Here is a 144,179-nt window from a genome sequence, read left to right on the forward strand (position 1 = left end):
CTGGAATTTGCTTTTACTTTCCTGACTTTGGCCTTTGCTCTGATGTTTCAGTATCTAGACTAATGCGAATTTCATTCTTCAGTTTAAATCAGCACGTCAGTCAGGGATTCATCCAAACCTTAATGGCTTAGCATTTTCCTAAACTGTTTTATTAGGGGCAAAATCGCCACGAAAGTCATTTTTAAGGGTCAATTCAATTTTATGATAATTTATATATTATGCCAGAAGCTTAAAATATGCCTATTACTACCCTAAATTCCATTCTTACAGTACTAGGCTGCATTTTAGACATTTGCTGCAAATGACTTTATCTTGAAGTCTACGTGATCACACAAGTTATTATAAATACTCATCACAGATTTACTGAGGTGTAGGCAAGGAAATTAAAAAATAAATTTCATTAATTACTGTATTTTATGTTTAAATTATACTGTCTCCACTTCCGTAACATTGCTCCGCAGTATCCCACCTAGAGGGACCTGCTTTCACGCACATCTCCCTATTTTAAACAATATCCTTTCATCCCAAATCTGTAACTAGGACAGTTGAGAGTCAGTACCAAAATCTTTGATGATATTTGAAATTCTTTTGCATAAAAAAGTAAAGGCACAAGCACTTTTTCTTCTACTTTTCCACTCCCCACGTCTTCTCCAAGCCTAAAGACTCTTAGGCACTGAGAAGGAGTCTGCACTGCGGGATGCCCACTGGAATTACCTACTGTGGGCTGAATCCGCCCCACACTCTCGAGGGTGCTACAACCCTTGCTCTCACCCGCGGCCCCCAGGCCTCTCCTCCAGGCATTCTTGAGCCCAGGGAAAAGCGAGGACGGGACCACGGCCCCGCTCGGCCTAGATCCGCCTTCTTCCCAGGTGAGCGTCGCTGTCCTCCGGGATCGCTCCTCGCCCCAGCCCAGGAGCAGGGTGTCGGGACTTGTAATTGCCCCGCAGCCCCGAGGGCGGGCAGGAAAGAAAGGCTTTTTCATACTCCGCTGGGAGAGAGCTGGGTGTTTGAGTTCAGACAGGTTCCGAGCGCTTTCTGGCTGTTCGGGGTTTGGCGTGCCACCACTTGGGACTTGTTGTAACCCGTCTCCACTCCCGCCCCCTCCAGCGCTGCACCTTGTCTCGGGGAGGCGCGGTTCGAGCCGGAATCAGCCTCCCTCCGCGGACCTGACGCTGGGCAGGTAATTCCCCTCCCCTCCCTGCCCGCGCCCAGGCGCTTGCTGCTTCCTGGGAGGCAAACCTTCGGCGGCGGGCGCTGTGCAGCGGGCGCGGTTGCGCGCGGCTTGGGGCAAGTAAGTGGGGTTTGGGCTCCCCTGCCCCGGACCTCGGCGGACGGGACCCCAGCGGGTGCAGGGTTGAGGTGCTCGGGGTGCTGGGGGGGGCCCGGGGCTTCACCCGCCCCTGGCCGGCGCGGCGGACCGGAGGGATAGGGGACTCTCCCTTGGGAGCGCGCGCGGGATTGGAAATTCCCCAGGGTGTAAAGCTCAGTTGCTTCAGTCTTTTCTACGTTTCTTTCATTGTCGTGGGGGTGCGAGTGAGTTGAGAAGTTTGAAAAGTTGTCTCGGGCGGAGTCGGTTTGGGTCCCCAGAGGACTGGCGCCGCCCCTCGTGGAGGCTGCGTTTGTTTCCTCTTTTCCAGTGTAGGAGTGCGCCGAGGACCCCGGGAGGGGAAGCGGGAGGAGAGACCGCTGGGAAAGTCTCGTGGGAGGAAGTCCAGGGTGGAAGCAGGGAGCGTGGGGGTGGGGGGTTCCGGGAAAAGGTGGGAGAGCTTAGGTCGCTGAGGGGCGTGGGTGTTCTTTAGATCCTGAGTGGGGAGCAGAACTTGAAAAGACAGTTTTTTCACACAACCTCTTAATTGTACAGGATCCCGTTTCTGAGTGCAGACTGGTAGCGACCTGTGTTTTTCAAACTTGGGTCGGCCTGAGTCTGGGTCTGTGTGCTCTAGCAGCTCTCCAGGAGAGCTTGTACCTACCAAAGTTTGAGAACCACTGCTCTAGATCCTGGTGAGTGATCTAGAAGAGGAGAGTAGGCCTAGAGCAGATTGCTCCTGGAACGGGACTTGGAGACTTTTGGTCTATTCTGTGTGATATGTGGGAAGACTTACCTGTGTAAGGTGAGTGAAGAGGCAGAGAATGTGCCTGTGTTCATTGCAGGAGTCATAGGTATGTAAAGAGACAACAGCGCTTTCTTTATAGGAGGAGGCTGGGAGGTTATGGAAACACAGGTTAGCATGCTGTCTATGCTCGGAGCGGTGAAGTTATAGGGTCTCTCTGACCTAGAAGTGGAAGTGAGAGCTCAGGCGGCCAGAACACTTAAGAAGAAGGTGTGCGGGTGGCAAGCAATTGAGGCTAGAATTTAATGCTCAACAGCTTATGTCCAAATTCCCATTTACAAACATCTTGCTAGATTACTGGCAGGCACCTCCCTTCTTTCCCTTTCTCAACCTAACAAGTGCAAGAGCCCCGAGGAAATCCATGACTGAGGCTGAATCATTGCTGACAAGCAACAGGAAGGGAGACAGTGATGAAAGAGACTTAGAAGAGAAAACTGGGGTTTTTTGTTTTTATTGGGGGGGGGTGAGGGTGGCGGTGGGAGGCTCAAAATGATTGGAGAATGAGAATAATGTGAAACAGAATGACGGAAGGTTGGGAGTGCAGGTCTTTGTTGCGTTTGTTTCTCTCTGTCTTCCTATAGTTCCCAGAAAAGTAGAAGTCCCCACACCTTCCAATTGCAAATTCCACCCCCTTGCCTTTGGGGCTCAGGCACACGTGGGGTATACACCTATTTAGGGTGCTGGCTACACCCTCTAGAGCCTGCCTAAGGGGCTGGGTGGATCCTGCCTTTAAAGCTGGCAGGCTTTAGACCGCAGATGCTGAGAATTTATTGTGGGAAGCATTACCAATTGAACAGTTGCTGAAAGAGATTGTATAGATGGAGACAAACCACACCTCTGGTGCTGACTCAGTGATGTCTTTTACGTTTATGCCCTTGAGTTTATGACGCTAACTGGCTAAACTTTTTTTGGGATGAAGTAATTAGTTTTATTAATCTTTCTATTTTATTTCCTCTACCGTCCACCGTTCTTTATAGGTTAAGGTGGAGGTTCATTCACTGAGTATTTTCTTGACCATGACTCACCTTGCAGCAACTAACCTACTTGTTTCCCATTTAATTACATTATACAATACTGAGTTGCCAAAATGTAATGCTATTATACTTTTAAGTGTCCAGAATCTTGGGGTGAAACTGTGATCCCATCAAAGCGGGACTCTTCTAATACATAAATCTGGTTGGAGGAGACCTTTTGAAAAGAGGCCCCTTAGCTTAATTTAATGAATTATTGGTAAAATTTCAAGTTGTCCTTGTTTATCTAGTTAGGTAAGTTTGCACGTCTGTCCCTTTATAAGTTGCAAAATGTGAATGTCCCATGGATGTTTCACAATTCACCTTTTTAAACACAATGTTTTGTTCATTTTGAAATGTGCTTTTGTTCCTTTAATTTCTGATCTGGAGATGGAATGTATTTTAGAATTTTGTTGTTGAATTTATCATTTGAACATCAGAATACATCCGCTCCCCCATGGAAACAGAGTTCTAAATGATGGTTATTCACAGCCCAGCTTTAAGGATGCTGTAGATAAAAAGTTGTACTAATAGCACTTAAACTCCATCAAGAATCAAAGCCAACAACATTTCTCTGAGAAAATGTGTTAGAGCCTTCAGTGGGAGCTTCCTTCCCACTGAGGTGTGCCAATGGGCATGGGCACTGTCTAGAAGTATCCTGGCCCCTAAGGGTAGAGCAGGCTTCCCAAGGGGATTGGGAGGCTGAGTGCTGTGGGCTCCTGAGACAAGAGCTGGGGGAAATGGTAGGCTCCAGTGGAAAGGATATACATGGAGGTGAGGTGGAGTGGGGGGCAAGTGGGCTTTTGCTGGGGAGGAGGGTGCACTAAGGAGGCAGGGGGCTAACATGTACAGAAGGTAGGGGTGGGTGATGGAGGGGGCAAAGGATGTTTTCAGGGGCCGTGATGCTGTAAGGAAGGTGAGCCTTGGTGGAGAGATGATCCAAATATGAGAGATACTCATTGGGCATGCTGTCAATGTTGGGAAGTCCTGGAATCACATGATCATGAACGGTAGGAAACTTTTCCTCTGGGGACATCTAGTTACTACCCAGTTTGTCTTTTGTTTTATTTTTACATTGTCCTTAAGAGTGGGGTGAGATGTCCCCTAAGGGCACATGACATTTATCTTTTCAGCTGTGTCTTAAATAATTTGTAGATTACTGGTCCGTGGGAAACTTAAAGTAGTCATGGTCAGCCTCTCTTGCATACTGACATAGAGTCAGGTGTAGTCTCCAGGTTACTGGCAGGGGCCTATGTTGAAGAGTTTATAGAGAAGTTATGCAGTGATGGTGATTATCTAATGGCTCTAACTTTGTGCTCTTTTACACTATCCCTTTGATTAAACATATTTATTGACCATTATTTGCCAAGCAATATGTTCCTCTCCAGGGGTAGGAAAGTAAAAATATATTCCTGGATCTTAGGAAGCTTCCAGTTTAGGAACCTAATGATAATTATAAGTACACAAATAAATAAATGGATCAAGTCCACTGATTTTTGTAATTCCTTCCTATTCTCTGAAGGTCACAGCAGACGTTGTTTGTGTTCATTAATCATTTGTGAAATTGAACATTAGCAGCCCTGGGATAGTCATGTTTTTTGACAAAGTATTAACATTCTTTAGGCTTGCAGGTTTTTCACTGGTATTGTGAAAGGTTTAGACTATGTGGTCACTCCTGTGTCCCACCCACACTGCTCTGAAATTCTCTGTGATCACTTCTTATTGAGAGTATCATAAAATAATGTTAACTAAGGTTTCCCCACAGTATCACTGTGAAGCTTATTATTTCCACTTCTTTGGCCAAATTTTCATTTCAAAAGGTTTTCGTTCTTTATTTAAAATCAGATTCCTTTGATTACATAAACATTACTACTTGGAGAAGAAAAGGCAGTTTTCAAAGCACTAAAGAGTGGCATCTTCCATCTCAATGGTGGTAATAGAATAACTCAACATAAGATGTTTGGGCTGTCATTTATATATACACACTAGCAATGATGGCTTTAATTCTTAACAGCATGTTACTCCAAATACCTAGTCTCATAAGACTCATTCAACAGATGTTTTAAAAGTACTATATTTTAACGGCTGGACATAGTGGCTCACACGTGTAATCCCAGCACTTTGGGAGGCTGAGGCGGGTGGATCACAAGGTCAGGAGTTTAAGACCAGCCTGGCTAAGACGGTGAAACCCCGTCTCTACTAAAAATACAAAAATTAGCCAGGCGTGGTGGCGGTTGCCTGTAATCCCAGCTACTTGGGAGGCTGAGGCAGATAATTTTTTGAACCTGGGAGGCAGAGCTTGCAGTGAGCCCAGGTCGCGCCACTGCACTCCAGCCTGGGTGACAGAGTGAGACTCATCTCAAAAAAAAAAAAGTGCTGTATTTTTCTCAAATATAACTTCTGAGTTATTTGTTAAAGATGAGTGCAATATAGCTAAGTTGTTTTTAGAGTAAGTAACTGTTTACAGTGTTCCCCTATGATTCTTTTTTTTAGTTTCAACCCTTCCTTTCCATTTTCATCTTTATTGGCCTTTTCATCTTTTTTTGTCACATCTCATCCTTTCTATCCTCCTTTTGTCCCTTCTCTTCCTTCTTTTTTCTTTTATGCTTCTCTTCTCTTCCCTCCCATTATGTTTTTCTCTTCACTTCCCTTCTCTTTTTATTATCCCTTCTGAGTCCTTCTGATTTACTTTTTTACCCATTCATCTTTCTTCTTTCTTATCTCCCATTTCATACTTCTATTTATTTGTCCGTTTCACCATCTGTTGAACTACCTATTTATTTACATTTTGTTTTGTTTTTTTTTTTGGTTTGGTTTGTTTTTTTGAGACAGAGTCTCACTCTGTTGCCCAGGCTGGAGTGCTGTGGCGTGATCTTGGCCCACCACAACCTCTGCCTCCCGGGTTCAAGTGATTCTCCTGCCTCAGCCTCCTGAGTAGCTGGGACTACAGGCAGGCGCTACCATGCCCGGCTAATTTTTGTGTTTTTAGTAGGGACGGAGTTTCACTATGTTGGCCTGGCTGGTCTCAAACTCCTGACCTTGTGATCCGCCCACCTCGGCCTCCCAAAGTGCTGGGATTACAGGCGTGAGCCACTGCGCCTGGCCTATTTACAGTTCTTTATTTCTGTCTGTCATCTTTATCAGCACAGTTCTCTACTTTGGTATTCTAAAAATCTGTACAAATAAAATTAGAAGCATATCTCGTTTTATTGTGCTTTGCTTTATTGTACTTTGCAGCAATTGTGTTTTTACTAATTGATGGTTTCTGGCAACACTGCCTTAAGCAAGTCTGTCAGTGCCATTTTTCCAACAGCACATGCTCACTTTGTGTCTCTGTGTCACATTTCGGTAATTCTCACAATATTTCAAACTTCATTATTATAATATCTTCTTTTGGTGATCATTGACCTCTGATGCTACTCTTGTAATTTTTTGGGGGTGCTACAAATCATGTGCACATATGACTGTGAACTTAATCTATAAATGTTGTGTGTGTTCTGACTGCTCCACCAACTGGCCATTCCCCTGTGTCTTTCCCGCTCCTTGGGTGCAGTATTGAAATTAGGCCACTTAATAACTCTACCAGGGCCTTTAAATGTTCAAGGGAATGGAAGAGTTGCATGTCCTCATTTTAAATCAAAAGCTAGAAATGATTAAGCTCAGTGAGGAAGTCATATTGAAAGCTGAGATAGGCTAAAAGCTAAATCTCTTGTACTAGACAATTATCCAAATTGTGAAAGCAAAGGAAAAGTTGTTGAAGGAAATTAAAAGTGCTACTCCAGTAAACACACACATCATGACAGAGTAAAATGGCATTATTGCTGATAGGGAGAAAATCTTATTGGTCTAGAATTCAAGGCTGTTCAATCTGTGGCCTGCAGGCCATATATAGCCCAGGACGGTTTTGAATGCTGCCTAATACAAATTTGTAAACTTTCCTAAAAGATTATTCGATTTTTGTTGCAATTTTTTTTTTTTTTTTTTTTTAGCTCATTGGCTATTGTTGTTAGTGTATTTTATGCGTAGCCCAAGACAATCCTTTTTGGCCCAGGGAAGCCAAAAGATTAGACACCACTGGATAGATCAAGCCAGCCACAACATTCTCTGCCAAAGCCTAATCCAGAGCAAGACCTTAACTCTCTTCAATTCTGTGAAGGCTGAGAGAGATGAGAAAGCTGGAGGAGAAAGGTATGAAACTAGCAGAGGTTGGTTCCTGAGGTTTAAGGAAAGAAGCTGTCTCCAAAATGTAAATGTGCAAAGTGAAGCAGCAAGTGCTCATGAAGAAGCTGAAGCAAGTTATCCAGAAAATCTAGCTAAGATAATCGATGAGCAAAGTGACACTAAGCAACACATTTTTAATGTAGGCGAAACAGCCTTCTAGTGGAAGAAGATGCCATCTAGTATTTCAGAGCTAGAGAGGGGAAGTCAATGCCTGGTTTCAAAGCTTCAAAGGATAGGCTGACTGACTTTTTAGGGGTTAATACAGCTGGTGACTTTTAAGTTGAAGGCACTGCTCATTTACCATCCCAGAATGCCTAAGGTCTTTAAAAATTATTCTAAATCTAGTCTGCCTGTGCTCTGTAAATGGAACAACAAAGCTCAGATGAGAGCACATCTGTTTACAGCAAGGTCTACTGACTTTTTAAGCCTACTGTTGAGACCTACTTCTCAGAAAAAAAAGATTCCTTTCAAAATGTTACTGCTTATAGACTGTGCACCTGGTCACCTAAGAGATCTGATGGAGATTAATGTTGTTTTCATGCCTTCTAACACAACATTTGTTCCATAGCACATGGATCAAGAAGTGACTTTGACTTTTAAGTTTTATTATTTAAAAAGACATTTCATAAAGCTGTAGCTGCCACAGATAAGTGAGTCCTCTAATGAATCTGAGCAAAATAAGTATAAAATATGGAAAGAATTCACCATTCTACATGCCATTAAGAACATTTGTGATCCATGGGAGGAGGTCAAAATATCAACATTAACAGCAGTTTGAAAGAAGTTGATTCTAACTCTTGTAGATGTCTTAGAAAGGTTCAAGACTTTTGTGGAGGATGTAATTGCAGATATGGTGGAAATAGCAAGGGACCTATTAATAGAATTAGAAGAGGAGGCTGAAGGTGTGGCTTAGTTTTTTCAGTGTCATGATAACACTTTAATGGATGTGGTGTTGTTTCTCATAGATGAACAAGGAAAGTGGATTCTTGAGATGAAATCTACTCTCTTGGTGAAGGTGCTATGAACATTGTTAAAGTGACAACAAAGAATTTAGAATATTATAAAAACTTGGTAAAACAGCAGCAGGATTTAAGAAGATTGACTCTAATTTTGAAAGAAGTTTTACCATATGTAAACTGCTGTTAAACAACATTGCATGCTACAGAGAAATCGTTTGTGAAAGGAAGAGTCAATCTTTCTGGCAAAATTCGTTATTGTCTTATTTTAAGAAATTGCTATAGACACCCCACCCTTCAGCAACCACCACCCTGATCAGTCAGCGGCCATCAACATCAAGACAGGCCCCTCCAATGGCAAAAAGATTACAACTTGCTGAAGGCTCAGATGATAGTTAGCATTTTTTTAGGGATAGCTTATCTTTTGACTAAGGTTGTTCATTGATGTTTTAGACATAATGCTACTGCACACTTAATAAGCCACAGTATAATGTAAACATAACTTATATATGCACTGGGAAACCAAAAAAATTTGTGTAACTCATTTTATTGCAATACTCACTTTATTGTGGTGTCTGGAACCCAACCTGTATTATCTTCAACGTATGCCTAGGTATGAAAGTCAAATTTTATTTTCTAATACAAGTCAAATTTTATTTTCTGGTAGCTAAAATATAAATACAATTGACGATTGATTACTCTCTAAACATTGTAAACACAATATTCAACAATATGTTTCTAGTATTTTATACTTTTAAAAAGTTGTTCCTTTTCTTCACAATGGAACATGTGTGCAATGGTCATCTGATCAAGACCAAAGAGTCGCTTCTCTTGACATGTACGGTGAAGTTCATCTTTGCTTTAATTGTATCCAAATTATAAACATCCTGTCACTAACTTCAGAATTTTCATTTTTCCAGTTTTCAAAATTGATTATAAGTTCAAATTGCAGTAAAGTATTCAAATAAGTGTGCAAATACGCGGTAAAAAATACAGTGATATTATTGAAACTGCATATTGACATGCTGGCAGCCCCATGTACAGTAAAATGAAATACTTAGTAATTGATGGATTAAAGACTAGAATTATTAAAGTTGTTTTGAGTGTCAATCTGTCATGCAGAAAAGTTCAGGATTTTCAAATGTCAAAAGAGCTAAGTAGGAGATCACTTATACATATAATTGAAAATTACAGCATATGGCTACAATTTCTATGTCTGTTAATGTCAGACAAAAACATCAGTCCATATACATTGAAAAAAATATAGAAAGTGGTTTATTGCAGAAGCACTTATTTGTGTGATACTAGGCCAATTCATGTCCATTGATATCTCAATATATTATCTGAGAAATCTGTCACCTTTGGTTCATACTCAAAGCCGTACTCATAGCTCTGTTATTAACATAAGGTCTTCAAACTATTTGAAATTCTATATTTTGTTTATGGAGTGGCTTTACTTCCATTTAGCATGTTAAATCTTGTATGTGGAAGAATTAGAATAAGACATTTACAGGAAAAGAAGAGTGTTAAATCTCTCCAAGGTCATTAGATCCAAAATGTGATTCCACAGAAATTTGGAGTGGATCCAAAATACGATTCACCAAAAAGTGGGGGCAGGAGCCCTTGAAATCCTAAGTATGTGTGTGGATGTATCACACACAGAGTAAATAATTTGATAAAACCGTTAATTACTTGAGTTAAAGAAATGAATCATCTTTGATTTTAATGTAACAATGTAGAAATTCCATTGTCTCCCAAATAATTCAGTTTATTTTGTATACATATGAGAAATATTTTTGATTTGTACAGAGGATGGTTAAAACTGAAAGAGAAGAAAAGTATAGATAACATAATCAATGATGATTCCATGGAAAGGGTGCCAAGGTCTTTTCACTTCAGGTATGTAGTGTTGTAGCAATTGCTAAATAATGGCCACAACTCTTTGGGGAAAGCTTAATTGAGAGACTAAGTGAGGAGCCCTGTCTTTGAAATCAGTTAGAACTTTGAGCTGCGAAGGAGTGGAAAAAGCAAGATTTACTCATGGACTCACATATACACACCCATATGTAAATTGTGCAGAGCGATAAGTCAACCAGTGATAGCTACAATACCATGTGGCCAAGTCGTCTCCTTCTCCCCCACTGTTATGCTGACATAGGCCTTAAGGACAAATGAAAGTGAAATAAGCTGCCAGGTGCATTTTCTAGTTCAGGTGTGGTTTAAGCAACTGTGACTAGCAGAGTTCTATAAACATCAGCTTTGTCTCAGAATTGCAGTCTTGCAAGTTAGCCCTGCTGTCAGAAGAATTGAGCACAATTGTAGAGAGAGAAAGCTGAGAAACCAAGTTACTGTTCATATGTAACCCACAAGTCCTAGAAATCTGTCTATATAAATCCAGCAGCATTTTACACATTTAAAATATATATTTCTTTATTTATCTCTTATTTATTAACTTCCCTGTGTGCAAGTGCTCTATAAACAAGTAAAGAAGCCAACAAAAAAGGTTATTTTGAAAAGAACAAAAAGTCGAACTAGAGTGGGCTAGTTTTCTGATCAGATTTGTTGGCAGTTTCTGGGGTAACATAAAGAGAAAAGCACTTTTTTCAGTTGTGATACAGCTGTCTAGGCAGGCTTGATTACAAGTGAATCCTAAGGGAAATGACTAATAAAGAATTGGTAGGTATTGGGATTATTTTAGATATTCTGATTATTTATATGGCTCTTTAACCAAATGAAAACTAAAATCTTTCCAGGCTAGATATATTATTAATATTTAATATTATTTGGCATTCGAACTAAATAAATTTGTGTCCACTTACACAATTGGCACAAAATTATTTCTGTTTTTAACCCTCTACTTTATAAGCATCTGAGACTGCTTTTCTGCCACTAAATGTATGTAACAATTTTACTTTTTATGAAAACCTGTTCCTAACATAACGAAACAAAATACATTTTCTTAAGATATTTTATTTATAGACTTTCGCACTATTTTATAGTTGAGGCACACTACCCTTGTTAAATGTATTTGGGAAACTGTTTTAAAAGTTGATATTGGAACACACATTTATCATTTTTCCTACAGCATTTACTCTGCAAATGTCAGCATGCACCAAGAGTGACTTTATTGCCTTAAATAGACTCAGAGGTGGGACAGGAGGGCACATGACACATTCAGCATTTCACTCCATGGGGCTCTTGTTGCCTGTGGTGTTTTCGTCTAAATATGTCTTTGTTATAAATTATACTACATTTCTGAAACTGAGGTTGAACGAGACTGAACCCTGCTTCCCGTGGTGTTCAGGGAATTATGTGTGAGTGTTGTGAAGTGAGGAGGAGGAGAGTCAAGGTGAATAAGTAAAGGGTAGGTCGACAGATCTCTAGTTATTTCTCCTTTATAATTATACCGTGAGGGCAGAACTGAATTTACTTGTAATGTAAGAGAATAGGTCTTATCCAAGACAGTGATGATACCTAAAATATGGAATAACCAACATGATGGGGCCAGTGGTAAATTAGAATATACAGACTCAGTGGCCTTTAAGCAGCTGTTATTTTACTGAAGGGGGTACAGGAAATAGCACATAAATAAATATTTTACTTACTTCACATAATAAGTGTTATAAGTTAAAGCAGGGTACAACGATTAAGTATGGCAGAGAGAGTGGGTACTCTCTACAATGGGTAGTCTGGAAGACCTCTCAGAGAAGGTGGCATATGGATAAGATAGAAATGAAAAAGAAGGAGCATTCCAGGTGGATGGAACAGCTAGTGCAAAGATCCTAAGTTGGAAATTAACTCAGGATGTTAGGTGTAAAAAAAGAAAACCTGTTGGATATCCAGGGAAGAGGTCCACAAACCACCTGGATATGTGAGTCTAGAGGAGAAGGGAGCAGTGAAGTCTGGATGTTTGCAAGTCATTCATGGATGTAAGACTGGACGGGATTATTCTGGGAGAGTAATGAGAGAAGAGCGAAGAGAGATGGCAACTCCCAAGTCCAAACCCTGATAACAGGAAAATCAATAGCTTTGATGACACTTGAGGAAAATTCTTAGTCTTCTGCATATCTCAGCAATGATTTTCAGATACCATTGGCACTAACAATGGTCACTATTTAAAAGTCATTTCCCCCACCTATCCGACATTTTCGAGAAAAGGAGATCCTCATCTTGTTGTAAGTTTTGCCTACCTTTAGAGTAGAGTGAGGGATGCATTCTTCTTGAAAAAAGAATCTAGATTCATATTTGGATGACTTATTGGATGAACTTAAGCCTTACACTGTTCTGTTATATCAAGTTGTAAAATATAGACTTCAGCTTCCCAGGGACTGCTCTGAAATATATAGTTACTTCAATTTCACCTTATTGATATATGAAATATACATAACCATAATTTATTTAAACAGCCAGTTAATCTTTTCTTGCTATTGAAATAAGTTTATATAATAACAAAACTGATACCAGAAACACAAGAAAAAATGAGTCATGCTTTATAGCTAATTTGTATCACTACTTGTGTTTAAAACACAAGACTTAGTAATTTATTTTTTTATGATTAATGAAAATGCCAAGAATCTGTTTCCAGAATGACTTTAACATAATAAAATAATGAAGAATGCAAATTTTATGGAGAATCCCCAGAGACACTTGATACCACCTTTCTTCTTCTGACAAAGTTCTCATTTGAAATTAATATTTATGTTTTTGATATAGATCTATCCATTTACCTAATCACTTTTACAGTACTCAGCGCATTTCTGGTTATTCTTTCTGAAGCCCTTTATAAATGGGTAATATTTTATATTACCAAAAACCTAACCTCGATTTAACATAAGCAAATATATGTTCAGATATTAACAATTTCTGTATGGGCATTATAATTCCTCCCCCCACACCGTGCCCACCCCCCAGCCCCCACCACTGAGACAGAGTCTCACTCTGTCACCCAGGCTGGAGTGCAATAGCGTGATCTCAGCTCACTGCAACCTCCGCCTCCCGGGTTCAAGCGATTCTCCCTGCTGCAGCCTCCTGAGTAGCTGGGATTACAGGTACCCACCACCATGCCCAGCTAACTTTTGTATTTTTAGTAGAGACTGGGTTTCGCCATGTTGGCCAGGCTGGAGTCCAATTCCTGACCTCGTGATCTGCCCACCTCGGCCTTCCAAAGTGCTGGGATTACCAGCATGAGCCACTGCATCCGGCCACGGGTATTACGATTTTTTTTAATTTATTTTTTAGCAGTCTCTAGTTTATACTTTAGTCAACTCTCACTCTGTTACCTTCAGTTATTAAGGCAGTATATCATTAGCTTATTTAACAATTATGTACTTACTGAGCATTTAGAATTGTACTAAACAGACATAATCTCTGCCATCATAGAGCTCACAGTCTAGTGGAGAGGGTAGAGTATGATGCATTTGAGTAATGCATGAGAAGGGATAGCATGTGTTGGGGATTACTGTGGGAGCTCCTTTCAGTGACTGTTGTACTAGCCCCCGAGTGTTAGGCATAACACTGTGTGTCAGTGAGCTACTTACTAAGCCCTAATTGAGTACATCTAGTTATTTTAATTTTTTTCCTTTATGGGTCTGTACCCATATGGCTTTAGTTTGGATATTCTGTACTTGTTCATGTGTTGCTCTGTAAGAATTATCAAACTTTGATATGCAGGGTTTTGAATCACCAATTACAGCCAACAGTCTGTGAATGAGAAAAGAAGTGGTTATTGTAAACTCAAAAATAACTGTTGAGGTACTTCTTTTAAAAAATCTTTCCCCATTGCAAAATAATACATATTCATTGATAAACATTTGTTAAATACAGAAAAGTGAAAAGAAGCTTCAAAAAACCACCTGTAGAACCACTACTCAAAGAAAACCACCCTCATTGTGTGTGTGTGTGTGTGTTTTCCTTTTGTTTTTGGGTGAATTTTCTCCAATTATAATTTTGCTCTTATATAGTTTTGTAGCCTGCTTGTTAGCTACATAGCATAATAACAAGCTTTTCTGCATGTTATTAAAACCACTAGAGGCAGCTTTTAACAATCTTGTTTTGTTTTTGCATTTGAATAGTGGTGTTGATAATGTTGCTTAGTTAACTTAGAAAAAAAATGAAGCTGGAGAGTCTGGGTTGGTAAACACATTGACTTGCTGAGACAGGGATGTGCTTAGAGAGAGCATGAAAGCTCCTCACTTCCTCTATACTCCTATACCTTGCCCTATGCATTTGGCTTTCCTGAGTTGTATCCTTTATTGTATGCCATTAAAAAAATTGACAAGCTGTTTCTAAAATGCAAAGGGACTAGAATATCCTAAAAAGTCTTGTAAGAGAAGTACAAAGTGGAGAACTTACATTAAGTAACTCTAAGACTATTAAGCTATAGTAACCAGGATTGTGTGATACTGACATATGTATCAATAAAGAGGTCTATGGAACAGAAGAAAGAACCCAGAAATAGACCCTCCTTATATAGTTGTGTCACATTCAACCAAGGCATGAATCAATTCAATGGGAAATAGAATTGTCTTTTCAGTAAATAGCCCTGTAACAACTGTACTATGTGTAAGTGTGTGTATAAATATATGTACATAATCGTATCACATCCCATATACGAAAATTAATTTGAGATGAATCAAAGACCTAACACTTAAAATCTAAAACTATAAAGCTGCGTAAGGAAAGTGTTTCATCAAAATGTAAAACTCTCTTGTGTACATGTTCACAGCATGTTAACCACAGACCTCCCTGAGTGCTGACTCATTGCTCTGCTTATCCCTGACCCTCTCCAGGACTTGAGGATATTGTGGTTGTTCATGTTATGGTCTTGAACTCATGACCTCAGGTGATCTGCTTGCCTTGGCCTACCAAAGTGCTGGGATTTATAGGTGTGAGCCACCATGCCCGGCCATAGGTTTATGTTTTCTTAAAATTTATTTTTTAATAGTCTCTAGTTTATACTTTAGTCAACTCTCACTCTGTTACCTTCAGTTATTAAGGCAGTATTTCATTATTAATTTGAGATGAATTTGAGCAAATCTTTCCTAAGATGAGAGTTGAATATTTCATTCTTTAAACTGCATCAAAATGTCCCAGTAGAGAAGTGGCCTAGGCCGGGCACAGTTGCACATATCTGTAATCCCAGCACTTTGGGAAGCCAAGATGAATGGATTACTTGAGCCCAGGAGTTTGAGACCAGCCTGGCCAACATGGCAAAACCCTGGCTCTACCAAAAATACAAAAAAATTAGCCAGGGATGGTGGGGTGTGTCTGTGGTCCCAGCTACTCAGGAAGTTGAGGTGGGAGGATCACTTGAGCCCAGGAGGTGGAGGTTGCACTGAGCCAAGATTGTGACACTGCTGACAGAGGAAGACCCCACCTCCAAAACAAACAAACAAAAAAGAAGTGGTCTCATGAAATGAGAGGAATGGTCCATGATGTGGTCTCTTGGGTTCTTTCTGGCCCTAAATGTCATTTCAGTTTATAAAATGATGGAAGAAGCAATGAATCCCAGGTAAAATGGCCCCAAATCTAGTTGGAGTGTTTCCAGACAGAAAGGTCCAGCTGCTTGTTCTCACTCTCCAATAATGAGATGCAGACAGACGGGGAAAGAAGGGAGTTTATTTCTGCAACCGGTTACAGGGAAAAGGCCTGAGTAACTCACCAGACCAACTCCAAGTTACAAGTTTTTTTGTAGTGCTTATGTACGTTTTAAGCCCCATGCCTACCTGTGGGAGTGCACCTACAAGCCGGAGTGTTTCATTCAATCTATATCTAATCTTTAACTAGAGTCTGGAGTCTGGAAGGTTTTCTCTAGAGTCTTGGAAAGTTTCTTAAGTGGGCCCTGGTACAAGGTATACGTGTAAGAATGCCTTTATTATTCAATCAGACGTTAGGGTCTAAGAAAACCCAGGTGGGGTCATAACGGTTTTGTTTTCGTATTCCAGCCCTTGTACTCGGGCACCAGTTTCCCCAGTTCTTTAATGTTTAACTTATACATACATCAGAGTTATAATAGAAGATTAGTAGAAACTGACTCTTCTAGTGGCTAATGGGAACCTGGCCTGCCACAGAAGGCCATGGGTTTTGAGAGGCTATAGGTCTATTCAGATTATATGACCAGTCTGGGCTGAGCACAGTGGGTCACAGGAGGAGGGGAACAAAAGGAGAAGGTGTAGTCCAGCCTTTGAGCAGCATCAGGGTATAGTTGGAGTGATCCAAGGCACACCCTAAAAACAGTGAGGGAAGTAACCCTTGCTGAGGAAGCTAGGACTGTGGGAAGGACACTAGATGGCAGTTAACAGACTTGAGTTCTTACCCAGGATGTGACTTTCAGTGTGTGGCCCGTGGTGGACATTCGCTTCTTCCTCCGTAAAATGAGAGGCTAGATGGATCAGCAAGTGTTTCTTCTTCTTTTTTAAAAACCTGTCATTGGCCGGGCACGGTGCCTCATGCCTGTAATCCTAGGACTTTGGGAGGCTGAGGTGGGCAGGTTGCCTGAGCTCAAAAGTTCAAGACTAGCCTGGGCAACATGGTGAAACCCCATCTCTACTAAAATACAAGAAAAGAAAAATTAGGCGGGCATGGCAGTGTGCGCCTGTAGTCCCAGCTACTTGGGAGGCTGAGGTAGGAGAATCACTTGAACCTAGGAGCTGGAGGTTGCAGTGAGCCGAGATTGCGCCATTGCACCTGGATCCAGGCTGGGTGACAGAGTAAGACTCCCTCTCAAAAAAAACAAAAAACAAGCAAACAAACAAAAAAAAACCCCCAAAAAACCATGAAAAAACAAAAAAAAATCCACCTGTCATCTTGTTTTCATTAATTAAATACTTTTTGTTGGTGCAAAAAAATAAATAAATGAAGCTGAACTTTGAAGGGTGATTCTGGAGAAACTGGGAAGAAGAGTAGGAGGCGAGTTCTTGTCACTCTGGTGTGGGAAACCACAACACACCTCACTGCTGAGCAAGCTTATGAACCTCACAGATCTTTTGAGCAGGCAAAACAAATACTATTTTGGAATTCTGACATGAAGAAAGTCTCAGAAATCCAACTTGTTATCCTATAGGACTCTCTCCAAAAATGTGTCCTCTGCTTAATTATGCGCATAAAGAGGGGTTTCAGTTAAAAACAACACAACAACAACAACAAAAACCCAAAATAGAGGTACCAATTCTGTTTTTATGCAGCTTTATTATTAAATAAAACTCCATCTTAGATTATTACCTAACAGTTTTTAGCAGTTTTTATGGCACATGTACACTTGAGGGCCTTTGTCTCATTTAGTCCACATAGAAACCCTTCGGGTCAGTACAGTTATTTTACCCTTTTTCCTGGTGAGCATCATGAGGCTTAAGGCCCTTAAATAACATGACTGAAGTTTTACAACCAATAAGTTTCAGAGTAGAGGTCAAAACCTGTGCCATCTTACCAACTATGCCGCTGAGCCAACCTGTGACTTTTGTCATTTGGTCCTTAATTCTACTTCTCCACTTCATATAATTGAAGACTACCCTTTAGTGCATCTCCTAGTGTTCTCTTTGGACTAAAAGTTCCAATTTTTCAACTATTCTTCATGACATAATGGGCTCCAAACCCTGCCTAACCCTGTGTGAATGTAGTTAATTTTTGATATAAATTAAAACCTCCAAATTTATTGCACTTGAACTTAATAATGTTCATGTTGATTTATTATTTTGCCACTTTGTCACTATTTTACATATCTGTTTTGGCATCTAGCATTATGTTTTTTGTTGATTTCTGCAGATTATATTAATGTGTCTCTATTTATTCATCCAAATGATTACTGATCAGGGCCAGAACAAGAATACAGCACTTTGGTATGGCACAAGACACAACTTTATCAGGATAGCCTTGTAGTTTAGATGTTGGTAAAATAATAATTTAATTTTATTTGCATTTTTAAGCCATGTATAATCCTTTGGAATTTGAGCATTCAGTATAAGCTCTCTCTGTAAATGGTTTATTTTTCTTAATGAATTTGTTTACAGGAATTATTCAATAAATGCTTCCAAATGACATTGAATAATTGTGTTTTAATGTCATTAACATGTATTGGGTATTTTTTTCCCCCGATTTCTAAAATTCCTATAGTTTATATCTAAGAAGGCAAATAGCGGCCAGTACAAACAAACCCTGGAATCATATTGGTATGAAAGTGATATTGCTATCCCCTCCCTCCAGTTAAAGTAAATTGAGGAAATTAAAGAATGAGTAGGTATTGAGCAAATGGGATTCCCATTTGAGATTTAGAAAATGAATTGGAAGTATGTTTATTGTTTTTATGAGTTTGATAAGATGGGTGATTCTACTGGTAATCCATCTGTGGAGATGTTTGCACCCAACACCCTGTGACTGAGTGCGTCATGTATTTATACGTTCTGTGACCTGCTGAATATCATGCCGTGCAGATGACTGTAATCTGTGCTATTGGGCCATGTTGTTATAAGTATTATTATGAAGCCAGCTTAGAATCTTTTAATGAGTTTGGATGTCAACATGAGATATCAAATTGCACTTGACAGCTTGAATATTATAGTCAATTTTTAATTTAATAGAAACTTCTTTCATGTTTTAATTGTTATCTTAAATTTCTGGTAATCAAATGAGAAGACAAACAATCTTGACAGCTGAAGAAAGAAAAGATATATGATTTTCAACTGTTGTGGACCATGGATAATGATTTTATATGAAAGAGATGTTCTGAAACAATCCTTTATGAAACATTTTCTTACATTATGTAGACAGACATTTTGATACATATCATAAAGTCAATTACCAAAAGAAATAACAAATTCAAGAATTTTTTCCTTCAGTATATGAGAGTTTGCAAAGTATTTCTTAATAAAATTGCTTAACATTGAAGTTATATCAGATAACTAGTTTAACAATATCATTTAAGCTACAAAAACCAATCATTTCTAAATGGTAAATTTACTTCTTAATTTAAGTTTATTTAAAAATTTTGAAGGATTCAAAATAAAAGCATTTTTGTACGCATTTGTATCAGCTGCCTAGTGAAGCTGTAACAAAGTACCAAAAATATTGGCTTAAAACAGCTGAATATATTCTGTTATGCTTCTGAAGTCTAGATGTTTGGAATCAGAGTGTCAGCAGGGCCATGCTCTCTTTGAAGTGCTCTAGGGGAGAATCTGTTCCATGCATTTCTCTTATCTCTGTTCTTGTAGGCAATTCTTGGCATTCCAGTCTCTGCCTCTGTAGTCACGTGCAGTTCTGCCTTTGTGTCTGTCTCTGTGTCCCCTCTCTCCTTAAAGACACAAATCATATAGTCATATTGGATTAGGATCAGCCATGGTCTAATATGACCTCATCTTAATTTGATTACATCTGCAAAGACCCTATTTCCATGTAAGGTCACATTCACCGGTACTGCAGGTTAGGACTTCAACATATCCTGTTGGAGGATGTAGTGCAACTCATAAAGCATTCAATAGTTGGAGAGAAACAGCTTAAGAGAGAGACTGGAAAATGGACTGCAGCAATGTTAGCACCTGTGATATTTTTTATATTTGTTTCAGTCAAAATTCTGACTTTGGTTTATTGGCTTGCACATTAGGTAATTATAGCCTCGGACTTTTGATTTAAAAAAGTTGTAATTTCTCTTTAGAACATTTTCCCACTGACCTATTACATCAGAAGCCTATTCAATGAATTCTCTCAGGTCAGAAACCAGGAACAAACTGATACTAGGTTTGGTTGTTTTATACTGCAGATGATTAAATAGTCACAAATTGTATGATATTGCTAATGGTATGAAAAAACATCTCTTTTCAAATCTTAAAATCTCTTATCAAATTTATTACATATTTATAGTAATTATACTGTAGCAGATTGTGAACATGTAAAATAGTCATCATCATCATCATAATAATAAGGTTGAAATGCATTACCTTATTTATTCCTTAAAATAACCCAAGAAGATAAAGACTGTTGTTATTCTCCTCTCTACATCTGCCCAAACTGAGGCTTGTGGACATGTGTAACTTGTCCAAGAGCTTCATAGTAATTGATGAAGCAGAGTTTTAGCCTGGCAATTTGACCCTACAGATGAACTCTTATCTTGTGTGCTATAGGTTTTTTTTTTTTCTATCTAAGTCTCATGACATTGCTCATCAGTAAGATTTTTTTCATTAAACTTTTTATTTTGAGATAATTGTGGTTTCACATATAGTTAAGGGCAAAAATCCAGAGAGATTCCTTGTATCCTTCACCCAGTTTTCCCCAGTGCTGCTGTCTTGCAAAACTATAATACTGTATCGTAACCAATATGCTGATATTGATACTGTCAAGATATAGAATATTTCTATAACTACAAAAATTCCTCTGATTGCCTTTTTATAGCCACATCTACCTCTCCCACTGTCATTTTAAGAGTGCAGCATCTAACCAAATGGAATTATTCAGCATGTAAACTTTGGAGATTGGTGTTTTTTCATTCAGCATAATTCTCTGGAGAGTCATCCAGGTTGTTGCATGTATTAGTAGGCCATTTATTTTACTGCCAAGTAGTATTCTACAGTATGGGTGTACCATAGTTTAATATTCACCCGTTTAAAGACGTTTGGGTTGTTTCCATTGTCAGGCTATTATGAATAGAGCTGCTGTAAATATTTGTGTACAGGATAAGTTTCAACTTTTCTTGGATAAATCACCAAAATGCAGTTGCTGTGTTGTATGTTAGTTGCATGTGTCATTTTATAAATGAAACTGCCAAACTGTTTTTCCAGAGCAGCCCATGAATTGAAATCAATTTTTATGACTTATTTTATATCCTTTGTATTTATAGAATTTCAGTGGAATTTCTACTTGCTACAAATGACCCTAAAGCTCAATATCAAATGCAATTTTTAATTTTTTTTGAGGCATGGATTTGTAAGGCCACTTTTTTTCTGGAATGAGTCATTTAACTGTTAGATAAGCCTAATGGTCTCCTCAGCTTACATGGCATAGTGATATCTTTTTTTTTTCTCTACTCATTAACTCTACTGTGTATGATAAAAGAATATGCTTCCTGGGAGTTTTTAATAGTTATTAATAAAATAATTCCTTATTTTATATATATATATTTAAAGGCACACCTAATTAATTGTTTCCTCAAATAAAGCCCTCCAAATGTTCAGGGATTGAACTGCTGAGAGTGCTTTATTAAGTCTATAACTAAATACAGGTGATATTTAATTGCAATACTCACTATGCAAGTGCCATTACCCTGTAGTTCTCTGATAAAATTCATTTATAGATGGTTCCTTCACCAGTATTCCATGCAAATAGCTCTTATGATAAATATCTCTAAACCGTGGCTGGAACATAGCCTCTCCACCAGAACAGTATAAAGTATATTTAGTAGTAATCTTAAGTCTTGTACATAATATTGTAACCTCATTGTTCATTCTGTTGTATGTTTTGTATAATATATTTTTCTGTGTGGTATCTGGCTATCGATTAGTCCTATAATGGTAATTAATTATAAATAAGTTTCACTTCTTATTTCCAATTTTTTTCTTCAGATTAATTTGTCTATGTTTTCATGGTTTGGTTTTCATGGTCCTTTCGAGGTCTGTGATTTCAGAGTTTACATAGTTCCAGAATGAATTTTTTACAGTTCCAAAATATTTATTTGCATAGGTGTAGCTCAGAAATAAGTAGTATTTTAAAAGTACTTTATGCATTTTAACTTCCAAATAGGTAACAGGTGTTTAACATCACATATATAGGAATTCAAAAGTTACATTTTAAAAATTAAATGAATAGGTTTGCAGGAAACTTGGATTATGAACAACTAGTAGTTACCTATGACTTAACAATTACAAATTACAGATGTAATTTATCCTGTAATCACCAGATGCTTGTTCCTTCATTGGCTGGAATTTTCAAGTGAAAACTGTACCTCAATAAACCTTAGGAAACTGTAAGCATAAGGATTGAGTCTTTTAAGTGAATGCAAATCTTATTTTTTAATTTTTTTGCTAACAATGAGCATTATGTGCAAAAGATAACTTCAATGAGTGTTGAAAGTTATTAATTAGTGGCATGATATCATGAATATGAAGTGAGCAACTTTATGAAGATTTGTCAACCTTGGCACTGTTGACATTTTGGGTGGGATTATTTCTAAATATGGATGGCTGTCTCATGCATTGTAGTATGTTTAGCAGCATCCTGGGTCTCTAATCATTAGATGCTAGTAGCCCTCCTCCGCACAAGTGATTCTATTTAAAAATGTCTCCAGATATTGTCAGATGAGGGACAAATCTTCCCTTTTGAGAACCACTGAACTTGAATGAAATGTTATTGGGAAAAAGATGACATATCCTGGAATGATTGAGAAATTTATGAAAGTTTTAGGATGTATCCAAATACATGTCAATAGATTAATTTTAATTAAGTAACAAAAGAAATTTTATTTCCCCATGCGATAGCTTTTATACTAGCAGACAAGATGGGTGTTCTTCCTTTTTCTCTTGGAGAAGAGAATATTTTTGCAAAACTTCACCATTATACTATTTAGGGCAGGAAGACTGCCATCACCAGAATTCAGATGCTGCCATCCCCGAAGTTCAGATGCTGCATTGTGGAGCCTAGGATCCAGGTATAGTTCTAGTTGTCTGGGCTTGGATCAAATTATGACTCAAGCTGAGGGCTTTCCAAAAGACAGAAAAGAACATGTGCTATTTTTATTCCTGTATCATATTTAATCTTTGGGCTTTCTGTACTGTTAGACTTTCTTTGTAAAACTTCTGAGCCCAGAGATGGGAACAGGATTGTCTCCACTAAGATGGTAAATGGAGGCACCCTTTGTTTCCATGCTCCTCAGTTCTATGTTAGTTGCTGGATCTTTTCTGATCCTTGTTCCGCAGCAAAATTTATTGCTCTGATGTCCATTCTTCAAGACTTCTTTGTATGATTAGCTTGTGACTCCTGTTCCATATTTTGAGCTAAGGTGTTATTCAATGGTGATGGTTCTCTGGGCTATGCTCCAAATAAGATTTGAATTTTGGTAGGCCTGAGACTGAAAAGGCTGAGTCAAGCAGAAAATATAAAATTTAAAATTAAGGCAGGGTTACTGACAAATATATATCTCATCAAGTCATCTTTTTAATGCTTGTAGCACATCATAAATCTGTACCTTGAATCCACACAATGGAGATCATGACTTCAAAAGACTGGAAAGTCCATCATCTGATTGAGAGAGCCCATTCCAGTATCTCACACAGTGTGGAGTAGTGACTGAATGATTGAATGAAGAGCATTCTGTGGGCGTTGTGAGAGATGGAATGTGAGCCTGCATAGGCAGATTTTGACTCCTAAGAGAAACTCCTGAATTATCTTTCATGTCTTAAATTTCATCTCGTATACTCTGTCAAGTCACTGAATCTCAAGGCTCCTTCCTTAAACCATCTCTGGAATACTCTGTCCACTTCCTCACTGCATTTTTGAACACTGAAACACTCTCCTAGCTACCTGTCTCTTCTTCAGTCCCCTGCTACTGCCAGAATTGTTTAAAACAGAAGTTTTGTTGAATCACAAAACTTTGTGTCCTTCCATTCTTGGCTTTATCTTGTCTATTCAATTTTATCTCTTACTCTTGGTAAAAGGAACCTGTTTTCCAGCATGCCAGGTTTTTTTTTCTTTAATTTTTTTTCTTCCTTCATAATTAGTGAATGTACCAAACTCTCATATCTCTTCCGTGATTTTGCTCATGTTTTTATCCTTGTATGGGATGGAAATATTTCTTCTTGCCACCTGATCAGATTCTTACTCATTGCTCTGGGTCCAGCCGAAGCCCACCTCTTGCTCAGGGCTGTTCATAACTCATTTGCTCCATATTGATCTCTCCTTGCTTTTATTCTTAAAGCACTGAATATAGGCATTGCTCATTTTGGCCTTTAGCAATGTATGGCTTTCTTCAAAGTGGTAACTAACGTTTTGTGTGTACAATTTGCCTCCTCAACTAATTAATACATTCCTGAAAGATCAGTGTTTTATGCTCTTAACATTACATCTAGCATATTCTGTATGTCTGACAGGTACTCAGTAGAGACATTAATGGCTGGGTAGGCATTGATTGTTTTCTAATTCTCTTTTAATTTAAATTGAGATACCTTGGAAAAGGAAAATCCAACAGCAATCTGTAAGGGAAATCTGTGTAGCTTATTTGTGATAGATGTGTGAATTGTGGTGCTATTAATGTCATTTTGGATATGAAATATGTGTCATTTTGAGCTTCTGGTAATGGAAATGTGTAAATGAAAAAATAATCGTTGCTATGTATCATAAAACATTCTGTTGCGGAATTTTAACTTGATCTTGATTTTCTTCTTTTCAAATACCAGATATTTCTCACCACTGCATGAATGGACATTTGAAAGTGCCATAGCCAAACACTTGCAAGCATGGAGACCTCATCAATGCTTTCCTCATTGAATGATGAGTGTAAATCTGACAACTACATTGAGCCTCACTACAAGGAATGGTATCGAGTAGCCATTGATATTCTGATTGAACACGGGTTAGAAGCATACCAAGAATTTCTTGTCCAGGAACGAGTTTCAGACTTTCTTGCTGAGGAAGAAATTAATTATATTTTGAAAAATGTCCAGAAAGTTGCACAAAGCACAGCACATGGTACTGATGATTCTTGTGATGATACCTCATCTTCAGGGACCTACTGGCCTGTTGAGTCTGATGTGGAAGCTCCAAATCTTGACTTAGGCTGGCCATATGTGATGCCCGGACTCTTAGGGGGCACCCATATAGATCTCCTTTTTCATCCACCAAGAGCACATCTACTTACGATAAAAGAAACTATTCGGAAGATGATAAAAGAAGCAAGAAAGGTAATAACATTTCTATTTTGAAATGAAAAATTTGAAACATGTAGAAAAGTAGAGAGAGTAATAACACAAATATGTATGTTAATAAAAGAATCTCTATATGTATAGGCCATGCCTATTATTTTTAGGAAAGTACCTATGGATACACAGGAAGGTTGTATTTCCTATATCACAAGATATATCCAAGAGAGTGGCATTAGGTCTCTGCTAAAGAAAAGAGATTTCCTTTTCTTAATAATGTACTCAAGAGATCTCTTCTCCCAGAAGACTGAGGTATGTTGACTAGGAATATGATGACTCAACACTCATAATTTTAAAGCACCTAAATTTTTCTTCTTCTCTGAAAGGAAGTAGTTGGTGGATATGGTGAAGTTTTCTTTGTTCTTAACAAGACTGAATACCAATTCTTGCTCTGAATGTGCTTTATGCTATTAAATAAACCATACGTTTACTTATCTATTTTCCTGAGTTGTGTGGAAACAGTATAAAATCAACATAATAATGTAAAATTCTAAAGCAAGATTCTGAGATATTTAGCATTTTAAGGCTTTGGTGTTCTTTATCAAATATTTATATTGACTTATACATCTCACAGATCTTATTTTAGAGCTTGAGTAAAACTGTAGGACTCTTTAATCAAGCAACAAAAGTTATTAAGAGTTTTGTATCTACTCAGCACCATGGTGGGCACTTTGGAGACTACAAAAAAATTTGCCAAGCTCAATCTAGAGTTTTAAAGTGTATGGGCAAGGCTGGGCATGGTGGCTCACACCTGTAATCCCAGCACTTTGGGAGGCTGAAGCAGGCGAATCACTTGAGGTCAGGAGTTTGAGACTATCCTGGCCAACATATTGAACATATTGAAACCTCGTCTCTACAGTAATAATAATAATAATAATAATAATAATAAGCCAGATGTGGTGGCGGGTGCTTATAGTCCCAGCTAGTCAGGAGGCTAACACACGAGAATCGCTTGAACCTGGGAGGTGGAGGTTGCAGTGAACTGAGATTGCGCCACTGCCCTCTAGCCTGGGTGACAGAGCGAGACCCTGTCTCACCAAAAAAAAAAAAAAAAAAAAAAAAAGTATAGGCAAAAAGTTACAATTTTTAATTATAAAGTGTGCATTTTTTAGTTATGACTATGTGATACAAAAATTTAGATCTAAAAGGGACCTTAGGAAGCACACACACATGACATTGCTTTCTTCTATGCCAATAAGACACAGAAATGCTTGCAAGAGCATGCTTTTTTGAAGTACATCAATATAAGACCCTTGAATTCCTCAGTGACATTGCAGTTTGCAAGACAGGCAACTAAAAGGCTAACAATCATGTAGAGAGACACAGTGTTCTGAAGCTAATGTCAAATGCAAGCTTTGTAAAAATGAGGTAATTTTTTTCCCTAAACCTTTTGAGTTTAAATAACCTGTCTTTTCAGCTGTATTAATTCCTTTAACAGTATTATATTAAATAAAGTACTAATCCATTCCAGTTGTTAAAAATTAGCTATAGAATCAGGCTCACTGTAAGTGACCAAACTTTTATTGAATGAATTGAACTGTCATTCAACTTTCTGAATTGAACCATGAATATTTTTTTAAACAGCGCTATCTTAGGCTCTGTTAACAAATTATACAACTGCATTTTGTAAGGCAACAGTACAAAATTTGAGGCTATATATGAGTCTTTGTAATGGCAAAATAATAAATATCAAGTATTAATGTTTGCTGATTTTGTTTGGTGACATGATATGCTTTTGAAGCACAATGTTAACAGGAAATTAAAATCCATTTTTGAAAATACATCAGTGAAGATGAAGATTCTTATTGTAGTAACTTAGTAGTAATGCATTTATCACCCTGCATGATAGCTAGTTTCCTTTGGGACATTGCATTATTGTGATACAAAATGTTAATTCAGGAGATGTCATAAGTTTTTGGGCTAGCACTCACTGGGAACTGAACATTAGTCATGATCTTTTGATGTATTTTTCTTTCTAATGTGGCAGCTTTGTATTTAATGAGCCTCTAAAAGTAATATCTTCTACCCCGGTCACTGTCCGTTGAGAACTCCCACTTGAATTAGCGAGCTGAAGAAATTGAAGTCCATACTGTAAAACAGTAATGTGATGTGTGCTTCTCTTTCATAAAATCAATGTGGCATACAAATAAGAAAGATAATTGCATCTTTTTTTCTACTTGTATAGCTATAGCTAAGTTGAATTTGAAAGAAGAGAATTATTTGATCTTGTAAACTGAGTATACTGCCAAATATAAATTATAACAGATGACTTCGATTTGGTGCACATGGTTTTTTTTTAAATTTTATTTATTTTATTTTTTTATTTTTTGTTTTTAACACAGAGACAAGGTTTCCCTATGTTATCCAGGCTGGTCTCAAACTCCTGGATTCAAGTGATCCTCCTGCCTCAGGCTCCCAAAGTGCTGGGATTATAGGCATGAGTCACCACACCCAGCTGTTATTTTTTAAGGTGTTAGGGACTGTGCTAGTTTCTACCCAGATGCAATAAATATTGAAGTCAAATTGGTTATCTTTGCATGGAATATGTATTTCTCAATTATTTTGGAAGATTCTTTATATGTCGCCGTATCTACTTAAAGATTTTTGAAGAATTAAGTACTCTGGGAAAAAAAGTTATTGACCCCATTTTTAAAAAATTAAGATTATTTAGCTTATAACTGGACATGGTCCTGTGAAGAATTTTTAAAAGAACAAATATGAAATAAAAGCTTACCAGAACACATTGCTTTTTAAAGATTAAATGTGGTTTTCATGACTATCGTTTACTCAACAGATGTCATGCTGTTATTATCTTTCAGAATCAATGGGAGCCTAATAGTCATCAGGATTAGCTTTCTGTTGTTGAATTTTTTTCAGAGGGTAATTTATCTTTATTGGTAACTCAGTGAATTGTCATGGCATTGTAAAGGGATGATCTTTTTTTTCATAAAGTATTTGGATAATGTATATTTTAATGGATAAAGTTTTTTTTTTTTTTTTTTTTTGCTTCCAAATATCTCAGGGAGAATCTTTTGGTAATAAACACTGTAAAACTCTACAGAGATATGAAGCCAAACCAGTAGGACTAGACACCATCAAAACAGAACCCAGGAAAAGATCTCAGATAAGAATTTAAATCCATTTTCACTTTTCTGTTTGCAGTTGAGATAAGGTACTTGTGAAAATAATGCCATTTTATGGAAAAATCTTAAACTAATGAAAAGAATATAAAAGTTATCTGCTTAAAGGCCCAAACATTTGAAGTCTGATTATAAGCACCAAGTTAATCTTCCAGCCTCTTACGAAAGGAATTAAAAATGATTCTCAATCTCAACTGTCTTTACTGGAAAGAGGTGAAACATTTTGTGTTTGTTTTTGAATTTCAGTAATTTATATGCTTTCATTTCTAGCTTAAGTTATATAGTTAAATGAGCTCTTGATCATTTTGCTTTTATAAGCAGAATGTGATCTTTATAGTATTTCAAAAATCTATACTTTTTTACTTATTAATTTTATTTTTGCTAATTATCACTTAGAAATTGATTAGATGTTTTTTGTTTATTTGTTTTGTTTTCTTTCTTTCTTTTGTATGTTTGCTTATTTTGTTTGAGAACTTTCCTTTGGGAAAATTCAATTGTAGATAATATCTTACTTGTGCCTTAAAGGGACATATTTTAATTTACTGATTCTTTTTTTGAAACCCTTTCTATTTTTCACTTTGTGATTGACATAATTACATTTAGGTCAGACTTTACTTTGCAAAGTCTGATAGTGTCTAGCCAGACTTTTCCCAGGTAATTATTTGTCTGTCAAGAAGTGTTCCCAAGATGATATATGCACATATTCCTAATTACTGTGAACTCCTCTTATGAAAACATCCCCTCTAATTACTTAAAAAAGTCTTCTTTCATTAAAGTTTTTTTTTTCCTAGCCACTCAGTGGTACGTATTTACAAAGTTATAACTTCTGAGAGTCTTGAATATCTGAATGTTTAACCACAATGTTATTTGCATCTCTGTTTCCTAATTCTAGGCTAGCTTTTTTTGTGAGATGTGAATCTTACTCTTGTGAAATATGGGATCAAGACACATAAGCAAAAGTCTAGTGAGAATTAGGACAGAGTAATTCCTGATGCGCTCTGTACCACATTACCTGAGTTCAGGGCTTGGTTCCTTACTGAGTCACTATTCCTGGGTGTGTCTGTTATGGCCTTGGGAGGTATTAGTAATATAGAGAAATATTAACCATCAGTTGGCCCCACAGATGCAAAGAGGAAGATGAACAGGTGATGGGGAATCTTCTTGGGAGTGAGCTGATATTATAAAAGTAGAACTAGAATAGAGACTTTGTCACCAGGACTCTAACTAGTGTGGCATTAAACAAGTCATTGTACCTCCTCAAGTTTCTTCATTTATTTAGGAAAAGATATGAAGCAAAAATGTTTTCACATTTTTAAAATCTGGTGTTCCTATCCAAATCTCTAATACTGCTTACCAACTTAAGATTATTTTGATATGTTATATTCCTTGCTGAATTAGTTCATGATAGAAATGATTTTTATTGTGTCGTGATATGTTACTTTCATCTGCATCCCTTTGCAACCATGTCCTGCCCAGCTAAGTGATATTTATATGTTTATCTGTGCCTTCATTAGACTAGAATGGTCTCTGTCCTCATGTTCCTAACTTTTATTAAGAATTTCCTCTCTCTACCCTATCCCTGTCCCAACTCTCACTGTGAATTTTGTCATTCTTTGAATTTGAGTCAAAATTGATTTCTTCTTGGAAATAATATTTTGCTTAGTCAAATTTAATGACATTACTATCCTGGGACATTAGGTTGAACATTTCTTCTGTGAATAAAATGCATTACATGTTAATATATATTTATGTTTGAATGTGTATGTTTGAGAGACAGGGCATGAGAGGAGAAGGACGGAAAGAGAGAGGGAAGAAGAGATGGAGGGAAAGAGAAGGAAGAGGGAAGGTGGAAGAAAGGGAGAGAAAAGAAAGTGGGAAAGAGACAGGAGAGGAGGGAAGGAGAGAGAAAGAAAAAGAGATCTGGTTAAAATTGCACTGACTTCATCCTGCCAACAATTGCTGTGTCTGTATGGCAGTACTCTGTCTTTAACAAACTCGTGGTGCTATACAGAGAGACAACACATTCCATATCTATTCTATGGTTGTTGAAGCAAAAAATTAAAAAAGTATGAAAAAATGAAAATGAAATTGTTATATGAGACTTCCAACTTGGTTGCACACCAAAGTCATCAGTAACTTAGAAATTTCAGATGTTTTACTCTGCAGTGTATTATCAGGTAAAGTCTAAGTATCCTCAGTGACTTGTATTTTTAAGAGACTTTATTTAAAAATTGACAAGTGAGAAAAGAATTTAGCTTTAAAAAGAAAAAATACAGTTACTTATGGGTGTCAGTAAGTTTATCAGAGTCTTTGCGTTGCTAATACTAACCAATACCTCTATTAATAGTTGGAAAGAAATAATTTAAAATGCAAGTTATTTAGGAGTGCATATATATATATATATATATATATATATATATATATTTTTTTTTTTTTGAGACAGAGTTTTATTCTTTTGCCCAGGCTGGAGTGAAATGTCACAATCTTGGCTCACTGCAACCTCTGTCCCCCCATGTTCAAGCGATTCTCCTGCCTCAGCCTCCCTAGTATCTGGGATTATAGGCACCCGTCACCACGCCCGGCTCATTTTTGTATTTTCAGTAGAGACAGGGTTTCATCATGTTGGCCAGGCTGGTCTCCTGACCTCAGGTGATCCACCCGCCTCAGCCTCCCAAATTGCTCGAATTACAGACATGAGCCACCGCACCCTGCTGGAGTGCATATAATTTATTTGATTGGGAGAAATGTTTTTGAGACTATTTCCTTTACTCAGCTATTACTCTTTAGTATTTTTAAATTCTCTCTCTCTCTCTTTATATATATATATAAAATAAGCAGTGAGAAACAATTTTTGTAGGTACTGCACATGGTGTGTATAGTCCTCTGAGCTTTGAGGTAGTGTTACTGACTATGGTACAAAATGTAGTTCTATATATTTGGGGATCTCTGAAGTAGAATGTTTATTTTTTGTGATTGTTTATGTTTACTCATTCTTTCCTGTCTCTGGTTTAAAATAACAACCAGTTACTTATTGAAATGTGTGATATTTTCTGATGATACACCTTTAGTAGTTTGTTGGAATGGCAAAGCTAATTGTCATCATAAAACCTTGTCATAAAATACTGAGAATTCCTAATGCCTAAACACCTAAATTCCAGAGGGGTAGAAATTAGCAGTTTTACACACTCAAATGCCTTCAGGGCTAAGCCACAAAAATAACTGCAAAAACTCTGCAAAGGAGAAAGGGCAGATGGTAGTCCAATAGGGAATGAAAGGAACATGGAAGAAGAGATAACTTGACCAGACTTAAGGCATTATTTAGGCATTTGTTATAGAGGTGATAAGCTTAGGACCTTAGGTACACGTTGAGGCATCTTATCAAAAGTTAACTTTCATGAAAATAAGGGGATATTACTTTACTTGTCTGTCCTCTCAATGAGATGTAAAAAGTCATGAAGGTTTGCCATGGGAGCCTTTTTGAGATGATGAGTGCTGACATTTTGACACACTGACATTTTGCATTTTAAGGATTCTGCCTGCTGTCTTATAGTTGCTACAGATCCATCATGTGGCATATATTTTTATATCAATTATTGATTTATTTAACTAGTCACTCTTCAAATTATCTTGAAAAAAGTTGGGCGACTTTTATCCTAAGGACTGGAACTCACATCTGATTTTGAGTAATGAATTTATATTATACAATTTAGTAACAATATCAGGTAACATGTATTGAGCACTTACATGTTAGGCACTGTGCTAAGCACTTTACATGCATTATCTTAAGTTGACCTTCATAGCAACCTTGTGAAGTGTGTCCTTTTATCCACATTTTACTGATGAAAAATACTGCGTTCACGTGGTAGGTTGGTCAGTGGTAATGAAGCAGAATGAAACCAAAATGATCATAACTAGAAAGTGGTAAAGATTACATATTCCTAATCGGAGGTGTTTGAAGACCTGGTTGAGAGGGTCTAAGATTGAGATCGACGGGTGTAGATGTGGAAGCACTGATTTCTAAATGAGTCAGGTAAAAAGTATCATGTGGTTGTTATTAGAAGTCAGAAGTCACTCACCTGGAACTGACAAAAGTTAATGATAAGTAGATGAGGTGCTAGTACCCAGAATGTAGACCAGGCCAGGAGGCACTGAAAGGAAATGCGTTTCTGAGTTCAAAGGTAAGGTAAATTTGAAGCAGGAAGAAAAGGAGAATCAGGTAATGAAGTTGTCCTTTGGCCTCTGCTGGGTTCAGCTATGAGGGAAATCAGTAAGTCTTTGGCCAACCTTATAGGTTAAAGGTATTGCAGGCCATTTATTCATTTAGCAGTTATTTTTATAGTGCCAATGATGTATCAGATACTATTCTAAGTTCTGAGAATACATAGGTGATTAAAGTACCAAAGAAACCCTGCCTACCCTTGAATGAAGTTTACCTACAAATGGGGTTAATCAACTAATAAATAAGGAGTGCTAGTAGGAAGAAGCAAAACACAAATATGGTTGAGTAAAGGGAGCTGAGAGTGGTGGTGGAAGGTAGTTTGCAATTTTAAATAGGGTGCTCGGAGTAGGCCTTAACAAAGTGACATTTCAGCCAAGATTTGAGAAAAGAAGGAATAAGCCATGCATGTATTTGTGGGCAGAACACAGGAGACATAGGGGAAGCTTTCTTGTTTTTTAGAAGAGCAGAGACCAGTTGTTGGACCCGACAGCAAAGAGGAGATGAGTAGAAGGTGCATCAGAGAGGAAACATGGAGGCCAGATCTTGGGGATCCCCACTGGCCATTTTAAGGAACTTGGCTATGATTCCTGTAAATTAGGAATCTACAGGAGAATTTTGAGCAAAAGAGAGACATCAATTTTAAACCTGCTATATTTTAACAGTATACTTCTGGCTGTAATATTGAAAATTGACTGTAGGGGACTAAGAATGAGCATATCAGATATTACTAAAATAATTCAGGTGTGGGGTGATGGTATCTTAGATGGTCAGATGGTGGCAGCAATGGCTAGTTTTTAGGTATATTTTGAAGGTAGTGAAACATGGAATGTGAAATAGGTTGAACAATATAAGATGACTTCAACATGTTTTGCCTGAGCGGTTGGAGTGATGGTATTGTCATTTGAGGTTGGTGTCAGAGGCCCCAAAGTTGGGATCAGGAAGCAGGCATAGAGACTGAGTTAAGGGGACTTTTAAGTTACGACTTCACCATAGCCTTTGGATGGTTGATCCGTAACCCCAGTCACTGACATCTGGCAACACACATGTCTAAGTATCTCTAGATGACGGTTCACATTGGAACCCAAATAGACTGACTTGGAGAATAGTCCTGACCCCGAGGACCTAGTTGTAAGTAACTTGGATAAGATTCAGATGCAAAGGAGTGGGTAAATAGAGAATATGAGATAAGAACATGACTGATTAGATGCTGTCCCAGGACCTAATAAAACAGGAGATTATCTACCCTGCTGAGAAGCAGAACCTCCCAACACTTAGTCTTTTCAAACAAACTTTTACAGGCAATTATTTCGCAATTCCTTTATGCTGGGTCAGGTGAGTGGAAGAAGGAGAAACTGAGAAGGGGTCACGTAGGAGGTCCCTTTTTTTAACAGGCCATTTGGATGGATAGTTTTGATAAGTAGGAGATGTATGGTGGAGAGCTGGGCATTTTCAGACAGCGGGGGAGCGTGAGAGAAGTAGAGTAGGGTGGAAAAAAAGGAAAGCAGAGTTGTTGAGAGAGGTTGATTACGGCCAAATTGTGAAGGTCCTTTGATCAAACCTCGTGGAAGAGAATAGTGGGAAGTCATGAGATGTTTTTTAGTGACAGTGATGTTGTGAAATCTGATTTTGGACATATTAATATTGTGTTTTGGTTAGTTAACACATAGAGAAGAATGTAAGACAGGTTGTAACAGGCATTGGGATAATGGTCAGCAACAAGCTGACAATAGGCTGAAGCTGACGTCCAATAGCAAACAAAATGTCTTTTCAAGGGGAAAATATATCTTCAATTTCCTACTAGAATAGAATGTAAATGTAACTACTTAATTCTGTATCTTAAGGAAAGTGCTTTTTTGTTTTAAAGCTATTTTTAAGATGTCTTAATCATCTGATTTTAAGCTAATGAAATTTATTTCTGTACAAAAAAAGTTTTAACAATCTACATATAGATTAAGTCTACATATGCTTATTGAGTCCCAGCTATGTGCAAGGCACTCTGCTAATTCATACGGATGGGGGGAAAAGCCCACTTCAAGTGATTTAAAGTCTAATATTTGAGGGATATGGTAAAAGATTCATAGGAAATATATAGGTAAAATCATGTGTGCTTATGGGCATCACCCAAATGATCTATGTGTTATATGGGATCTGGATTTTTTTCCACCTGTTTACTCTTAAAGTATCAGGATTATAGAGACAATTATTGAAATTTTAAAGTAGCAAAAATATGATACAGATAAAATACCTCCAAAATATTTATTAGCAAATATGTTTTACTAATGCGACAAATGTATATATAGAAGGTTTCTTTTTTGTTGTTGTTGTTGAGACGGAGTCTTGCTTTGTTGCCCAGCCTGGAGTGCAGTAGCATGATCTCAGCTCACTGCCACCTCTGCCTCTCAGGTTCAAGTGATTCTCCTGCCTCAGCCTCCTGAGTAGCTGGGATTACAGGTGTGCGCCACCATGCCTTGCTAATTTTTGTATTTTTAATAGAGACAGGGCTTCACCATGTTGGTCAGGCTGGTCTCAAACTCCTGACCTCATGATCTGTCCGCCTCGGCCTCCCCAAGTGCTGGGATTAAAGGTGTAAGCCACTGTGCCCAGTCAAAGGTTTATTTTTTATTATTAGGGTACATACATTCCTCATAGTCAATATGGAAAAATTCAAGAAAGGGTTAAGAAAAGGCAATCATAATCTCCCAGTAGAGATAATCACTGCTATTAAGGTTAGAAATTTTCTTACCTATTAAATAGAGACATACATGTATACACAAGTGAATGTGTATGTGTTTTGATATCTTATATAAATCCCTGAAATAGAAGATTCAGATGTGTTATATTTGAGATCATATGTTGTATAATATTTTTAAAGTTGCCTCCTGTCTTTTTTCACTTAGGATTTTTCTTACAATAAAATAATTGATTTCTTGTACTGAAATGCAATGGCATAACAAAATAGGGGACAGTGGGAGCTGCTGGGTCTCCCACGGAATTTAAAAACACTAAGATTGACTAGATGGCGGTCTGCTTTTGAGAGCATGTGCTGACAATTGTAAATAATATTAGTGATAGTACACTCCTTCATTACTGCCACCTCCACCCATTTCCTACTCATCCCTCTACCTCTTAGCATACCAGTGCTGATAGGGTGAGAGTCTCATGGTAATATTCCTTCAGAAATGAAGAAAGCCTCATAGCTGTTTCTGTGTAATCATCGGTAAGAAAAATTGGTAACTGTACATTTTCTTTTGAAAATGAGAACTTTCCTTTGGGCTGTATTAATTTCATATTAATAATCACATTTTGAATTTTTTTCTTCCTTGAACTCAAACACAGGCAATAAATAAACATGAAAGGGAAAACATTGTCATTTGGCTAAATATCAATCCAATATACGCTGCTGAAAAAAATCTATAATCATAAAAAAAAACTGAGTCATAGTAGTCATATTTCAACCTGCTCAATTCTGGAGCAGTTACTGAAAAAAAAAATAAATCTGAGGTTTGTGATCATGTAGTCTTTTTACAATCGGGCAATGAGAAATTGAGAAAGTCCAAAGTCACCCATTTGGTGACCATGAGGACTGACAGCACTCAGGCATCTGGGCTTCTATTCTTTTTTATTTATTTATTTTTATTATTTTACTTTAAGTTCTAGGGACTTGTGCACAACGTGCAGGTTTGTTACATATGTATACATGTGCCATGTTGGTGTGCTGCACCCGTTAACTGGTCATTTACATTAGGTGTATCTCCTAATGCTATCCCTCCCCCTTCCCCCTGCCGCATGGCAGGCCCCAGTGTGTGATGTTCCCCACCCTGTGTCCCTGTGTTCTCATTGTTCAGTTCCCACCTATGAGTGAGAACATGTGGTGTCTGGTTTTCTGTCCTTGTGATAGTTTGCTGAGAATGATGGTTTCCAGCTTCATCCATGTCCCTGCAAAGGACATGAACTCATCCTTTTTTATGGCTGCATAGTATTCCATGGTGTATATGTGCCACATTTTCTTAATCCAGTCTATCATTGTTGGACATTTGGGTTGGTTCCAAGTCTTTGCTATTGTGCATAGTGCGTCTGGACTTCTATTCTACGATTATTGTATCATGTTGCTTCTCTAGTGGGTAGGAGAAATACATTTGTTAATGACACCAGTAACAGCTAATGTTTAATGCTATGTGCCAGGCAGTGTTTGAAGCATTTTATATATACTGATGTATTAACACATTTATCTTCACAACAGTTCTCTAACGTAGATACCTTTATTGCCCTTTTTTTAGAGGTGAGGAATAAAAAAATAATTTTTTCTAGGCTTCAGAAGTAGAAAATGACAGGTCTGGTATTTGAGCCTGGGTCATGGGCTCAGACAGACCCTGCTTGGGCTTACCATTATGGTGTATTATCTCTGATAGACCACTCTAGGCAGGCTCCATGCAAACCAACTGAACATTCACAACCACGCTTTTGTTCCAGTATTATTGCATTTGATTCCTGGTTATCTGCCACATGGACTCCAACTCATAAGCATGGAGTATATGATGAGACTTTGTGCTCAATCACTTCCACTCAAGGGCTACTGGACCTGTTCTGGGAATTCCACTGTAGAAGTATTCCTTCCTGCTTTTGTTCATGATTATTTACCTACTTGTAGCATTCTTTCCCAACTTTTTGCCTCCAATTCATCTTTTAAAATCCATGTTAAATTATACTTGCTTGGGAAAGCTTTGTTTGATTCCCTTACCAGACTTCAGTTAGTCATCCTCTATATTATTGTCACTTTATTTATTTATTTATTTATTTATTTTGAGATGGAATCTCGCTCTGTCGCCCAGGCCGGAGTGCAGTGGTGCGTTCTCAGCTCACTGCAAGCTCCTCCTCCTGGGAGCTTCTCCTGCCTCAGCCTCCTGAGTAGCTGGGACTACAGGCACCCACCACCACGCCCGGCTAATTTTTTTGTTTTTGTATTTTTAGTAGAGACTGGTTTCACCGTGTTAGCCAGGATGGTCTCTATCTCTTGACCTTGTGATCCGCCCACCTTGGCCTCCCAAAGTGCTGGGATTACAGGCGTGAGCCACCATGCCTAGCCATTATTGTCACTTTATACCTGTTCTTTAAGATGAGATATATTCTTCATTTTGTCATAGGACCCATGATTTTTTAGTGATTTTTTTTTAAGTTTTTTTTTTTTTTTTTTTTTTTTTGAGATGGAGTTTCACTCTTGTTGCCCAGGCTGGAGTGCAATGGGGCAATCTTGGCTCAATGCAACCTCCGCCTCCCAGGTTCAAGCGATTCTCCTGCCTCAACCTCCCGAGTAGCTGGGATTACAGGCATGTACCACCATGCCTGGCTAATTTTTTGTATTTTTAGTAGAGACGGGGGTTCTCCATGTTGGTCAGGCTGGTCTCGAACTCTCAACCTCAGGTGATCTGCCCTTCTTGGCCTCCCAAAGTGCTGGGATTACAGGCATGAGCCACCGCACCTGGCCGATTGTTTAAAACTAGGTTATTTTTCTTTTTAAATTTATTTGCAATAATTTTTTATGCTGTGTGTGAATTATTTGTCAGACACATGTTGCAAATATTTTCTGTAGCTTAGTTGTTCACTCTGATAATGGTTTTTTTTTGGATTAACAGGAGTTCTTAATTTATAGAAATTCTTAATCTCAATGTAGCCCAATTTTTTAATGTTTTATTTTAAGGTTAGCTATTTTTGTGTTCTATCAAAGAAATATTTGCAGCTGAGTGCAGTGGCTCATGCCTGTAATCCCAGGACTTTGGGAGGCCGAGGCGGGCAGATCACTTGAGGCCAGGAGTTCATGACCAGCCTGGCCTATATAGGGAAACCCTGTCTCTACTAAAAATGCAAAGAAGACCAGGCATGGTGACTCACACCTTTAATCCCAGCACTGTGGGAGGCCAAGGTGGGCGGATCACGAGGTCAAGAGATCGAGAACATCCTGGCCAACATGGTGAAACCCCGTCTGTACTAAAAATACAAAAATTAGTTGGGCATGGTGGTGTGCGCCTGCAGTCCCGGCTATGCTGGAGGCTGAGGCAGGAGAATCGCTTGAATCTAGGAGGCAGAGGCTGCAGTGAGCTGAGATCGCGCCACTGCACTCCAGCCTGGTGACAGAGCAAGACCCCGTCTAAAAAAAAAAAAAAAAAAAAAAAAGAGAAAAAAAAGAAAATGAGCTGGGTGTGTGGCGCATGCCTATGATACCAGCTACTTGGGAGGCTGAGTCATGAGAATTGCTTGAACCTGGGGGACGGAGGTTGTAGTGAGCCGAGACTGCGCCATTGCACTCCAGCCTGTGCAACAGAGTGAGACTCTGTCTCAAAAAAAAAAAAGAAAGAAATATTTGCCTTCGCCAATATCAAGAAGATGTTATCCTTAATTGACCTCTAGATGTTTTATTTTGTCTTTCATATGATGTGAGGTCAGGGTCCATTTTGATTTCCATATGAATATGCAGTTACTGCTGTGTCATAACTCAAGTGACCACTTATATATGGGTATATTTCTGGACTCTATTCTAATTCCATTGATTTATTTATCATTGCTGTGCCAAAACCACAGTGTCTTGGTTATTACTGTAAGCCTCTCCATTTGCTAGTGAGTCCTCTAGTATTTTTTTTTTTTTTTTTTTGAAACGGAGTGTAGCTCTGTCGCCCATGCTGGAGTGCAGTGGTGAGATCTGGGCTCACTGCAAGCTCCGCCTCCCGGGTTCACGCCATTCTCCTGCCTCAGCCTCTCGAGTAGCTGGGACTACAGGCGCCCGCCACCACGCCCGGCTAATTTTTTGTATTTTTTAGTAGAGACGGGGTTTCACTGTGTTAGCCAGGATGGTCTTGATCTCCTGACCTCGTGATCTGCCCACCTCGGCCTCCCAAAGTGCTGGGATTACAGGCGTGAGCCACTGCGCCTGGCCCAGTAACAATACTTTTTTCAGTATTGCCTTGGCTACTCTAAATCTTTTGCTTTTCTGTAGGAATTTTAGAATCATCTTGTCAACTTTCCAAAAAAAAAAATAATGTTGGGATTTTGATTGGGATTTCACTGCATTTATAGAACAGTTTGAGTAGAGTTGAACCTTACAATATTGAGTCTTCTAATCCAGGAACAAGGTATATTCCTCTATTAAGTTATGTTTAATTTTCTTCTGTACAATTTTGTTGTTTTCTGTGTATAGGCCTCACATATCATTTGTTTGATTTATTCCTAATTATTTGTTATTTTTGATCCTGTTGGAAATATTTTAATTTTTTGTTTTAATTTTTTTCTTTTTTACTAATATGGAAATATATTTTTTGTATATTGACATTGGGTCCAGTGACTGGATTGATACGCTTATTAATTCCAATAGTTTTTATATAGATTATTTTGGATTTTCTAGATATATTATCTGTAAATAATGGTAGTTTTATTTTTCTCTTTTCCAACCCATATAACTTTCAAATCTTTTGACTGCCATAATACCTTGGGTACGTGTTCCATTGCAATGTTTAACATAATGTTAAATGTAAACAATACTTGCTATACAAAACCATCATTCTCAGCAAACTATCGCAAGGACTAAAAACCAAACACCGCACGTTCTCACTCATAGGTGGGAATTGAAGAATGAGAACACATGGACACAGGAAGGGGAACATCACACACCGGGGACTGTTGTGGGGCAGGGGGAGGGGGGAGGGATAGCATTAGGAGATATACCTAATGCTAAATGACGAGTTAATGGGTGCAGCACACCAACATGGCACATGTATACTTATGTAACAAACCTGCACGTTGTGCACATGTACCCTAAAACTTAAAGTATAATAATAATAAGAAGAAGTAACTGTCGTATATAGGAAGTTCTATTCCTGAAGAGTTTTTATCATTTTATCATGTCATATGATTTTTCTCCTTTATTCTGGTAATATCTTAAGCTACATTAATTGATTTTTCTAGAAAGATATCACTAATGCAATCCTGGAATTCATTTGAATTAGTTGTGATATTTTATTTATATAAAGCTAGATTATATTTGCTGGTATTTTATTTATGAATTTTGTGTTTATGTTCAGAAGAAATACTGGCTTGTAGTTTTCATTTCTTATAATTGTAGTCGTCAGTTTTTAGTATCAAGGTTATGCTGCCCACATAATGATTTTTTTTTGTTTTTTGTTTTCCCAGTTCTCTGGAAGAGTTTGTATAAGATTTCAACCTTGAATATTAGGAAAGATTTGCCAATTAAGTTATTTGTGCTTAAAGTCTTTTTTATGAGTCTAATTTTAATTCTGGGTTTAATTTCTTCAATAGGTCTAAGGCCATTCAGATTTTCTATTTTTTTCTTGTATTTGTTTTGTTTTTACTGTTTTTAAGTTATATTTTTTACAGGAACACCCGAGTTTTTCTTATGGATTGGCATAAAATTGTTTATAATATCTCCTCATTGTATTAATGACTGTTGGATTTGTGATGATGTTATCTTTTCATCCTTCATATTGGAGGTTTGTTCTTTTTCGTGACTAGTTTCTTGATTTTCTTTTTCAAATTTAGCGTGTTGATTTTTTTATATTACTGATTTCTGATCTCATTATTCCCTTTTTCTTTTTCCTATTTTACGTTGTTTTATTTTTCCAGGATTCTTGAATTTTTGAACTATTAATTTTCAGTGTTTTAGTTTATAATATGTGAATTGGAAAATAATTTTTTCTTTAAATATAGCTTTAGGTTTATCTTATGAGATTCAATATTTATATATACCTTATTATTATTTAAACTATCATTTAGTTTCAATTTTAATTGATCCTTTGGTTGCTGAATTATTCAGAAGTGTTTGTTAAATTTCCAAATCGTTTCGAATTTTTATCTTTTTGTCGTTGAATTTTATTTGAATTATACTGTGATCAGATAATTTACTCTGTATGACTTATGTACTTTGACAATATTTAAAGTATGTTTTATGATTCAGCCTGTGTTGCATTTGGTAAATGTTTAATGAGAATTTGAAAAACATAATTAACCCTTGAACAACATGACTTTGAACTTCATGAGTCCATTTGTATGTAGATTTTATTCAGCAAATACAGTAGGTCTCCTTTTCCAAGGGTTCTGCATCAACAACCAAACACAGATTAAAAATACAGTATTCTTGGGATGCAAAACTCGCATCTGTGGAGGGCTGACTTTTCCTAATGCTGTTTCTGCAGGATTGACTGCAGTACTTGAGAAAGCACAGTTTGGAACATACAGAGGTCCTGGAACTGTGTATTCTGAGGGACGACTCTATTATATATTCAATAGCTGTTAGGTGAAGTCTTCTGTTCCTTAGGTTAAGTTTTAATTCTTGTATAGTCCTCCTTATTTTCACTTTGGTTTTTTTGTTTATTTGTTTTATTGTTTGTTTTATCAATGGTTATGGACCTTGTTATTACTAATTGTAATTATTTTATTTTAAAAGGGAATATTTTGAGACTCTTTTTAGGTACATAGAAATTTCTTTTGTTTTGAAACAGTTCCCTTTATCTCCTAAAAAACTTCTTTATAATTTACTCAATTTGAAATTACATAACTATTTAACTTTATAAAATTAGTATTTTATATGTGTGTATATATAAAATGTGTATATATGAATTTGATGTGTCTTTGTACACACACACACACACACACTATACATTGTATGGTATATATTTTCATCCCTATATGTTCAACTTTTCTCTGTATGATTATGGTATGTTCCCTATAAACAGTGTATAGTTATATTTAAAACAATTAACTTTAACCAACTTTTGTCCTTTAATTGGTATGATTAGTATATAACATGTAATTACTGATTTCTTTTACTCACCCCATCTGTTCTTTATTCCTTTTTCTGTTTGTTTTGTTTCTGTAGGATCATTCACATAGGTTTTATTATTCAGTTTCCTCATTTATGAGCTTGTTTGTTGTGTGTTATTTATATAATAATAAATTTACATTCTTGACATTTTAAACTGTATTAGAATTTAGTATTCTTAGTACAATCTAGACAGTACAAGGACCTTTGAACACTTTAATTCTACTAATGCCTCTCTTGCATCTTGGTCATTGTCATGAATTCAATGTATGTTTTATTTCCAAAATATTTTTATTATTGTTTTAAGTTATCAATATTCATTAGTTATATATACATATTCACTTTAGCCAGTGCTGTTCATTCCATATTTGTTAAGATTCTATCATATGGGATAATTTTCCTTCTTCCTAAAGAATTCCCTTTAGGATTGCTTTTGTTACCAGTCTGTTGGCAATCAATCCTCTTGGAACTTTTAAAAAATGTGTTTATTTCTCCTTCCTTTTTCCAGATAACTTATACCTGATATGGAATAAAAGTTGTTATTATTATTATTGTTATTTAGCACTTCAGTGACTTTGAGTTATTTTATCTTTAGGCTTTCATAGTTTCAGTTGTAAACTCTTCTGACTTTTATTGTTGCTGATTTAAAGGTATATATTTTTTCTCTGTCTACTTTTAAGGATTTCTTTTTGTCATTCATTTTTAATAGCTTTAGCATGATGTAACTAGGGGAACAGTTTTTTAATTTTTTTTTCTCCTTGACATAATAGAGCTTCTTTAATCTGTGCCTTAAGGTTTTCCTGCTGTTTTGGAAATATATCAGCTAGCATCTCTTCAAATATTGCTTCTACCTTCTATTTCTCTTCTTCTAGGAATTCTGATTACAGGTCTGGCATACATTGTTTTGTTTGTTTGTTTGTTTAATCATGTTCCAGCTATCTCTCATTCGTTTTTGTGTTTTTTATAATTTTCTCTCTCTGTACTTCATTTTGTGTATTTTCTACATAGATATCTTTCAATCACTAATCCTCTCTGCAGTTGAGTCTAATTAACTATTAAACCCATCTGTTGAGTTTTAATTTTGGTATTGATATTTGTCAGTCCTATAATTCTCATTAGTCTATGTATTCAGTTCTCTGTTGAAATTTTCTTTCTTGGCATCTGTTGTCTTGAATGCTTCAATAACAGTTGTGTCACACTCTGTTTTTGATAACACCAATGTCTGCATTACCTGTAAGCCTGTTTCTTTTGTCTGTTTTTATTTTCTTATTTTAAGCATTTCCAATATTTTAATGGGTGGAAACCATCCTGCATTTTATTTTTTCTTCCCATGTCTTACTTTCCCAACATTTATTTATGCAGTGCACATAAAGAAACATGATTTTAACCATTATCCCAATGAAGTGTTGTCTATTTAAGCTACATACGATAAATCCCTGTGTTTAAAATAACGCTACCGCAGAGTATTGGTTCCAAGACCCCCACACCCCTTCCCATACCAATGTGGAATACCAAAATCCATGAATAGGCCTTCATATAAAATGACATGGTATTTGCATATAACCTACATACATCTTCCTGAATCATCCTTAAATCATCTCTAGATTGTTTATACTACCTAGTACAAAGCAAGTGCTGTGTAAATATTGCTATACTGTGTATCCAAAATTTGTATTTTTTTAATTGCTGTTTTTTTAATCAAATATTTTCTGGAAACAGAATCATGGACGGAGTGCTGACTGTATACATATGAGGATATATGTGTAGACTTTTCATTTTCTTCATAAACTTAGAGAATGAACTCCAAGTTGTTGATACACACTTACAAATGGTTGACTCTATTGGAAACATAATAGAGTTTAAGTACTCATGGCTTTAAAGCCTTAAAAAATTAGTTATGGGTGTGTATTTTTAAAATGGGATTATAAATATCCTACAAACATACATAATTTAGTAGTGAAGTTTTTGATACTTATAAGTTTTATATTTTAACCATTTATGTTAAACTTGTTTTAAAAATATATATAGTCATGATCTATTCAAAATATGAAAAGAACAGCCATAAATAAAACCAAATACAAGAATTTTATTGCATCATATTCTTTACAGCTATTCTAGAAAATAATTGTATTGTAGAACACATAGGTTTGGAAAACGTAATGTCAAAACTTTTTTGAGTATATGTTCATTTAATCTGATTTTCAAAATTATTTGACACATTGAAATAAGAAATGTTTTATTGAACCAAGTACACCAACCTTTTGCTAAGTTACATTTTCATAATTTATTTCAATTCTCAACAACCCAAGTTGAAAAATTGTGCAGCTAATTCCCAAAATAAAAGATTGCCTTGTCATCTGCCTTTTTCTATTTTTGTAAAACTGGACCAATTCTCATTCAATCAACAGAGTTTTTAGGATTTATTTACATAGTTTCACAATAGTAAAATTCCTGGAGCTCAAAGTTATAGATTTCTCAAAGCTTAGTTTCATGTTAACTTGTATGTCCATATTATTTTATTTTTAAGGGTGAGATCAAAGAAATTAAGAGTCCAAACAATTATTTTAACATAATAGTACAGGAAATGTGACCCAAAGAATGCACTCATCAGTTACACATGTGAAATATCTCAACTTCAAAAGCAGAAAAAGTCCATTCCCTGCCCTCCCCGCATCTTCCCCCACCACCTGCCAGCATAAGAATTCTATAGATTACTGTAACCTGTGTATCACTGCATTCAATTTATGTAATCAGTGAGAAGAAACAGTGATAAGATCAGTTTAAAATTTACACATTTATCATGTGCATTAATATTTTAAACTCAACTGAACCTTTTTGTTCTCTTTCCCTCAACAAATCCCTGTGTTTAATAGGGGACATTCAGAGTGAATTTTAAACTTCCTGTCTTCCCAGTCTCAAAAGCCTAATCTCAGCTACCATTACTTCTAATTTGTTTTCTTCAGAGAAAAAAAAAATAAAGTTGTGATCTTGAGCCTCCTGCGATTCCATTTAATTTTTATACTTTTAATTTGTATTTATGGTTACTTCTCCTCTGTGTTCCATCATGACAGTCCTCTAGAGTGAGTTGCTTGCCTCCCTGCTGCTAGTGTCTCAGGTTATCATTCCTTTTTCCTGCCTTTTAACCATTAAACATTTGAAAGAAGTAGTTTCCATAAAGGGCTCTACTTCCTTACTTCTCTTCCCTCCCAGCCCTGCAGTCTGAATTTTCCTTTCCTTCCTCTCCTAACCTGTGTCTCATAGCCTACTGTCGTCCACATGACCAAGACATGCCTGCAACCTTGTAATATCCTTTAGTCTCTTCCACTCCTCTGTAAGTAGTTTGCCTTTAATTCTCTTACCATTGGTTTCTGTGTTATTTCTCTCTTTGTTCTTTCCCTGTCTCTTCAACTGTTGTTTCTTGATTTTCTTTGCTCTTTCCATCTGTTGAAAGTGAATGTTTTAAAGACTTTTAGCCTTGGGTCTGTTCTCTCTCCACATTTTATTTCTTACTGCTGCTTTCTACCTTCATACTTTGGCACTATTGCTATTTACAACCTGATGTGGCCTGTCTTCTGAACATTAGCCTATGTGATTCTAGCTGGTGGTCCAGCATCTTTACCTGTGGCCCACTGGCCTATCAAATGCAGCATGTCCAAAATAGTAGCTAGAAGTATGGAAAACTCACTAAACTTTTTCTCATCCTCTCTCTCTGTTAAAGGCATCATCACATTCCTAGATGCCAAGACTACAGTATCTTGGAATCACATAGTGATTCATTCCTCTCTCATTGTATACCTTCACTTTTGTCATCAGACACTGGGTTTTGTTTCTTTTTTTTTCTTTTTCTTAAAATAGAGATGGGTTCTCGTTATGTTGTCCAGGCTGGTCTAGAACTCCTGAACTTAAGTGATCCTCCTACCTCAGCCTCCCAAAGTACCAGGATTATAGGTGTGAGCCAGCACACCTGGCCACAGGCGCTGGGTCTTGGAAATTGCCATGTCTACCTCCTTCTAATGCTCTCCATTGCTACCATCCATGTTCTGCCCTCTACATTTTGTAATTACTTGCAACAGTCCCCTTATCTTGCTAATGAACATTTCTGCTTTCTCCCGTATTCCTGTAGCCACTTGCCTGAATGATCACTGATCATGTCATTCTTTTCTAAATATAAATCTCTGTGTCTTTGCATTCTGCAAGTGCCAAAGAAGCCCTCACTTCATCCAACAGCCTGCCTTTCTAGATTTAACATGCTCCTTTTTTTCTGCCTCTGAATCTTTTTTTTTTTTAACTTTCATTTTCAGTTCAGGGATACATGTGCAGGTTTGTTATATAAATAAAATCATGTCATGGGGGCTTGTTGTACAGATCATTTCATCACCCAGGCATTAAGCCTAGTACTCAGTTATTTTTCCTGATCCTCTCCCTCCTCCCACCCTCCACTCTCCAATAGGCCCCAGTGTCTGTTGTTCCCCTCTATATGTCCATGTGTTCTCATCATTTAGCTCCCACTTATAAGTGAGAACATGTGGTATTTAGTTTTCTGTTTCTGTGTTAGTTTGCTGAGGATAATGGCCTCCTCCATCCCTGTTCCTGCAAAGGACATGGTCTTATTCTTATTATGGCTGCCTCTGAATCTTTCCTTTCCCTTTTTTCTTCCAAAAATACTCTTCTCCATCTCCTCCTATTAATATTATATACATAAATATATATATTGTATATATTGTATATATATTTATATTTATATTTTGAGCACCAAATTTAAATGTTACATGTGATAATTTTAAAATACATTTACAACACTTCAACAATCCTCCCTCCAAAAGGTGGAGCCAATTGTCTCCCTCTTAAGTGTGGATGGGGCTTAGTACCTCCCTTCTAATGAGTAGAACATAGCAGAAGTGATGGCATAAATCATGGGTTATAAAGGTATCATGATTCCCCCTTGCTTTCTTCTGAATTATTCACTCTATGGGAACCCAGCTGCTGTGTCATGAGATGACTCAGCAGCTTATATAGAGGCTGTTGGGGTGAGGAGCTGAGTCCTCCCACCAACAACTGTGTGAATGAACCATCTTGGAAACAGATACTCTTTCCCAGTCAACTTTAGATGACTGCAGCTTTGATTCACAAGTGACTCTGAATCAGCACCGCCCAGTCAAGTTCCTCTCAGGTTCCTCACCCACATAAACTGTGAGATTATAAGTGTGGTTGTAAGCCACTAAATGTTGGGAACAATTCGTTATGCAGCAATAGATAACTAATACAGTATATTTTCGAGGAGATCTAGTCTCTATTAGTAAGATAATATTTCTCCTGAGAATTTTTTATTTATACCATCAACCTGTTCCTTGTCACAGTCTATTCATATTGTGGTTATTTGTTAATGCATTTTATAATTTTGTGTATTAGGGCAAATTTTTCCAAGTCTATACAATTTAATGAAACATGTAAATACATAAAAGCTCAAAATATGAACCAAAGTTCTGGTTATCTGTTTAGTATCTTAATACTTCATATTTTGGGAAATTTCTAGGTATAAATGTTTATCATCACCAGGTGGTTCTTAAATGGCATCCTCATCTTAAGCTTCACATTTCTGATTATGCTATATGTCCAACGTACATGAACCAATTAAAGAATTACGATTCTACTACATTAAGTTGTATATACAGCCAGTATCTAAATCCAAATTCAGATACATGAATATATATCTATATGTGTGTAGTTAAGCATAGATATATATAGATAGAGAGGGGAAATGATTCTTTTTTAAAAGAACCTTCTTAAGTTTAGTGCCAAGGAGTTTCCTTTGATAATATTTATATGCAGAGAAATATAAAAGGAACCTCCAATGAGTAATTTATAGTGCACATGTATATATGTGTGAGGTCTCAATATTTATTACTGTAGCCATTCTACTTCTGTCCATTTTGGAAATGATTTGACATTCTAATCACTTGAAGTGTTATAGGTGATAAAAGATCACTGGTTTCTTCTCACCTTATTTTAACCCGAGTCAGTATGTTTTATTATGGTCAAAGATCAACACTCTTCATTATTCCATGAAGTAAACTGTGTTCCTTTCCACTAGGTCCTTTATATTTTTCTGTAGAGGCTTAACTTAAGGATGAGGGTTCTTTCAAAGCTTATATTTAAGTATGTCTTTTGTGCTTTCATCACATAAATGCTGTATATGGGTAACCATTGGCCTTCAGGGATTGTAGTGTCCATTGATTTAAGTGGTTCTTGCAAGTGCTCTGTATCTGAATTCAGGAAGCAGTGAATCTGGCAAGAATTTACAAACTTAAGTCCTAGGAACTTCTTTTTTTTTTTTTTCCCTGACAGAATTTGGTAAGATGGTACATTGGTCTGTGTGGATTCTGATGAATCTCTTTATTTTGTTTAGGATGATAGTCTCATAGGTAAATTGGGGAAATATGATACGCATTCTGTAACTTAACATATTTGTGTGATGTCTGCTAAGAAAATGCACACTCATGCCATACAAAATGTACAAATAAATCTAGTTTATACAGGTATCTTATACTTGAGAGAACATAGTTGAAGAGATTTTAATTAAGAATCTATGCCATCTTAGGGAACCTAAGAAGTAGAACTCCACAGGGGTTTGGCCTCAACCATCTGGTGTTTAACAAATTTTGATTTTTACTGGAATAGAATACAAAGCCTGCTACTTAAGTTTTTTTGTTTAGTTGATGACATATTGGAAAGGGTAACAGGCCCTTAGAATTTAGAATTCAAATACAAAATGGCTTCTTTGATCGGAAAACTTAGAAGCAGGGACAAATCTGATATTGTGGTTTTTGAAAAGACACTGTGAGACAGCTTAGGGCAGTGGTTGAAAGCATGAACTCGGGATCCAGACTGCCTGGCTTTGAATCTCAGCTCTACCACTTAGCTTTTACAGTGTCTTATGTATGATGCTACACATGCCTCAAAGAGTCTTTCATTTGATCTTTGAAAACATTGTGGGTAAGGTATTATGTTCCCATTGTTCACATAGAGACTGAGATTTCAAGAGGTTAAGTAATTTGACCAAGGTCAGCAGCTGAATCCAAGACTGACACCTAAGTCTCTGACTGCAAAGCCTAGGTCTTAACTCATGCATTACCAGTGGTGTTAAAAGTACTGTATTGTGTAGATTCTGTAACTCAGAGAGGATGTGGGGAAACAACATCCAAAACTGTATCAGTGAGAAAAACATTACAAAGAGATATTGAAGAAATGATTACTATTGAGTATGAAGAGAACAAATTTGGTTTACCTAGAAAAGCCATAGTCTTGGAAAGGTCTTGGAACAGATTCAATAGCATTTCAAGGTCTCCTCAGTCTTTATTATTTTATCCTTGCATAAAATTCTATTATACCTCCTTGGGACTTGTACATTTATTTTCATAAGATATGTAGTGTCTTTTTCATATCCTCAGGTAGATGTGCCAATTTGTGCTTCTGACTTTTACTACTTTTTAAACTTTTTAAGCAGTATCTTTTAAGCAATATTACTTTTACAAGCAATATCTATTCAAACACAGTTATTGCACCACAGTTTTAATACACATTTACATATCAAGCATCATATATTCTGCAACTGAATATGTGAAGTTGACATTCATAGTTTTTATATTGTATGTAGTATGTATGTTGTATGTAATGATTGTTTTTGTTGAGAGGGACTTCTACTGAATTAGGGAAAAATGGGTTCTGAAACCAGTAACCAGTAACATGGCATAGGTTTGTTTTGTTTTGAGATGGAGTCTCGCTCTGTTACCCAGGCTGGAGTGCAGTGGGGTGATCTTGGCTCACTGCAACCTCCGCCTCCCAGGTTCAAGTGATTCTCCTGCCTCAGCCTCCTGAGTAGCTGTGATTATCTTTTGTTTTGTTTTGTTTTGTTTTGTTTTGTTTTGTTTTTTAGATGGAGTCTTGCTCTGTCACCCAAGCTGGAGTGCAGTGGCATTATCTCAGCTCACTGTAACCTCCACCTCTGCCTCCTGGGTTCAAGCTGTTCTCCTGCCTCAGCATCCCTGGTAGCTGAGATTACTGGGGCATGCCACCATGCCCAGCTAATTTTTGTATTTTTAGTAGAGACAGGGTTTCACCATGTTGGCCAGGCTGGTCTCAAACTCCTGACCTCGTGATCCCCCCTGCTTGGCCTCCCAAAGTGCTGGGATTATAAGTGTGAGCCACCATGCCTGGCAACATGGCATAGGTTTAAAACAAACAAAGGAAAAAAATACAACCATTGATAAAATACCTCATCAACTGATTATACCAAAAGCATAATCTTAACATTCTACCTTTCTGGATTTGGCTACCTTGTAGCATCCATCTCGAATGATGCAAAAAACAAGAAATGAACAAATTATCCACTGAGCAGCCAAAACAGACATGTAAAGCTTGTTGGTAGAAGAAGCCTCCTGGTCCTACCTCAGAACTCATTTACCCTTGTTTTATACATAATTCAAATAAGTTCTCTGATCTTCTTTCCACACCCAGATCAGATTATAAGTATGAAATTGGAACACAAGAGGCCAGTCCACACTGATAAGAGAAGGAAGTGTTAGCTTGACGTCTAAAAGGAAAACAAGAAAGAGAAATACTGTTAAGAAGCGTACAAAAGAATACCATAAACACAGCAGCATAAAGCAAAAGAATATGGCCACTGCCACTCTCAATAGCCTTTAAAATTGTCAATGTCTCAGAGTATTTTTAAATAATACTAAATTTAAATTATGTTCTGGACACTATTTGTGAGAAGTCAGGAAAGTATCTTCTATATTTAATAGTATTTTCCATTTAAAGTTGACAGAAGGAAAACAACAAAGATAATTTTGTACTTAAAGAAGTCACATTTCTACAACTGTCAGGAAAACTTTAGCCACAATCTTTGGAAGGAAGTTGTTTAACAAAAATCAATTATATTTGTTGAAAAATAAACATAATTGAATATTATAGTTAAGTCTAGATTCTTAGAGGTCATACTGTAACAGTAAGAATGCACAATACTATGAAAATACATTTGACACCATCCTGTTAGTATTCAGCTAGAGTTTGTTTCTGTCTTGACTTCCCTGGAGTCCTCCTTTTTATCATTACTGTTAATATTATTGTCACTGCCAAATTTCTTCCCTTGTCCTCTCTCTGAGACCCTTTAGGCTACTCTCACAACAAACCTGGGGACAGCTTTAGCAGCTAATACTGCTGCTACACTGGTATGGCAGTAACCCATGTTGTGATCTAAAAAAAAAAAAAAACCATCTGGACAGTGGGAAATCACATACGGGAAACAGTCATGGGCACGATGATTAATCTAAAACAATATATATAATCTCGTTGCTGATAATGAAAGTCTTGATTGCATTGTTATGTATTCTCAGTAGTTTAAATGTTACAAATAGGAAAGCCTTAAATGAGGTTAAAATTTCTGACATTTACTTATGTATCATTTTATTCTCTATAAATAGAATATAGGGAAATAAGGCTCTAAAATTTTTTTTAGAACTTTTGACAGAAATCCTAATAATAGTTTCCATCTGAAAACTGCAGATGTCTGGAAAAAAGCAAAACAACGTAGAAACCTGACTGTTAAATTAGCTGTCAAAGTCCGGTCCAAGATTTTAATCTCTTATTGGGTAGAGTTATATTCTGGAATTTCTTAGTCACTTTCTTTCTTTTTGTCTGAACTGGTAAGGTGATTCAGTAAAAAAGAAATTTAAACAACATGAAGATATTTGGAAGAAAAAGAATGAAATAACTCACATGCCAGTTCACCGTCAGTAATGCTTTTGGCAAGCATATAGGGATTAGATAAGCATAAAATAGAAATATTGCCTGAACTATTTATTTTCTAATCAGCAACCTTAATATTTAAGGAAATTTGGTGTTATAATTACAACATAATCAAGTAAAACAATTACTTGGGGGCAGAGAAAAGACCTGAATGAACAAGAAACATACCTGAATTATTACATATGTTGAAACTAGAATTATCAGAAAATTGAAATATTATGATGTCATGTATACTTTTTGGTTGTATATAACTAATATATTTATTTTTTTCTCCCTCTATTCAGTAGGTCTTTCTTGGGGTGGCTAATGATACATTATTCCTCCCCTTTTGGGTGTTAGCTAAAATTGCTGGCTTAAATAGGCTTTCTAAGAATCCAGTATAGCTTTCTCTATATTTCCTCTTAGAATTAATGCTTGAGAGAAACAACGGGTGCCTGACATACTTGAACCTGCCCATTGCTATTTTCTGATGCTCTTCTCCATCCAACCTGTCTCTAGCTTAGAAAGAAATTCCCTGTTAGCCCCCCAGCAGTGCAGAAATAACAGAATTTCCTGGGAGACTTATCATTAGCTCTGTTCAAGTGTGAAGCAGGGTTGGGCCGCCTCTACATTGTTCGTGGACTCAGAAATGAAGATGGCTGGTCTTTGTAGGTCATTTGTTACTTGTTGAGAAATGGAACAAAGGCCACAAAAAAGGAAGTGCTGCCCATCATTGCTAGTTCATGAACATCGTCTTCTGGACGTCCCTACCTGAGTGTTCCATAGACCCCAAACTAGGTACTTCCCCAACTGAACTCCTTATCTCTACTCTGCTTCCAGACTGGTTATTACCATTTATAGCTTCTGACTAGGATAATGGAATTGCCATCTAACAACTCATTCAACATCGTAACATTGAAGTTATGTTTTAACTCTTTCCTCTTTCCCGTACTTTTCCCTAACCCCATTCAAAGTTTTGTCAAGACCTGTTGATTCTATCACCAGCATATATCAAATTGGTTCTATTTTCTCTATTCGCAGTGCCACATGCTCTACTTCAGGCATGCATGGTCTTTTGCTTGGACTGTTTCAGGAACCTTTTAACTTACTGGTGGTCTCCTGCAGTGTTCCTTTTGACTTCTTCTGTAAGGTTTAAAGTGTCTTTTCTATTAAGCATTTCCTGAACTTTCCAAGTTAGTTCATTATTGCCTTCCATGCTGCCATGCACATTTTCTGTAGCACTTAATCAGGCAGTGACTCAAATCTTTGTTTATGCCTGTTGCTCCAGCTAGACTTTGAAGTCCTTGAGATAGGAACCGTACTTTCCCCATTTAACATTTTCGAGCTCATAGTAAATGCCCAGCATATTTCTTAAATAAAAATGAGAAATAGAAAAAGTGAGTTTTAATTTGTCATGAAATCTAAAGTTAGTCATATAAATAGATAAACTAGAAATTGAAAAGGCTCTATTATTTTTGAACAGTGTTACATATAACACGGGTGAATGGGAGAATGGGTACAAGGGTTTTTCTAAACATTTCTAAGGATTTCAAAAATCACAAGCATGGGTAATTTTGCATTGAGATTTTAGGATTCTTTTGTTGTAGTAAATGCAGCAACTCTCCATATGAATTCACAATATACATTTTATCTTTCGTTATACCTAATGATTTCAGTGTTCTCTTCAACTTGTTTTTGTCAGTGTCTTCATCTGTTCAGGACTGCTATAACATAATGCCATGAGCAGAGCAGCTTTTAAACAGCAGATATTTATTTCTCACAATTCTGGAGACTTGGAGGTCCAAGATCAAGACACTGGCAGTTTGGATGTCTAGTGAGGGTCCACTTCCAGGTTTTAGATGACTAGCATGTTGCTATGCCTTCAGATGAGAGAAGGGGCGGGGAGCTCTCTGATACCAGCTTTATAAGGGCACTGATTCCATTCATGAGGCCTCCCACAGGCTCCACCTCCTAATATATTGTCTCCTTAGAGGTTAGGATTCCAACATAAGAATTTGGGGAAACACAAACATGAATGTTACCATAGCCGTCGGTGTTTTTTTCAATAGCTAGTGGAAATACCAAACTGAATGTTGTTCACATGTTCATTTTCAATTTTTTTTCTGACTGAAGGTAAGTTGCGCTCCAGCAATGAAATGACCCAGAGCATGTATTTCAATTATAATAAAATGAAACAACTCACATTAAAACAAAAAGGAAACCTGATATATGAAACAAGTTAGTAATTTATCCTATGATAATATAGTTTAGTGATGATTACAAAACACAGTATCACATTTCAAAGCTAAGTTTTTGTCAAAATTAACATTTGTTATGCAAAATATCACGTACATGAAGTTTTTGATGTACATTCGTTTCTGTAGCACATATAACCTTAATGGTGGGGCTTTCCAATATTTGGTATTTTCATATAAATGCAAGGCACAACATGAAAGCAAGAACAAAGAACCAATCTATTTTTAGATCATTGTCTTTCAGTGGGTTGGAGTGATGAGAAAAGAGGGAGGCCCTATCCTACCCCATGCTGGCATATCAGGATCTCTGGGGGAACTTCTCAAACTGCTCATTTTCTTTGGCCCCAGTAGGAAGCACCAGGTGTAATGTGAGCTTTTGCCTGACAGGAGTGTACTATTCTTGAAGAATATTGAAGCAGAAAAAATGAGAGTACTGTTGGAGGAAGAAGTTAATAGCTGATCTGATTTCTGTTTCATAGTTCAAAAATATAAAAAATAAAATAACTCATTTTAAAATATTCAAAATGAAGCATTTATTTTAAAGTTATTTGTTGCCATAGATTCTGTCTTTGCTCGTAATCAAGTAAGTGTTGTTGACAGGGGTAAAATAAGGGAGACCAGATGTAGAAATACGTATGTGTCGGTGACAATATACACATATATGTAACACGTATGCACAGGAAATCCAGTGCTTGACCTAGGAGGGCTGAATTGACTCTATAGCTTGCAGCTAAATGATGGTATGCCTCAAATAAGTTCCTTTAACAAGAAAGTGAGAGATGCCAAAACTGATGAGTGTGATAGACCACCCCCTTCTACTTAGTAAGAAAGGCTGGGAAATGTGGGCATAGAACCACAAGCACTGTATCCACATGTGTATCCAATAAATAACAGCAGGCACGCATGGGCTCAACATTCAAACAACTCTAATTGTGTATTCAGACATTAAAGAGTAATCATAGGTCAAAATTTAAAATTGCCCATTAGAACATGACTGCTCTTTGACACTATAAAAATGTTGTGTTACTGACAACAAAAGCTATTATCGATGTATGGAAAGAACTGGGAATCTGTTTATTTATCTAGCCAAGCCACGATTCTTGAACAGACTAAAACAAGAAAGCCTGAAGGTTACAGATGACAAATAACTCAGAACACAATTTATATTGATCCTTCTTTTCAGGCTGTTATCCTTGACAACTGTTGTACTCCTCTTAATACATCTACCATGTGTTCTTAGACTGTAAACTCCAGTGGGACAGGGGAATTTGGTAAACACCTGGATCAATATAGAATATCAGTAAGTAAAATTGTGTCAGGTTTACAAAGTTTCTCATGATTTAAAAAAACAACAACACTGTATCTTATTATCCTCTTGAGCAAATGTGATAAAAGCCTGTTACAAGATAAATAGTTTTATTTCTGAAAGCCATTATATTAAAGAATTTTCTGTCATGAAATAATATATAACACATCACATATTCCCTGAAAGAAGCTTTTAAAATGTGGAGATGCAGCATTGCTATGATATAAAAAGTTAATAACTTATAGAGGTTCTTATTAAAAATTTCATTGTTTCCTTTATTTGATTCTTTAATGTTGAAACATAACATTATAAAAGAAACAACATAAAGAAAATAAACAATATTTGCTGGTTGAAGTTATGCTGTCAAGGTACTAAGCTCTTTCTTGCAATGACCTGGAGGAAAATTTAGTATTTTACATTCAGATCATTTTTTAAACCAGATTTATAGAGAAGCAATTTAAGGTAATTAAGCACTTTAACTCTGACAGGTTGATGTTATTTAGTGACAGGTGTGTCATTTTTATGACAAACAGCTAATTTGAAGACTATATTTCCTTCCTATAGGCCCTATTTTTCCTCCTTTTCAAGCCTTTACAGGTCAGCTGTCTTCCCATCTGCGGTCCCTCTTACTTAGGAATCATGACTTTATTTGTATTCATAATATGCAAATTTGCTGCCATTTGCCTGAAGCACTTTCAACACAGTTATTTTCTATTTCATTTAACTCATAATGAAGGGATTGGTGTATTGGGTCAACCATTATTTCCTATATCTCAATGTTTTCTTTCTCACACTGACACCAAGCTGTATGTTTAAAGATAGCAGAGCAATTGTCCTCCATGATCTGACTCCAAAAAGTAAAGCTTTGTCCCGAGATGCCCTCAAGTTCCATTTCAGAGGTGTTTGCAAATTTATAAATTATGGATTTATTTTTACTCATTCTGGATTATATTTCTCAAGCTCCTGGCCTCAAGCAATCCTCCCTCCTCAGCCTCCCGAGTAGCTGGGATTTCAGCCATGGGCTACAGTGCCCAGCTCTCATTCTGGATCATATTTCTATTGTCTTGACTCTGCCAACTTCTACAGGTAGAGATTCCTTAGGTCCAATATCCACTATATCGAATTTCTTCTTTTCTGGGGTTATGTTATTAGGAATTGTGCAGGTGTCATGATTTCAGTCTTCAACTCTATTATGATCATCGTCTTTGTGGAAGTTCTGATTAACTTGTTTTTCTGGAGGCTACACATGCCCTCATTGATCATCATAGTTACCTTGTTTTTGACATTTTTCTACATTTTTCCATATTTTTATGTTTGTCCTAAGATTAAGAGGACCATAGAATTCCAGGCAATAGCTCCCCTTATTTTGTGTAAATGTCAGATTGTCTCATTTTATTTCCAGTATTCTGTTAGTGATCCCCACATAACCTGTAACTCAGTCAGGCAGAAATAAGTCTTATTAAGACAGAATTTTTCAAGGAGTGCTGATTACTGTACTTGCTCTCTCTCTGTGTACAAGAATCTTGAAAGGTTCTTTAGCTTTTAGGAGTAAAACGAAATGATTTGTTCAGAGTAATTGAACCCCCAAGGTGTAAGATGAGATTTATACACTTTATTTTCACAAATATTTAAAACAAGTACATTTTGATAACTAGAAAAAATAGAACAAGTTATCTTTAAGGTAATATTCATGTATTACAAGAAGATATGTAGAAAATAATAAAAATAACCTCATACAATTTGCATTTATTTATAGATTTGTTTCTATGGATATATTTCTCTATATTTCAATAAGTGGGTTTATTTCAGCATTCTTTGAACTTGACTTATTTTTATCGTTGTTTTCCATTATATATGTGTACCATAATTGGAATGCCTTATTATTTATTGGACATGTAAGTTTCTTACAAATGTAAGTGTAGAGAGTGTAGTGCTGAACATGCAAGTATACATATCTCTGTATATTTGAATCATGCTTTTCCTTTAGGATAAGTCCAAAGAGTTGGACCGGCATGGCAAAAGAGTATGGCTTGGTCACCTATTCACTGTAAAGAACATTGCCAGATTGCCATTTAGGAAAATTGTCTGCATTTCTACTACCATTGAGACTTCATGTGAATATTTCTGACACCACCTGCTAACTTTGAATGTTGTCAATAGCTTCAATTTTTAACAAAGATGACAGGCAAAACATGATAGTTTAATTTGCAGTCATCTGTTATTGAGGTCTTGTGCATCTTTTTATATGTTTCTTGGCCACTTATATTGGTTTTAATAATTATTCTTTTGGGGTATTAATCTTTATTATTTCCTAACTACATTAATATAATATTTCATCCTTTCTTAACTGCTATAAAATCATCTTCATAAAATCATCTCAAGTGTTTTTTTAACTCATTCTTTATTTTTTTCTACATACCTTTCTACTTGTCTGCTTCTTATATGCTAGTAACATACTATTTTATTCTAGCATAATAGGTTTTTTTAATTACTTTTTTCTCTGACATTTTCTGTATAGTCTTACATTTCATTTTTCAGGCCAATATTGGAATCATTGCCCCATATGCTTATGTACCACACATGTACAGAGTAGATTCTCATATCACTTCCCAGCTCCTCCTCACTAAGATTTCATGGCAACCCTTATCCATTATGGCTGGGAGAAACCTCTTTTGTTTGGCTGAAAACTGTCCTCTGCGTCCTAGATTGTTGTTGTGCCCTCTCATTTGGCCAGTATAATTTACTGCTTATTTTAAGGCTCCTCAGACTAATCACAGTTTAAAGTCTGTTTACATATTGTTCATTGCTCAATTGTTAAGTTATGAGTCAATGTTTTTAAAAACTTATAAATGAAAGACTCTTTCTCTCCTGAAATGCTTTACAAAGTAGTTGGTCTTCACAGGTTTTTAATGTTGCTAGAGAATGATGATCAGTACATATGCTGATATGTAGGCAGTTATCAAGTCCATCTGAGAAAACAAAACTTCTTCAAAAGCAGCCGGTAGCATGATCTTCCACAAGTTCTAAGGTACCTGTGGAGTGAATCTACAGGTACTGACATTTCTATGTAGAGGTGCTGTCGTTCAAAGATTAAATATTGTTCTAAACTAGATCACTGCCTCCCCCTACTTTCTAAGACAATTTAAGGAAAACACACCTCCCATTCCTTGCCCCACTCCACGGCTCTGTTTTAATATCTCTCACAGGTGCCTGTCAGCGAATGAGAGCCCAATACATTTTTTAATAAAAAATAAACATATGGATATGGCTTCACCTCTGCCCATGCCAGTCATTACTATTCATTCCATGGGTGTACCAAAGATGTTCTGACTGAGGATTAAGACATTAGACTAAGAGACTTAGATACTAAGGTTAGTAGATGACATTAGGACTAGAGCTATGAAGCCAGAATGTGGTAAGAGCCAGGATTTGGCCATGGCTTCGGGAACTGAATGCAAGCCAAAGTTGGCATAGTAGGAGTGGGTGGCAAATACTACCAGCTTTGTGGAGAAGGCAAGCAGTAAAAAGAAGCAGAGAAAAAATATATTCTGTGGAGCAGGGAAAGAGGAAGAAAGAAGAAAATTAGAGGGAAATAAGAGAGCAGAGAAAGAAAGGAGGAGGGAGAGGACGGGAGATCAACGATCTGTAAAGAAAGGAAAGACAGTCTGGCAAGTTGTAAAATGATTGGCAGAGGTAGTAGCAATGGTGGTTAAGGCAGGACCTGGAGTAGGTGGATAGGAGGAGTAGTTGCAGGGCACCTAGTGGGAATAAAGTCTTCTCTGTTTCTACTCAAAGAGCAAGAGGTGGAGAAAAGAACCTGGGGTCAGCAGGGAGAATTTATTTGCTGCAAAGAAAATATAAGATGGTGGTGCTGTTTGGAACTGTTGGCCCCTGCTGTTCTGGGAATAGCATAGCGTAGTGGTAAAGTCTTAGCTTTACTACTGACTGGGTGGCAGGAATCCTCAGGAAGCCAGTTATCTCCCTAATACGAAGCTCTCAGTACATGTGCGATTGTGCTGAAAGGACTAAATTATGAACCTGAAACTTAAAAATTGACAAATAATACTTGTATATGTTTATCAGGTACAATGTGAAGTTTTAATATATGTATACATTGTGCAGTAAATAAATCAAGCTAATTAACATATCTTTCACCTCACATTCTTTCCTATTTTTTTGTGGTAAGAACTCAACATTTTTATTCTTGGCCATTTTGGAATACAATACATTATTATGAACTATCGTCAACATGCTGCGCAGTAGATCTCAAAAATTTATTCCTCCTGTCTAAAACTTTGTGTGTGTAAAATAGTCTTTACTATTTTCTTAATTACGCAGTTGAGAAAATAAAAATTTAGAAAGGTTATGTAACTTAGTAAAGGCTAAAACTTATATGTCAACAAAATAAATAATAGAGACATTTAAGAAAGTTGAATAAAACTAAAATATCAAGGTTTGGCCATAGGATCATAATCTTTTATGATCACAATCATAATATAAAGGAAATTGCTTCCTTTATATTATGAATTCTCCATTTCTGTTTTTCCCCATTTGCCCCCTATAAACATGTTTTTCTCTTCTGTTAGAAGAACAAAATCCCACTATTTATCCTATTTATGTTAGTTATGATTTTTCCTCTTTCTTTTCATGGTTAAGATTCTATACAGAATAGTTTATATATATTCTCCCTGACACTATTCTTTTGCATTCATTCCACTGCACCTACTATTCGAAAAAAAAAAAAAGTATTAAAATAACCAGTGACATTCTAAATGAAGACTCTTTTGTTTCAACTGATCAGCTGGTTCTATCTCTATGGAGACTGTAGATTCTATTTAAATGGCATTTTCAAAGGACCACAAGATAAAGAGTGTCTAGTTCAATTTAAATATAAACTAGGTCATTTATACTATTAAGAGCAGATAAAAGTGCCAGAATCTGTGACAATTACCCTATATAGTTAACATACGTGAAATGAATTGAGTTGGTGTTTTGGTACCTATTTTATCAGATTTTCTTATCTAAATTTAAACCAATAAAACAATTATTATTATTTTTATGCTTATTTATTTATTTTTTTGAGACAGAGTCTCACTCTGTTGCACAGGCTGGAGTACAATGGCATGATCTCGGCTCACTGCAACCCCTGCCTCCTGAGTTCAAGCGATTCTCCTGCCTCAGCCTCCCGAGTAGCTGCTATCACAGGCGCATGCCACTATGCCCAGCTAATTTTTGTATTTTTAGTAGAGACGGGGTTTCACCAAGTTGGCCAGGCTGGTCTTTCACTCCTGACCTCAGGTGATTCCCTGCCTTGGCCTCCCAAATTTCTGAGATTACAGGCGTGAACCACCATGTCTGGCCGAGAAAACAATTATTTTTAGACTGAAAACTCAATCTAATAAAGTATAGTATATAGTTAAAGCAAGACAAGTTATTTACCATTCTCTCAGTTAATAGATTATTTTTAAAAATGGTGATTTGATAGAGGATGTTGCTAAGAATTATATTTCAGTCCAAGTAATATGACTAAATAACAACGTACTGAAATAATATATTCACAGATACAGCAGGTATTATACAGTCTCTTTAATATATATTTGTGAACCCTTTTGGTTAGACATTCTTTCCTGATTATATTGAAACCCATTCTGTTTTATGAATGCCCATTTCCATTTGTTCTATTATTATAATGTGTTAAGGGTGAACAGTAGCATCAAATTTATACTCATTACAGTTATATGGAGAAAGCCTACTTTTTAATACGTGCTATGCATCCATTATCAGCCTGTGCCTTTCCTTGAATGCCAGTTAACTGTAAAACAAAACAGATGCTAGAAACGTATTCCAGCCTCTTTTGTTGTTTCTTTAGGATAGAAAAGCTATTATCTACATTAGTCTTATTATGTTTTTAATTAAAGATTATTCTTATCATTGTTTTATTCAATCAAATGGTATTTAAGAATATGCTATTTTTCGTAGATTGTTTTATTTACATATCTCAATGATTTAGAAGTATTACCGTGGAAAATAAACAACCACAAAGCTTTATTAAGTGTGGCTAAAATAAAAAAGTTAAAAAAATTCAGTATGAGTAAGTTTTTGAGTAACATTAGTAACCATTCTCAGAAACCTAGCACTGCAACTCTTCAGTTCTTTATTCTCTTTGCTCTCACTTGATCTTTACTTTCAATTTCTATACTTAACATCTCATTAGCTTTCAACATAAGGAGCCTTCTGACAGGGTGAGACTGAGGAAGTAGAAGAGAGGTTTTGATGATATTTTCATAGAGAATGTTTTATGAAGATTTTTTTTTTAAAACAGTGTCATAGAATTTCAGAGTTTGAAGGCACCTCAGAGGTCAGAGTTGACCTAATTTATGTATTTGTTCAATGTATGAATTTTTTCTGTTCCATGCGAGGTTCTGGTTAAACACTGTAATGTTGCCAAATTTTTGAGGATATATTAAGATTTGAAGGAATCTTGATTTCTAAAGCTAATACATTTTTTATATTGGCTTGGGAAGAGACCTAAGGTCATAAGTATTATGAGAACATATTTAGCTTGAATAAGTTACTATATGATTTTTATCAAAGGAATGACATGAGACAGATATGATGTAGAACTCCGTTGTGAATCAAAGTCCACTTAAGGAATAAAAAATTACCATTACTTATTTAAGGTTCTTCTTGGCCATAATTTAGAGGATGAAAAAAAAGTGGGCTTGATACTTTCAAAATAACAGGGCAGCTGTTGCTGTCTAATTTGTTGACCAAATGGAGATTTCTGCCTTCTTGGGATTTCATGGAAAAAAAAAAAAAAAGTCTAGCAATTACTGTCAGGGTGGGTGCTGCGTAAAGGATAGCTATTCTACTGATAGAAGTTGTATTTAGTGATTTCGTTCACTCTCAAACTCCTTATTCCCTTACATTTTTTCTTTCCTCTATTTCTTTATTAGAAACTAAGCAATTTCTTCCATGAGCTATTGTATTTTCACTGTTGAGATTCTAACTTTTAATAGATAGGGTTCTTTCATTTTTGAGAGTTATTCCTAAAGTATCATTCTACTACCAAAGAAAAGAGCTCCTTCAAACACTCTGAAATCTGTCATATAAATATTGTATGCATTTAGCATAGATGAACATTTTCTGATATCTGGTTTATTCTGATTAGTTAATTTTTAATTTCTAAATTAAAAATTTAAAAATTATATTTTATAATTTCTCATCCATAATGGGTTTAGGTGCTTTTATAATTGAAGTTCTCGGACTTAAGATTCTGTCCTAGACTTGCTTCAGCTATAGCTCATCATAGAGACAATGTACAATTCAATACCAGCCTCACCCAAATGGCAGTAACATGGAAATTGCCAGAAGTTTGAGGCAGGATTCCAGAACATGGGTACAGGTGTACTTCAAGAATGGAACTTTGAATCACACTGTTCCTTGACCCTTCTTATTAATGGAGCATTAGCCATATAGCTGTGATCAATTTGGATTCTATGTTCTGGAACCCCTCAGGTATACCCATTTGTCCTTGATTCTGGTAGGGGGCTGGAGTCATATAGTATAATGGAGTACTGATCTAGAAGAAAACTAGTTCTAGTCATAACTTCATCACTTACTGTGTGATCTTAAATAAATATTAGTTTCTATGATATTTAACCTTTTGTTGCTGATGTCTTTGGTGTGTGTCTGTATTAGTGTAAATAATACTACTTGTCTAACACAACTCATAGGGCTGTTTTGAGAAATTTGACTTTTACAATACCTTCCACAATGCAAGTGTTATTATTCCAAACTTACTAAGATTCATGTTTTTTACATTTATTACTTGTAGCATTTAGAATGTATTTCAGGTTATACTTCATTTGAATATATGGCGGGTGACATTTAGGAGTCTTCTAGCCGTTTCATACAGGTGTTCATGTATAAAATATTACCTAGAACCAGAAGACCAGCAAGCAAAGTAATAACAGTCCATATATTCCAATCCAACTCCCTCTTGGCATGCTGTAGATTCCAGATGAAAACTATCAGTTTGGTGCAAAAGTAATTGCGATTCTTGCCATTACTTTCAGTGGTGAAACCGCAATTACTTCTGCACCAACCTAATACCATGAGAGATTTCTGAGGCATTGCTTCATTTAGAAAATTATTACAATTTTCAGGAATTCAAAAGAAAAAAGATGAAATATTCATTAAATATATTTATTTGCATGTTTAGTATTTGAAAATAACTGTACCTGATGCTTTGGAGAAATAACAGTGAATAATAAGTTTTATTGAGTTATATTAGTTAATTGGCTGGGATACAGCAATGACTTAGGTCCACACCTACCCTCAAGTAACTTATTGCCCCCAAGAAAGTAATAAGTAAGCAACAAGGCTGAATAAAATAAACACTCCACTAAAAGTATACCTAAACTGTAGAGGAGCATAATTAGGATGCAGTTAATTTAGGCTCAGAGAATTGGCAAAGGCTTTATGAAGAGGCCTGCCTTTAAAGATGAGTTGAATTTTCTTAGAGAAAAGAAAAGACGGGGATTTTGGATGGAAGGAACGACATGAGCATGATATTGGGAAAGTACATGGCCATCAGAGCAGCACACATGGAAGATTCAGTAAGATGTGAAACTAAGAAGAAAAGTTAACTTTTGGTAGACACTGAATATCATTGTAAAGAATTTATATATGATTCCATAAATTATTTTTAAATAGTTTATCTGAAAGAAAGATAGATTGGAAATTGGAGGCCAGGAGCTTTCTTCTGAGACCCAGACCATGAAAACCAGCTCACAATGAGTTTCCACCTAGCTGTTTCATAAATGGCTGGAACTCAGCGACCCAAAGCCAGATGGATTCTATCCAACAATCAATATCCAGATGTCTGTAATTGACAACACCAATCACTTAGCCAACAAGAAACCTGGAAATACATTCTCCTCATGTACCCGACCATCCAATTGACTGTCTGGTTTTATATTTGCCACCTAGTTTCTAAATATCTCTGAAATCCGAGTTCATTGTTCTACATCCTTTAGCGTGCTATTCTCTGTTCCCGCCTCTACCAGATCTATTTTCCATGCTTCTCTGCCCTTTCGTTTTCCGAGGCTAATGCCATGGACTGCATTGGCTGGGCTTCCTTGCTGCCTGCCTTTCTGGTGGTCACCAGGTTGCCTAGTAGGAAGTGCCAGCAGGAGAGTAGAACACTAGAGCGGGGCAGAGTTCACTTTCCGTTTGCTTGCTTGTTTTTTCTCTTGCTCCCTCACTCCTTGAGTGCCAGAGTTCTGTCTCCCATGCTGGTTTCCTTAGCCGTGCTCACACTTCAGTAAATAGTCTTTTCATAAATGTCTCATTTTCGTAAATGTCAGCATTGAAATCTCTTAGGGAAATTTGGATTCCTGCCAGAACCCTGAATGATAGAATCCCCTTTGCCAATTAAGTTAGATTCTCGTTTCTGGACTTCTGCAGCAGATTTATGACTGGTCTTTCTGTGTGCAGACTACATTCTTTATACTGCTTTGAAGAACTGTTTTTTTTTTTTTCCAAACATGGGATGTAACAACAGTTTGTAATAAGAAAATATACTATAATGGTAAACATGCAACATACAATATCACCTACATAAGATGATCTCAGCTTTGTAAAAATATACATATACCAAGATGAAAGGAAAAGAATCACTTTTCCTGGTTGTGAAATTATAGCTATTTTTGTTTTCTTAGTCTGTTTTCTATCATTTTTCTCCTGGGGGTACAGAGAGAGTGAGCATGAGAGGAATACAGAATGACACACAGCGTGTGTGTGTGTGTGTGTGTATGTGTAATAGAAAAATATTTTATACATTTTTATATAGAATGTTACCAACTATTTGTTTGCTTCTTTGTTTATTGATTCAGATGTTAGAATTGAAAGAAATGCCCCTAAACTTTACTTAGGAAGTTTGAGTTAAAGAAAAAGAAAAAAAAAAAGGCAGTCTGACATTAAGTCTAAAAAAATAGTGAGATGATCTTTCACTTTTAGCTGGATAATTAGTGATAAGGTTATCTCAGGAAGTGGGGTTAGGAGCCTGTTTTAGATGCTCACAAATTGTAATTTACTTTAAAATTAAATATTTTATTGAATAAGTTACATACTGTCACAAATTATAAATTCAGAAGAATATTTTACAAAACCCTTTTCTTCCCTCCTCTCAGATGACACAATACTTTGGGCCCCTTCTTAGCATATGGCTTTTTTGTATTTCGTAAGGTCAGTAATAATAGCTTAAGGTTAAGATTTTTTACTGAACTGCTTCACATTTTAATAATTTGGATAATTTTTCCTTCGCTGTGACTATTGGGATTTTTATTGGCCATCTGATATAATTTTCTCTTTCCATTTTATGTTTCTGAAAATGAAGTCTCAAGAAATCTAAATTATAGGCATATTTAAATTGTCTCAAAATATTTCATTTGCCCAAATTGAAATTCTAATTTAAATGTTGCTGATCACAATAGATACATCTTTTTAATATTATTTGTGTCCTTATATATGAAAGGTGAAATTATTCAGCCTTTGGAAATATGTAAAGTTTAAGTAAGTTTTTAAATGCCATTTTATATTTTTGGTACAATAACCACATTTAATGTACTGCTCCAAGATAATTTTTATACCTTTTTTTCTATGTTTTGCCCTCTTTGTCTCATTTTCTTCTTCTTCTTTAATCATTATATTTCGTGATCCCTATGTTTATAACTTAACTGTCTGCTTGAGGATATATTTATATGAAGCATATTTTATTTTCCCAAATAACATATTTATTTAGAATATCAAGTGTGATACATAAGGCTGTGAAAGTTTTTGAATTTCACAAATAAAACAATTTGGTTTAATGTAATGAAAATGGTTGGAGTAAATGTGGTTGTTTTAGCTTTTGATATAGGCAATCTCAATTTCAATAAAATGTCAATTTTTAGATGTAAAATACATAATAAACAGAAGCAACCTTCCAAATCAGAACAGTGACAAGTTCTTTTTTATGAACCTGAATTCATAAAGGAAGTGAATTATACTTCATAATTTTTCCAGCCAAAAAAAAACAACAAAAAAAAAGATTCTGACAGTGAGATTTTAATCATTACTTGAAAAGTTGAAAATAGAAATTGTTAATAAAATACAAACTCTACATCTTACAGCCCAATTGAAAAATATTTTCTAAGTTTTATAATTTGAACTATATATTATATTTATATATTGTTTATCTGTTTATAGATTATCTATTTTCATTTATCGTTAGTTGTTAAGTACTTGTGAGAGGAATATTCAGTTAGTATTCTAAGTAACATGGCTAAAGTTGTTCAGTTTAGCCTGATGGCCCCCTGAAAATTTATTTCTCACATCTTTAGCTTTGAGAACAAATGTTTTCTACCACCAAAGGTATGCTGTCTTTCAAGTTTCAGGCTTGAAAGTGAAAAATAATGCATAATTTACGGAAGCTATTGGTGTGAAAATATCCAAGAGAAGAATGAGGAATAGTGGAGTGAAATAAACAGGAGATTAGGTAAATAGAAATTGACTATTGGGTACAGATGTAGGAATATATTACATTAAATACAAAATTGCTACTTTACCAGTTTATGACTTGACTATAACTACTTTACATTTAAGTTTTTTATTCAAATGGAAATTACTAAAAAATAAATAGGACTATATTTTTCCTTTGCAGTATATTTGATATTTTATGCTAGGTTAATTGTTTATACTTGACATCAAAGTGAAACAATTATCACCCAAGTAAAGAATGCAGCCTCTTAAAATGGGAATAGAAAGTTTTGTTTTGCTGTATTTGTTGTGTTAAATGTTGGAAGAATATTTGGTTAAGGTCAACGTAAATTAAAAATAATGGCTTGAGAAATGTGAAACACCTCACCAATCTTCTCTTTACATGTGGACTATCAATTTCTATTCTTCAAGTTATATTGTCACCAACATTTTTATTCATAGCCACTATTTAATGCTTCCTCACCATGTGCTACTGCTCTAACAACTTGGTATTCATAATCTCAATTTTCCCAGTAATCCCATGGGGCAGGAAGTATTTATTTGATTTTATAGATGAGGAAATAGAGGCTCAGAGATAATTTTCTTCTCTCAGTTTGCCCGAGTAGAAAATGGCAGATCCCAGATTGAAATAGATATACAGAGACAGACACTTGTGGAAGAAAAGGAAATACTGACAGGTGACTTCGGGAGAATGAGAACAAAAATAAAAAGGGAAAATTTAGCAAGAATGTTATATACGAGTTAAAGAGAGATAAAAATAGAAAAAAAACATGAGAAGAGGAATAAGATAGAGTAAAAGCTAAGATAGGTTATTGAATACTTAACATCTTGTTATGGAAGTTTTCAAACATATGTATATGAAGAATCAGTTTCAGTAATTATCAACTTGTGGTCAATTTTGCTTCCTTCGTATCTCCCACTCTTGCTGAATTACCTTAAAGCAAATTTCATGCATCATATATTTTTAATTTCATCTGAATTGTTTCAATGTGATTGTCTTTTTTTTAAAAAAAGCTTTTGAAAACATAACCCATGTGTAATTATCAAACCTAAAGAATAAAAGTAATAATTAATATTATCACATATCCAGTCAGTGTTGATCTTTTCCTGATTGTTACCTAAATGTCATTTTACAGTTGTTTTGTTGAAATCCAAACAAGATCTGGTCCACACATTGCATTTTGTTGATATGTCACTTAGTAATCTTTTAATCTATAAGTTTCCCTCTCCTTTTTTGGTAAATAGTGGTGGGATATTTTCTGTTTTCTAGGTGTCTTTAAACGTAAGATACCAATGGGTGTGTTCCTGTGAACATCAGCAAAGTACTGTGAAAAACTAGAATTTATTCATGAATTATGTGTTGTATAACATTGCTGCTAGAAAGGACAAAACCTTAAGTTTATGTTACATATTAGAAATGCCAAGTTTCATGACATAATAAAAAATAACCTATTTATTTTTATATTGAACCTAGCACTTAAATTCTGTCTCACCCTAGAGGTCACTTTTCATCAAACCCAATGAATTTGATTTTTTTTCTTATGCTGATTTCTGGTCTCTTCACATTCTTCTTATCCATCCATCAGTCTCTTTGGATGCTGTTTGGTCATTTGTGTCAGAACCCATCTCTCTATTAACCTGAGGAACCCCTAATCCTGAGTCAAACCCACTTCCTGCTGCCTTTGCTTTCACTCCAGGGTTGTTGGGCATTGCTGGAAAATGTCTAAAACATTTGTAAAAAATGTCAACTTCAAGTTTACATTTTTGAATCTCAATTGGGCTCTCACTGAACTCTGCCAACCCTTTAAAAATTTCTCATAAACTGTTATTGTATTTCTCTAAGCAGCTATTCTGATCTTTTTTACTTCCTGGCAAGCCCACAATCTGACCCCTCACTGACTGCACCCAGAGGAAAACTTTACCTCCAATCATGAAGGGTATGTTAACAGCATCAAGTGACAGTCCCCTACTGTGGTTCCCATTTCTCCTTTATGTCCTGTTCACCACCAAAATATGCCTTTTCATTTTCTTCTTCCCTACAGTTTTAGCATATTTGTATAACTTAATTCTAAGGCAGACTTTTTCTCTTGTGCTTATACCATATCATTGTGATGCCACTGATATCTTCTATCATCAAGCAAATCACCTCTTTCCTATTTTATTCTTTTGATGTTCACCCACCTGTTTTTATGCATAAAAATTCCCGAGTTTCTATAGTTAAAAAAAACAAAGCATAGATAGTTAGATGGGTAGATGTGTGGATGGATAGATGGATGAATGGTAGGTAGATTAAAAAGTAACACAACTTTTTATCATATTGTTTTGACTTAGTCTGATGGCTTTCTTTATACACAAAAATGAAATACTACTTTTGAATTTTAAGTTTTCTTATAATGCTATAGTAATTCTCCATGTAATTTAGGTCTCTACACCCTAGAGATTTCTGTCTATCCTTTCTCTGTTGTCTGTTAGAAGCAATTAGCCAATGAGTCTTGTCACATCATCCTTTACAACTTTACCTCCAACCCTTTTATTCCTGCTTTCGCCATCCACGTTGGCATCTCATGCTAGACTAGGACTGAAAACCCCTAACTCCTCTACCTACTGGTAGAAACTCACATTTCTAACTCATCCTATGTATACAAACACGTTAATTTTCTCAGGTATTGTTTTAATCATGTAATTCTTTGACTATAAAGTTATGAATGGTTCACTGTTGTGCCTTATAGAATCCATAGTTAGCCTGGCATTCAAGGGCTTCCCTCTGCAATTGACCAAATTTACCATTACAGTCTTTCTAGCTTTATCGCCATCTCTTTCTTAATAGAATTCCATATCCCAACAAAACTGGGCCTCTAGCTGTTTCTGCTGTAGTGCTGCTTTGCCGCTGAACCTTCCTAAAGCTTCTGCTCCTATTCCCCAAACTCCTCTTCATGCACTATTCATGCACTATTTTACAATTTTCCTTACGCAGAGGGATTTTTACTCTGTCCCCCCTCTTTCTCTTTCTGCCTGCAGTGCCCTTCACTTCTTTTTTCATGACAGACACCCTTTTATATCACTAAAGTACAAAATAAGATAATAGCTATCTCGGGACCATGGATAATTACATTACTGAGAAAAAGTTACCTACCAAGAGGTCTCAGGGGGAATTTTTTTCTCTTTAGTCACTTTGCCAAAATCTAGATTCTGAACCTTACACTTAAGAATTAAAAGCCTGATTCACAAACTCGTATTGACTAAGCTTGGAACACGGATGTCTGACAAAATAATTTCATTTTATAGTGCCAATTGTAAGTGCTCAATATCCTAGCAGATTTGTGTTTTCCAACTGGCTCAGTCTCCTTTGTGGCAATATACACACTAAATCCCAATATATTTGAAGGCTATAAAATCAGAACAAGAGGAGCTAATAGGATGTTTAAAACGCATCTGGCTCAGATGCCATTACCAAACCAAATATACCTAGCCAATGTTATACAAAGATCAAGTTCATGCCTTTCGATACCCCTCCTCTCTTCTGGATAGTACACAGATGAATGTGGGCAGTATATTTCTCTTTGACTCTATTTGCATGACTTACGAACCAATCTCTACATTTTTTCTGCTGAAATATCTACTTTTATATGTTATGTTGCTATCTTTCATCTGGCTATTATTACATCTTGCAGACCTTGCTCTCTGCTAAGGGACTTTGAATGCCAGTGCTTTCATTTGTTGACATTTAATTCTTAGAAGACAGTCTCATTTCCCTTATTAAATGAGATCCACAGGGATGCCTCACTCACTGTAGGCTCTAGGTACTGATGACACATAATTCTTAGTCATAAACAATTATTCCCTTACAGTAGTTTGTTCTACTGTGTTATGTACATTTTATGGCAGATGTCACAATGATTTATAGTTCTATGAATGAGTCTCTCAATACTGTGTACTCTTTGAGAACAGGTGCCATGTAGATACTGCATCCCAACAAAAATTTATTGAATACCTGAAATATATCGGTTATAACTACCTTAGAAACTAGGTGTAACAGAGTAAATACTCTCAGGCTGTGTGGTTAATTATGGAAAGATCTAACTAACTTAATAATTACAAAATACGTGTTTAGAAAGATCAGATATGTTTTAGTCTAACCCAGAGGTTTTATTTACAACTAAAGTTTTCACTTAACTCTAAAGTGATTTTTAAAAAATTTCCACTTTTAACTATTCCCTTCCCGATGTCTTCTTTACATAATTAACTTAATAATTTAATCATTTCTCACTTTAATGCATACCTATATTCATGATTGGTGAAAATAAAAAAGCCAGAGAAAAATTTAAAAATATATGATCTACCTTTTGCCTTCTTGTTCAGAATTTTTACCTTCTTGGTCAGAATTTTGAGTAGCTTTTCTTGGTTCAAATTAATAATCTAAAATAACAGTTATTATAATACTCATTTTCTCCATAATAAGTTTTCTTTTAAATAGCACCAGTGAAAATGACCAATTACACATTCGGTTATAGTGCAAAATTGAAAAATTAAGAGTAAGCTATTAAGAAATTAAGTAGAAAAATGTTTATTACTTTTAATGCATGGCTTAAAAAGTCTCATAAAAAATTCTTCTGTTTTAGCAAGTTGCCTTACGTATCCACCCGAAGCCCTCTCTCTAACTCTTGTTAAAAAATATAGCCATATCAGATGTATCTGTTTTTACCTGAATTTTGATACTGTGTCACTTAATAAATACCTGTAAAATTAAATATGACAAAATTTTAACATTTAAAAATATTGGTGATGGATTATAGATACTTATATTATTCCTTCAACTTTTCTGTAGGTTTGACAATTTTAATAATAAAATTGAGAATGAGGGAAAATAGTCATATATAAATATTATATTTTGATACTCATTCCTAATGAAGTGATTCTACGGTAATGAAGTATTAGAATACTATAACATACACTTTGAAAAATTATGAATGCTTCATAGTTTCTTAGTAAAGTCTATTATTAATTTCAAATATATTTCTCCTTACATTGTTACAAATATTGTCAGAATTTACTAAAACTGGCCCTGATCCTTCAATAGCAGCAAGTCAGAAAGCACTGGGATTTCTAACTCTGTAGTAATACAGCACACATCTTTATTTTAAAGAACATCTGTATTAGTCCTTTCTCACACTGCTATGAAGAAATACCCCAGACTGGGTAATTTATAAAGGAAAGAGGTTTAATTGACTCACAGTTCTGCAGGGCTGATGATGCCTCAGGAAACTTACAATCATGGCAGAAGGGAAAGCAAACACGTCCTCTTCACATGGCAGCAACTAGAAGTGTAGAGTGAAGTGGGGGAAAGCCTCTTATAAAACCATCAGATCTTGGGAGAACTCATTCACTATCACAAGAACAGCATGGAGGTAACCACCCCCGTGATTCAATTACCTCCCACCAAGTCCCTCCCACAACACATGGGGATTATGGGAACTACAATTCAAGCTGAGATTTGGATGGAGACACAGTCAAACCATATCAACATCCTTCTGACATACTGAGAGTTAGATTTTGCAGAAAGTTGGGGGCATTTTAATTGTTTTCTGGTTGAACTAAATATGCTTTGGCATTGCCTCCTCTCTGTCTTCCAGCATCCCCTCAAGTGGCGTAACTCCCCGCAGAGCTTCCTCTTATGCTTTGTAAGGTGCATTGTTTGTGTGATCACAGAGCTAGATTATTCTAACATAGGAGAGGCTGAGGGGTCTTGAGCTCATTTTTCCACCACTAATTACTCTGTCCTGACCCTCCAACATCTTGGCTTTGAGGGCCCAGGCATGGGACACTTACCAGACCAAGTTTCAAAAAAAGTAACTTTTCAGGAAGTACTGAGGAAGTTACAACATGAAAGATTATTGAATTGTTGAAATCAGTAAAAAAAACTATGGATTTCTTTGCAGTTTCTTTTAGGCCTACTCCTCATTCTTTATTCCTCCCAATTCCTTGTAGATTTCCTTATTAGAGCAAAAGTTCCTTTAAAAATCAAAGATGCCTACTTGCACAGAGCTGATATAAAGATTTCCTTAAATTGGACAAAGGTAAAAATGTGATTTATTTTTGTGATATTAAGTATTTTCAGTTCTATGATATGATGCAAATAATGTGGAAAATAATGTATGCAGATTCCCTTCTGAGTTGCCATACACTAGTATTCATTTTATAAATTAATTTTGCTGTAACAGAACCCAAACATGCCTTTTACATTTCCAATTGACTTTTATTACAATAATCTAGATTTTCCCCCCACTTTCACCAAGCAAGCTATGTACAATGTACTTTTTAATGCAATTGCTAAAAACTAGTGAGATCTCATTATTTAAAGTCTAGATAATTAGGATTATAAGTTTCAGGTCTTGTTTGTATCCCCCTAGTAATATATAAATCAACTTTGAATAATAAGTTGCCAAGATGTCTAGTGTGACTCAGTTCTCATGTTTTAATATATATAAATGAAACTCTGTAATACTCTTTTATGATAGTGCTTGAACTCTATTTATATTATTTTATCCATCATAATATGGAGTGAATGAATGGTTATTGAAAACATAGACTTTTGGAACCGGGTACATGCAAGATACTCTCTGGTTCATTTGTTTATTATATTTAGAGGTGTGTGAGACTCAAAGTCATTTCAGTGACTTTCCCAGAATCACTTAATTTATGGCAGACCAAACCAGTAGATATATAGATATAGCAGTTAAGATAGATTTTTGATTATCTGAGAAATTATTAATACATCCATAATGTAAAGCTGTAAGTTACTAAGCAATACTATAGTGCACACAGTATATTATATATAAATTTCATGCAAAATGGATACTCTTACTTAGGCTATAGAAGGATTTGGGCCAAAGGTACTTCTTTATATCAGCCTCATTTTTTTTTTCTGAAATCATTTAGCAGATTGTTTTTGACAGGGTTTACAGACTTGGAAATATATGTCCCTTAAGTGATCATTTCCCTTTATCTGTTATTTAATTCTTAAAAGTTTTTCAGTTGTGTTGAATTTTGTTATAATGTTATTGTAGAGCTCCATTAATCTGTTTTTTTCAAAATTAGAACTCCCTATGAGTTTTTCTTCTGTTGAAAAAAATAAATCCTCCTATCTCTATTTAGGCAATTACAAAAGAAGTCTGAATAATATTCAGTTGTGAGGGTGATAGTGACAGTTGTGTGACTAAAGAACATTAACCCAAGGTACACCTATATTTCATTAAATATCTAGGTCATACAAAAACATATTGCTAATAGCTCTGTATTATAATAGACTTCAAAGGGAAAAACAATATAGGTTTCAACATAAAATATTGAAAATAGTGAAGCATATTTGTAAGGAAATGCAAGTTTTCAATGTCAACACTGTAATGAATATTTTCTATGAAATCTGTCATTTATTTTCACTTTTCTTATCACTGGTTTCTACCACACGTTTTGGTTATATGGTGCATTTATTAAATTACAATAAAAATCATACAGAAGGCTTCACAATCTTATGCAATTGTATGACTCAGTAGAACTTAGATATTTTCAGTATGCGTATTACTATCAGACACATTTTCCCAACACACTGTTTTGACTAGATATTCTCTTTTCTAGCACTTATATTGGTCTCCAGACCAAATGTAATAATGAATCATATTTTCAAGATCTTTCATAATCTGTATAAATCCTGTCTAACTAAATTTATTCCTTACTTGTGAGCATAATGATCTTTGTATTTAACTTTATGTTAATTCAATAAACATTTGTTAGAATATTACCTTCATCTTCTTTTTTACTTTTGCCTCTGTTTCTTTGCAGTACTAGCCTTTCACCTTGGATGGCTAAAAATAATTTTGCTCATTATTTACTGCTTATCCATGAAGACCTGTTGTCTCTTTCATTCTACTGTATACCCCCCTTTACAACCATGTACATATAGATTATTGTTTTTTCTTTCTCTGAATTACCATTCCCATGTATTACTTAACACTTGATTATGTACTTTCCTGAATGGCCTTACATTTTGCAATGCATATGAACTTATCAAATACCCATTGACTATATATGTAATATATACTGTAGGTGTCCTCTGGGGTCTGGGTCACTTCGGGAAAATTTAGTACTGTAAGAAAGATAAGTGAAGAAAAATGTCCTTGGGTCAGGTTCTCGGAGACCGTTAATACTAAAAGATGTGAAGTTTTACTCAAATCTTAAAAATGACCTGGGATAGTGTTCTGAAAGTTTTCTAAGTCTCATGTTTCTGATGAATGCATTTATTTATTTACCTTTTTGAATTATAATGCAAGAATTGTGAATTCATGACAAGAATTAATGAAGAAGCAAGTAAATAATTTAAGAAATATATAATGTCATGGTAGTTTAATGAACACCAATTAATAGAACTGGTTTCTTGATTAATATAATCGATTGATGTACCTTTTGAAAAGCCTTATACTAATTAGGCATATAATTTTTCTTCAATTATATGTAGCCATGTGGCCATGTGTGCAACACAGTGTAATTTTGATAACTAACCAAGCATGTAATAATTTCAGATCAGATTTGGCATACCTCATTTCTAATTATTATTCTTTCCCAGGAATGTAACCCATCATTTAAAAAAAAAAGTTACATTATATTTTGCCTTTTGCAGCATAGCTAGAAGTTACTGTAGATTTCATGTAATTTTTCCACACGTCGTGAGAGTACAAAGAAACAGAAGCCCTGAAAAGCAACCTGGCTTGGTTGACATCAGATAAGCTTGTCAGAGATGTGTAATCTAGTCTTCTGGATGCTGATCCAGCGTATTATTTTGTCATGCAAGAAAGACTGTCATTTGTTCTGCGTTTAGTGTGACAGAAACATCCATTGGCTGAGTGACTTCAATTACTTTTTGCAAACAAAACCCTTTATGTATCCTAGTAATGTGTTTTTGTTCACTTCCAAAGTCTAAAGTAATGTGTTACATGCAGACTATCTGGCAAATTAAAAATAAATTTTTAGATATGCTAATTAAAGAATACCATGTTGTACAACACTGTTTCTGTATTCAAAAAATTCTGATTAAAAAAATTAGTGCCAGACTACACCAGACATATGTTTTTAAAAGTTATTTTATAAAATAAATGTGAACTATGGACTTTAAAAATCTTAATGCCTATATATCATTACACCCCTCATTAATGCATAGCTAATGCATTAAATTAATAATTTTGGGTATGATTTTAAGACTTTTTGTATATTTGACATTATGAAAAGTATTCTCAAACATGAATGAGACTGTTATCACTGGTTTCTCCCTTCATCTGGCTCCTCATACCATTTATAAATAAGAAAAAGGTTGTGGGAAGCTACTGGAATGATTGAAATTGTTCTTTCTAGAGAAAATCTGATTGGAGTATGTTTCACAGGTAGTTTGAAGAATGTTATCACAGATAAAATTCGAGCATGGTCCAGTATTTTGTTTAAACACTGTAATTAGCGTAAATAAAATTATTTCATATATTATTCATAACTTTGCTCATCTTCTAACATATTCACAATGTATCCGTTACATTATGCTGTATATTGCCATTTGCCTATTCTCAGGTCATTCCATTCCCCCTCATTTCTTTACAATTTTTGTTTTCTGGTCTCTGTCACTCTTTTCAACATTATTCATCTGACTACCACCTCTGCTTCTATTTTTGGCTTACCATCTCTAGTATCTGCTAGTAAAAAATATTCTTGTCTTTTTAATTTTTTAATCTTTATGTTATAAAAACTTTCAAAAGTAGGAAGAATAGTATATGGAGCCCTTATGTACAACCAACTAGCTTCAACAATTATCATTCACAGCCATTTTTTTCATCCATTATAATGGGAAGTAAATATAAGGTGTGATGTTTTCATCTGTAACTATATTAACATGTATATTTTAAAGATAAGATATATATTCAATCTTTAACAATAATCCTTTAATATCTAATGTTCTTTAATGCCAGCAGGATCTAAAATTCATTTATCCTACCTTCATTTCACTGCCTCTCACATTCATGACATCTTCTCTCCTTTCTATATCAAACTTAAAGCCCATGATCAATCATTTCAGCCACTCCATATTATATACACCTTCAATCTCCCTGCCCTCTTTCAATTTGTTACACACTCATGGCAGAACCACAGCCATGGCTAAATCAAACTCTGCCTACTCCATTCCTAGAGGCTTGCCACCAAACAGCGTTGAAGAATAACTCACAACCACATTGACTGGTCCCATATTAAATTTATGACCTGGTGAGTCTTAAAGCTAACCATCAATCATATTATATTTTCTTAGTCTATTTTATTTTCTACTCTCCTAGATGACTACATAGTATCCTTTTCCTCAGATCTCTAAAATGTCTTCTGGAATCTTCACCCTGAGTTGAAGACCTTGCTTCCCACTACACTGAGAAAATCAAAGAACTCAGAAGAGAGCATCCACAGCACCACTGCCATGCTGTCTCCCCCACCAGCATCTGCACCTTTATACTTGGCCCTCTGGCTTCATATAATAGATGACCAGTTACTAGTCTTTACTTTACTTTCTGTGCTATAATTTTCTTTTTTCTTTTTTTTTTAACTTTTGCACTAGACTCTATACCTTATTGCCTACTAAAAGATATTGTTCCAGAAATTCTCCCCTTCTCCACCTCACCTCCCACCTTCTCTTGCACTATTAATTTTACTCTTTGCTGTAGCATTTCATTAGCATAAAGACATACCGTTATTTCTCTCACCTTAAAATATTTTTAGATTCTACATATGAGTGACATCACTCAGTATTTGTCTCTCTGTGTCTGCCTTATTTCACTTAAAATAATGCCCTCCGGGTTCATTCATGTTGTAACAAATAGGATTCTTTTTATGGTCGAACAGTATTCATTTATACACACACACACACACACACACACGCACACACCACATTTTCTTTGTGCATCTGTTGATGGACACCTAGATTAAGTCTCTATCTTAACATCATGTTGTACATGATGATTACGCACAATTTTATGCCAATTAAAAAATAAAAAGTACAAATTCTTTTGATTCAGCTCTACCCCCAACTACTGTTCAATTTCTCTGCTTCCTATTGTAGCCAAATTACACAAAAATAGTTTTCTGTATCTTCTATATCTAGTATCTGCCCCGATTCTCTCTTAAATGCCTTCCACTGAGGCTTTTGCTGTTCCTTCTCCACTAAAACTATTCTTGGCCTAGCAGTAGGATTTGAACCTCTCAAGTTCACCTTCCTTCTTACAAATGCACTGTCTTTATTGGTGTTCAGTATTCCACCTGCCCTTTGTTTCCTCAGTCTCCTTTGCTGGGAATTTTTCTGGTATTAGACTTCTTAACTTGGAGTGTACCAGGACTTGATTCTTGGTCTTCTTCACTTTTTCTCCCTTTTCTCTCATACCTTACAGTCAGTCCATCCACAAGACCTTTGGACTCAAAGATATCCAGTATCTGGCTATCTCTTTTCATCTCTGACACTACCATCTTGGTCCTACACACTGTTACCTCTCACTTCACTTGCACCAGTAGTTCTAACTGGCCTCCATGTTTCCATCCTTGCTACCTTTTTTAAAGCCTATTCTTAACGCAGTAGCCAGAACAATCCTTTCAAAACATAACCAGATCATTTCATTACTTCAACTCAAAGCCCTTTAATAGCTTACAGTCTTATTCAGAAAAAAAAATACTGAAGGCTTTTAGTGACTTTAAGACATTGTGATAACTCTCCCATTCTCATTTCATTCCTGCTATCTCCTTTCTGTTTTTTGGATTGCCAGAGCAGAGTTGCTGGTTTCCTCTGCCTGCAAGAGTCTTCTTGCAGATATCAATGTGGATAATGTCATTTCCTTTAAATTCTATTCAAAGGACACTGTCTCAGAGAGACCTTCCCCGAAACCCCCAAACTCCTCCTGAATTTCCAGGAGCCCATGATCCCCTATTCTGCTCTTTTTTTTTTTCAAAAAAACCTATAGCTTGTTACATAATTGATTTATTTATTATCTTTATTACTTATTATGTCTTCCCCCACTAGAATGTAAGCTTCATAAGGGTGGGATTTTGTTCTTCTTGCATGGCCCAAAGTAGGTGGTCAATAAATATGCCTGGCACATAGAAGGTGGACAACCACTTAAATGATTTTTCCCCTTCTGCTAGCATTATTTTACTTTCATTCCAACAATCAACACAGACTCTACATCTTAGGGACCTGTTCTTTAGGGCATTTTCCTTCTAAATTATATCACCTTTTTAATTCACTTTTTTCTTTTGCTTATTTTATCTGCTAAAGTAATTTTAGGCAAGTACAGCTGGCCCTTAAACAACATGGGTGTGAACTGCTTCAATCCACTTTTTGCAGATTTTTTTCAACCAAACATGGATAAAATACTCCAGTATTTAAGGGGTGTGAAACTCACATATATGGAGGTCCTGCTTTCCATATACGTGGGTTCTTCAGGGCTGACTGTGACTTGAGTATGTGCAGATTTTGGTATATGCAGAGGTCCTAGAACCATTCCCCCAGTAAACTGAGGAACAACTGTATATTTAATTTTTTGGTCTTCAAGTCATCTTATACTCTTTCTCCATCTTTCATCCTTCCCTAGGTATATTTCTATTTCTAGAATATTTTTTTTCTCTGTCTCAGTTCCCCAAGACTTTTATTCTTAATGACTGGTTCAAAAAATCCTACTTTCCCCTGGAAATGCCTCTTAGAAAAATTGTAACACTGGTTTCCACCTTGTCCTGTTTGTCTACCTTACAGGCAGTCTTGAAATCCATGATTTGGATTCGCCCATTTTTCAAAATCCTACTGAAATGCAGATTTCCTTTAAATTAAAGCTAATATGAAAATGACTTAGTGTTACAAATCTGCATATAGTTATTTGCTTATTTTAATATGGTTTATCTTCTGTTTTAGAAAATGAAATGAATATTTGTATATACATACATATATGTATTTAATTTTTAAAATTTTATCTGACCTTTACTGAAAGTAAGCAATTTCTTAAATCTTTCTCTCTCAAGGATCTAAAATTGTTTCATATTCTTATATTTAACAGGTCATTGCTTTAGTGATGGATAAATTTACAGATGTGGACATTTTCAAAGAAATAGTTGAGGCATCAACCCGAGGAGTATCTGTTTACATTCTGCTTGATGAGTCCAATTTTAATCACTTTCTAAATATGACTGAGAAACAAGGTTGTTCAGTTCAGCGTCTCAGGGTAAGAATTCTGTTTTTTTTTCCCTCAAGTATTTTATGTGTCATTTTCAACTCAGTCAAATGTAAGGCATCTTAAGGTAGATGAATATAAAACTTAAAAACAAAAAAAATTACCTATTTAAGGTTATGGAATGATTGATCACAGAAAGGGCCCCTGTACTTTTTAGAATGCGACTGAAAGCACATCTTCATGAGAGTGTTTGTTTGTTTGTTTTTGAGACGGAGTCTTGCTCTCCCTCCCAGAGTGGAGTGCAGTGGTGCATTCTCAGCTCACTGCTACCTCCGCCTCCCAGGTCAAGCAATTCTCCTGCCTCAGCCTCTCGAGTAGCTGGGATTACAGGTGCCCGCCACCATGCCCAGCTAATTTTTTTTGTATTTTTAGTAGAGACGGGGTTTCACCATCTTAGCCAGGCTGGTCTTGAACTCCTGACCTCGTGATCCACCCACCTCGGCCTCCCAAAGTGCTGGGATTACAGACGTGAGCCACCGTGCCCAGCCTTCATGAGGGTTTTATATTGTGCTTTTACTGATTAATATTTAATACATCAGTTTTGCACGCACAGCTTTGAAACCAGTGACTCGTGCTTCTATGCTTCAGCATGTATTGCTTATTAGAATCACTTCACGTAGTATTTTCTGTTACTTTTGACTTTTTAAAAGGAAGGTTAATTTTAATTTTAGTTAATTTATCATCAAGGCATTATAACCCAAAAGAGTTTTTTATAGTCAGAGGCTGAGTGATTTTTGATGCCATTCTGTGTAAATGTAAAGTGAAATCTCCTATTTAAGCTATGTTGAAATGTATATTTTAAATGATTATTTTCATTAAGGATTTAATATTTGGGAGTTTTTTTTTAATTACCTCAAGTAAATTTTTTTATATTAAGATTCTATCATGATATGGATTTTGGTTTTCGAAATATTCTTTTCCTAGCCATAATGTCTGCTTTTTATTTACATATAATTCTAGAATATTCGAGTGCGAACAGTAAAAGGCCAAGATTATCTTTCAAAAACAGGGGCAAAATTCCATGGAAAAATGGAACAGAAATTTTTGTTAGTTGACTGCCAGAAAGTGATGTACGGTTCTTACAGGTAAGATCATTGTGTTTAACTTCAGTGTTATCAATCGTTTAGATGATTTATTAGTTTCAAATTTTAATATAATCAGTTAAGCTCTTTCTTAAAAGTAAAAAAAAAAAAAAGAGAGAGAACACTTGCGTGGAGATTAGAGACCTAGGTTTGAGTTATGAGTCTGCCACTAAAGAGCATTAAGATCTTATGCAAATCATATAACTTCCTTGAGCTTCAGATTGTTCATCCAGAACATGAAGACATTGACCAATATCTAAGGTTCCCTACAGCTCTATGGTACTAAAAGTGGTTTTGCTCCTTATGGAAACATTACATAGTATGGATTTAGTTACAATCGTTTGTAAAAGCAGAAGCTATTTACCACTTTAAATAATCTGGTAAATGGATTTTTCTTATTTTGTAGTCTTAAGAATCTGATCAAAGCAGAACTGGCAACCCAGTCCAGGTGAGGCTGGCTCGAGAGTGTAAGCACTGCCCTAATACTGTCTTGTAAATAAATCCCCTGGCTTCAGTCCTGAATCAGATACATGGTGAGGCTACATAAACAGGCAGATAAAAGCACCACCAAATACCCATGAACTGCTAGGTCACTGAGGCAGGGTAGACTCATTATTAAAGACTGAGGGAAGAATCCAGAAGAGCTATGGATGTGAACACGACTGTGTAAGGCGAAACCTTTGTCTCCTGTCTTAGTAACAGAAAGTCCATGAGAAGGAGGTATCACAGTGAAATGGTGGCCTTGAGCGAGTTACTTTATTTGGTTGCACTTTAGTTTGCTCTGCTATAAAATAAATCATAGAACTGGCCTCATATCATTGTTGTGAGGATTAAATGAGTTCATGCATCCCAAACCCCTAATGTTAACTATTATTTTAGGACTTGATTTGTTACTTTCTGCTAACTCTCTCTTTAAGCTCGGGACCTTTTTAAAAAAATATGCTGTTTGGAGTTCCAAATGAAAACATATTAACAGCAGAAAATACAGCTAGTGCTTGAAATTAGTGAGTCCTTTTAAAGACTCATTATATGTGAATATATTTGTCCAGACCCACTTGGTTTTTGAGAGTTTTTAATTGAACTTCTAATTAAAATTGAGAGTTCACTTGACTTGTAGAATCATTGTTATTTAAGCTCATCATAATTAATAGTTTCTATGGTTATTATTTAAGTTTTAAGATTATCTTTGACAGTAAATTTACCTCAGCTTTGTTTTGCTGCCACTAGATATTAATAGTTGCTAGTGTTGCAATGACTGTAGTTGAGCTACTTTCGATTAATGTGGGGGAACATCAAACAGCAGTGACAAAAAAATTATATATCTCTATCTTTCTGTCTATATCAGAAGCCAGAGGCAGAATTTAAGTTAGTATTTATGATAGTAACTGTAGAATTCCTAGGACCATGGATTATAAAAAATTCATCACAACTCTTAACTAACACTCTATTCTCTGTGTTATCTCAAGTTCATTTTAAATATATTTCTTTAAATAATTCATAGTTGTAATCATTGTCCTTTTTATTTTTTCTGACATTATCATGGACCTTTCCTGTTGCTAACAATATTCAAACGAGATGTGGTAGACTAGTTTTGAACTAGTTTGGTTAAAAGTGAATTTCCTTTTGGTTTAAAAACAGCCTTTGTCCCCTCACATTCTGGTATTGCTATTGTTTTCCTCATAGGCAAGTTGAAAATGCCTTCTTCTTTAATTCAGTATTCTTTGCCATGGGATATCATTGGATTCTAAACTCCTACCATTCCTGGAGAGGCCCAGAATCTGTATTTACCACAGTTACACATTGTGTGACAGCTCACTCACATGCTGATGATTTTATCAGGAAAACATGAGGAGTTTTTTCATAACATGATACTAACATTGATGAATGTTTAATAAAGCATTGTCTATAAATCGAACTGAGAGATAATTTTATAGGCTTTTTCATTTTTAATCTCATGAGCTCAATGAAAGTTACTTTCAAAAGACAAATTGGCTGAAGTTGGCACCTCTCAGGTTCCATTTTTAACCACACATAAAAATCATCACAGTTGAGGTCCATGCTGCAACCAGCAAACTGTTACTATTTACATTTGATGGACTTTAAGCCCCCAGCCAGGAACTTGGAATTTTTAAGTCAACTTCATGACTAATATCTGACAGTGTGTGTTTAGTGGAGCTGGGAGTAGACAGTTTTTTTTTATCCATGAAAATATTTGCACATTTAAAAAAAATCAAATATTACTAAAATATGTGCAGTACAAAACAGTGACTTTTGTTTTCCATCTCTAGCCAACTCTGGTCCTGATCTCCAGATGCAGTTGCTCAATTCTTTTAGTTGGTTCTTCTGATATTTATTTCATCCCTTAAATAACATGATTATGTTATTCTTTTTTGATTTACCAATTTCATATATTATCTTGGCTTTTTATTTTTGGAGAATTGTATTTCCTACCTACTATTCCTTCTTGTCTGCATTATAGTTTTATCACAATTTTTGGTTAAATGAGAAGTCCAGGTCTACATTATTGAAATTGTGTCAAAATGGATCACTGATGAGCCATAGAGTGATGTTCGTTTCTTTTTTCGAAACAAAGTTAATAATGGCCATTTTGTTTTTATTAATTGTGTTTGTTTTCTATTTATCTATTGCTACTTCTTTCTCCAGTTGACCACATAGATTTTGCAGCACATGAATGATTTTCCCAAATGCTCAGTTACGACCAACCATCTATGACATCCCATCTGAACTAGCAGGTCCTTAAATTGGAAGCACACCTGGGGGCCTGGTATTTTTCATATTTCTAAGTGATTTGATCCATGATTTCTTCAATCCCGTATTTCCTCATTTTGTTTCCAAGTCTTCATTTTTCTCCCAAGATTGCTCAAGGACTTTTAAATTAAAAAATTTATAATTCTAAGTCATTTATGGCTTAACGTGGGATGGAACTCTAAGTTGAACCATTTTTCCTCCAAATTGGTAAGGTATTACCCCATAATCAAAGTTGCTGCTGAGAAGTTTCAGCAATTATTATTAGTCACATTCTTTTCACGCAGCCATTTTTTCTTTCTTGAACCTTTCAGAATTTCCCTTTATTCCCTATTTGTTTTTGTTTTTTCTAGTTTCTTGAGGTATAAAGCTAGGTTGTTGCGTGAGATCTTTTAGCTTTAAAAAAATGTTTTATTGATAAAAATACGTGTACATATGGTATAGGTCATATTTTTCATATTTTATTACATGCATAGACTAGGTAATATTAAGTCAGAGGAGATATTTTTGCTTTTTTAATATATGTATTTACAGCTGTAAACGTCCCTCTTAAGGGTGCTTTTGCTACATCTCATAAATTTTGATATCTTGTGTTTTTATATTCATTTGTCTCAAGGTATTTTCTAATTTCCTTTGTGACTTCTTCTTTGACTCATTGGCTACTCAAAACTGTGTTGTTTAATTTCCACATATCTGTGAATTTTCCAATTTTCCTTGTACCATTGATTTCTAGTTGTGTTCTGTTGCAAGTAAGATACTTTGTGTGATTTAAATCTTCTTTAATTTGTTGAGGTTTGTTTTGCCTAACGTGGTCTGTCTTGGAGAATGTACCATGTGTACTTGAGAAGAATGTATATTCTGCTTTTGTCAAGTGTTCTCTATGTGTTTGTTAGGTGCTGTTGGTCTGTACTCTTGTTCAAGTTGTCTGTGTTCCTTTTGATCTTCTGTCTCATTGCATTCATTATTGAAAGTAGAATATTGAAGTCTCCTACTAATACTGTGTTGCTGTCTGTTTTCCCTTTCAATTCTGTTAAAGTTTGCTTTGTATATTTAGGAGCTCTGAGGTTTGCTGCACAAATACTTATAATTGTTATATCTTCTTGGTGAATTGACCCCTTTTTTATCATATAATATTCTTCTTTATCTCTTATAAGTTTTTTATTTTAATTTAAAGCCTGTTTTTCCTGATATTTTTAAAGCAATTCCTGCTTTCTCTTTTGGTTACCATTTGCATGGTGTATCTTTTTTTATCCTCTTACTTTTAGCTTATGTATGTCCTTAGATCAAAAGTGAGTCTCTTGAAGATAGCATATATTTGGATACTGTTTTTTTTAATCCATTCAGTCAATTAAAGTCTTTCAATGAGGTAATTTAATTCATTTACCTTTTAACTAATTACTGATGGAGAAGGACTTACTATTGTCATTTTTTTTCCGTATGTCTTGTAACTTCTTTGTTCTTTTTTCCCTCTTTTACTGCAGTCTTTTGTGTTTTGTTTTGTTTTTTGCACATATATGCTTTGATTATCATCTCATTTCCTTTTGTGCATATTCTAAAGATATTTTCTTTTCAGTTATCACTGGAATTACATAAAACTTTTTTTTTTTTTTTTGAGACGGAGTTTCACTTTTGTTGCCCAAGCTGGAGTCCAATGGCACAATCTCGGCTCACTGCAACCTCCACCTCCCAGGTTCAAGCAATTCCCTTGCCTCAGCCTCCTGAGTAGCTGTGATTACAGGTGTGCACCACCACGCCTGGGTAATATTTTGTATTTTTAGTAGAAACTGGGTTTCACCATGTTAGCCAGGCTGGTCTCGAACTCCTGACCTCAGGTGATCTGCCCACCTCAACCTCCCAAAGTGCTGGGATTACAGGTGTGAGCCACCATGCATTGCCTTACATAAAACATTTTAAAGTAATAGCATTTTATTTTAAACTGATAACTTCAATCACATATGAAAACTCCACACCTTTATAGCTCTATTCCCCACTTTACATAATTGTTGCTCCAAAATACGTATTTATATATTGTATAGCAATGAACACAGATTTAAAGTTACTTTTTATATTTTTCACATTTAAATTCTATGAACCACATCTGCAATAGTACAGGTCACTTCATTTGTCTACATATTTACTTTTACTGGAGAACATGATATTTTCATAAGGCTTTGTGTTGCTCTCTACCATCCTTTTATTTCAACTTAAAAAGATTCACTTTAGCATTTTGTGTAGAGTAGATCTCCTAGTAGTGAACTCCCTCAGATTTCATTTATCTGGGACAGTCTTAATTTCTCCTTCCTTTTGAAGGACAGTTTTGCTGGATTTTTGGTGTTTTCAGTGTTTTTCTTGTAGCTCTTTGATTATGTGGTCCTGCTTCATTGTAGCCTGCAAACTTTCTGCTGAGAAAGTCACTGATAGTCTAATGGAAGCTCCCTTGTATGTGACAAATCACCTTTCTTTTGATGCTTTCAAGACTTTCTCTTTGTCTTTGACTTTAAACAGGTCTGATTATAATGTGTCTTGGTGTAATTCTTTTTGGATTTATCCCAGTTGGAGTTCTTTAAAATTTGTATGTCAATTTTTTTTCCTCAGACTTGGGAAGTTTTTGTCCACTATTTCTTCAAATAAGTTTTCTGCTTCTTTGCCTCTCCTCTTTCTGAGCTTCTCATAATGCATATATTGATCTCCTTGGTAGTTCTATAAATTCTTTAGTATATCTTTGCTTTTCTTCATTCCTTTTTTTTTTCATTTTGCTCTTCTGACTCAATTATATCCATGACCTGTCTTCAAGTTTATTCATTATTTCTTCTGCCTGATCAAGTCTGCTGTTGAATCCTTCTAATGAATTATTCAGTTATATTATTTTTTCAGTTCCAGAATTCCCTTTTAGTTTTATTTTATAGTTTATCTTTGTTGATATTCTCATTCCATTGGTATGTCATTTTCCTGATTTTGTTTACTTGTCTGTGTGTGTGTGTTGTTGATGTTTTTGTTTGTTAGTTTTGTTTGTTTTTAGCTCATTGAGCATTTTTATACAGTTATTTTAAATATTTAATCAGGCAGCTTGTAGATCTGTGATTCTTTAGGGTCAGTTTCTGGAGTTTCATTTTATTTCTTAGGATTGGGCTGAGTTTCCCTGCTTCCTCATATGCCTTGTAATTTTTGCTAGTATTCAGACATCTTAAAAATAATCAGTCACCTCTCCCAGTCTTTGTATACTGTCTTTGTTCAGGGGAAGACCTTTACCATTCAGCCCAGCCACAGATTCTAGGACCTTTCAAATCTTTTCTGACCTCTCGTTCCCTTGGTGTCTGTCCATGGAACTGCAGGTTTAACATGCTGCTTACCTCTATTTTCAATGATTTCTAAACTCTGGTTCCAATCCTACCAGCACTCAGGTAAGATAGAAGCCAGTCTCTTGGGCTGCACTGAAGACAAGCCAGAATTATGATCCATAGTCTACTCTTTTGTTTCCATCCTGAGGGAGGACCCCCAATCTGGGGGCTGAGGGAAAAGTTTCTCTCTGTTTGCTTCATGCTGTACCATATGGGGGAGGAATAGGAATGAGCTGGCCAAACATCACAGGTTTTCCAACCTGTATGGCTGGAATATAATGTTCTGGGTGCTCTATCTTTTCAATTGGTCGCTAGCATTTCACAGAGGTCTTCTGTTTCACATATTGTTGTTAACTAGTGTCTCTGTGGGGTAAGTAGGGCTTGTAACTTTCTAATCTGCCACTTTACTGACCTTGGGTTTGTGTTTTCGGAAGTATTTTTATTTGTAGTTTGTGTCTGTTTCTTCTAGGTGCCATTTTCCAGCTTGTTTTGAGCTCTGATTGCATCTAAGCTCTTAAGCTTTATAAGCTGTCTTTGAAACTTTGTTTATTCATCTGTTAATCTTTGCTATGTGTTTATATTCAAGAATGAGGGACTGTAAAGCTGATTAGAAACTGAGCAGGAAATGCTTATCAACGTTTGAGTTTACTGCTGAATGATAGACTGGGGACCTGGCAACTTTACAGGAGAATCCCCGACTATCAATATAAATATCACTTATCTGGGGTTTTTCAATGTTTCCAGAGAATAATGTCTTTCTCCAAAAGACTGTCAAAGGAGATGGAATTTGGAATGCAGTCAGAATATGATCCTAACTGAAGATATTCTGGAAGCAGAATGTGAAAGAGAGCTGAGGGTCTGATAAGTCTCATTTTTAGCTCACCTTTATCCCAGTCATGGTTTGTTTAAAGTTTCTGAGTTCAGACTTTCTCTGGATTGGTTTCTGCTGAAGTAAACCTTAGATTCCTGAAAGGGATAGGAAGGAGTGCTTCATGGGAAAGGAAAGAGTAGGGAACCTGGAGGCCCAACTGCTCTATATGAGACTTTCAATCAATCTTCCTGTTTCTCTATTTTCATGACCTTTCTAACCCACCATTTGTAGTACCTTTTAATCCGATGTTGAATTCATAAAGATTCTGCTGGGCCCATCTGGCTTATTCTCATTGCTGCTCACCTCATGGAAACTTCCTCTAAGTCAGCCACCACTTCTCCATCAGATTTCTCTGTTCGAAACATTTATTAAATACTTTCACTTGCTACTTCCCTTTTCCCTTTGCTATCTTTTTAGTATTGTGTAGGAAAGAAAAAGAAATAAACCTGCATGATAATCCAGATTTAATGTAAACCTTTTAAGTTTTCCACCAACATAAACATCTTTGCCTTTTAGTCTTGATTTTGAAACTAATAGTTCATTTATATTATCATTTGTTTATTTACAACTAATGTTTTTAAGTGTTTACAATATGCCGAGCACCGTTCTTAGCCCCTGGGAGTGCAGTCTTAAATAAGGTACACAAGATTGCTGAGCTAAATTTTATTTTAGTGGGCACTGGAGACAGACAAAAGGAGAACATACAAGAAACCATCTGATAGTGGTAATGGGGTATTGTATAAATGAAATCAGGGGAATATGATAAAGCATGATCAGATGGATACTTTGAATAGAGTGATCACAAATGTCTTCTAAGAGCATGTCAGCAGGGGAAGAGATATATTGAAGAGGGAACAATAGATAAAAGATCCTGGGGCAGATATCTGGGGAATAGCAGAAAGGCCAATGTGGTAGGACCACATTAAGCAAGGGAAGAGCTATCCATAGTAGAACTGGAAAGCAGGCAGGGTAGGAATTATCTTAGGCCAGGTAAGGAGGCTGAATTTTCTTTTAAACAGAACAGAAAGTTCTGTGTGGAAGTGTGACATGACCCAATTTGTTTTATGCAAAGATCACTTCTGCTGTTCTGTTGATTGAAAAATGAGCAAATGAGGACACTAAGAGTCAAATTAGCCAATAATGCTAAGACTAGGGTGATAGTGGGATAGGACTGATTTGTGAGAAGTTTTGCAAGCAGAGTCAACAGGACCTTTTGGTTCTGAAAAAGAGGGCATTCAAAGATGACTGCTTGTTTCCTGTCTTGATCACCTGAAAGATGGCTGAGTCACTCACTTAAGCAATACTAGGGAAGAAATAGGTCGGGGAAGGAGGAGTGCTAGATGACAACTTATGAGTCATACATGTGAGGCTTGCAAGGCCCACTAAAATTTTGAGTAGAGATTGGACACAGATTCCAGAGATGAGGAAGAGGTCAGCACTGGCAATACGGACTTCGTAGTTAATGGCATAGAAATCACCTACAATAACAGAGGAATACAGAGATCATTTCCAAGCCCTGAAGCATGTCTGTAGGTTTTCGGATTTACTTACTGAATATATTCAATGAATGTCTTCCTGTTGCCTGAAATTTTATTACAATATTATTTTCTGATTTACTATAGCAGGGAAACTTTTCCAATTGCCACACATTCACCAATACCATATCTTCTTAGTTTTCTAACCTCAACACTTGGAAGTTGTTTTTATTTAATAACGTATGGATGTTCTTTTGACATGAAGTCTTTTGGTTCTTTCTTCTTACTACTGGCTCAACATTTTCACTCATTATTCCTATTTCTACTTTGGTTGGGCTCTTACTTTTAAGTCTGTACTACAATAGTGCTACAAATAGCTACTAGAAAAAAATAGTTACTCAAACATCTCTTGCTATTATAATTTATCGAAATTTGGAAACAAATTCTACATAATCAAACTTTCTGTTTTGTTTTCAAGATTTTCCCCACTAGTTCATCAGTCTTTTATATGGCTTCTTTGCTCCAGCTATATATAGTATGTTTTCTGTGTTCAACTAGAACATGACCCTTATTGCATTCTTCCCTTTTCCATATTTCTCCCTCCACACAAATTGTCTTCCCACATCTTTTGTGTCTGAACTGGGAATCTAGTCTTTATCAAAATATTGCAGAACTTCACTTTCTTCATGGATTTCATCATACTTGATAGTTCACTGTTCATTCCATTACTTGATGTTTCTAATATTTTGAATTCATACCTTTAGTCAGATTGAAAATTTCTTTAGTTACTTACTTTTATACCATTTCTTTTAAGTCAGCCCAGTGGCATAATAAATATTCCTCCTGTGTCATGCTTCCTATAGGCATACTAGATAAAATTAAGCATATCCAAATAACAAGATTCTTAAGTTACATGCTCCTGTTTGTGATATGTAATATTTTGTTTATTTTAAATGTTTAATCTGCACATTCTTTTAATTATTTTCCTGCATTTTTATTGTCTCCTTTATAGAAATAATAAGATGCTTCAATGTGGAGAGTGTCTCTTTTTTCTTCTGTACTAACCCCCATTGTGTCATATACATTACTTTATGCATAGCATAATAGCAATTCATTTATTTTTCAGTTCAGTTGACTGTATATTAAATCATTAGATTTTCAAAAATCAGATTTAAAATTTGATATGAATTTTAAAGATAGCTGTTACCTCTAAACTCTAGGAAAGGAATTGGAGCTTCCATAAAGTACTATAAAGTCATACAGACATTAATTTCCTAAAAATTGTATTTTATATTAAAAGATCCTGATTGGCCTTTTGACTGGCATGGTTTCTGAGGCCTGCATTTACTAATACTATGTACAGTGAGTACAGTGAAGTCTGCCCTTTAATGATTGAGGCAGCTGGCCACAAATCCTGTTTACAGCTCTTGGCATCCTAAATTACACTTATTGAGTAAACCACAGAGATAACAGTCTGAAAACTTACCGACTCTTAAAATACATGCATTAACACAGCTGTATCTTACATTATATCGTGTTATAGCTATGAGACATTGTAGCTATTATGCTGTCCGTATCCTTACACTGGACACGAGGAAAGTGAAGCCCAAGCTCATGTGTCTACAATTCAGCAGAAACCAGGCCTCTCGACTTTTTCTCCAACACTGGCTTTACTGCATTCTGCCAAGATGGTATATATGAAATATAATATCAGTTTTTATGCCACGAAGTTTTGACACAGATGTAAAATACACAGCAAATTTTTCTTTATTTTTTTTAACATTCTGTTTTATTTATGTCATTAGTGTTTGGGGAACAGTTGGTTTTTGGTTGCATGGATAAGTTCTTTAGTGGTGATTTCTGAGATTTTGGTGCACCCATCACCCAAGCAGTGTACACTATACCCAATGTGTAGTCTGTTACCCCTCACCCCTCTCCTACCCTCATCCTCTAGTCATTATATCATTCTTCAGACTTTGCATCTTCGTATCTTAACTCTCACTGATAAGTGAGAATATACAATATTTGGTTTTCCATTCCTGAGTTACTTCACTTAGAATAATGGTCTCCAATTCCATCCAGGTTGTTGCAAATGCCATTATTTTGTTCCTTTTTATGGTTGAGTAGTATTCCATGGTATATACATACCACATTTCTTTATCCACTTGTTGGTTGATGAGCATTTAGGCTGGTTTCATATTTTTGCTATTGCAAATTGTGCTGCTATAAATAGGCATGTACAAGTGTTTTTCATATAATAACTTCTTTTCCTCTGGGTAGATACCCAATAGTGGGATTGCTGGATTGAATGGCTGTTCTACTTTTAGTTCTTCAAGGAATCTTCATACTGTTTTCCATAGTGGTTTTACTAGTATACATTTCCACCAGGAGTGTAAAAATGTTCTCTTTTCACCACATGCATGCCAATGTCTATTAGTTTTTGATGTTTTAATTATGGCCATTCTTGCTGGAGTAAAGTGGTACCTCATTGTGGGCTTAATTTGCATTTCCCAGATAATTAGTGAGGTTGAGCATTTTCTTTTGTATTTTTGTTGGTCATTTGTATATTTTCTATTGAGAATTGTCTATTCATGTCTTTTGCCCATTTTGATGGGATTATTTGTTTTTTTCTTGCTGATTTGAGTTCCTTGTGGATTCTGGATATTATTCCTTTGTTGGATGCATAGTTTGCAAATAGTTTCTCCCACTCTGTGGGCTGTCTGTTTACTCTGCTGATTATTTTGCTGTGTAGAAGCTTTTTTGTTTAACTAGGTTCCATCTATTTTTCTCTGTTTTTGTTGCATTTGTTTTGGGGTTCTTGGTCATGAATTCTTTGCATAAGCCAATGTCTAGAAGAGTTTTTATTATGTTATCTTCTAGAATTGTTATGGTTTCAGGTCTTAGATTTAAGTTTTTGATCCATCTTGAGTCGATTTTTGCTTAAGGTGAGAAATGAGGGTCCAGTTTCATTCTTCTACATGTGGCTTGCCAATTATTCCAGTATCATTTGTTGAATAGGGTGTCCTTTCCCCACTTTATGTTTTTGTTTGCTTTGTTGAAGATCAGTTGGCTGTAGGTATTTGGCTTTATTTCTGGGTTCTCTATTCTGTTCCATTGGTGTATGTGCCTATTCTTATACCAGTAGGATGCTGTTTTGGTAACCATAGCCTTGTAGTATAATTTGAAGTCAGGTAATTTAATGCCTCTAGATTTGTTCTTTTTGCTTGGTTTTGCTTTGGCTATGCAGCCTCTTTTTTGGTTCCATATAAATTTTGGGATTGTTTATTCTTATTATGTGAAAAATGATGATGGTATTTTGATGGGAATTGCATTGAATCTGCAGATTGCTTTTGAAAATGCACAGCAAGTTTTTCTTTGGACTTCTGGAAAGTCGTGGATTCAAAGCCAAAATTTGAGTTGCGTTGTTATTTAAAATAGGAACATGAGGATGGGAAAACGTAGTGCATGTAATGACAGAAAATATTCTAAATAATGATAGCCAAAGAAAAGTACAAAAACATAGTCATTAAGTGATACTTTTTTTAGTAGAACTATATGTTATTATCAATCTTTTAAATGATTAAATTTTTTCCATTTTTTTCCCCAGTTACATGTGGTCATTTGAGAAAGCTCACCTCAGCATGGTTCAGATAATTACAGGACAACTTGTTGAGTCCTTTGATGAAGAATTTAGAACTCTCTATGCCAGATCCTGTGTCCCCAGTTCATTTGCTCAGGAAGAATCAGCAAGGGTGAAGCATGGAAAAGCCCTCTGGGAAAATGGCACTTACCAGCATTCGGTTTCTTCATTAGCATCTGTTTCCAGCCAGAGAAACCTTTTTGGTAGACAAGACAAGATTCATAAACTAGATTCTAGTTACTTCAAAAACAGAGGGATATATACTTTAAATGAACATGACAAATATAACATAAGAAGTCACGGATACAAACCTCATTTTGTTCCTAACTTTAATGGTCCAAACGCAATACGTCAGTTTCAACCCAGTCAGATAAATGAAAATTGGAAAAGGCATAGTTATGCTGGGGAACAGCCAGAAACAGTGCCATACCTCCTGCTTAATAGGGCTCTGAATAGAACCAATAATCCACCTGGTAATTGGAAAAAGCCCTCTGATAGTCTCAGTGTGGCGTCCTCATCACGGGAAGGCTATGTAAGCCACCACAACACACCTGCCCAGAGTTTTGCCAATCGGCTTGCGCAGAGAAAAACAACAAATCTTGCAGACAGGAATTCAAATGTGCGGAGGTCTTTTAATGGGACAGATAACCATATCCGCTTTTTGCAACAACGAATGCCAACCCTTGAACATACCACAAAGTCATTCCTACGTAACTGGAGAATTGAATCCTACTTAAATGATCATTCAGAAGCTACACTGGACTCAAATGGATCAGCTTTAGGTGACCGATTTGAGGGCTATGATAATCCTGAGAATTTGAAGGCCAATGCCCTTTATACTCATTCTCGGCTTCGTTCCTCTTTAGTATTTAAACCCACTTTACCTGAGCAAAAGGAAGTTAACAGTTGTACAACTGGCTCCTCAAATTCAACTATCATTGGTTCTCAGGGAAGTGAGACACCTAAAGAGGTCCCAGACACCCCTATGAATGTACAGCATTTGACAGACAAACCCTTGCCAGAATCAATCCCCAAGCTCCCATTGCAGTCAGAGGCACCAAAAATGCACACCTTGCAGGTTCCTGAAAACCACTCAGTAGCCTTAAACCAAACTACAAATGGCCATACTGAATCAAATAACTATATATATACAACCTTGGGTGTAAATAAGCAGACAGAAAATCTAAAGAATCAACAGACTGAGAATCTACTTAAAAGGCGAAGTTTCCCGTTATTTGACAACTCAAAAGCTAACTTAGATCCTGGAAATAGTAAGCATTATGTATATAGTACACTTACCAGGAATCGAGTTAGACAACCAGAAAAGCCCAAAGAAGATTTGCTGAAAAGTTCTAAAAGCATGCACAATGTGACTCATGACTTGGAGGAGGATGAGGAGGAAGTTACCAAGAGAAACTCTCCAAGTGGCACTACTACCAAATCAGTTTCCATTGCTGCTTTACTTGATGTGAATAAAGAGGAATCTAACAAAGAACTTGCTTCAAAGAAGGAAGTTAAGGGTTCCCCAAGTTTTTTGAAAAAGGGGTCTCAGAAGTTAAGGTTATTACTTAGCCTTACCCCAGATAAGAAAGAAAATCTATCCAAAAATAAAGCACCTGCCTTTTATAGATTGTGTAGTAGCTCTGACACATTAGTTTCTGAGGGTGAAGAAAATCAAAAACCAAAGAAATCAGACACAAAAGTTGATTCATCTCCTAGAAGAAAGCATTCTTCCTCATCGAATTCTCAAGGCAGCATCCACAAGAGTAAGGAAGATGTAACAGTTAGCCCATCTCAAGAGATAAATGCTCCACCGGATGAAAATAAAAGAACACCTTCTCCAGGTCCAGTTGAAAGCAAGTTCTTGGAAAGGGCAGGAGATGCCTCTGCCCCAAGATTTAACACTGAACAGATCCAATACCGAGATTCAAGGGAGATTAATGCAGTTGTTACCCCTGAAAGAAGACCTACTTCTTCTCCAAGGCCAACGTCCAGTGAGCTTCTACGATCTCATTCAACTGATCGGCGTGTTTACAGTCGTTTTGAGCCATTTTGTAAGATTGAGAGCTCTATTCAGCCAACAAGCAACATGCCAAATACCAGTATAAATCGCCCAGAAATAAAATCTGCGACTATGGGCAACAGTTATGGCAGGTCTAGTCCAATGCTTAATTACAACACTGGTGTTTATCGCTCATATCAACCCAATGAGAACAAGTTTCGAGGATTTATGCAAAAGTTTGGAAACTTTATACACAAAAATAAATAGCTATTAAAATGCAAAATGAATGAGGCTATCAATATTTGTCCAAAGAAAATTGTGGACAGTCTTTGTAACATGCCAATAGATTTTCCTAAGGACAGAATTATGGGTATGATGTATATGTTCACCAGTGTCCTAGTATAAAGTTATTTTTCTGTGTGATAAAGTTAGGGTCTGCTGTAGATAGAATTTCTCTGTAAACACATGATTTGTAAGTGGTAATGGTAAAAATAATAGATGTATTTAAATCATTTTCTTTAGACTGAAGATTTTAAGTCTCACTTAGAAATTTTTGTGGACGATGTATGGTGTATGGTGTATGGATTTTAACCATTTCCTTTTAAAAAGGTCATACTACCCTCAGTAACCCTTTATAACATGTCTTTATAGTGTTTTCATATCTTCAAAAATGTAAGCAAATGGGACAAAGCCCTTTTTTAAGATTAACTTGAAATTCTACGGGATAACTTGTTATATTTTATTAATGTTATTTTTTCTGTGGATCATTGTACAGCTGTTTGGGCAACAGCAGTACATTTTACATTTTTTATTTTTTATGTCTTTTTTCTGCCTGAAGTGTTTGCAAAGTATCAGCCTCATGTAGTATAATGACGTTCGTAGGAATTTATTTTCCTCAGCCTTTGAAAACGATCTGGGATGTGCTTCTTTCTACACTGGACCCAGGGAGCTGTCCCCCTCTTACCCATAGGCTGCTGATTTTTTATAGTCATTCCTTACTTCACATTTAGGACAAACCAGTAGGAATTTAGAAAATCTGAATGATTCCCCCTCCTTTTTCTATTGTATAAAAGCTTTTAGAAATGTAAATTTCTGCCTAAATTTTTGTTAGATTGGCATGACAATGCTAAGGGGTCTTGCTTGCGAAAATTCTTGCTCTTTTTTTTTTTCTTTCTTTTGAGATGGAGTCTCTCTCTGTCACCCAGGCTAGAGTGCAGTGGCGCAATCTTGGCTCACTGCAACCTCTGCCTCCCAAGTTCAAACGATTCTCCTGCCTCAGCCTCCTGAGTAGCTGGGATTACAGGTGCGCACCACCACACCTGGCTAATTTTTGTATTTTCAGAAGAGACGGGATTTCACCACGTTGGCCAGTCTAGTCTCAAACTCCTGACCTCGTGATCCTCCCGCCTCGGCCTCCCAGAGTGCTGGGATTACAGGTCTTGCTCTTCTTTAAGTTGTGCCAAATATGATATGACTGCATAGTGTTTTCGTAAGAATACCATTGGGAAAATGAGACGTTGTACTGGGCTAGTTCTTCCATGATTTGAGGATAATATTCAGATTATAAGATACCCTTTGTCTTTCTTACAGTAATGAAGTATAAGCTCCATATCTGTTCCAGAGACTTTAACTTGACTTTGCTTCATTCACAAAGAACAGAGTTCAAGAAGCAGTGCATCCTGTGAGAAGTGTGAAGTGTTTGTACATCACTTTAAATATATTACTTAATATATTCTAAGTTGCTGTGTGGAGCAGTATACGGTTGTTTTAAAAATGCAAGATTCAGACAAATTTTAATATTATCTCATTAAAATAAATTTAAATAATGGTATAAAATATCTATATCATTAAAATAATTTTCCATAGTGTTTAGAAACCATGAAAAAGAAAACATAGCAGGAGAAAATATGACAGGAAAAGAAAACCTAACAAAGCCTAGAACCCACAGTTAACCAAACTAGACTGACTTTGTTATTACCCATTCTTTGTTAGTATTGGATGGGGAATTAGGATAATGAGCCATTGGGCAGTTCTGAAATGGAAAGCCCTGAAATTTAGTGCAATGTAACTTTAAAACTGAAATTATATAAAGAGTAGAAGTTTAATCATGTTTAATTACAACCAAAAGCCTGTTGCCTTTTTGTACAGAAATCTCCTTAATTTCAGGACATATAGATAGCTTATAGAAACATCCTTTTAAATAGTATATGAGCTCTTCCTCTTCAGTGGAATTGAGGAATACAGAATGCTTTATTTCATCATCCCCTGACAGGTGACTTAGGCTTTGCACAGCAGATTTATTTTTCTCTGCGTTTTTTAAAAATTGTTTTTCTTGTATCGTTTTTCTTCAAAAATATCTATATTTGAGAATATGTACATAACAACTTTCCAAAGTCTCTGTGGCCAAAAAACTCTCCAGGGATAAGACTGAGCAAGAATATAATACTTCAAAAAATGTACAGCTACTGTTTAAGTTTTAAACAGACACCATCACAGTTTGTGGATGAAATAGTTTTAAGCCATATACTTTCTGTCTTTTTTTCCCCATATTAATATTGGGGGGACAGATAATATCACTTTGATGTACATTTATATTAAAGTTTGGTAATGCAGCTTTTACTGCCTACATGGTACTGTACATTAGTTTTTAAGCAGAAACACAAGAAAAATGGGTATAATTTCAAAGTAGTTCTTGGCAGATGGCTAGAGAATACTGCAAGTGACCCTGTATCCCGAATACGCAGATATCCCTCTATTACAAGTTTGGGATTAGCCATAATTCTGACATGGTGTGTTCAGGTATGGGTATATGTTGTCAGTCTACACTTGTGGGAGCAAATATCTTGTTTAATCAAGATGATGTCTAGTGTCACCTAGATAAATAATGCAGAAAGTTTAATTCTGGCTGAATTCAGCTTTACTCAAGATCCACATATTCAAGTATCATTCCACAGATATTTCTGTGTTCTGTGAATATCTGTTGATTCTTAATATGCCTGTGGCTAAGGGATGCAAAGTAGAATTGCTTTACATTGACTATATATGTGACATGTACGATGCTGTTTTTTTAAAATAACTTTATCATGATATTCAGGTAGATCCTGGGTTCTAGAATATTTAAAACAAAAGGATAAAATGATAAACCAAAGAGTCAACTTGTTAACTTTTCTTTTTTAAGAGATGGGTTCTCACTAGTATGCCCAGTCTGGACTCCAAGTCCTGGGCTCAAACGATCCTCCAGCCTCAGGTTCCTGAGTAGCTCAACATTTTATGTATGTACGATATTATAAAGAAATATTCTTCCAAATGAACTTTTGTTTTTAGATCAATAAATGAATAATAAATAATTTTGTACAAACATCAATATATTGTAAGCTATTGTTTTTTTAAATCTTCATACTCTGCATTTCTGCATTCAAGCTCAGTCTTTCACTTAGTTATTCTAATCAGGAATTTAGATGTGTACATATTTTTAAATGTTTTTCCATGAACTTTGAAATCACCTGTAAAACATTGTTTTGATTACCAATTATATTTCCTACAGTAATTTATTCATATTTGAAATTCAGTGGCGATTCTCTTCCTTTAAGCAAAAAATTATATATACACATTCTCTTTATTTCTATTATACTGTAATATAGTGGTTACTTTAAATAATTTTTACTTTTTTTTTTTTCAAGTCGAAGTCTTGCCCTGTCACCCAGGCTGGAGTGCAGTGGCGCGATCGCAGCTCACTGCCACCTCAGCCTCCTGGGTTCAAGCGATTCTCCTGCCTCAGCCTCCCAAGTAGCTAGGTTTACAGGCACCTGCCACCTAATTTGTGTATTTTTAGTGGAGATGAGGTTTCACCATGTTGGCCAGGCTGGTCTCAACCTCCTGACCTCAAGTAATCTGCCCCAACTTGAGCTCCCAAAGTGCTGGCATTACAGGCATGAGCCACTGTCCTGGCCTAATTTTTACTTTAAAAGATGGAGAATCTTTAAAAAGGAAAAAAAAAATGATGGTTGACTTCTGTATAACTTCATAGCATTTGGTTTGAGTAAAATATTCTATATGTGCATTTGTATTAATGACATTAAGTAACCTACAGGCTGAGAGTTAGTGAATTAAAACTCAGAATTTATTAGAAAAAAATATCCTTTTTTATCACAGCTTATGAGGTAGTTGAAATAGTGTGTATTGCAGATTAAAAGTTGTGTCCTTTTAAGGGCAAATGTGCTTTTAAACTAGTTAATTATAATGAATGGTAGAACAAATTAATCATAAATGCCAATGTTTAAGAAAATCCTACTTCAGTCAGAATAGTAAGGGAAATGGATAAGACTTCACTTTTGTGGTCATCTGAAAGGAAAGTTATAAATAGGTTCAGTTGGTTTAAGGAGTCAAAGACCATCTTGAGTAATTGGACCTCGGAAAGATGGAAGGGCATTGTAGGGGATATGTGTGTATCCTGTCCAGGGAAACACTTGACATAATGGGAATTACCTGAGCTTCAAGCAGTGAGAAAAGCAAGAGATACACAGAAGAATATTTCTGAGTTAACAAAGGGGTAATATGTTAAGTTTGGACATTCCTCCTATAATATTAATGTTTCAACAATCTGGCTCATTTATTTAACACTCATACTGGGGACCTACTTTGTTCCAAGTATGTAGGTTATAGTAGGCTTTTGACGGAAAAAATTAAAATTAAAAAAAAAGGTTGTCTGGATAATCAGAGGCTGCCAGCAAGTTTTCATACATGTTTTAAGAATACCCCAAACTTACAGCAAAAGTCTATGTTTCTCGAGGGCTATTTGTCCTAACTTGTTACTTAAATGTACTCCTAGTGCCTAAAAAGAGAGCACATAAAAGATACCTGATAAATACTTGATGTGGGAATCCAGTCATTTCCTTAGCTGCAGTTTGGAGAAGATAATAGTCCATTAATATCCATACAATAAAATGGGTATTTTATAACTACCTGAATAGGCATTCGTATTAGAAGATGTAGGTAGGTTAATGCAGCAAGGGTTCTAGTTTAATCTTCAGCCACATTAACCCTATAATCTGGGCATCTTTAAAGACCCAGAAGTACTGGTCTTCCTAGGGTATATTTTTGTGCAGGAAAGAAAACCCCTGATGAATTCATCCTGAAGGAAAAAAGAGTAGAGCTTAGCAAATTAAGTTCAAAGGCAATTGGCACATGAGGGAAGGGAGTGGTGATTTTGTGTTAGTCCTTTAGATTGTCAGCTAACATGGGCAGGTTGTGTGGGAATCTTAATTGAAGAATGGCTCCTCTAAAATCTCTATAGTGAAAACTCCTGGTGTCAGGACTGACAGCAGCGAGCACCTTCACCGAGGACCTCAGAACACTTGACCTATTGCTTTCAACAGCAGCCCTTGTGCTCTTGTTGCAAGGTTATAACAACTGCAGATACAATATACAAAATTTGAGTTTGACAGAATGACCACTATTTTACTTTCATTAGAAAGGTAAATTTAGAGTCGGGCATGGTGGTGAGTGCCTGTAGTCCCAGCTACTTGGGAGGCTGAGGCAGGAGAATCGCTTGAACATGGGAGGCCTAGGTTGCAGTGAGGCGAGATTGCGCCACTGCACTCCAGCCTAGGTGACAGAGTGAGACTCTGTCTAAAAACATAAAAGGTAAATTTTTAAAAAGTCCAACAACAAAACCTTTTATCAGGGCTTTGTTTTAGAAAACAACATTCAGTGTATATTTTAATTTTAGCATATTTTGCCTCTAAATTTCTTTTTAGCATTTTAATAATCTGTATGTGTCTCAATTCAATTGGCAGATTCAATTAGACTCAATAGCCTACATTTTAGAAAGTATCTTCTTTTTTGTTGTTGTTTGTGTATTTTTGGTTTGTGTGTTTGTTGTTTTATGCATTACCAAAATTTGATGTTAGTTAACTGCTAAGGCTAAGTAAGTTATTAAATTAAGTATTCTAGTTAATTGGGATCTACCATAAAGCTAAGAACTAAATGTATTTCTATAAATGGAAAGTCTAAAATACTTGATTTCTTGTTTTTCTTCTTCAAGCAGAATATTTTGTTGCTTTTTAAAGACAGAAGGAAATTGTTATGTATTTTGCTAATTCAAGTACGAAAAAAAATTTTGCTTTACAAAGCATGTACAAAATGTGTTTCATGTGACACAAAATTAAACAATACTGGCTACACCATATGCTTTCACAGTGCTTGACACAGAGAAGGGACTTAATAAGTGCTGATCTCATTTGATTTTCAGAGAAAAATTTGAGAGAGATTTTGCATTATAATTTAAGGCGAAAGACATTGTTTTGAAATAAAATTAGAAATCGAAAAAAGAGCACGGAGCAGGTGAAAGGCCTAATATTACTTCAATCTTCTGGTAAATCACTTTTTGACACTAAACTTATTTGTTCTTGGTTTCCTTCATATTAAATAAAACATTATATTGTACTTTATGGGAATATGTAAATATTAAAGACATCTACCTTATAAGTTGTGCCCCTTTGAAAGGGCCACAAGGCAAATATTAGCATAGATCATCATTCCTCTTGCATTGTTTTTTTACTTAGGTAAAAACAGTAATAATATTTAAATTCTTAGTCGTTCTCTTCACTGGACTCAGAGTTTGGCAAAAGGGTAGATTTCCAGATGCTGGAATTAAAACTAAGTATTTGAGAGTAAAATACAATGTAAAATGTCATCTAGCTTAAAATGTTTGTGTATGAGCTTGAAGGCACATATAATCAGAGGTAAGAGACTGGCTGGAATAGAGTGATTTAGAGGCAGAGCATGCCAGTAGCAGGTGCTGCTCCTAGTGCCCCCAAGATTGGACGTGTTCTGATGCAGCCACCCTGTGACATGCTTAGAGTAATGATGACTCCATCGGTCAGAATGACAGAACCCATTTCTTACTGTTGGAATCCTACTGACAATGATTTAAGACACTGTAAAATGTTTTAATACCTAAAAAGTCTGGGAAGTTATTTTTAAGTTATCTTTATCTAATGTCAGGCAATTACAAGAATGGGATTCTACAGACCTTCTACCACAATAGTAACACATCTCAGTTTGGCTAATGGCAAAATCTGTGTTTAAAGGTGGCAACCAGGATTGATTATTATACATACTACATTATAGATTTCAGATTACTTACAAACTTCTCCGTGTTAGACTCCATATTGACTCATCAAATTCATGCAAGGCTTCTTTTCCCCCATAATATTACCTGATATATATAATCAAAAACTACTTATAGGTCAGTTTTTTCAAGTGCTTAGCCAATTATTTTCTTTTTACACCTAGATGTTACCTTGTTCTTATTTCTCCCTATACCAGAGTAATACACTAAAGAGCTAGGATGAGTTGTTTTTGTTTGTTTGTTTGTTTGTTTTCTTGAGACGGAGTTTTGCTCTTGTTGTCCAAGCTGGGGTGCAATGGCATGATCCCGGCTCACTGCAACCTCCACCTCCCAGGTTCAAGCAATTCTCCTGCCTCAGCTTCCCAAATAGCTGAGATTACAGGCGTGCACCACCAAGCCTGGCTCTTTTTTTTGTATTTTTAGTAGAAACGGGGTTTCTCCATGTTAGCCAGCTGGTCTTGAACTCCTGACCTCAGGTAATCCGCCCGCCTCGGCCTCCCAAAGTGCTGGGATTACAGGCGTGAGCCACCACGCCTGACCGATGAGTTGGTATTTTAATTCAATACGCATACTATCAAATTAGCTTATACACATCAAACACTGTCTTCAAAATTATGGGGTACAGGCCTCAAGCACCTTAAAACACAATCTGTAGAAATAATGTAAATACATAGGAACAATTATTGAAGGGTTAAAGATTATAACACAATGTATAGGTTAATGTATTCATTTTTATCTTTATGATTTTTAAATGTAGTAGTGTAGATAATATCTATTAAATAAGCCAAAAACTGATTTGTCACTATTTAGATGCCTATATGGCTTGTTAATATCAAGAACTTAGTGGTACTCAGTTTTTCATTTTTAATATATTTATTTGATCAGTTAAAATTGATTTGAGGTCTGAAAATTAAGTCTAAGGTCATATATTTATTTGATCAGTTAAAATAAGTTTGAAGCTTGAAAATAGGTTTGAGGTAATATACTTACTTGATCAGTTAAAATAGATTTGAGAGTCCAATTAAGTTGGAGGGGACAACAAAAGAGGCAGTTCAGTGGGACTGCATAAGATGCAACAGTATCACTAACTGCTCCAATATAAAAAGTGTTTATTATTTGTTGATGGCACATCCTAGGAGGCCTAGCTTGTACCATAGAAAACAAATGACGTGGGTAAAGGGAAGTGTATTTATTAATAAAAACAGAATGGCATTTAACTTTTTTAATCAGAAAAAAATGGGCTGTACAAATAAAATCTAAGGAGTGATTTAGGATGCCTGGAGAATATATGAAACTGGAAGTTTCTCTGTAGTTGCAAAGCTAAAAAACAATCAGAATGTAACACTAGAAAGTCCAGCAAAACAAAGAGAATTGCAGATGATTATACACAGAACAGAACATAGGGAAGGGTGAACGTTCAGGAAGACTCTATTTTTATGTTAGGGTCAAGTTTAAAGGATACAATTTAATCATCTGGGACAATATTGTTGACAATATTGCTTATTGTTTTATTCAAAGCAGTGTTCTTTATAGAGTCAGAACAAAAATTGTCCAGGGAAGGACAATATATGAAATCAAAGCATAACTTTGTCCATAGCCTGCCTTAGTCTTCAACTGTTTAGACCAACCCCAGAAAACCCTTCTGCAGCCGACTTTATGACAAGAACCATGTGATGAAATTAGAGTAACATTAGGGAGATGCTTAAAAGATTAGGAGCTTTATGAGAAGGTTAATATTTAATATGAGTTATGGAAGATTTTTAAAGTGGGCATTGGATAAGAGGGAGATTAATTCATGCAGGATTATTTTATGACATAGAACAGTGTTTGAACTCTTTAGCAAAGACTGAAATAAATTTAGTGGTTCATCATTAGTAGGCTTAATTTAAATTAAAAATAGAATGGAAAAGAAAATATTAGAGTATGTCACAAATAGCAACAAGCATTTGATGTCATTTTAATTGTTCATATTTGTGTAGGCACTGGTCGTGATGGAAAATGTATTTCTTTTTTAAACTTTATTGTAGAGAATTTCAAACATACACAAAGGTGAACAGATATTTGGATGAATGTTTGTTATCCATCACCTGTCCTATATACCCATTGATATGGTTTGGCTGTCACTCAAATATCATCTTGAATGGTAGCTCTCATAATTCCCATGTGTTGTGGGAGGAACCCGGTGGGAGATAATTGAATCATGGGGGTGGTTTTCCCCATAACTGTTCTTATGGTAGAGAATAAGGCTCATGAGATCTGATGGTTTTATAAGGGGAAACCCCTTTCACTTGGTCCTCACTTCTCTCTTGTCTGCCACCATGTAAAACGTGCTTTTTGCCTTCCACCATGATTGTGAGGCCTCCCAGCCACATGGAACTGTGAGTACATTAAACCTCTTTTTCCTTATAAGCTACCCAGCCTCAGGTATGTCTTTATCAGCAGCGTGAGAACAGACTAATACACCCATTAACCTGTGGATAAACCTGCCTTGTCCACATTCTTAATTACATCACCATTTTGCATTATTTTGAAGCACATCTCACAAGTCATATGTGTGTTTTCATCATGTATCTCTAAAATTTAAGGATTCTCATCTAATGTAACTGTAATACCAGTACAAGTTATTTCTTAATATCATCAAAGATCCAAAAATGTTTTTCTTTGTTTGGCTGATAGTCAACATTATACTTCACTTAAAAGACCTGTCCTTAATATTATACATTGAGGATTGACTTGATATTAGATGTGGAAAATTTCGGACAAAATTTTTGAGTTAGTTTTCAACAGAGATGTAAAATGGCAAACATGGCATACTTTAAGCATGAAAATAACTTTTCCTTTACATTGCAAGTAAATGAGAAGAAAACTGGTATCTTTCCAGGTTTGTAGTCCTTCCCCAAATATATACAACTTACTACTCACTCATTTATCAACTTTATTCAAACATCACTAGGATTTTTATTTATAGGTATACTTACTAAGCATGTTGCCTTATATTGATTCATTTATTCATTCACTGAAATTAAATGTCCATTATTTGCTAGATAACATGGTATACTCATCATCCTTTTTTCCAGGAGCACAGTTCAATGAGCAAAGAGTCACAAACACACAACTAACATGCCACATGAGAAGTCATAGTGGAGATACTGCATGCCAGTAAGATAAAAAAAGAGATATTCTATGCAGAGAAAAAACGTATACTGTAAAAAGAAACAAAAGCATAAAAGGGGTTGTGCGTGGTGGCCCATGTCTATAATCCCAGCACTTTGGGAGGCCAAAGGGGGTGGATCACGAGGTCAGGAGTTCAAGACCACCCTGGCCAAGATGGTGAAGGCCTTTCTCTACTAAAAATACAAAAATTAGCTGGGCATGGTGGTGGGCACCTGTAATCCCAGCTACTCAGGAGGCTGAGGCAAGGTGGAGGTTGCAGTGAGCTGAGATAGCACCATTGCACTCCAGCCTGGGCAACAGAGCAACACTCCATCCCACCACCTCCCACTCCCCCAAAAAAAGCATAAAAGGTATTTTTCTATAACATTTAAGTTTGTATGGTTTGACTTAGCATTTATGGAGGTGCAAAGGAGAAACAGTAAATGTTAGAAAACAGATTTTAGAGCCAAATTGTAAGGGGTCTTATGTGCTTAGCTGAAGTAGACTTTACCTTGGAAACAGCAAGGAATTCTTGGAGGCTCTTAGATACAGAATGACCTTTATTTTTATTTTTGATAAAAATAAATCTCAAGAAGTGATACAGAAGATGGACTGGAGGGAAACATGGAGACTTGTAGACCAACTAAGCAGCTATTTTAGTAATCCAAGAAATTTGTAATGAGTGACAAACTAATACAATGGCATTGGGGGAAGAATAGGAGAAAATTTGAGAATTATTATGGAATTGAAAGAAAAATCAATAACAAATTTATTATTTTTATTTAAAAGGGGGTGAATTTTAGATAATTCCAATATTTTTATCTTTGGAAACTGCATAGTCTCCTTAGCTTAGATAAGGCATGTAGAAGGAAGAGCATGTTCCATGTGTGTTTGTGTGAAGGGCATGGGGCACAGTGATGGTGAGTCATTTGCAGTTGGATTATGTTTCAGTTGACCATGAGACACCTGGTTATAGGTACCCACTAATGGTGTGTACCTGGAGCTCAACAGAGAAGAATGATAGATGGGGAAGTAATGTGCATTGGAGTCTATAACTGAAGCGATTAATACACAGGGTAAGATAGTGCAGGGAGAGACAGAAAGAAAAAAGAAGTAGAGACAGGAGAAAGAGAAGAGAAGAGCAAATGGTGGGGTTTTTTTTTTGGCCTTTTTTTAAATTAATGTCTATGGAATAAATGAGTCTTCTCTGCTAAAAATCTGTTTCTTTTATTATTTATTGTGTCTTTTAAATAGTCAGGGACTTCTCCTAAAATCTGTACTTGGAAACTCCTGATTAAAATCCAAGATGCTGGCTATATATCTTATATACTGCTTCTGCGTTTATGAATGTGTATAAATACATACAAAAATTTCTCAAGATGCCAACAACCATAAAACTGCCTTAAGCCAAAAGTAACTTCCAAAGAAGATTTTGATGGCTCTCTTATTCTAAGTGTGTCTTCTATTGAATTTCTCTTTATCCAGATGGTCTATCATGATGAAAACTCAAACTCAAAAGTGCAACATTTTCAAAGATCTCTTCTAGTCTGATATCATTTGCTGAGTAAAGTGACTATTCTGTTTCACAATAGAACCAGGCTTTGACAGAGTAACTACAGCAGAACTATAAAGAAAGATCTAAGAGCTAGAGTTAGAACTAGAATGACTTTTAATGGGGCATGGAGTAAGTGAAGTTTCTTACTCTCTTTCATCATCAGAGAGGAAGGCAGAACTTAGAATATTGGAAGCATAATAGAGATGTTTTGTACCACAAGAGATGGTCCAAAACAGAACCCAAAATTTGGGAATACAAACAAAGGGTAAAATGAGTTCCCCAAATATTGACAAATGGAGCATATAAACTGCTGGTTTATCTCAGAGCAATTGACATAGATAGTTATGGCTGGCCACAAGGACCTTTCAATCCACTGTTTCTTCTTCCTTCTGGGATTCTCTGATAAGAAAGCACCTGATGCCCCACCACCTTTAAGGCTTGGCTGAGAAGTAGCATTAAACTTAGACTTGGCAGGCTGCTGGGTGCTTCCTACTGCACTCCTATCCCTCTCTGCCACAATCTGTCCCTCTACCCAACCACGTTTACTCTCATATACACCAGTAGTATTCTTGCATCCTGATGAAGAATGGCCTATTCAATGACTTAGTTTCTGACTAGTTTGCTTAATAATTATTGCACCCTTGCAGAATAGGAGAGAGTAGTCAGAGGCACATGCTTGGGTGGACATTGTATCCTCTGTGATAAGAAATTGAAATATAGGAATGAAGTATACATGCTTCAGAAATAGGAACTTGGTTTGATAAATAGACAAGGTAGAACTAACCACTATGATAAGTGAGATTGGCAAAGAGTGTCACAACACTGAGCTTCAAATTATTGATCTGGAGTTACCTTGAATGTGGTCAAGACCAGTTTTAAAGATCAAAATAAAATTGAGCTTGAATTTATAGCAAAAGTGGAACAAATAGGGCATTGTATAAATTGCATTTTAATGTAGTCAAAGGAGTAAAATAAACAGATAGGACTCGAAAGCATCTGGAAAATGCATCAGTGGCAAACTTAAGTAAGTTACCGAAGCATAATTTCATGTGTCTGCCCCTGAACATCTTGGTTACATACATCAAATTTCCCTTGTTTTGTGAGGAATTGATTTAGACCAGGGGTCCTCAAACTTTAGCATGCATCTAAATTGCTTGAAGAGCTCATTAAAACACAGATTTCTTGATGTCCACCCCCAGAGTTTCTGAGTTAGTAGGTCTGGGGTGGAGCTTGAGGATTTGCATTTCTAAGTCCTTGGATGGTGCTCTTGCTGCTAGCCTGGGCATCATAATTTGAGTCATTGAATGCTAATTTTTTAGTGATGCTAAAAAATACTCTTAAATCTTAATTTCAGGAAAGGTTACACTACCAGAATTGAATGTTGATATCATGATGTTTAACAAATTCCACAAAGATAAAATATTAAAACTTGTTCTTTTAGGCATGATTTTCCTTCTTTACCATCTCTTAAAAACCTGTCTCTCATGCACATTATTAAACACATATTTGATGAGCCCCAGTTTATTTAATTGTATAGGAAAAGATACTATATGCTCTTGTTTGCTAGTTCTACACACACACACACACACACACACACACACACACTTCCTAGGACCTATATTTGGTTAAACGAGATTACATTGGAGAGAAACCATACTTCTTCCATCTTCAAGCTTAGAAATAATTTCCCGCATAAAATGTTCCCTCTTCAACTTGTGCAAAGTTAATTTATTTGCCTTATTGAAATTTGAAGGGTTTGCTTACTTAGCCATAAAATGATATGTGCGTCAAAAGTGGAGAGGAATTATATCTGTACTAGTTTCTCATTGAGACAAATCTTATTTGTCTTTGTGCTAATGCATATTATTTTAAATAAATAACATGTGAAATTAGATTGGGAATTGTGTACTCTGTATCATTGCACTTTATTAAAATAACATTTAATTTGCCAGTTGAGAATGGAATATTTTTCTTTTCTCTGAAAGTTTTACCATCTTTAGTGACAAGGCAGCTCATTTGCTGTTCCTCCAGAGCTGTGTGGTTGCAATCAGTTTGATCTGGCTACTATGCAGAAAGAAACACATTATCAAATACCCTGTACTTCAAGTGTGAATTCTGAAATTTTTGAGAAACCTATCAAAGACAATTTTTAAAAATTTGAGTAGGAAACAATAAGGTGCTGCATATAAGAGCCTCATTTTCATAAATAACAGCAGAATCCAAGGTTCTCACTCTGTCACCTAGGCTGGAGTGCAGTGGTGCAATCACCAGCTCATTGCATCCTCAACTTCCTGGGCTCAAGCAATCCTCCCTCCCAAGTAGCTGGACTACAGATGCACATCACCATGCCCAGCTAATTTTCTAATTTTAATTTTTGCAAAGATGAGGTCCCACCTATATTGCCCAAGCTGGTCTTGAACTCCTCCTGGGCTTAAACTACCCTACCACCTTGGCCTCCCAAAGTGCTGGGATTACAGGAGTGAGCCATTGCACCAGTCCAGCCTTTTACTTCTTGAATCGATGTTATATAATCACAGTAAAGAGCTACTGAGTAGTTGTGTTGACACTATTCTAAGACAATGCACTAGAATTATATTTTTAAAACACACTACTGGTTTATGTATTCTGTTCAGATTAAATTTAAATAATGAATGAATTTTAAGATACATTTGAATGCATCTGACTATTTAGAGTAGGATCAAAAATTAAAATAAAAATGGAAAGATAATCAGGATTGGAAATTCTGTGCATTGTTATGAATGAGAGAATACCAAGGACTCCTGGGCTTGAGACAGCTCTCTTTTCATAAAGCATTCTAAATGGACAAATGTTAGCTTATTGAGACCAATTAATAAATTTAAACTTTACCAGTATTAATTATCCATTCAAAAATATCTGCCCCACAGGAGAGGAAAGTCATAATAGGGACAGCTGCACAATAAATCAAGACCCAGTATAACAGTATTAACTAGTATTTACTGCATGCTTACAACATGCTAAGTATTTTAATTACATTATCTTAATTGATCATCATAGAAATTTTGTTGCCTCAGTTTTACTAACATCTCTATTCTCCCAGTGAGAAAACTGAAGCTAGAAAACTCCTTTAATGGTCTCACAGGACAAGGAGCTAGTAAGTGGTAGAATTAGAATCTGAACTGAAAAAATTAGCTTTCAAAGTGAAATATGAGAAAAAAACATATTTTAAAGCAGATTCATCTTTCATTGGATGGTTCAAAACACATTATATGCCCATTAATGTCTTAACCACAAAGTCTGTTCAGACCAGATTTATTATCATAAATTAAAATAGTCATATTTATCTATTTACCTCTTTAAAATTAATTTGAGACACATAGCCTATAAGGTATAGATATGGTTCCTAGCAGAGTGTCCTGCATATACTAAATAATAAATATTAGAGACAGGGAAAAGAGAGGAAAATACTTGGATACTGTGATTGTATCTGAAAGGAGGATAATGCTGAAAACTGTTCAGACTGGGCATGTTCTCCAATATTATATCTAATATATATTAGATATAATATATATTAGATATAATATATATTATATCTAATATATATTATATTATATCCTAATATTATATCTCCTAATATTATATCTGTATCCTTTTCTTGCCTTAGGAACTGCAAGTTCTTTTCATGTCTAGTCTTCTTTCTTCTTCCCCAAGTTCCCTTTCTCCTTATTTTCCCTTTCTTCAAAATATAAATTGCCCTCTCTGCTACATATATATCTCTCTTCATCACTGCAAATGATCAAAGCAAATCAAACATTATAAATGGTCAGGTTTGCTTTAGTTGAACACAGAAAACTATGTGGCACCCATATAATTTCCCTGTGTCTGTCAAACAAAAGCACACAGCTTTCCTTATAATACACATTTCCACAATTAAATGTTTTACTCAATTTTAATTAATGCTTTCCCTTTTATCATAGAACCAGAATAAAAAATATCATTTAAAGATTTGGTACCTGCCTTCAGTGACTTAACAATATATAGGGCTATGTAGAATGACTGAAGTAAATAAATAGCTGTAACGAAAGATCAAAAGTACAGTAAGAGGCATGTACACAAAATACTAAAATGACTCAGAGAAGGGAGAAAACATAACCTGATGAAAATTCATGTTTTAATTACTGTTTGAAAATGACTTAGTTTCGAAGCAAACTTTGTCCAAAAAATGAGTCAAAGATACCCAAAAGTAAAAAAGAAAGTTTAGAAATATCCAGTTTAATTTTTAGACATTTACTCTGTATAATTTTCTAATAACTATCTCCCTTTTCCACTTACAGTAAATACTAGTTTAACCAAAGCAGTGCTCTTCCAAGCTGTGCTATGTATCTTTGCTGCTAAGTGCTAAGTCATAAAAATAGATGTCCTAAGACCCAACATAACAATAATTGGAGGACTACATGTTCCAGAATAGGCCATGAAACAAATGCAAATCAAGTGTTTCAGTCCAAAGATCCTAAAACCATTGACAACATAGATGGCATGGGATACAAATTACAAATTTGTTAACTCATAAGTTAATATATAATCCCCAAACTAATTATTAGTTAGCCACTGTGCCCCTGTCTACACATCTCTGCTGCAAATATTTTTAAAAAGATATCCCTTAATCCTTCGTGGCCCTGCTTGGGTGGCCTAACAGAATACAAAATAGTGCTCTTGAATATTAGCACTATGCCATTTTTATAGTTAAAAAACCAGGCTGTATGATTGTTTTAAACCATAATATCTAAAATGTAAAATTTATCAAGGTGCAAACTAAAATATCATAAATGCATTTAAAAGCGAATATTAAAATGAATATTGGATATTAAAATGTTGCTGTGAGAGAATAATTCTGACATAATAATTTTTTTTTCATTGGTTTAATGGACCAAATCTTGCCACTATTTCTGGCTTCTGAAACCAGGAAGGGATTATTTTTTCTCTTCACGGCAATTAACTCAATGTATAATTTTGAATAATCATTTGTAATTATTTCTTGGGCATGGTCCCCATACCTTTCATCGAATTCCAAAAGCCTAGCATATGTGTTGTGCTTTTGAAGTTAGGTTAGAAGTAGAAGTGTTTATAATTTGTGGCTGGCAACCGTTGCACTTGAACTAGGACCGGAACTTCACTGTGCTGTACAGATGTCAGCAAAACAAAACACTCTCCTAAATTCAGCAGCACACCACTTTACAGAAGTGGTAGCAGCCACCTTCTGCCAAACCTTTCTGCAATGTTCTAGATTGCAGTAAATCACTAAAATGTGATTTACTTTTCATGTGTGAAATTCACTGATTTCATAACAAACAAGCACTATAGTGACAGTGTGTAGTTGTTAAAAGTATGATCTCTGGAGCAATCAGACATGGGTTTTCATGTGTTTCACCACTGATTTTCAAGGTAGCCTTAGCTAAGTTACAGAATTCTCTGAGCTTCATCATCTGGTAAATGGAGTCAGCAAAGCTTTCCATAAAAGGTCAGATAGTAAATATTTTAGGATTTGTGAGCCATAGGGTCTCTGTTACAATTACTGAATTCTGCCTTATAGAACCAAATCAGCTATAGATAATATGTAAACAAATGGATGTGGATGTGTTTGAAAAAAACTTTATCTATGGATGCTACAATTTGAATTTCATGTAATTTTCACGTCACAAAATACTATTTTTCCTTTGACTTTGTTTCAACCACTAAAAAATGTATGAACCATTCTCAGTTTATGGACCATACAAAAACAGGTAGCAGGCCCGGCGCGGTAGCTCACGCCTGTAATCCCAGCACTTTGGGAGTCCGAGGCAGGCAGATCACGAGGTCAGGAGATCGAGACCATCCTGGCTAACACGGTGAAACCCCGTGTCTACTAAAAATACAAAAAATTAGCCAGGCGTGGTGGTGGATGCCTGTAGTCCCAGCTACTCGGGAGGCTGAGGCAGGAGAATGGCATGAACCCAGGAGGCGAAGCTTGCAGTGAGCCGAGATCGCGCCACTGAATTCCAGCCTGGGAGACAGCAAGACTCCGTCTCAAAACAAAAACAAAAACAAAAACAAAAAGACAGGTAGCAGCCCAGACCAGACCCACGAGCCATAGTTTGTTAAATGCTGATCTATAAAATGGTGATAAAAATATAGCTCCCTTACAGAGTTCTGATGAAGAGTAAGAGAGAGAATGCAGGTACAATTGTTAGGATTATTTTGGCCCTTACAATTTCTATTCAGGTAAGTGTGGATTTTACAAACTTGTCATCCTAGAAGCCAATTTGTATTTTTCAACTATGTTGTTATTGAGAGCAGTTTCATGTACACCTTTACGGATGGCTTAAGAGACTGCGTTAGACTCTCCTTCTGGCTGAGTACTTGGCAGCATGAGACAGCAGCAAAGAGAAGCACTAATGCTCCAGGTGAAATCAAATGACTTAGCTTTGTAGCCAGGCCCTTGGTGCCACAAGACTTGGGTAATTCTAGGCTTCAGACAGGCCAGCAACGACACTGAAGGCAATCTAATTTAGTTGATTGAACAAGGCAGCAAAGGTCACTCACATCAAAGGATGTTTAAGTCACTAAGCGGCCAATACAAAGTATCCTTGTGATGAATACATTCAGAATTAGTCAAGTGAGCAGAGATTTACAGCACAGATTCAATCCACTGGGGATCTGGCATACTAAGCTCAAAAGTGCAATATCAAACAGAGAGAGCAGAGATTGAGGTTTGCTGTGAATTGGTGCATATTTGAATTTCCAGTGCTCAACAAGATGCCCCACCTGCCAAGTTTACAGCAGTCAAACTTATTCCACTGGTGTAAAATATTGGTCCTATTTGGTTCAGGAGAGACGATAAAGATTTATCATAAAACGTATATGAGCCAAGCACTACACTGTTATTTGCACATAAAATATTTCATTTAATCTCTACTCAACATTCAATCATATGTATTACTCCAATTTTATAAAAACAGTAATAGAGACAGACCTTGTCTATCAGGATCCAAAATTCATTCTTTCTTATAGCATTAGGAGGGAGAAAAATTTTCTTCTTAATGTCCCTCTTGTCTCTCAAAGTTCTGATAACCTAGCAAAAAAATGGCTAGTAGAACTAAACTTGCTCAGTGGAAGAACACGAGGTCTCTAGGTAAAGGCAGTGCTGGTATTCAGACTCACCTGGAATTTTGCATTTTCTAACCAGCCATTTCTCTGGCTAAAAACCTTCCATTGTTGCATAGTCCATGAGTGTTACTTGCCACCTCCTAGCTTCTCTGTAATTATGTGAAATATTGCAGTTAGAGATAGCTTTATCAAGAAGCTAATAAAAAATGAATAGGAGAATTCTTCATAGTGTATGTGGAGAAGTGCTGGGAGCATGGCATGATACCACCCTCTGTTCACCAATGGTGGCCCTGGGGCTGAGGGTGGGCCAATAGGCTGCCATCTTCACCTTCAATAGTTAGATCTGTGCCCAGTAGATGTCATCATTCATCTGGACCCCGTCTTTGACCTAAAGAAGAGGGAACTGACTCAGAGTCTGCTCCATTGCTTCCTATCCAGAAGTTACTATGTCTAAACTTCATAGTTACCTCATGCTCTGCACACCAATGGTCTGGTGAGGGCTGGCATGGTTCAAGGAAGACACAGTTAAGGTGGACCAATTGCTGTCTTTTCAGTTCTCTGATGACTTGTCCCCTGACAAGGAGCACTGTCTGAGCAGATTTTGCACTATTAGTAAAGAAATGTGACATATACAGACACTTTTGTGTCAATAACTTTTAAAAGTACACCCAACTTTCCATGAAGCATGTCAGAAGAGAGATTGACTATTACCTTTTTATTTTCTTTTTGGAAAATTATTTCACAAAATTGTTGCCATGGGAAGAGACAGTCAGAGAGTATACACCAAAAATTGTAAGAAATAAAGTGTTAGATATACAGGTTATTAATTAATAATACTAATGTGTTCTTTTATTTATTTTGTGAAACTTGGGATACTGTTTATTTTTTAAATTGACTGAGGTTCCTTTTCTCATTTCTAATAAATATATAATTTCTTCCCCTATCATTGTTCACATTTTTATAATCTTTTCCATAAAGGGCAGGCCCCTGAATTAAAATGCTTCAGGCACCACCAAATTTGATTCAGCTGAGTCCAAGGGTGGATTTCTTTCTTGGCATGCAATTATGCCCAACCCAATACTGCTTCTTTGATAAATAGAAAACTGGAGGATGAGGAGTCATGTCTACTCTACTGCAAACTTTTTCCTTGTTAATATTTTTATAATACATTTTTCTCACTCTCTGTGTTGCTAGTGGTATGTCTATGTCAACTTCCCATATATTCCCTGCCTTGGTCAGAGATGACTTGAAAATGGGCAACATCAAGCTTGCCTGTGAACATTTTACAAGTTATGACTATAGGCCTGAGATCTCTCAATGTCTCATTTTAAAAATTGTTCCATGGGAATAATAGTTCCCATTCCACAGAGCTGTGTTGAATGTTAAAATTATGCAAACAAAGGACTCAGAATGTTTCTGGCTTACAGGAAACTTTCAGTAAAATGTTACCTAACATTATATTTATGATCATCATTTTTGTTAAACAGATCTGTGAAGGCAGATCTGGCCTATTATTCATTGCATGTTTACAGTGATGGCAAAATCTTCCTCATGGGGATAATTTGATAGAAGGCAACAAAAAGAGAAACAATAATAAAATAAGTGGGAGTTGTGTTTGATGAAGGAGGAATGTGATGAAAGATGAAAGAGTGATGTGTGGTACTAAAGTGGTCCATCCACTGGCTCTGAAGGCAATGCCATCCCTTATCAAAAAGGGCACTAAATACATGTGAGACAATAGCAGCTCTGTTAAATGTTTATCCTTCCGAGATGACCACTTTGACAAAGTTCCACAAATACATGGATGTCTAAGTTTTATTGTGTCAATAAGTAAATCAGACCTATAACTCATATAGTTCCACTTAAGCCTGCCCAGCTCTGTTGATTAGAAGGCAGGAGGGGTTAATACACATTCTGCCAGGCACCTCTTGTGCATAAAAGAACACAATAAAGACTGGCAGCCTGACAAACATTTCCAAAGAATAAATGCAAGTAATTTTGAGTTCCTGGGAAGAAAACTATTTTATAAATCCAAGGCAACCTTATATCTAACTTCCTTCCTGATACTGTTAAAATTGAGATTGAAATACAAAAGAACAAAAAGCCCAGTCCTGTACAGTATACAGAGGAAGTAATATTAAATTATGTTTTGTTTAAAATTACGTGTCTGAATTCACAGCTAATGATAATAAGAAAAATAAATTCTTTCCATATAGTCAGATAAAATACCCATACTGGCATTAATACAAAATAAACAAATTTCTTACTGCTGGTGATGATATGTATTATTTGTCTGAACTTTTTTTCTGTTGTATGTAGTTATGTATTAGGTTGGTGCAAAAGTCATTGCAGCTTTTGCCATTGAAAATAATGGCAAAAGCTGCAATGACTTTTGCACCAACCTAATAGTTAAAAATGTATTTCAGTAAGCCAAATTAACATATCTTTCTTATTCAGAAGTTACATATCTTTTAATAGCTACATCTTTTGCCACATATTTTCTCCAGTACATTAGAAAATGACATTGCTTTTATATTTTTAATGATATAGATAAATGTACATATACAAAAAGCAAACAAAAAATAGTATTCCAGAACTGAAGAAGATTTAGAACATTCTACTTATTGAGCATTTTCACATTCATTATTATGAAAATCAATTCAATTTTTAAAGACAGAGATAATTGTCCTTTGATATATGGAATAATTTAAAATTATAGTACACCATGTAAAATAATCTTCATAATTTCTTGCTGTATATACTTTGCATTTGACATTCATAATTGGGTCTCTAAAACTTAACCAGGGAAACTATCTTACTTAAGGTAATTTTCTAAATTGGATAAATCTGCAATTCTCAAACTCACTTATGAAGCAAAAAGAGATCTCCAGGTGATTCTCACATACTACATTTTGAGAAACTTTTGTACTAAACTATGGCAACTCCAGATTTGAGCGGTTACCCATCATGATTTCTTCTTTTCGCTCATATTTTATTTGACAGCAAAATATATCCACTTTTTCTGGATAAATTAACATCCACATTATGTCATTTATCTTATTAGCATTGTTCAATGTTCCAGTGTTGAGAAAGAATTACAAAGCAGACACTATCTTCTAATAAATAAATACAAATTATTTTTTAAAATATATTAAAACAGTTTTTTGCATAGAATGCGTTCCATGACACTAGGCAGTTTCTTGTGTTGGATTTGTTGTCTATAAACTGCTCTTTTTAAGACCACACCTATGAAAGAATCAAAATGATTTTGGTAAAAATGTTTGCATTTTGGCGTAAGTAAGAGATGTACTGAGCAGCATGAAATCTGTAGATAAAATGTTTTGAACCCTTCTCTTCCACCATAGTTAAAAGTGGAGATCTTGTCAACACGGTTACTCCAAGTTTAGGTCCATGATGATTGTATTCCCTGGGAAGCTCAGAAAAGGATCTTCTTTGAATGGTGCCAATGACACACTACTCCCAGTGGGCCCAGTTTGACCTGGAGTCCCAGGCAGAATCCCCATCCCTGCAACTCAACATGACGCAGGGAGCAGAGGGCTGGCTGGAGAAAGGGTAGGACTATGTTGAACTGGTCATGGGGTCTGCAGTCTTCAACACTATTGTCAGGATTCGAGATGCCCAGCTCAACTAACTTCAAGCTTCCTCTACCCACCCTGGCCAGATTTTTCCAATTGCTGTTACTCTCTTTTAACCTCAATTTCTACTTCCCAGCCCCATTTCCCTACTAGGCTCAGTCTTGACCGACTGACCCTTGATGCCGTCCAAGTCCTGTGTTCCTCTCCCCTAGAAAACACTGCCATGAGTCGTAAACAGAAGATGAATCCACCAGGTACTCAGCATTTGCATCACCTTAAGTAATTTTCCGTATTAAGATTTGAATTGATTTGTAGTTGCCACATCAGGCCTTTTGAGGATGGACCTGCTTGAGCTTCAGTTCCTTTGGACCTTCTGCATGCTGCAATTTTATTCTTAGGCATTGGGTAAGCCAGGGTCAGCTGCCAGTTTTCTGATACAGTTGGCCAAGTCCTTAGCCTTTGTTTCTTACTGAGATTCCAGCAAACCTGAGCCAGTCACCTGAGTTAATCATGTAGACATATTGATCATAACAAGATTATTACATTGATCATGACAAGTGCCTGGTCTTTCCATCTTCACTCTTTCTCGGAAGCCTCTGAAAAAGACACAAATTGACTTAAAAGCTCTTACTGAGCCTAACATAGACTTATAGCTCCTCTTAATTAACTGCTATGGAAAACTACTACCAATAGATCAACAGAAGAAAAAACCCTAAATCTTTAAAGACTTGTTTTCCACAGAAAGACCCTTTTCTTCAAAGGGATCTATTTAAAAAATGTGTAGACCCTTTTATGCAATCTTGAAAAATTGGAATTAGAGAAGATGGAAAGGGACAGAGATTTTTAACAAAAGTGATGCAAGTTAAGGCATTTCAATGATTCAAACACCCTCAGTACAAATTAGAACAACAATCCTCTTTCAGGAAAATTAAGAGTGATTTCCTTCTCTGAGCTTGAGTTTTATTTTAATTTTAAAGAGCATCAAGAAAGGTAAATTGCCAGGAAAATTAGAGGTATAGACAGCCAGAAGGAGATATCCTATCCTTCAATTCCCTATTAAATATGACGCTAAGCAATGTGAATCTGCTAGTACTAGTATTCCTTCCAGTTTTGGCTTGATTTGGGATTTGTTCCTTGTCTTGCCAATTCTGAGCAGAGGCTCATGGTTCTCTCCCAGTGACTGGGTATAAAACGCAGAGAAATGCTTGGACTTTGCAGATGTTGGGACCCCTTAAAGACACTGAGAGATTATAAGGGTGAAACTGTAGACTTACATAATTCTATCCCTTTTTTATATGCTGGTTATTTCTTGAAAGGGGTATTAAGAGATTTATTTGCTTAAAACCAAAATTCACAGTTTGTAATTCCTTTGCATTCTGTAAGAAGGGATGATCATTACATGATGGAGGTCTCAGGGCTCACTGAAATTTTCATGAGGATCTCTGATAACAAAAGTCTTTTCCCATAGCTCTGTATCCTTTCAAGTCCATTCACTGCTTACTCTGCTTTTTGTCTAACTCCTAATAATTTCTCTTTTAAGCTAAGTCCCAAAGCTGGCAAAGAAGCTCTACATCTTGTATTAGTTTACAGTGAAGTTTAGGAAATCATGTCTTCAGTGGCTAGGCAGGTAACATGAGTCACTGAGAAATGCTAGGTATCGCTTAACTGTGAGTGCTGAGTAATGTGATCAACTGGGGAGAGAGCATTTCATCAAGTGGTAGGTGAAAAAAACAACAACAAAAAAAGACAAGGTGTGGTGTCACATGCCTGTAGTCCAAGTTACTTGAGAGGCTGAGGTGGGAGGATCACTTGAGCCCAGGAGTTCAAGGCTGTAGTGAGCCATGAATGTGCCACTGCACTCCAGCCTGGCCAACAGAGTGAGACCCCATATCCAAAAAAAAAAGAAAAAAATCTGTGGCTAAAGTCTGGCTTGAAGTCTCCTAGATTGCTGCCTCTAGTACTAGTTGAAATAGTAATTTATTCAGATTCTGTCATCATACTTTTGAGTTTTGGTTTCTCCCATTATTAGCTATGAGATTTTAGCTATGAACAAATTCCTTATTTCCTCAAGTCTCAGGGACACAATTTTATTTGGCACAGCTGTCTCTCTGTTCAGTTGTAAGATAATTTTGTGAAAGCACATTATGAATCATAAAGCCATATAAAGGTGAGATATCGTTTTCTCAACAGCCACACATCAGATGTTTACCATCCACAAATTAATACAATTAACGACATTATCATAAACCAAAAAAACTATAGGAAATATGGTTCTTTTTCTCAGGGAGATAACCTTCTTGAAGAAATGAAACTACTATGCTGGAACAATCTACAGAAATACAAGAAAATATTATTATAAATGTAACTGGTATGCCGCATTTATTCACTGGAGTAAAAAGTTATATTTATTTTCCTACACTTCTTTTTAAATGGCAAGACCTCTAAGAAGGAGTACTTCTCCCTCCAGAATTAGACTCACAGTTCTTATAGAGCAGCTCTTTTATTCATACCTACAGCCTCCAATCCTAAGGCACACCCACCTATGCTATGTACAATGGCTCCACGGGATTCCAGCATCAGTCACACAGTGAACAAAGCCTCCGTGGTAATTTTGGGTCATGGGCCAAATCCCCATCTTAAAACAGAGTTTCATTTTGGGTAACCCTGGTTTCATTTTATCAGGGCAAAAATATTTTCCTATTTTAAATATTCAAACCTTAAAAGAAAGGAGCAGGTGTTTCCTTCACAATACTTTTGGTTTTCTCTTTATCTCTAAGTAAATTTCTGGATGCAGAGATGTTCAGCAGGTAAGGCAGTGCATTCATAATACACCACCATCCAACACCAGCGCCTAAGCCAAAGGTCTTTGCCAAAACAAAATACATCATGACTTAGGTCATGTGCTTGTTTTTTTGGGGGGGATGGAGGTGGGAGGTAATTATTGGGATGGCATTCTGGTGACATTTCCAAAACTGAGGACTTGATATCTCTATCGCAAGAAAGAGAAACAGCCAAGAGTATTTAAAGAACATTTATTCTGGATAAAAATAAATAAAATTCTGCAGTTTTATTTACGTCAATAATAATCAAGGTATTGAGAAATTCAAGATAGGGAAGTGGCTAATGCTGGATAAAAATTACCAGAAAAATCATCTTGAAGGAAGTTGAAAATACAGGCCAGTAGATGTCCAATTGGTCTTCTAAGAGATAATTTAGGCATTATAGCAAACCCATACTTTCGTTTGAAATTTTGCAGTGTTTCTCTGAATTCAGTGTCATAAAGACTAAGGAATTTATGAAGCAGGAAAAAAAAATAAAACAATGTCTTGGGAGAGTAATGCAACATCAATGATTACCTCTCAGATTTAATGATTTTTTTAAAAGATATTTTGGTATTAAATCATCATTTCCCTCAGAATAACAACAAAACGAATATATTAAACACAGCTGGTTTTAAATATAAAAACTGTGGTTAGATTTGTTTTAGAAAATTTCAAATGTAAGCCTTCCATTTGGAAGAGCAGCAGTGTTTACACAGGTAGGACACTTGTCTGTAATTTTGGATTGGCTTAGAATAATCTCCACATGTCAAAACCACTAATTCTGCTGTCATGAACTGAATGGACACGCCAGAAAAAAATCACTCACCATAAAAGAAAGAGCATTTTTTTTCCCCATATGATCCCACAAAGTCACGCGGAGGTAACGGCTTAGGAGTGATTCTGTAACAGGGTTACCTCTGAAATTAGTTCCTGCAAGTGTGCCTGTAGATGCAATACCATGTGGCATACATATTTTAAATGTGGAAATAAATTAGAAAAAAAGCCATGTAATTTAATATAGACATCTAAATAATAGACACTGACACTGGTTCCAAAGTGGTTTAAAATAAAAAATCTTTCTAGTTATAATTCATAATGCATACCAGAACACTACTTTCTATGTGAGTCATCAAAGGAATAAGGGTTTGGGCGATCAAGAAATATTAATAATGTATTGCTCCCAGATTTCTTACTTACTGCCTTCACAATTAAAGATTTATTTTGATGATTAAATCTATATCCCATTTAGTGAATAAATAATGCTTAGTACCTCTCAAATACTTAATTGATACCTTATTCAGCATCTTACTGAGAATTTCCAAGACCACCTAAATTACCATCTGTATTATATATTGTTGTTTCTGGTATTTTGGATGCAGATTTTGAAAAGAAAGCCAGGAAATTTGCTCTAGCTTCATGCTATTATTTTCTACTTTGAAATGGTTGCTACTGCTTCCAAGAGAGGTTTCTCTAAACAAAAATTACAATATTAAATTAAGGAAGCAATTTAAAGAGTCACTACACATATTATATAACATGACATTTCTGCCACTTTTCAGTGATCCTGAATCTTGTCTTCCTTTGTTGCCTCTAGTGAGACCGCATGGTGACAGCTGCTTGGTTCTGCTCTCCCTGCATTAGGTGAAGTAGTTTATCACGTCTCCCATATGATATGATTGGAGAGGTGCTCAAAATGTCTTCCATTCTGTAATTATTCTTACCCCATAAGCCATTACTGTACCTTAAGCCTACCTTAAAATCACGCCCTTTTCTATAAGAAAATTTCCAACTAATTGAGAAGACAACTTCAAGCGATAACATACTAATTCAGTACATCTTGATAATTGAGAAGATTAAGAGAGATGTTCAGAATCAAGAGATAGCCCCTTTGAAGACAGACATAGATATGGCATCATTACTTGGCAAGCGGGGTTATGGTGAATTGAATAGTGTCACCTCAAAAAGATACCCTGGTGTCCTAACCCATGGTATCTCCAAATGTGACCTTATTTGGGGTCTTCACAAATAAGGTCTTTTTAAATAAGTTAAAATGAAATCATTAGAGTGGGCCTAAACTGATAGGACCAGTGCGCTTTTTATAAAAAGGAGAACTTGAACACAGGACAGACTTGCACAGAAGGAAGATGATGTGAATACACAGGGAGATGTGAAGATGGAGGCAGAGACTGAAGTTGTGCTGTCACAAGTCAAGGAACACCAGGGATCCACGGACACCACCGGAAGCTAGGAAGAGGCAAAGAGGGATTCATCCCCACAGGCTTCCGAAGGAGCATAGATGTGCCAAGACCTTGATTTTGGACTTCTGGTCTCCAGAACTGTCATAGAAACAATGTATACTATTTTCAATCACCCAGTGACTGGTATTTCCTACACCAGTCCTAGGAAACTAATACAAGAAGAAAAAAGCTATCAGACATGAAATAAAAGGGAAAGATGCTGAGAAGTAAAGTAAAATATTTTTCAGATAACCGCTTTTTGAAATAATTTATCTTACTATTTATCAGTTTATTATCTCCTCACTGCAGATGATTTTGAAAATACATAGAAGATTTTAAAATTTAAAATAAATTCGTCAACTAAAGAAAACCTTCCTTGACATTTTTATAAACATCCTTTTAGTTTTTGGTTTACTCACATGTGCATTTTTTTAACTTAAAAGAAACCTATATACATAATTATATTTTATTTTAAAGACGTAACCTATTGTAAGCATTTCCCCATAAAATAAATCTTTGTAAACATCAATTTTAATGCCTACAGAATAGTCTATGATGTGACTGAACTCTAATTCACTTAACTGTTCTGTCAAAGAACGCTTTGTTTTTTCTTCCATTATAAATTTTCTATAAAACATACAATCATTTGAACATATTTTTAAAAACTAGTCATATATTTGGCTCAAATGGGTAAACACTTGGGGTATTTGAAATGCATTAGCAAACAGTTCAATTCCAATACTCATCCGCAGTATCTAATAATGTTTATTTTACCACATACTTGGTAGTATTAAATATTCTCATTAAAATTTATTTTTATGTGTGAATTTAGCAAATATAAAAGTTTCTCAGTTTTTCAGTGTCTATATTGTTTACTATTTGGATTGTACTTCTCTGTTTATTTACATTTATTTTTGTCATTTAAATTTCCAGTTAATTTTTTTATCTATTGGAACCTTAATTTTTTTATATATTCATATGAACTCTTTTTTGTTGTGTTTATTCCAAATGACCCTTTTGTATTGCTTTGTTTAATTCTACTCAATTATTTATTTTTTACTGTAATGCAGCTTTGAATTTTTAAATAAGTCAAATCTAAAGCTGATTTTATTTCTCATGTTTTCAGATGGTTTTAAACTCAGAAAGTTGTTTAAGGATTACCTTAACATGATTAACAGAGTACACACTCTAGACAACCCTCCCTTACCAAATGCTGAACAGTATACTTTTAAAAAAACCATTAATTAGAACTAGGAATAGAAAAGTCATAACCTCAGTGGACCAGAAATAAATCATTGAAAGGTGGCAGACAACAGAATGAGATTAAAGGAGGGAGTTACCGCTCAAAAGCTATATACAAGAAAACTGATAGAAAAAATAAAGATGGTGGGTTGGGGGATGTAGGGGGAAGTTTTTCCAAGCTTGGACGTGATGCATGTGTTAAGGAGAAAGGGACCATGAGTCAATTAACAGAGCCTTGGAAGATGAGACTACCCCAAAGACATGCAACCCTTCCCTCTCTCTCTTAGTTTAAGGCCAAGTAGAGGTTTTTGTGGCCAGGCACAAGCCGTGAAATTGGTCATTTGGGTCAGAGAAACATGGCAATGTACTGAAGAGCTAGAGACACCCAGGAAGAAATGTAAAATGTAAAATTCTGTGACAAGAAAATTAACTTCTGATGTAGTTCTTTCTATAGCATCCTACCTCTCACTAGTTTGCCCAGTAAAATGAGCACACAAGAGAAAAAAAAATCTGGGCACATAAGCAACAAAACTCCATGAAAAAAAGACATGAATGTCAATAAATAACACCTAATGAAACAGCATGAATAGAACACACAACTTTAGAATAGACAGAATTATCCTCAAAGTGATGAAGAAGAGATTTAATACACTTCCCAAAACACAAAAAGAGCTAAGAATAAATTTGGCAAGTACTAAAATTTGTTAAAATAAATAAAATTAGCAGATAGAATTGATGTCAGAATGGACTCAGATGAGGAGTGAATTAGTGAAGTACAAGATCAAATGAAAAATCCTTCCTAATTCAACCCATAAAGGACAGAGAATTAAAATGTATGAAAACAAAAGTTAGAAAAAAAGGGTGATAGATCTAAAAGTTCCAATATATGTCTAAAGTAATTTCATTATAAATAGAATACTCAAAATTAGAAAGGAGGAAATAATAAATACTATCAGAATTGAAGAAAGGTGTGCATTAATCTTGTTAACTGGGTGCTTAACATGTTGTAAATACATGAAACAAAGCAAAACTTCATACCCAGACATACTGGCAACATTTTAGAAAACCCAGGATCAAGTGAAACTTACTATGAGTTTCAAGATGAACAAAATTAGAGACTCTAAAAGACAAAGTATCACGTTGACATTGGAATTCTAGCTGGCAATTCTGAACATAATTGCCAGAATTCTGAATATATGATCTGATTAAAAAAAAGGTCTGATTTAGAATTTTCCAGAACCAAATGAATTATATGTGTGAGGACAATACGACTGTTTCAAACCTCTAGGACTCACAAAGCTTACTCTCAAAATTACTAGCTGAAGAAATAGTGTATGATAGATTTTTATCACAAAATTAATCCAAAAGGAAGACGAGGAAAACGAGAAACACAAAAGAATGAGGAAACTATAAAGGTTATTGAATTAGACCAGAAAATTGAGGTTAGTACAGCCCGAAGATTGTAAAAAATGATTTCAGAAAGCAGTAAGAAAAATTGATAGTGCCTGAATACATCCCAACAACAACAACAACAGAGAATTACACATACAAGAAATGAGAGAAGGCAAATTTTGCTTGAATGGAAGTGTAGATTAAAACAAAAAGATGTTTCTTTTTTGTCTACCAAATTCGAAATATATAACAAGTTTTATGATATAGGGAAAATGGAAATATTTTGTCTACAAAATTGGAAAGATATAACAAGATGTATGATATACAGAAACTGGAAATATCACTGATGCAAGCTGATAGTTTTCTGAGTTATATATTAAAAGTTAACCATATTAAAAGTGATTGAAGTTCAGTCTTTTGATGTAGTGTATTATTGATTGGATTCTTTAGTTGCCAGCAACAGAAACATTGGGGTGTGTGTGTGTGTGTATCACACACATAGTTAATTCTCATTATTCATGGTAGCTATGTTCCATAAAGTCACCATGAATATTAATTTAGCAGATATCAAACTATTGCTCCAAAGGGAAATACAGGATTAGGTTCCTGTGAGCCTGTGGTCACAAAATTTTTGTCACTCCAAACACCACTTGTGTTACCTAGGTTTGTTTGCCAAAATCTTTGAAAAACAAGCCAGTCTCATTACCTTTGAAAACCTGCTGTTCTACATAACCCTTTTTCTGTATGACAGTTGGCAAGTGTTTTTTAATTGCCTTGCCTGCCAGTTTAACATTTTCCATGTAGCATTGGTTTTTGAAACATGCAAACCAGCCAGCACTAGCTGAGAATGGTTTAACATTTTCTTGACCATGGATAAGGTGACCATACATATTTTTGGGTTTTAACCTCACAACAGTGCTGACCACTATGCTTCTTAACAATTCGTAGTCATCACATGAATCCACACGTTTAACTACTTTTTTTGTCTTTTCCATAGTTTCAATACATCTTGTGTCTATGTTACTGAGAGGTGACAGCGTGCTGGCAGTCCTCAGAGCCCTCGCGTGCTCTCGGCACCTCCTCTGCCTGGGCTCCCACTTTGGCGGCATTTGAGGAGCCCTTCAGCCCACCACTGCACTGTGGGAGCCCCTTTCTGGGCTGGCCAAGGCTGGAGCCCACACCCTCAGCTTGCAGGGAGGTGTGGAGGGAGAGGCGCGAGCGGGAACCAGGGCTACGTGTGGCGCTTGCGGGCCAGCTGGAATTCCGGGTGGGCGTGGGCTTGGCGGGCCCCGCACTCGGAGCAGACAGCTAGCCCTGCTGGCCCCGGGCAATGAGGGACTTGGCACCTGGGCCAGTGGCTGCGGAGGGTGTACTGGGTCCCCCAGCAGTGCCAGCCCACCGGTGCTGCGCTCCATTTCTCACCGAGCCTTAGCTGCCTTCCCGCGGGGCAGGGCTCAGGACCTGCAGCCCGCCATGCCTGAGCCTCCCACCCACTCCATGGGCTCCTGTGCGGCCCAAGCCTCCCCGACGAGCACCACCCCCTGCTCCACGGCACCCAGTCCCATCGACCACCCAAGGGCTGAGGAATGCAAGCGCACCATGCGGGACTGGCAGGCAGCTCCACCTGCAGCCCTGGTGCGGGATCTACCAGGTGAAGCCAGCTGGGCTCGTGAGTCTGGTGGGGACGTGGAGAGTCTTTATGTCTAGCTCAGGGATTGTAAATACACCAGTCAGCACCCTGTGTTTAGCTCAAGGTTTGTGAGTGCACCAATTGACACTCTGTATCTAGCTGCTCTGGTGGGGCTTTGGAGAACCTTTATGTCTAGCTCAGGGATTGTAAATACACCAATTGGCACTCTGTATCTAGCTCAAGGTTTGTAAACACACCAATCAGCACCCTGTTTAGCTCAAGGTTTGTGAGTGCACCAATTGACACTCTGTATCTAGCTGCTCTGGTGGGGCCTTGGAGAACCTTTATGTCTAGCTCAGGGATTGTAAATACACCAATCGGCACTCTGTATCTAGCTCAAGGTTTGTAAACACACCAATCAGCACCCTGTTTAGCTCAAGGTTTGTGAATGCACCAATCGACACTCTTTATCTAGCTGCTCTGGTGGGGCTTGCAGAACCTTTGTGTCCACACTCTGTATCTAACTAATCTGATGGGGACGTGGAGAACCTTTGTATCTAGCTCAGGGATTGTAAATGCACCAATCAGCACCCTGTCAAAACAGGCCACTGAGCTCTACCAATCAGCAGGATGTGGGTGGGCCCAGATAAGAGAATAAAAGCAGGCTGCCGAGCCAGCATTGGCAACCCTCTGGGGTCCCTTTTCACACTGTGGAAGCTTTGTTCTTTCACTCTTTGCAATAAATCTTGCTACTGCTCAGTCTTTGGGTCCACGCTGACTTTATGAGCTGTAACACTCACCTTGAAGATCTGCAGCTTCACTCCTGAGCCAGCGAGACCACGAACCCGCCGGAAGGAAGAAACTCCAAACACATCTAAACATCAGAAGGGACAGACTCCAGACGCGCCACCTTAAGAGCTGTAACACTCACCGCGAGGGTCCCCGGCTTCATTCTTGAAGTCAGTGAGACCAAGAACCCACCAATTCCGGACACATTGCTTTAGCACTTTCCAAAGCAACCTCATGTACACATCAGTGAGTTTTCTCTTTCTTTTTCTAGACATACGGTATTGTTGACTCATAACGTTGAACTCATGGCCAACAGCAGTGTAACACATGCCTGAACAAAGATTATCTAGCACACATTTCTTCTTAAGGAACATCACAGCCTTCTTGTGCTTAGAAATATTAGACAGCACTTCAGCCTAACACACATAAAGGCCATTTTATACATCAAAGTCACCCCCCCGAAAAGCACAAAAATGTGAAAATGGCATTACGTAGACTGAAAGGAGCACATTTACAGTGTGAGAGCTGAAACAAGAAGGTGGAGTCTTGCCTTGTTCCACCCCATCAGAGAATGTATGTGTGGGTGACACAAAGATTTCAATGCCCTGTACATGTGAGCGTATAACCACAAAACCATAGTGAATATTAATTTTGGAGTTACAGATACATTTAGCATGCAAATTCATAAGTACTGAATAATGAGGATTGACTCGTGTGTGTGTGTTTGTGTGTGTCTGTGTGTGTGTGTATGCATGGAGAGGGAGAGAGAGAGATTTATGAGAAGGATATGAGTCAGCACTCATGGAATTAAAGAAAAATTGAACAATGAAGCATAAGAAGTGGTATGAAACAGGCACATGGGGATCCAGTTGGAAGGGAATTACAGAAAGTTTCATCAGATGTCATAATAAGCATGAATCAGATTTATGGTTTTTCAGTGCCAATTTTTTTTTTGTTTTTGAGATTCAAATTCCAGGAAGAGAGTCTGATGGGTCTTGTTAGGTCCATGACTCTCCTCAAGTCAGGCAAAGGCTGCATACCAAGGCTGACGTCTCATCAAGACTGCAAGCATCGGACAATTGAGTTGCTATTACTAAAACAAGGTGCCATGAATTTGAAAATGCAAAAAATAACATATGTGCACTCTCTTCTCTATATCTATTTCCTTAAATTTATACCAAGAAAAGAATCATGGATTTAGGTTGGTGTTTATGTTAAAAATACTTAAATAATTTAAGTCTGAGTCATCTGATAGTTATTTGCACCATGATTTGAAAACACATATTTACGTGATTTCTGTTGCTGCATAAAAAGTTACCACAGATAGCAGCTCAAACCATTTATTAATTATCTCATGATTTCCATGGGTTAGGAGTCCAAGGGTGGCTCCTTTTGTCAGGGTATCGCGAGGCTGCAATCCAGGTGTTGGCTGGGCTGCATTCCATTCTCAGGGTTCTCTTCCAAGCTCATGTGGTTGCCAGCAGAATTCCATTTGTGTGTATGTGTGATTATAGGAGTGAAGTCCCTATTTTCTATGATTTTATATGATTATAAGACTGTCAGCCAGGATTTGCTTTCTGCTCCTAGAGGCCACTTGCAGTTCCTGGCCTTATGGCCTCTCCTAGTCCCTCTCTCCACATGGCAGCTTACTTTTGCAAGACCTGCAGAAGAATGTTTCTCTTTGGGGATGGCCAAGCATTTTTTTTTTTTCAAGAACTATCTTGATTACATTATACCTATCCAGGATAATATCCCTTTTGATGAACTCAAGGGACCTTAGTTATAGCTGTAAAATATTTGCACCTGTTATATAAAGTAGGGTAATTATGGTACTAATACCCCATCACCTCTGCCAGGTTCTATTCATTAGAATCAAATCACAGGGGAGAGGATAATGCAGGGTGTAACACCAAGAGTTGGATTCTCAGGGGCATCTTAGAGTTCTATCTACCACTTTGAGGAATATTTAATTTATTGAAAAAATGTTTTATATATAATATTTAATTTAGAAAAATCCAAAACACCTTACATAATATTAAAACAGTGTAACAGTTGAAGGACAATGTAGAACTAAACTAAATACAACCAATGGCCTTCCCAAGTTGTATAATTAAGAGTGATTTTTGTTTATTCTTCACAGCTTATTTATAAATTCCATATTTTCTACAGCAAGCAAGTGATGCTTTTATAATTAGAAACGTTGTATCTAGGTTAAGAGCATGGATACTGGAACCAACTGACTGAACTGTAATTGAGATCTACAATTTAAAAGCTCTGTGATTAGGGTAAACTATCCACACTGAGCCTTTGTTTTTGTTTTTTAAACAAAGAATCTGACTCCATTTCTGTTGATTGCTATCAGCTTTCAAGCCCTGCCACTCCTTATGGACCCTCTGCCTCCTTTCTAGAGAATGTGATAAGAGAGCCTGAGTGTTCCCTCCTGTGGCTCTTGTAAAAAGTTTAAACCATACAAAAACCCTAAAATCCAAGCCAGTCTCCTTCCCTACTCTCAATCCATTTTGGGACTGCTTGGGAGCCTCCCCTTTCCTCAGAAAACCTCATTATGTGAGTAACAAATATTTTCATACCCTCTATGCATGTGTAGTGTCATCATTCTCAACAACTCAACCAACTTTTGAGTGGGGAGAGCCCATTCTGCCTCTTCAGGGTGACCACAACACTTTATTTGTGAAATGGAGTTATTGATAGTATTGACACACTCATTTATTATAAGGAAAAAATTTATTAATGTATATAAAAGCACTTAAAACAGTGCCTGCACATAGTAAATGCAAGGCTCTTGTATCGGTTCGAACCCCAAGAGCATGCCAACAAACAACACAAGGTGGTGTGGAGCAACACACTGTTTTTAATGAGTGCCTGGGTGCAGATGGGCTGAGGCCTAAAATGGCGTCAGCAACAAATTAGGACGAGGCAGGGGTTTTATAGTCTCCTATAAACAGGAAGTGTCTCAGTCTAATATAACTGCTACGCTGTACCGCTGTACCGCTGTACCCGGACAGCCTCTCTCTTGGTCTTCAGCGGGTACCGTGTCTTCCAGCCAGCTCTCTTCCTACTTCTGCTGTCTTGCTGACGCGAGTGCCTTGGGACTGGGCCTGAGGAGGGGGGAGTTATTAATTCCCTTAAGCTTTCAGGCCCCGGGGAGAATTGTTCAGTAAACATCATCTAAGTAAGTGTTAACTGTAGATACTTATAAATATTATTGGTGATCTGATTATTTGCCTTATGCTGCTTATTCTGCCAACCATAATTGTTTTACAAAAGAAAATTAACATAATATTGTATGCTATAGCAAAAATTTTTTAAGTCCTTTAGAAAAGAAAAAAATTACATGCTATACACTGTAATGTAATTTAGAGAGTAAATTGTGTTTTCAGTCATTTCCAAAATTAAAGAAAATGGACTTCATTTATTATAATTTGAATTTTGATTATTTTTAGCCTTTAAATAACATATAATTATACATCAAGCACCTATTTATCTAAAACTTAAAGTTATAGCATGCTTTTACAAACACTTTTCCTTAATTTATGGATACATAAAATGTTTGTAAATGGGTTAGAATCAGGAATTTGTTCTTTAACCAGCTTCTGGAATTTATTCATGGAGATCTGTTAGGTTTCCTATTTTTAAATCTGGAGGACTATAGAATGAAAAAATTATTAGAATGATGGCTTATGGCATTAGAAATTTTTATAGCAGCTTTATTCATGATTGCCAAAACTTGAAAGGAAGCAAGATGCCCTTCATAGGTGAACGGATAACCAAACAGAAGTAGAAGTACATCCATACAATGGAAACTATTTAGAGATAAAAAGATATGAGGTATTAAGCCACAGAACAACATGGAGGAGCCTTAAATGCACATTGCTAAGTGAAAGAAGCCAATCTGGAAAGGCTACAGACTGTATGCTTCCAACTATATAATGAAATAGCTGAAACCATGGGCAAAATAAAAAGATATGTGGTTGCCCAAAGCTCAGGGGAGAGGAGGTTAAGGATACACAGATGGAGCACAGAAGATTTTTAGGGCAGTGAAACTATTCTGTATAATACTGTGATAGTGGATATATGTCATTATACACTGCTCAAAAAAGAAAACTTGAGGTCAATATCCTTGATAAACATTAATGCAAAAATCCTCAGAAAATACTAGTAAATCAAATCCAGAAGCACAACAAAAAGCTAATCTACCGTGATTAAGTAGGCTTCATCCTGAGGATGCAAGATTGGTTCAACATATGCAAATCAATAAACGTGATTCATCACTTAAACAGAACTAAAGACAAAACCACATGATTTTCTCAGTAGATGTAGAAAAGACTTTTGATAAAATTCAACACTCCTTCATGTTAAAAACTTTCAATGAACTAGGTATTGAAGAAACATACCTCAAAATAATAATAGTCATCTATGACAAACCCACAGCCCACATTATACTGAATGGGCAAAAGCCGCAAACATTCCCCTTCAAAACTGGCACAAGACAAGATGCCGTCTCTCAACACTTCTATTTAACATAGTATTGGGTGTCGTAGCCATAGCAATCAGGCAAGAGAAAGAAATAAAGGACATCCAAGTAGGAAGACAGGAAGTCAAACTATCTCTGTTTGTAGACAACATGATTCCATATCTAGAAAACCCCATAGTCACAGGCCCAAAACTCCTCTAGCTGATAAACAACTTCAGCAAAGTTGTAGGATACAAAATCAACATACAAAAATCACTAACATTCTTATATACCAACAATAGCCAAATCAGAAAGGCAATACCATTCACAATTGCCACATATACAAAATTAAATACCTAGGAATATAGCTAATCAGGGAGGTGAGAGTTCTTCACAATGATAATTACAAAACACTGCTCAAGGAAATCAGAGAAAACACAAACAAATGGAAAAACATCCCATGATCACGGATAGGCAGAATCAGTATCATTAAAATGGCTATACTGCCCAAAGCAATTTATAGATTCAATGCTATTCCTATCAAACTACCAAAGACATTCATCACAGAACTAGAAAAAACTATTTTATAATTCACATGGAACCAAAAAAAGAGCCCGAATACCCAAGGCAATCCTAAGCAAAAAGAATAAACCTGGAGGCATCATGTTACCTGACTTCAAACTATACTACAAAGCTACAGTAACCAAAATAGCATGGCACTCATAAGAAAACAGGCCCATACCAGTGAAACAAAATAGAAAGACCAGAAATGAGGCTGCATAGCTATGATCATCTGATCTTTGACAAAGCTGACAAAAACAAGCAATGGGGAAAAGATTCCCTATCCAATAAATGGTGCTGGCATAACTGCCTAGCCATAGGCAGATTGAAGTTGGAGCCCTACCTTTCACCATATACAAAAATCAACTCAAGATGGGTTGAAGACTTAAATGTAAAACCCAGAGCTATAAAAACTCTGGAAGATAACCTAGGCAATACCATCCTGGACATAGGAACAGGCAAAGATTTTATGACAAAAACTAGCAAACAAATCTCAATAAAAATTGACAGGTGGTATCTAATTAAGCTTAAGAGCTCTGCACAGCAAAAGAAAGTATCAACAGAGTAAACAGACAACCTACAGAATGGGATAAAATATTTGCAAACTATGCATCTGACAAAGGTCTAATATCCAGCATCTACAAGGAATTTAAACAAATTTATAACAGAAAAACAACCCCATTAAAAAGTGGGCAAAGGACATGACCAGAAACTTCTCAGAAGGAGATATACATGCGGGCAACAAGAATATGAAAAAAAGCTCAATATCACTGATCATTAGAGAAACGCAAATCAAAACCACAATGGGATAACATTTCACACCAGTCAGAATGGCTATTATCAAAAAGTCAGAAAACAACAGATGCTGGCAAGGCTGCAGAGAAAAGGGAACACTTACACACTGTTGGCAGGAGTGTAAATTAGTTCAACAATTGTGGAAAGCAGTATGGAGATTTTTCAAAGAGCTAAAAGCAGAACTACTGTTCAACTCCGCAATCCCATTACTGGGTATATACTCAGAGGAATATAAATCATTCTACCATAAAGACACATTCATGCAAATCTCCATTGCAGCACTATTCACAATTGCAAAGACATGGAGAAATGTCCATCAATGAGAGATTGGATAAAGAAAATGTGATCGTGTACACCATGGAATACTATGCAGCCACAAAAAAGAATGAGATAGATCATGACTTTTGTGGGAACATGGATGGAGTGGAGGCTATTATACTTAGGAAACTAATGCAGGAACAGAAAACCAAATACTGCATGTTCTCACTTATAAATGGGAACTAAATGATGAGAACTTACAAATACAAAGAAGGAAACAACAGACACTGGGGTCTACTTGATGGGGGAGGAAGGATAAGGGAGAGGATTAGAAAAGATAACTATTGAGTACTGGGCTTAATATCTGTGTGATGAAATAACATGTGCAACAAACCCTCATGACACATGTTTACATGTGTAACAAACGTTCACATGTACCCCCGAACCTAAAATAAAAGTTAAAAAAATTAAAGTCTATTTTTTTAAATAATATGTTAGAATGATGACTTGAAACATTCTAAATTTTCTTTTAAACTATCAAATAATGATTCAATTAAGTTGTGTTAGTCAATTTTTGCATTGCTATAAAGAAATATCCAAGGTTGGGTAATTTACAAAGAAAGGAACTGTATTTTGGCTTATGATTCTGCAGGTTGTAAAAACATGGCACCAACATCAGTTCAGCTTCTAGTGAGGCCCTCACGAAGCTTACAATCATGGTGGAAAGCCAAGGTGGGAGCTGATGTATTACATGGAGAGAGACGGAGCAAGAGAAAGCAAGGGAGGAGGTACCACACTCTTTTAGACAACCAGATCTCGTGTGAACTTGGAGAGAGAACTCAGTCATTACTCCAAGGAGAACACCAAGACATTTATGAGGGATCTGCCCCCATAGCCTAAACACCTCCTACCAGACTCCACCTCCAACATTGGGGATTACATTTTAACGTGAGATGGAGGAGACAAATATACAAACCATATCATATGCTCATGATTATGTAAGTATCATTTTTATTACACTTATATCTTAAAACATTGTTTTGCTCATGGTTTCTATGAGGAATGAACATTCTACCAATGTTTCAGAACAATTAAATAGGTGCTGTATTTTCTAAATAATCTAGATAAATGACTCACATTTACTATTTTTTCTTAAAATTAAAGATTCTCACAAAAATTCTTTTCATATGCTATATAGAATCATATACAAATGAGAACAGTAATGTACACTCAGAGGTATTTAGGTGGTAGTAAAATAGTGAAACTAGAAAGAAAATCCATTCCCTCATTAAATCACTGGCATGTACTCTTTTCCTGTGTAGAAGCAAATCATTAAAGCCAGAGAGTTATATTTAGACACAATACCACAGTGAAAGAACTCTATTCCTCCAGGAATATTGATTCTGTCCTTGAATTTCAGTGAATGAGGCATGTATTCTTTGTAAACGTGCCATCCAGATTATTTCTTATTCATTCAAATGATTTCAAATAGAAGTGATTTAACTCTTAATTGATTTATTGCTGCCACAAATATGTTTATCCAGAGACGAATTCAGGAGTGGGGAGCATAGAGATGTGAGGGTGTGTTTACATGGCACAGGGTGTGTAAGGGAGTGGTTAGATCAAGGTCTCTGGAAATATCACATCAAAGCATTAAAGTGCTTTGCCTCTCAGTGGCTGTGGGTAGTGTGTGGCTCACTTTTTGCCTGGTGCATAGAAGTTCAAGAAATGTTTACTGTACATATAGCATGGTAGTTTGTAGCCAGTGTTCTTAGAGCTAATTTGTGTGTAATATTGGCTCTACTTATCATTGTTTATGTGATTAGCTACTTGGATAAATCACATCATAGCTCAGAGCTGAGTTTCTTCATCTGTAAAATGAGGATAATGAGACCTACTTCTTAGAGTTTAAATGAGATGGCATTAAAACATAAGCCCTACAAATTCTGGAATGTTTTGTTTTGTTCTGTTTTGCTTTTCCATTTGGTTAATTGTTGTAACCCAAGTGCCTAAAATGTGCTTCATGCCTATTTGGTGTTCTTTCTATCTATCTATCTATCGATCTATCTATCCACCTATCTATTAATTTAATGAGTTAAAATTGCTTAATACTTGCTAGATTGTTATAAGATTCTTCAAGTAGTTTAATTTTTACAACAATCTCATAAGGTAGGTGTTATTAGTACTTTTTTGTGATAAAGAAGTGAAGCAAAGATAAGTTAAATAGTTTGCTAGAATGCTGCATATAGAGAATTCCAAGTACTTATACTGTGAGTCATATTGTAAATATCTTCCTTACTGTAGACATGGTCGTAAAGGGTTTCACTGACGGTTAGGTGAAACCTATCCCAAGTTATGTTGTTAAATTTGCAATCATCCTCACCCCCACCTTGTGTGTTATAAGCCACCCCCATTGTCTTTGAACATTTATGAGCTAAAGTTTAAGAATTGTCTTTAGAGAATAAAGTGAAAAAATGAATATATAAAGATATTTTAATGTAAATAACTTTCAAAATCAAAAGCAATCTAATGGCTGCTTCCAGAAGAACTACAATATACAACCTTATTTTCTAGGGGGAAGCTGAAGGCCCTAATCTGTGAAAAGGATCAAACAATAAAGAGGACTGTATGCAGCTTACAACTAAGTCACCTGCTGTGATCTCTGTATTAGTTTATTGTCATGCTTCTATTAAGAACTGCCCAAGACCGGTTAATTTATAAAGAAAGAGGTTTAATTGACTCACAGTTCTGCATGGCTTGGGAGGCCTCAGGAAATTTACAGTCATGACAGAAGGGGAGGCAAACATGTCCTTCTTCACATGATGGCAAGAAGAAGAAGTGCCGAGCAAAGGGGGAAAAGTCCCATATAAAACCATCAGATTTTGAGAGAACTCATTCACTATCATGATAACAGCAGCATGGGGGTAACTGCCCCCATGATGCAATTATCTCCCACCAGCTTCCTCCCATGACAGGAGGGGATTATGGGAACTATAATTCAAGATGAGATTTGGGTGGGGACATGGACAAACCATATTGATCTCCCAGTTTCCTTTCTCTTCTTACTTCAATCCATAGGCTGTATACGGGATGTCCCGCTTATCTCCAGGGGATACTTTTCATGACTCCCATTGGATGACTGAAATTATGGCTAGAACTGAACCCTGGATATACTGTTTTTTCCAACCTAATAACTGAGAAGGCTACTAAGTGATTAATGGGGGGCGGGCGCAGGGGGTACTGTATACAGCATAGAAATGCTGGACAAACAGATTATTTGCATCACAGGTAGATGGTGTGAGATTTTATCATGCTACTCAGAATAGTACACAATTTAAAATTTATCAACTATTTATTTATGGAGTTTCCTGCTTAACATTTTCAAAATATGGTTGATTATAGGTAACTGAAACTGCAGAAAACAAAACTCTGAATAAGGAATGACTACTCTACATGGTAGCCCAACTATCGATTAGAGTCCCCAGTATTCATTTCAGGTAACTGTGGCCATGTAACTAGGTAATTAGGCAATGGGATATGAATAGAAGTAATGTGTGCAACTTCTGCTTCAAATGATTTTAAAATGCAGGTGCCTTTTTTCTTTCTTTTAGGACAGGATGTAGATGTGAAGCTGAGGCAGATTTGACGAAGGAAAATTCAACCCTTTTGAGGATGACAGAGTTGTGAAGTACCTGACTGCCTTAGTCACCTGATAGAGCAGGATTTTTACTCTGTTTGGATCACTTAGCTATTTTTGGACTTGTACATTTAAAAGCAAAAGGAAATTCTGTTTTGTTTTAATCATGAAACGTTGTGGTCTGTTTGTCATTGTACATTTAAAAGCAAAAGTAACTTCTGTTTTGTTTCAGTCATGAAACGTTGAGGTCTGTTTGTCCTAGCAGCTTAGTTTATATTCCAAATAATGTATTCTTCAAATTAAAATGTAGGTAATAACACTATCACAATTACCACCAACAATGAGAATAACAGTTACTTATTCAACTTATCCTTTGTGCTTGGCCTTGTGCTGTATGTTTTGAATGCATAATTTTATTTATACCTCAAAACAACCCAATGATGTATATACATTATTCTGAGACTTAGGTGAAATTTTTTTTTAAGCAATTTGCTCTCAACCAAAAGTCAAGAAGTGAGAAAGCTAGAATTGGAACTCAGGTCAGTATGACTACAAACCTTGTGAATTTTAATGCAAAGTAATTCCACTTTCAGCATTTCCAACAATTCTTTTAGTGCCTCATTATAAAATGAGGTCTTCTATACCAAGTCCTGTATTATCATTAATTATTTCCAACTGAAAAGAAAATGTCGTTGTGTTCTAATGGCACTAAATTAATTTGTGCTAAGTTTGTTATTTCTCATTTGGTTTCATTTATTCACAAGGTATCTATTGAATACCTACTTTGTAAAGGCTGTTTCTATAGTTAGAAGAACAAACTAGTACAGTACTTGTCTGGCTCAGTAGGAAGTGGGAGAGGGCAATGTACAAGTGGATTAATACATAACACTATTCAACAATACACAATCCATGTATCACATAACAACATTTTTGTGAAGAGCAGACCACATATACAATGGTGATTTTATAAAATTATAATGGAGCTGAAAACTTCCTAGCCTGCCTTGTGACATCATAGCTGTTCTAATACATAGCACAACACATTACACATATATTTCTGGTGATATTTGTGTAAACAAACATACTGCCCTGACAGGTATATAAAAGTATACAGGCTCAGCAATGTCACTTCATAGATTCCGCAAAAAGAGTGTTTGGAACCTGGTGAATCAAAACACAGGTTCCATTCTGTGATATGAAACAGCATATCACAAAGCATTTTCACAGGTAGCTTGTTTCTAGATTTTAGAGCTAGAAACTCTATTTACTATTATGTACCATGTACTATTATGTATAATACACAATAGTTGATAATAAATGACTGTGTTGCTGGTTATATATTTACTATACTATACTTTCATCATTCTTTTAGAGTGTATTCCTTCTACTTATAAAAAAGAAAAGTTAACTGTCAATTAACAGCTTCGGGCAGGTCCTTCAGGAAGTATTCCAGAAGAAGGCATTCTTATCACAGGAAATATCAGATCCATGTATGTTACTGCCCCTGAAGACCTTCCAATGGGACAAGATGTGGAGGTGGAAGACAGCGATATTGATAATCTTGCCCCTGAATAGGCCTAGGCTAAAGTGTATGTTTGTGTCTTAATTTTTAACAGAAAATTTTAACACAGCCACCTTCCCCTGCCTAAGCATTTCATCTCTGACCTGTTGTCCTTCTGGGAGCCCAGCCTCCAGAGGCCTGTGATCTGCCTTGGGGCTTCCACCACTGTCAATGCCAACAGCCAGCCAAGGAGGGAGTGGGGAGAGTGGGCATCTTTGTGGATTCTGTCACTGTTTCTGTGGGAGGGAGGCCTGAGCAGGCCTGTCATGCCTGACAGCTGCTGGCCTCCACTGCTGTCATTGATGGGGACTATCCTCCCTGTCGACAGGCACTCTGTACAACTGCTCTGCCCCTGCCTAATCATTTCAGCTGTGGCCTGGTGCCCACCTGAAAGCCCAATTCCTAAAGTCCTGTGATCTTCCGTGGCACAGCTGTCACTGGAATGTTCTACAGCTGCCTGAGTGTTTTGCCTGCCCCTGCCTGAGTGTTCTACCAGTGGCCTGGGAGCTAGCCCTCCCTTCCCTAACACAGCCAGCACCTGAAACCTGAGGAACTGAGAACAAGTCCACTGGTCTGGACCTGCCTTAGTCCCTGTAGGATTGTGCACACTATCCAGGGGACCATCCAGGGGCCTGAGGATTGTCTAGCCCAGTCCACAACCACTGGCACCTCTACACACCCAACCAGCCAATACCACCACAGCTGACACTCACCCACAAGTGTTGAAAGGCAGAGCCCCTCCTCCTCTCTATACAAAGCAGCAGTATTCATGCATCAGAGTACAAGTGAGCCACAAAGATGTATCCACCCCAAAGTCACTCCCATGAAGATCTTGGGACAGGTGTTTTCCATGGCTCTCAGCTACATTGTGGCCTGGAGATAGCAGTGTCTTTCTGAACTGAGAGTCTCGAGTCCTAGGACAGGGATGTGACAGAGAAACAGTTCACATTCCTGCCTGCCCAGGACAGGGAGCTGGTGCAGCCCAGTCCCCTACTGCAGAGACCTCAGCACATTTCACCAGGAGCTCAACCACCCACCCCTATCAGGGCTGGTGCCTGTGCTTGTCACTGGGGTATTTATGAGTGAGCTTGGTAGTTGGTGGCCCAACTCTACCCAGCTTGGTCCTCCCCACCCTCTCCACTCCCTGCTGACCAAGGAACTTAAGGCAAGGGGCACTCCACAGAGAAGCCCATCACCTGAAATACCAGAGAACACCTCTCAATAAGCAAAGGCCAAGCATACACTCAACTGCTGTTGCAGCCAATTCTTACATGTAAGTGCCACCTACTGGCCTGGAGGTTGAACTGCACATCACAATACAAAAACTACTGACAGAAGTGCACCAGGCTAAAAAAGTAAAGCCAAAAAAACCCTAAACAACAGACACTACAGTCATACTTTCAACGGTTAGAAAAAAAATCCTATCCAAATAAAAGTAAATTCAAAAATAAGAAGTAACAGTTTCTCCAGGTGAAAAGGACCCAAAACTCTGGCACCATGAAAATACGATACAGTATCGTAACACCCTTCAAGAATCACACTACCTATCTAGCAATGGATCCTAACCAACATGAAACTTCTGAAATGATAGATTAAAAAATTCAAAATATAGATTGTAAGGAAGCTCAATGAGATCTAAGAGAAAGTTGAAAACCAGCACAAATAAATCAGAAAAGCAGTGTTGGATGTGAATGCAGATAGGTATCTGAAAAACAAACAAACAAACCAAACAAATGGAGCTTCTGGAAATGAAATTTACTGAAGGAGTTACAAAATACAGCTGAATGCTTTGAGGATAGTCTAGACCGAACAGAAGAAAGAATTTCAGAGCTTAAAGACAGGTCTTTCGAGCAAACCCAGTCAGACAAAAATAAAGAAAAAATTTTAAAAAATGAAAACAATCTTTAAGAAATATGGGATTATGTATAGTGACAAAACCTACAAGTTATATGCATTCCTGAGGGAGAAGAAACAGTAAAACATTGGGCAAACCTATTTAAGAAAATCTCCCTGGCCTTGCTTGAGATACACACATCCAGATACAAGAAGCTCAGGGCATACCAGGAAGATACTTTGCAAAATGAACATCATCAAGCCATACAATCAACAGACTTTCCAGTGTCAATGTGAAAGAATCCCAAAAGCAGCAAGAGAGAAGAACCAAATCACATTTAAAGAAAATTCCTTCAGACTAACAGCAGACTTCTCAGCAAAAAACTTACAAGCCAGAAGGGACTAGGGTCCTATTTTCAGTATTCTTAAAGAAAACAATTGGCAGCCAAGAATTTTCTATCATGCTAAATTAAGCTTCATAAATGAAGGAGAAACAAAGTCTTTCCCAGACAAGTAAACGCTAGGGAATTAATCACTAGACGGTACCTATAAGAAATGCTCGAAGGAGTTCTAACATGCAAATAAAAGGACAATACTCACCATTGTAAAACACATGTGAGTACAAAGCTCACAGATCCTATAAAGTAATTACACAATTGAGACTACAAAGCAGCTAGGTAATAACATTATGCCAAGAGCAAAAGCTAACATATATATATTAACTTTGAACATAAATAGCTTAAATTCTTCACTTAAAGGATATAGATTAGAAAACTGTATTAAAAACAAGATACAATTATTTGCTGCCTACAGAAGACCCATTTAATGGGTAAAGACACCCATATACTCGAAGTAAAGGGATGAAAAAAGATATATCACGCAAATGAAAAACAAAAACAATCAGGAGTGGCTATAGTTATATAAAACAGACTTTAAATCAACAACAGTTTAAAAAAAAAGACAAAGAAGGTCATTATATAATTCTAAAGAGTTCAATTCAACAATAAGGTACAACTATCCTAAATATATGCTCCCCATACCAGAGCACCCAGGTTCATAAAATAAATACTACTAGATCTAGGAAAAGAGCTAGACAGCAATACAAAAATAGTGGGGAGTTTACACCCCACTGACAGCACTAGACAGATCACAGAGATAGGAAAACAATAACAAAACTCTGGAACTAAACTGGACTCTAGACCAAATGGAAGTAACAGATATTTACAGATCATTCAATCCAACAACTGTGGAATATACATTTTTCTCATCTGCACATGGAACGTTCTCTAAAATAGACCATATGCTTGGCCATAAAGTAAGTGTCAATAAATTTTGAAAAATCACAATCATATCAGTTATCTTCTTGGACCACAGTGAAATAAAATTAGAAATCAATACAAAAAGGAACTCTTAAAGCTAAACAAATACATGGAAAGTAAATAACTTGTTCCTGAGCAATCTTTTAGTAAATGACAAAATTAAAGCGGAAAAAAAAATTTCTTGAAACCGATGAAAATGGAGACAAAGCATACCAAAATCTCTGGGATATGGCATAAGCATGCCAAGTGGAAAGTTTATAGCATTAAATGCCTATATAAAAAAGAGAGAAAGATCTCAAATTAACAGCCTAATGTCACAACTTAAGAAACTAGAAGAAGAATAAAAAATCAAACCCAAAGCTAGCAGAAGAAAAAAAAAATAACAAACATCAGAGCAGAACTAAATAAAATTGAGAAAAAATAATAATACAAATGGTCAATAAAACAAAAAGTTGGGGCTGGGCACGGTGGCTCACGCCTGTAATCCCAGCACTTTGAAAGGCTAAGGCAGGTGGATCACGAGGTCAGGAGTTCAAGACCAGCCTGGCCAACATGGTGAAACCTCGTCTCTACTAAAAATACAAAAAATATCTGAGCGTGGTGGTGGGTGCCTGTAATCCCAGCTACTCGGGAGGCTGAGGCAGGAGAAGCATTTGAACCCAGGAGATGGAGGTTGCAGTGAGCCAAGATGGTGCCATTGCACTCCAGCCTGGGTGACAGGGTGAGACTCTGTCTCAAAAAACAAAAACAAAAAAAATTGGTTTTTGAATCTATAAAACTAAAAATTTTTAAACATTAAAAATAAAAAATTAAAAATATTTTTTAAAATTTAATAAAGATACAAAGAAAAAATATTTCTGCACAGCTGTAAAATGTTTTTGTGTTTTAAGATAAGTGTTACATGGGAATTAAAAATTTAAAATATTTAAAAAGTTGAAGTAAAAAAGTTGCAATAAGCTAAGTTTAATTTATTATTAAAAAAAGAAATTGCTTTGTAAACTTAGTGTAACCTCATTGTACATATTTATAAAGTTTATAATAGTGCACAGTAATGTCCTAGGTCTTCATAGTTGCCTGTCACTCTCTCACTGCCTCACCTAGAGCAACTTCTAATCCTCCTAGCTCCATTTATATTAAGTGCCCTTTACAGGAATACATTTTAAAAATCTTTTATACTATTTTTTTATTGTACTTTTTCTGTGTTTAGATAAACAACCACCATTATGTTACAATAAAAGCCTACAGTTTTTAGTGTAGTAACAGGCTGTATATGTTTGTAGCCTAGGAGAAATAGCTGTACAATACAGCCCAGGTGTGTAGTAGTCTGTACTATCTAGGTTTGTGTAAGTACACTCTATGA

At 36.2% G+C, this 144,179-nt stretch overlaps 1 protein-coding gene across 4 annotated transcripts; it reads left to right on the top strand.

Moving 5' to 3' along the window:
- The first annotated feature begins 658 nt into the window (after nt 1-658).
- On the top strand, nt 659-99,078 carry FAM83B (family with sequence similarity 83 member B). 4 transcript variants are annotated; one of them, XM_063707666.1, is made up of 5 exons: nt 659-869; nt 24,666-25,169; nt 80,367-80,531; nt 81,501-81,625; nt 93,680-99,078. In XM_063707666.1, the coding sequence occupies exons 2-5, from the start codon at nt 24,726-24,728 to the stop codon at nt 95,979-95,981; spliced, it is 3,036 nt and encodes a 1,011-aa protein (XP_063563736.1). In that variant the 5' UTR covers nt 659-869; nt 24,666-24,725; the 3' UTR covers nt 95,982-99,078. The 4 variants fall into 4 exon arrangements, with proteins under 4 accessions (XP_063563736.1, XP_055246321.1, XP_018884487.2 ...); XM_055390346.2 differs by having other exon boundaries at nt 846-1,180; XM_019028942.4 differs by lacking the exon at nt 659-869 and adding an exon at nt 1,199-1,291.
- The last annotated feature ends 45,101 nt before the right edge of the window (nt 99,079-144,179 follow it).

Source organism: Gorilla gorilla, chromosome 5 (genome assembly GCF_029281585.2).
Source record: "Gorilla gorilla gorilla isolate KB3781 chromosome 5, NHGRI_mGorGor1-v2.1_pri, whole genome shotgun sequence".
Lineage (NCBI taxonomy): Eukaryota > Metazoa > Chordata > Mammalia > Primates > Hominidae > Gorilla > Gorilla gorilla.

Excerpts from the sequence above, each read along its gene's own strand:
- FAM83B (XM_063707666.1), top strand. The coding sequence starts at position 24,726 with ATGGAGACCTCATCAATGCTTTCCTCATTGAATGATGAGTGTAAATCT. Across the intron at positions 25,170-80,366 it reads TGATAAAAGAAGCAAGAAAG|GTCATTGCTTTAGTGATGGA; the intron begins GTAATAACATTT and ends TATATTTAACAG. Across the intron at positions 81,626-93,679 it reads GTGATGTACGGTTCTTACAG|TTACATGTGGTCATTTGAGA; the intron begins GTAAGATCATTG and ends TTTTTTCCCCAG.